The sequence below is a fragment of the Oryctolagus cuniculus genome, chromosome 11 (genome assembly GCF_051225735.1).
Source record: "Oryctolagus cuniculus isolate XC-2025 breed Fujian yellow rabbit chromosome 11, ASM5122573v1, whole genome shotgun sequence".
Taxonomy (NCBI): domain Eukaryota; kingdom Metazoa; phylum Chordata; class Mammalia; order Lagomorpha; family Leporidae; genus Oryctolagus; species Oryctolagus cuniculus.
This window is the reverse complement of record NC_142877.1, coordinates 55,238,608-55,375,282: the sequence shown is the minus strand read 5'-3', so window position 1 is coordinate 55,375,282 and position 136,675 is coordinate 55,238,608. Positions and strand designations below refer to the sequence as shown.

General features: G+C 59.4%; 5 protein-coding genes and 2 long non-coding RNA genes across 24 annotated transcripts in view; 1 reads left to right on the top strand and 6 right to left on the bottom strand.

Annotated features, from left to right (window-relative positions):
* The window catches only part of LOC103348272 (uncharacterized), a 10,267-nt gene extending 2,489 nt beyond the window's left edge, over positions 1–7,778 (top strand). For 2 of the 9 annotated variants that reach the window (XR_016216745.1, XR_016216746.1), the window contains exons 2-3: positions 5,187–5,429; positions 7,180–7,778. This is a non-coding gene — a long non-coding RNA (uncharacterized LOC103348272). Of the gene's footprint in view, positions 6,124–6,407; positions 6,592–7,179 lie in introns of all 9 variants that reach the window. The other 7 variants (XR_007919457.3, XR_016216747.1, XR_007919460.3 and 4 more) reach the window with 7 other exon arrangements.
* Positions 7,779–12,733: 4,955 nt separating this feature from the next.
* Positions 12,734–15,714, bottom strand: SMIM41 (small integral membrane protein 41). 2 transcript variants are annotated; one of them, XM_070052270.2, is made up of 3 exons: positions 15,223–15,714; positions 14,933–15,020; positions 12,734–13,145 (listed from the first exon to the last, which is right to left on the bottom strand). In XM_070052270.2, the coding sequence occupies exon 1, from the start codon at positions 15,571–15,573 to the stop codon at positions 15,301–15,303; it is 273 nt and encodes a 90-aa protein (XP_069908371.1). In that variant the 5' UTR covers positions 15,574–15,714; the 3' UTR covers positions 12,734–13,145; positions 14,933–15,020; positions 15,223–15,300. The 2 variants fall into 2 exon arrangements, with proteins under 2 accessions (XP_069908371.1, XP_069908372.1); XM_070052271.2 differs by lacking the exon at positions 14,933–15,020.
* A 1,318-nt stretch (positions 15,715–17,032) lies between these two features.
* Positions 17,033–19,926, bottom strand: ATG101 (autophagy related 101). 2 transcript variants are annotated; one of them, XM_017341879.4, is made up of 3 exons: positions 19,783–19,926; positions 18,384–18,671; positions 17,033–17,605 (listed from the first exon to the last, which is right to left on the bottom strand). In XM_017341879.4, the coding sequence occupies exons 2-3, from the start codon at positions 18,633–18,635 to the stop codon at positions 17,201–17,203; spliced, it is 657 nt and encodes a 218-aa protein (XP_017197368.2). In that variant the 5' UTR covers positions 18,636–18,671; positions 19,783–19,926; the 3' UTR covers positions 17,033–17,200. The 2 variants fall into 2 exon arrangements, with proteins under 2 accessions (XP_017197368.2, XP_002711240.2); XM_002711194.6 differs by having other exon boundaries at positions 19,858–19,926.
* A 7,328-nt stretch (positions 19,927–27,254) lies between these two features.
* On the bottom strand, positions 27,255–47,732 carry NR4A1 (nuclear receptor subfamily 4 group A member 1). Of its 6 annotated transcripts, XM_051845497.2 has the most exons (10): positions 47,565–47,732; positions 42,511–42,608; positions 40,868–41,081; positions 40,718–40,775; positions 31,316–32,193; positions 30,440–30,569; positions 30,066–30,217; positions 29,641–29,843; positions 29,363–29,541; positions 27,255–28,020 (listed from the first exon to the last, which is right to left on the bottom strand). In XM_051845497.2, the coding sequence occupies exons 2-10, from the start codon at positions 42,597–42,599 to the stop codon at positions 27,788–27,790; spliced, it is 2,136 nt and encodes a 711-aa protein (XP_051701457.1). In that variant the 5' UTR covers positions 42,600–42,608; positions 47,565–47,732; the 3' UTR covers positions 27,255–27,787. The 6 variants fall into 6 exon arrangements, with proteins under 6 accessions (XP_051701457.1, XP_069908368.1, XP_017197364.3 ...); XM_070052267.2 differs by lacking the exon at positions 40,718–40,775 and having other exon boundaries at positions 47,565–47,716; XM_017341875.4 differs by lacking the exons at positions 40,718–40,775; positions 40,868–41,081; positions 42,511–42,608; positions 47,565–47,732 and adding an exon at positions 34,801–34,987.
* A 6,045-nt stretch (positions 47,733–53,777) lies between these two features.
* LOC149123470 (uncharacterized) lies at positions 53,778–58,728 on the bottom strand. The gene is made up of 2 exons (XR_016216744.1): positions 58,525–58,728; positions 53,778–54,375 (listed from the first exon to the last, which is right to left on the bottom strand). It is a non-coding gene; the product is annotated as an uncharacterized LOC149123470 (long non-coding RNA).
* A 6,134-nt stretch (positions 58,729–64,862) lies between these two features.
* Positions 64,863–71,516, bottom strand: TAMALIN (trafficking regulator and scaffold protein tamalin). The gene is made up of 8 exons (XM_051845507.3): positions 71,199–71,516; positions 69,669–69,718; positions 68,294–68,348; positions 68,102–68,204; positions 66,845–66,938; positions 66,694–66,760; positions 66,407–66,473; positions 64,863–65,994 (listed from the first exon to the last, which is right to left on the bottom strand). Exons 1-8 carry the CDS (start codon positions 71,421–71,423, stop codon positions 65,489–65,491), a joined length of 1,167 nt encoding a protein of 388 aa, XP_051701467.2. The 5' UTR covers positions 71,424–71,516; the 3' UTR covers positions 64,863–65,488.
* Positions 71,517–78,069: 6,553 nt separating this feature from the next.
* On the bottom strand, positions 78,070–116,324 carry ACVR1B (activin A receptor type 1B). 3 transcript variants are annotated; one of them, XM_089308384.1, is made up of 10 exons: positions 116,118–116,230; positions 115,101–115,142; positions 94,129–94,368; positions 93,284–93,532; positions 90,304–90,534; positions 87,245–87,412; positions 86,758–86,914; positions 85,276–85,400; positions 81,682–81,812; positions 78,070–80,727 (listed from the first exon to the last, which is right to left on the bottom strand). In XM_089308384.1, exons 3-10 carry the CDS (start codon positions 94,301–94,303, stop codon positions 80,602–80,604), a joined length of 1,362 nt encoding a protein of 453 aa, XP_089164510.1. In that variant the 5' UTR covers positions 94,304–94,368; positions 115,101–115,142; positions 116,118–116,230; the 3' UTR covers positions 78,070–80,601. The 3 variants fall into 3 exon arrangements, with proteins under 3 accessions (XP_089164510.1, XP_051701460.1, XP_089164511.1); XM_051845500.3 differs by lacking the exon at positions 115,101–115,142 and having other exon boundaries at positions 116,118–116,324; XM_089308385.1 differs by lacking the exons at positions 115,101–115,142; positions 116,118–116,230 and adding an exon at positions 114,631–114,785.
* Positions 116,325–136,675: the final 20,351 nt, after the last annotated feature.

Here is a 136,675-nt window from a genome sequence, read left to right as displayed (position 1 = left end):
CCTGGGGTGTATTAAAAATGGGCTCAAGGGGCCAGGGTTGGGCCGCAGCGGGTTAAGCCGCCGCCTGCAACACCAGCATCCTATATCAGAGTGCCGGTTCGAGTCCCAGCTTCTCCAATTCTGCTCCGGCTCCCTGCCAATGCACCTGGGGAAGCAGTGGAGGATGGCCCAAGTGCTTGGGTCCCTGCCACTCATGTGGGAGACCCGGGCGGAGTTCCTGGCTCCTGGCTTTGGAACTCTCTACAAAGTAGACAGCTTCTGTCTCGCCCTCTTTCTCTCTCAATCTGCCTTCCAAATAATTAAATCTTTTTTTTTTTAATGCACTTTAAAAAGCTTTGTGAAAAGCATGAGTGAACAAATGAACTAGCCAATCAACAGCTTCATGGAGATGCCGGCTGGAAGTTCAGGGCCACAGCTGGAAGCAAGAAAGCACAGCAGAAGCTGAGCCTGCCTGCTTTCAAACAACAGAGGTCGACTTTGCTCTCAGAGCTTGGGGGATCCCATTGGTCCTGCTTCTGGCCAGGGCGCAGCCTCACAGCAGGTTCACACGCAACATGAGGGCACCCCGTGGCCAGACAGGAAGCCGGAGGGACTAGGCTCAGTCTGCTTTTTACAGCTGCTGGCTCTGCTCCCCAGGAACTAACTCAGGGTCCCAGGAGAGCTGGCTTTATCCATGACCACCACCCCCAGGAGGCTCCACCTCTTAAAGGGCCCACAGCCATATACAGTCAGACCCAAGCCTCCAACCTCTGAGGAGTAAACTACACCCTAGCAAGGCCTTGTGCAGCTCAGGGTGGGGGGTTCTGCAGGGGCTTGTCTGCAGAGAGGCTACAGGGAGAGAGGCATCGCATGCGCCACCTGGAACCTACAGCTGCCGGGCAGGTTGAGGGGGGGACCCCGAGGGCTGGGGGCTGAGTCCACCAGGACCCCTAGGGAGATGCCAGAGTGCCAAGACCCCTCCTCCTCAGGAGGAAGGCCAGACAAATCCTCTTAGGACAAATCTCTCTGCTAGAGATACGATATAAATACAATTTATTTTTAACTTTTTTGTTAAGACGTATAAGGCCCACAGAGAAATATTTAAATATAGAAATTATAACAAAGCAAACATCTGTATAAGCCCACACTGGTGAAGAAAAAGGGCATTGTCACCACCCCAAAAAACCATGCCCACCCCGCCCCTCTGCCCCCACGTCATTATTTGACTTCCAATGCTGTCACTTAGTTTTGCCAGGGTTTGCACTTTATCTGTGTAGAACCATGCCATATTTCTTCTTCCATGTCTCGTTTCTGTCCCTCATTCACCTTGTTCAATGCCCTGTGGGTCTCAACTTTTCACTGCTGTAGAGTACTCCGCTGTCTGCACCCCAGGCGTAGTCACCGTAGCCCTTGGCTACTGGGTTGTGTCCCTTTGGGGCACCGTACGGAAGGGTGCGGGAATCCTGGCGAGCCCGTGTCTCGGTCCTCACCCGGGTGCATGCCTTGGATCTAGAACATGGGGATCTTCATCTGATACTCGGCACCAGATTACTTCCCAGCTGGGCTGCACCAGTGCCAAAGAAACTCTGTTGCTCCACAGCTTTGTCCAGACCAACTATTTTCACATTGTTTCATTTCAGCCTTGCTGGTGGGAATGGGGAACCAGCCACCTGCTGGTGCTTCAACCCTGTGTTTCCTCGGTAAGCAGGGCCAGTGAGCCACTTCTCATACTTGCCAGGCTACTATTTTTTGTAAAGTGCCTTCTCAGATCATTCCATTGTCCCATCAGCTGTCATTTTCTTACTGATTTATGGGCATTCTTTTTGCTTTGGCAGCCTTATTGAGCTGTGGTTGACATACAAATAAAACCAGAAAAATGCATATTTCATGTAAAGTTAGTGAGTTTGAATCACAATCAAGAAAGAAACACAGGGTCGGTGCTGTGGCATAGCAGGTGAAGCCGCCAACTGCAATGCCGGCATCCCATATGGGTGCTGGCTCGAGTCCCAGCTGCTCCTCTTCTGATCCAGCTCTCTGCTGTGGCCTGGGAAAGCAGTGGAAGATGGCTCAAGTCCTTGGACCCCTGCACCCACATGGGAGACCCGGAGGAAGCTCCTGGCAGTCACCGTAGTGGGAAGTCCTGGCGTTTGCCAGTGCCTGCCCCCACACACTCAGGGTTTCAGAGGGAGCTCCCCTCTGCCCAGCTGCCTGCCCCTCGGAAAGACCAGGCTACCTTCCTTGAGACCTGCCCGCCTGCCCCCTCCACCAGGGAGCCAGCGTGCACCCAGCTGCTGCTGCTGGGAGCTCCAGAAGGTCCCTGGGGCTGCACCTCTGCCCGCAGTGAGTCCACCATGCAAAGCCACTAAGCTCTCACTCCATCCCCAGGGAGCCCCGAGTGTCCACTTCCAGGGAGACAGGTACAGTGGGCAGCTCTCTGCCAGGGCTCACGACCTCCATGCTCTTCCAGCAAAGTCTGTCAGGTCCGCCCTGCACTGCGGGCCCCCCTAACGCTCTCTCCTATACCCCCCGTTTCCATCCCCCGATCCTTGCTCTGTCCAATGAGCCCTGGGCATGCAGACACTGCCCAAGCACTAAGTGTATGGATTTCAACATCTAACTTTCCCAACCACCACTATGCTGACGTCCAGAGAGGCTGAGCCACTCACCCAGGGTCACGCAACTGCAGGAGTGGGGGAACCAGCAGCAGAGCCCCGGGCTCCCCATCTACCTGCACCCTAAACCGCTTGAGTCTACACCAGCTCAGATGCAGCAACTTTGTTTTCTTCATGAGGGGTTTTGCTTTCTGGTGCACGAACACATGCCAACGGGCGCCGGCCCCATGTCACCGCCCATGGGGAACACTCTGGGATGTCCAGCTCTGCGGCAGCAGCCAGAGAGGCCAGCGGGTCCAAGGACAGACTCTCCCGGGCAGGGCGGCAGGGTCAGGGCCAGAACGCGGGTGCCGGCCGCCACGCAGCCCTTCCAGGCCAAGCCTGGCCCTCTCTGTAAATCAGATCCTGGCCGCACACACACGTGTGGGTCACCCCCAGCAACGGAGACGGCCGGGGAAGGGACTGGAGGCCCCCTCCCCTGCTGTGGGCCCAGGCACCTGCCCCCAGCTTCTGCAGCAGTAAGGATGGGAGACCCGGATGTGGGGGGTGGGGGTGGGGGAGTCCTCAGTGTTCCCAGCACCCCTTGCAGCCAGGGAGTCCCGTGACTGAGTGCTGGCCAATGGGATATGAGTGGAAGCCAGGAGGTTGCAGGCGCTCCTCTGGCTCTGGCTGGACACAGAGGTGGCCGGGGGCAGCCAGCTGACCTGCCAGCCTGTAGAGCCAGGGAAGAAAAAGCCGAGACCCTGACCATGTGCTGTCCCCATGCCGGAAGGCTCCTGTGGAACTCACGTGAGAAAGGAAGAAGGGTCCCATTTTCTTCTTTTTTTTTTTTTTAAGGTTTATTTTATTGGGCCAGTGCTGTGGCCTTGCGGTGTTGCAAGCAGTCACCGCCTGCAGGGCCGGTGTCCCCTGTGGGTGTGGGCTTGAGTCCCTGCTGCTCCACTTCCCATCCAGCTCCCTGCTGATGCACCCGGGCCTCTGCACTCAGCTGGTTCCTGGCTCCTCTCCTCTCTGTAACACTGCCTTTCAAGTAAATAAATAAATCTTTTTTAAAAAATGTTTTTACCAGCCGGCGCCGCGGCTCACTAGGCTAATCCTCCGCCTAGCGGCGCCGGCACACCAGGTTCTAGTCCCGGTCGGGGCGCCGGATTCTGTCCCGGTTGCCCCTCTTCCAGGCCAGCCCTCTGCTGTGGCCAGGGAGTGCAGTGGAGGATGGCCCAGGTGCTTGGGCCCTGCACCCCATGGGAGACCAGGAAAAGCACCTGGCTCCTGGCTCCTGCCATCGGATCAGTGCGGTGCGCCGGCCGCAGCACACCGGCCGCGGCGGCTATTGGAGGGTGAACCAACGGCAAAGGAAGACCTTTCTCTCTGTCTCTCTCACTGTCCACTCTGCCTGTCAGAAAAAAAAAATGTTTTTACCAAAAAATTCTTTATTTACTTGAAAGGCAGAGAGAGAAAGAGAGAGGTCTTCCATCTGCTGGTTCACTCCCCAAATGGCCACAATGGCCAGGACTGGGCCAGGTTGAAGCCAGGGGCCAGGAGTTTCATCCAGGTCTCCCATGTGGGTGCAGGGGCCCAAGCACCTGGGCCATCTTCTGCTGCTTTCCCAGGCTCATCAGCAGGGAGCTGGATCAGAAGTGGAGCAGCCGGGACTCGAACTGGAACCCACATGGGATGCCGGCACTGCACCTAGCAGCTTATCCTGCTATATCACAACACCAGACCCCAAATTAATTAATTTTTAAAATAATAGTAGAGGCAGACGCTGTGGTACGGCAAGTTGGGCCCTTGCCTGTAGGCCTGCATCCCCCATCAGAGGCTTGGTTTCAGCCCCAGCTGCTCTACTTCCAATCCAGCTCCCTGCTAATATGCCTGGGAAGGTAGAGGATGATGACCCAAGTCCTTGGGTTCCCACAACCCACATGGGAGACCCAGATGGAGTTTCTGGCTCCTGGCTTCTGTCTGGCCTGGCCCCAGGGTTTACAGGCATTTGGGTGATGAACCAGTGGGTGGAAGGTCTCTCTTCTCTCTCTCTCTCTCTCTCTCTCTCTCTCTCTCTCTCTCTCTTACAAAGAAGAAGCAGTGGTAATAACTGCCCTTCCCACACCCAACGCCTGCACTTCCAGGGAGAGCTGTGGTCTCAGAGCAGTCAAGGGGGCTTCTAGTCTCAAACAGCAACCAGGGCCCCTCCACCTGCACCCCTCTGTACCCCCAAGTCAGTGGGCTCACCAGGAGCACTGGGCCACTGTGCCACAGCAAAGCCCCACCCTGGCCAGATGACTTGGAAGGGGTAATCGAGGAAGATCCTGAGAGTCAGCTTAGCCAATGTCCCCTGGCCATAGGCTGCGCCCTTCCCGGAGCTTCTGCCCCCCCCCACACACACTCCTGTAAATCAGGCATCCATTCCCACCCCCATCTAGCATGGCTCCCAAGATCTGTCCAGAAGCAGGTGCACCCGCACCCGCCGTGCGGGGAGCACACCACTGTGGGTTTTAGAATCTCAGGAGATCCTTGGAGGGGCCGGATGTGCTCTCCATGTGTGCAGTCCCCAAAGGGAGCAAAGCCCACCTGCCTGGGACTCTTGGGCGTTCACAGGAGACTTCGGAATCCTGCAGCCCGGACCTCCGTGGAGGAGAGGCCGCACCCAGGACGCCCACGAGAGGGCGCTCCAGGCCCGCCGGTGTCTCCCCAGGTGGCTCCGACTCGGAGAGCGTTAGAGCCCAGCACGCCCAGGGATGGGACGAACGGGATGCAGGAAAGGGGCGTGCCCACGTTCGCAGCGCGATGTCCCACTGCTGTATTTCTTCCTCGTCGCCCAGGACCTGCTGCCTTTGGACGGTGAGAAGCGCCCTGGGCGGGGTGGCCTCGTGCCAACCCCCCCACCCAGCCCCTGAGCACTCCCACAACAGCGGCCATCTGGGGTAGCATCCATGTCATTGTGAACTCAGGCGCTACAACACGAGAAATGGGTGTCCCGAGCGGCTGTGCGCCTAACGCCCTCCCGCACAGGCGCACACACCTGGCCAAGCAGCCCGCGTGCTTTGTCGCGGGAGTTGACACCAGCTCGGGTCCAGGCTGGGAATACACGATCATCCCCGTCCCCACCACAGCTACGCAGTCGGGCTGGTCCCACGATCCCGCCTGGGCTCCAGAGAGAGGTTTGCTGGGGCTTCCTGGAGAGTCGTGGCCCCCACTCTCCTAGGAGAGCCCCCTGCCCGCCCGCCCCCTGCTCGTCCTCCTTCCCAGCCACCTCCGCTGAATCCTTTGGGCCGCAAGGGGGCGCCAGCCTCACGCGGCTGCGGCCCCTCGCTTGCCTGGAGGAGGAGTCCACAGAAGCCCAGGCTGCCGTCCGCCGGACCCTGACACCCGGCCTTCCCTGCACTGCTGCTCTGTGGAGCTGATACACCGCGCTGCCCGAGGCCTGCCCCCATCCCTGGGGTGACCTGCGGGGCTTGGCCTGCAGGATGCAGACGGGAACACCTGTGGCCCTGGCTGAGCGTGCTTGCTAAGTCAGCGCGGGCTAGATGCCAGGGTAATGCCTGCAGGTGTGCGGGCCTGGGCCCTGAGCAGGGTTCAGGGGGAGCCGGCAGCGGTGCAGCCAGCAAGGGGGGGGGGTCCTGGCATCAGGTGGGGAGACGACGGAGCTGTGGCCGGCAGGAAGGGAGGGTGCCTGCCGGCACAAGACCAGAGGGCCAGGGGCAGGGGTGGGAGAGGGGTGGGCATAGGGTGTTGATCCAGAGGAAAAGACAACCAAACCGGAGCTTGGCTGGGGCCAGCGTTGCGGCATGGTCGGTTAACTCGCCGCGTGGTTCCCAGCATCACCAATCTGAGCCTGAGGTTCGAGTCCCAGCTGCTCCACTTCCGATCCAGCTCCCTGCTGATGCACCTGGGAAAGCAACGGAAGATGGCCCAAGTTCTGGGGAGCCCCAGATGGAGTTCCAGGCTCCTGGCTTCAATCTGGCCCAGCTCTCTCATGGGATGTCAGCACCGTGGGCCACAGGTGACGGTCCACCTGCTACACTACGTTTTTTTGTTTGTTTGTTTGTTTGTTTGTTTGTTTTTGGACAGGCAGAGTGGACAGTGAGAGAGACAGAGAGAAAGGTCTTCCTTTGCCGTTGGTTCACCCTCCAATGGCCGCCGCGGCCGGCGCACCGCGCTGATCCGATGGCAGGAGCCAGGAGCCAGGTGCTTTTCCTGGTCTCCCATGGGGTGCAGGGCCCAAGCACCTGGGCCATCCTCCACTGCACTCCCTGGCCACAGCAGAGAGCTGGCCTGGAAGAGGGGCAACCGGGACAGAATCCGGCGCCCCAACTGGGACTAGAACCTGGTGTGCCGGCGCCGCTAGGCGGAGGATTAGCCTAGTGAGCCGCGGCGCCGGCCAACGCCACAGTTTTTAAGTATACTACCTTAAAAGATTCTGATCAGCCAGGGGACACAAAGGCACGGGGGGGGGGGTGCCCCTTGGAGTGGACCTGAACTCAACCAGGAGAGAGCTTCGGGAGAAATTCCCAAGGTAGCTTTTTCCCAGAAGGATTGCTTATTTTCTGCTCATCAAAAAGCTTCATAAAGAATCCATTCCTTCCCACAGTGAGTCCAGCGACAGAGCCACACGGCGACCGCCAGCTGTCACCAGAGGCCAGTGTGAGTGACAGGGCCGAAGACACGGGCTCAGAACATGCTGCAAGGAACCCCGGTGAGCTCAGTCCCCTGCAGGATGGAAGCAGCACCAGTGTCCCTGCCAACCGCCCCCAGGAGCCAGCAGCAGGTCAGGCCTTTGGGCTCCCTCGGCCTGACCCCTGGTGCCTGCTGCCTGGCCAACAGCACAGGCCACTGACCCCAGCCCTTGAATCAGTTCGTTCCGGGCCACAAGGCAGCTGAGCTGTGCCAGACCCAAGCAGACGAGACAGCTCCAAGACGGCTCCTTTGTGACAGCCGGGCTCAGGGAAACCAGCCAAGACCTCGCACGTGACTGGAAGCGCGCGGCGTGGCGAACTTGGGGTGCAATAGTCGTGGCAGAAGTGAAATTCCGGGACCACATTTGCATCCTGTATAAGAAACTTGAACAGATTTAGCCATGGCTCCGTGTGTAGAACTTTGTTTCCCACCAGTTGTAGTTCCGAAATGTGTTTTTTAAAATCACTCTTTGGAAGAGGGGGGAAAAAAAGTGAATTAAATTTAGTAATGTGACATTACAGTCTTTGGAAATGAAATTAATTTTATGCTGCCGTTCTGACAAAGCAAGGGAAATGAGCTCTCTGAAGTGACATTCATCGCATTGTTTTTCTGAAACGTTTCTCGTCTTCCAGAGGGTAGACAGCCTTCCCGAAGCGTGTGATTGGAATGGAAGCTCTGGAAGATGCTCCTTCCAAAAAAATGCAGGGGAGGGGGCAGTTAGCCGCGTGGTTAGGGTGCCCGCGTCCCATACCCGAGTGCCTAGACGTGAGTCCCACTCCACACCAGTGTGCACCCTTGGAGGCAGCAGCGATAGGTCAAGTGCTTGGATCCCTGCCACCCCCATGGGAGACCTGGATGGAGCCCCCAGGTCCCTCAGCTCCAGCCTGGCCTAGCCCTGGCCTGTGTGGGCACTTTAAGGAGTAAACCAATAGATGAGCTCTCTTTGTCTGCCTTTTATTTCTTCTTCCTCTCAAGTAATTTAAAAAAAAAAAAACTGCCATAAAGAATCCTGCTCAAGAGCCGGTATACTAGTGCAGGAGGTAAAGCCGCCACCTGTGACGCCAGCATCGCACAGGGGCACCAGTTCGAGTCCTGGCTGCTCCACTTCCAATCCAGCTCCCTGCTAATGCGACTGGGAAAGCAGCGGAGGATGATCCAAGTCCTTGGGTCCCTGCACACACATAGGAGGCCCAGATGGAGGTCCAGGCTCCTGGCTTCAGCCTGGCCCAGCCCTGGCTGCTGCATCCATTTGGAGAATGAACCAGCAGATGGAACATCCATCTCTCTCTCTCTCTAATAAATAACTAAAAAAAGAAAAAGAATCCTGTTCAACCTTGCTTAACCTGAGACTCATTTCCGGACCTCTGAGACCCCGGGATGCTTTTTTTCCAGCAACACTCATGAGCGTCCCTGGGGGCAAAGGACCTAGGTCCCCACTTGAGCACCGCCTTAGCCCCGGGAGGGGGGGAGGGGTGCAGCCCGCTGGTCCTGCAGAGCAATTCTGAAATACCCGCTTCTCCCAAATGACAAAGGATGAAACATCATTCCTCCTTTTACTCATCCCCCCCTCCATCCCTGGAACATTTGGTACGTGACAGTCGGGCCCAACAGGCGGCACATTGCTCCCTCCGCCCGCCACCTGTGCGTCTGAAGTGGCTGCTTGGGCTCCTGGTGCCTCCACCCCCTCCCCATCCTGGGCAGGGTCTCTGGGAGGTCCTCTCGGCCCAGCTCGCACTCTTGGGGACAACATGCTGAAGCCGGGAGGAGGGGCGGTGTCTGGAGAACCCACTGGAAATGCATTGGCATGGATTGATTTCCCCACAAAGTGTACCAGCGACTATGCACCCCACACCCCCACCCCCAGCCCCAGCCCCAGCCCCTGCTGCGTGCGTGCCAGCAGTTCGCCCGTGGCCCCACAAGGTTCCAGCCCATTCCTACAAGTTCTCGTGGCTGAGGAAGCCAAGGGTGCCCAGTGCTGGGCGTTCCCTCCCTCTTCCCCACTCAGAGCTCCCAGGCACGAGGCCAGCCGGGGCCCTCCGTGCTTGGAGAGAGCCAGGCTGGCAAGGAGGAGGTGGCTTTTGCAAAGAATGGGCTCTGTGTCATGGAAACAGGTTATGGGGATGGTCAATGTCACCCAGGGACCCAGGGGGCCAGGGGCTCCGTAGGGAAAGTCGGAGCTGGAGTCCGAGCCCAAAGCACCCAGCAGAAAGACACCCCCCCAACAGGGGACTCCGCTATAAAGGGAGGTGGCTCCTCGGGGTGTCCCCACCTCAGAGACAGCTCTGGCCATGGTGTGGAGCACGGGGGCTGAGACACCAGCAGACACGGTGGGAATGGTGGCCGGGAGACAGAATGCAGCCTGAACCGGGCGGAAAAGGGACACAGTGGGGACTGGCTGTGGAGCGGGGGTGGGTGCGGTTGGGGCGGCGGCAGAAGAGGCAAAGCCTGCTCAGGACAGAAGCCCAGCTCCCCTGACCCCTGCCCAGCCGGCTGCCCCCTTGCCAGGAAGCCCCAGCACACAGGCCTCTCTTCCATCCCCCCAGACACGAGAGTTCATGGCCAAGGTGGGACATTTTCACCCGCTGTGCCTCTGGCAGGAACATCGTGCCCCAGCACTTCCTTGGCCCTGAAGCACCTCAAGGGTCAGCTCTCGACTCAGATGTCACCCTCGCGCCCTGCTGCCTGCACCAGCTTGCCCGGAGCCCCACAGCTCCCCTGGATGCTGGCCGACAGCTCCCGTAGGCGTCACCCCCCACTCCCCGACAGGGTCCACAGGCTCCCACCCATCTTTGTAGGATGGAGGGAGCGCTTGGGTGCCAGCCCCACCTACTGGCTGCAGAGCCAGGGCCACAGGTGCGGGAGAAGGGAGAGGGCAGGAGCTTAGGCTGAGCCCCCAGAACTGGGTCTACAAAAATGGCAGAACACCTCAACACCAGGGGCGACAGGCAAGGGTGACAGAGCCCACCCCCCACAAGCGCAGAGGTGGGGCAGGGGCTCCCGGAGTGAGAGCCAGGTGGTGGCCAGATCCAGAGTTGGAGGGGGGTCCCAATGCCAACGCTCGCCGCCTGGGGTCTAAGTTTCCCCACTCTGCTGAAGCGGAGAGAAGCCGGTCCGAGCTGCTCTGGAGCCCGTGGTCTCAGGCCCCCTTGGTCCTGGCACCGAGCAGCTGGTCACAGGGGAAGCGGCCAGGACAGCAGCGGCCGCCCCAGGGCTCCGTGGTTGGACCTGCAGGGGGGCGGAGGCCAGGCCAGGAGAGACGAGAAAGGAGGGAGGCTGCAGCCAGGAGGTGGCGGCCGGGGCAGAAGAGGCCTATTTTAAGGTGGAAGAAACCCGAGCGTGCCTCGGTGTCGCAGCCAGCAGAGACGCAATTACAGAAGGCCGGGCCGCAGATGACACGGGGACAGGGAGGGCACGGAGCGGGCAGCACGGGCTCCTCTCTCCCCAAGGGAAAGAGGTGAGGGCATCAGAGCAGAGTTGGGGGGGGCGGGGCTTGAAGGGAGGCAGCCTGAGGGGGAGGGAGTTGGCCAGAGTCAAGTCGTGGCCAGCTGGGGCCACACTCCATCACCCACCCCCAGGACGTCCCTGGTGGACCTCAGCCTCCCCATAGCCAGGAGGGTCTCTGTGGGCACCCAGCAGCTCTGGGTGCAAGTTCAGACAGCTCTGCAGTCATTTGGCGCTGTGCAGGGAGTGAGGTTGGGGTCGGACTCAACAGGAGAGCTGGAGAGACCGGGAGAAGACAGAGGCTCTGGGAGCCAGGGAGTCTGGTGACGATGCTGAAAGTCCTCCGGCCTCCCCCACATCACCCCTCTCCACCGCCCAGGTCCCAGCTGCAGGGCCCTTCCCAGCGCCCCAGACCTGCTTGGGTCACAGATGCTCCCAGCCAGCGCCTCGGTTTCCCAAACCCTCCCTTCCCTGCCCCCCCCCTCCTGCCCCAGGGATCACCAGCCTCACTCACCTCCTACTGCCTTCTCACCTCTGCCTGCTCCATCCCTAGCCACACCCTGGTCCAGGGTTCTCCCTGCTGAGCCCGGGCCCTACACACCCCCGGGAGGTCGTGGAGCCCCAGCAGCAGCCCCCTGCCTGTGGCTTCCCCACCCGTGGCACCCTGCATCTGTGCACCCCAGAACTGAGCCGATTCAGGGGGTGGGCAGAGACAGCCCTGCCGTGAGCTCTGTGGTTTGGGGTGGCCCCCTACACCCAGCCCAAGTACAGCGTGGGACCAAGATCCAGAACATTCCACGCCCTCGGCATGGGGGCTGCTTCAAGGTTAACAGGTGCAATCACAGTGCATCCAGGCTTTGGCCCAACTGCCCATCTCCGTGGAGCTGAGACGTCAGCACTTCCTGGCCAGGGGTGGGACCATACTCTTCCCTGTTCTGACAGCCTCCGTGGTCCCCGGATGCAGGACACGGGGCTGCGTGGCAGGCACGGTGCGAGCTCCAGCCCGGGTCAGGACGATGGAATCAGGCCATGGAGAGGTGACTGTGTGATTCTGGAGTCCCAACTCTTGAACAGGCCGAGGAGGTAGAAGAAACTGAGACCTGCCTCGTTGTCTGGGTCCTGAGGCGATGTGGGGCCCAAGGCAGGGCCACCCCCAGGCTCACCAGGAGACCCTCCTCCCCTTCTGCCCCCTGTTGTCCCTCACAGCCTTGCCCATGGCCTGCGTCGGTCCCCTCTCACCTCCCTAGCCAGCACAGGTGACTTTATTTCCACTTGCTGCCTCTTTGCAGCCAATCTTCTCCCAGTCGTAAATTAACCACCCCTTCCTACCCCCAATTCCTTGAGATCCGGGTCTGCAGTATCACTTCCTCCAGCCCCCTGGCTGCTCCCAGCATGAGCTCCAGCTCCTGGCCAGGTCAGGACCCCCCTCCCCGCTCCCACCACCCCTGCTTGTAAAGCACTCACCCTGTGCCTCTGCCCTGACTGCTCTCAGCCCCCCGCCCTGCCCCCAGGGGCTCCCCCTCTTTGCTCCCAAGTCCTTCCTGTTTGAACTCCAGTGTCGTGGGGCTGTTAGTTTGCACAGCAGTCACTTCACAGAGAGAGGAGGAGCACGTAAAGTATTGTGGGAACAGATCGGGGGCCTGGCACCTCCGCCCTCCCTCCCTCTTCTCTTGCAGATGGGTTGTGTTTGGGGAAACACAGGAAAGAGACTAGGGGCCAGGAAGATTTGCAACCTGGAATCCAACGCCCAGGATCACACAATCCACTCTGCTCTCAGAGCCTGGGGCTTGGGCTAGGCTCTCAGACCCCACGGTAAACAGGGAATGAAATGGTGCTCTTGCACACGCTGGCCACAGGGGGGCAGCAGCGTGCTAGCATGCGAGTCACTCACTCTCAGAAATTGTCACAGGACAGCCACCATTGTGGAGACCTCGGGGGAGAGGTGGGCGCAGCTATTTCAGTATCTACCAGAGGCAGGTCATACTGCAGGGGAACAAGCCGCTGATTCCAAGGTAACGGGCTGGAAATAGACTCTTCTCCCACACATTTAATAACAAGTGGTAGGAAGCAATGGGGCACAGCCGGGTGCTGGGGCACCCCAGGCCTCCCTGTGAGACACGGACCCGCAGCCCTCCACAGGACAGGCCACGGGCCCCTCAGACCACTGCCGCCCCGCACCGGAGCAGGGGCCGGGCCCGTCGTCCCCAGAGGCCTGGTGGAGGGGGCACGGCCAGCACCCAGTCCCCGGGCCGGCGGGTTCATGCACTCCAGGCGCATCTCAGGAGGTACAGCAGAACACGAGGGTTCCAGGTGCAGGTCTCTCCACAGTCCAGCTGGCCCCTAGCCTGTCATCCGCACCACAAACCGGGCCGGGGCGATGGCGTTTTGGCAGCGGGAGAATGCTCCAGGAGGCAGGCTGTGCGTGTAGGGCTCCAGAATCTGCAAAGACAGCCGTGTCCCCCAACCCCCACCCCGTGTCGCTGGTCAAGGGGCTACCCTGCATGGAGGCCAGGGAGTGGACAGGATAAACCCTCAGCCCCTCCCAGCTCAGGGTGTGACCAGCCAATCCCAAGCTCCCAAGCACAGCCTAAGGGAGCTTGCTTGCCAAGAGCCCAGGTGCCCAGCTTCCCCGGGAGGTATTCAGACTGGTACCCACCCACCCACACCCACACCCCACCTCACCCCGGCTGAGCACCCACTTCCCAGTATTCCCACGGCCCTACCCAGGCCCACAGCCCCACAGCAAGCATCTCAGGACCTCCCCCAGGGGACGCGGAGGTCCCCTAGCACTGAGGTGAAGGGACAGCAAGGGCGGGAGGTGGGATTATCGTCCCAGGTGGGAGCAGAGGCAACGGTGCTGGGGCCCAGCCCTGCCCTCCACTGGCCCCCTCTATGACCCTAACACCACCTGAACCTGAACCCAAAAGGACCAGGCACTGGTCTCCCCACTCAACCCCGATCCCTCCACTCCGACCATGGATCTTTTCTCCATAGAGGTTTAATCCAGCTGACCCTCGGAGCCCCTCCCCGTGACTCGGGGTCAGGCCGGGCAAAGCTGAATCCAGCCGCCGGGGCAGCTGCGACTGTTCCCAGCATCAAGAGGGAACAGGAGGGGGCCGTGACACAGAGGTCCTCTCTGCCAAGAGGCCACCCATGGCAGCAGCTCCGAGAGCGCTGGGGCAGCAGGCAGGCCGTCCAGGTTGGGAAATGAGGGGGTCCTGGGGGCCAGCGCCAGCTCCGCTGCTCCCCGAGACTTGCCACTGCTCCCTGAACCTCAGAGCTGCTCTGCGAAGTTCTCGAAGCCCCCACTTGCAAGACGTGAAGGCTCCCAAGACCCTCTCCCCCTGTTGGGGAAGCGTGGCTGGGGGAAGAAGGCTGGGCAAGTGACAAGATGCATGAGGCCAGATGGCAGGGAGACCCCAGCCATGCCAGAGCCCCAGGACCCAGCCGGCGAGCGGGCTGTGTCCCCTGGGCACACACTGAGGGCCCCCGGGCCAGGCCCAGCGGGGCACACACTCGTCGTCACCGAGGTGCCAAGGTGAGAAGTGGCCGATGAGCAAGGGCACGGTGGTGGCTGGGATTAGCGCCAGGCCCTGGGCCGCCCGGCAGGCTGGCAGGTTCTTGGCAGCTTCACAGCGGCTGTGCTGCACCTGTCCAGCCGCCACCCCACCCCACCCCTCCCAGCCCCTCTCACAGGCACCCAGTGGGCTCCCTTCTCTGGGAGAGAAACTGGGGACCCCGCCCCAGTCCTGGGCAAGCAGGGCAGCACTGGAGAGTGGGAAGGGCAAGAGAGGCCAGAATCACCCCCACCCACCCGCAGGAGCCCCCCGAGTTCCCACTAACACAGCTGAGCAGAGCAGGCTTCCCGGCTCAGCCCCTGTGGCTCTGCCAGGAGGTGGGGGGGGGGGGGGTGGCCTTGGCCCGGAGTTACCTTCTCCTTTGGACCACCCAGGCCCTTTCCTCCATATGGTTCCTGTCCTTGGAGACGCAGGCAGGAGACCCAGACGGAGCCCCCGCAGCTGGGAACCCTCAGCCCCACTTCCTGGGGCTACGTGCCCCTGAGGCCCCCCAGCTGCTGGGAGCTGGGCCGACCGCATAACCCACCCACCCCCACCCCAACGCACACAACACACCAAGTCCTGGCCCCGAGGGGGCCTGGCGCACCTCCCCTCCCCCACGGCCATCCAGCCACACTCCCGGCCAGAGCAGGCAGAAAGGAGCCTTACCCAAGCCCGCCTGGGAAGAAGCAGAGGGGCAGGGGTCCCCTAAAACCTGGACGCAGCTGGGGGCGGGCTCACCGACCCTCTTCGGCCTCTGTTCCCAAGAAAAGGACATGAGGGTGGGGAGGAGACACTCAGGAGAGGGGAGGGGCACTCCTTGGTCGATCCCAGCACAGCCTCCCTCCCTCCCGGGCTCAGCTGGGACGGCAGCCACCCAGGAGCTGACTCCCCAAGGGGCCTCTTCAATGAGTGCTCCGTGGCGTGGCTGCCACTCGCCCTGTGCCCAGCCCTCTCACCTGTGTGCAGCACCCCGGAGCCTCTGGGCTGGGTCCTGGCTGCCCCAAGGCCGCCGCCGCCCAGGGCAGGCCGGGCACCTAGGAGGAGTCGTCGCCCCCACTGTTGCCGCTGGGCTCGGAGCCACAGGACGCCCGGCGCTCGTGGGCCAGCAGTGCCGCCAGGCCCTGCGCACGGAGGAGCAGCCCGCCGGCCAGGAACAGGACCCCGCAGAGCACCAGCAACGACAGCACGCCCAGCACCACCGCCTGCACTGTGCGCCGGCCCCCAGGGAGCTCCAGCGGCGCCCCCGACTGGTTGCAGCAGGTCAGCCAGGCGGCCGGGGCCGCAGCGCCCACCTGCGAGCCGTTCATGCTCCGGCGCCGGCGGCTGCCCAGATGTGTGCAAGGCCGCCAGATGTGCCAAAGGCCCGGCCGCAGCAGCGGGGAGGGGCCAGAGGGGCGGGTCCCCGAGGCCCCCACCCTCCGGGGCAGACAGAGTGCTCCTCCAGCGCAGACTCCGGCCCCTTCTCCACAAGCCAGGCGTGTTTCTTCCCGTCCCCAAGGCCCACAGCCCTACTTACTCATGCAAACACAGCGAGCCGGACCCAGGCACCCCGGCCCCAAGGACTCTCCCCGGCCAGGAAGGCAAACAGGAGGCACCTCCCCACAGCCCCGTCCTAGCTGCTGGCTAGGGCGCAACCCCTCTGAGCAGGACACAGGACGAGGGCGCTGCCCTTCGGGAATTTCTAGCACCAAAGCTCTCCACTCTACCCCGCACCCCCGCCCCATCAGCCTGAGGGGCCTCCGGCAGCCTGGGGGGACATTCAGACCTGGGCCACCAGGCCTCCCACCCCAACCCTTGTATAAACGGGTCCCCTAACTCAGGGGAAATCCCAGTGCCAGGAGGGAGGGCCAGGACTGTCCTGTCCCCCACGGCAGCCTGCCGCCAGCTGGCTGTCCCCCGGCCAGGCGGCTCCGGGAAAGCTGGGACAGACGCTCGCCCCTCAGGCCAGGTCTAAGGGACCCCGCCGCTGGCCTCTGCTCCCCTCCTGCTCACACGCACCTGTGCCAGCCCAGTACGCGGAACCAGATCAGCAAGGGCCGTGTGGAAGGTCATGCGCGGGCAGAGACTTGCTAGGGGCCATCCCCAGCTCCCCAGCCCCCCCCTCCAGGATCCCCCAACCCCCTGAGGCCTCACACAGGATCAGCAACACCCACGGAACCTCAGGCACAAACGCCCCATGGCCAAGGGCAGCTTCACCGGAGAAAAACGCATCAACACATCCCTGCCTCCTGGCCTCCGAGCCTGCGCCACACCAGCCCCCCACCCCAAGCTCCCTTAGTGGCCCTCACACACAACTCCTCCATCCACTCAGAACTGCCCCAGGCAGAGCCAAAAGCCATCGTAAAATATGAACTAAGTCAGTGCACACACAGCACCCACTGGAGATTCTGCCTGTGCCCGTGGAACTCGCCAAGGGCAAGGCCCCGGTAAGCACGAGGCCAGCCTGCCTGGAGGAAGCCCAGGCCCCAGCTGGCCAACCGGAGACACCCACACGGAGCTGCCGCCTCGGGCACGCGGGGACCTGCGCGTGTGCTGTGGCCACAGGGCCTTCCCCAGCCAGGGAAGAGAAAAGCCACGCGTCTGGACCCCACGGCTTCAGTCCGGGGCTGCAGGGTAGCGTCTGGCTGAGCGACCCCTACCTGTGTGACTCTCCAGCCGCCCAGGCACCCCTGGTGTGTAAGCCCATCACACCGCGCCCTCGCAAGAACACTGGAAGGGCTGACGTCTGGGGCCAAACACCGCCGGGGAGGACGGCTCAACCCCAACTTGCACTCTCAACTTTATTCACCAACCCAGTGGTGTGCTTCCACGCGGGGACGGCAGAGGGCCCCGCAGGGGGTGTGTAGGACACGGCCGCTGGCAGCAGCCCCCTCGGCGGCGCCCCGAGTTTCCCAGTGTGGGTTCTAGCGGGAGCTCCCTGGGCTCCAGCCAGGGCTACAGAGCCAGGGTGTCCTTGATGAGCCTGCGCATGGTGGTGGTGACGGAAGTGCCCAGGGCGTCAGTGATCTGGAAGGAGATCTTGTACAGGTAGGGCTGCACGTCCCGCAGGCCCGTGTCGAACACGTTGTCCACCTCGGACTGCGTGGGCATCTTGGGCAGGTACTCGTGCCGGTTCATCACCTCCACCACATTGGTCACCTTCTCACACAGCCTCTCGCCCACCTTCTCCCGGCAGATCTGCCGCTCCTGCTCCGTGGCCAGAGCCACCACGTGCACCTTCACCGTCCACACCTCCCACGGGATGCACTCGTCCGAGAAGGGCCAGCGGGACTTCTTCTTCTGGTAGAACTCCAGGGACATCTGCCCCAGCCCGTCCCCGCCGGAGCTGCGCAGGGCCTCCTGTGGGGGGGGGGGGGGCACACGATGAGCCGGAGCACGGGTCTCGGCGCCCCAGGGAAGTGCTCTCCCAGCCCCAGCCCGAGGGAACAGGATTTGTGTGAAGTGACGGAGCAAACTGAGCAGACCTATCTCCTAGCCCAGCCGGGATTGGCGCTACGGGGGCAGGCTTCCTGTATCTGAGCGCCAGTTCGAGTCCCAGCTGCTCCATTTCCAATGCAGCTTCCTGCTATTGCGCACCCTGGGAGGCAGCGGATGCAGGCTCATGTAGTTGGAGCCCAGCCACCCACATGGGACACCTGGACGGGGCTCCTGGCTCCCAGTCCTGGCCTGGCCCAGCCCGAGCCGCTGCAGGAGTCTAAGGAGTAAACCAGGTGGACAGGCTTGTAAAAATATCAAAATATCCACTCATGGAAACAGGGAAACACTGCACATCTGAATGGAGGTGGAATTAACAAGCATACACCCACTCCCTCTTCCCGAGTGAGCCAGGGTTAGCACTGTGGCCTGGCCGTCCCACACAGGCCCCCACCCCCACGGCCACACTGCCACAGGGACCCCCTCCCCACCACGGAGCCACTCGGGGAGATGGAGGCAGAAGCCCGTGGAGAGAGCCAGGAGCTGGGGCTTCCCCTGGACACAGCCACTCCCTCCCTGAGCCCCCGGGGCCCCAAGAGCAGCTCTGAAGGCACCAGCTCTGCAGACCGGAAGAAGCCAGCGCACGCGCACCCATGCACCCACGCACAAAACAAGGGGCACACAGGGATCCCCGCGCCCCTACCTTGAACTCCCCGACAACCTTGCGCAGGGCACGGTCCAGCTCGTCAGAGGACACGCGCACGTAGGTGAAGTCGATGAAGTCGCAGTCGACGTCCTGGGTGCCCACAGTGCCGATGGAGTAGGTGCCCTCCTTCTTGTAGTGGAACTTGCCCGTGCTGCGGTGGAGCAGCACCGTGTGCAGCACGGCCAGCATGGCCTCCTCCACCTGCCGGCCCTCCACCGTCACCTCCAGCACCTCCGAGCGACAGTTCATCCTGCAGCGGCGGCGGCCCCACCAGGGCGGGCCAACCTGCCAGAGGCGCCCAGGTCAGCACAGCCCTGCTCTGCACCCGGCTGTGCGTTACCAGACCACGCTCAGCAGGGGTTTGCAATCCCACAGGCAGCCCAAGCTTGGCGCCCGATCCCCGGACAGCAGCTAAGAGGCACTGGCCGTGCGCAGGTAGGCACAGCCCTGCCCTGGGGAAGCTGGCAGGGTGGAGGGCAGGCAGGCAGGCAGGCAAACATCGCGGGGCCGGGAAGAGACCGGAGGATGGTCTTGGGGACCCCCGAATAGGCTCTGAGGAGAACGTAGTGGCCAGCCAGGCGCCGTCACTGCGTGCAGACCAAGTCTGTGCGTTACCCCTGGCTACAGAGCACAGGACGACTTGGAGCTACTCGAGTCACACGCTGCTTTGAGAACTCAAAGGAAGCCTTGAAGACGGAGCTTTTAAAAAGCTGACTCTCTGAGCGAGGCATGCACACGCACCCCAGATCTCCCAGGTTTCCAGGGCCACCCAGACTCCGGGGAAGACCCTGCAACTGGGTGAGGGGACGTGAGGGCCGGGGGTGAGGGGCGTCGATCTCGGGCAAGTGTTCACCAGGTACTGGCCATTCGTTATCCTACGGCTAATATTAGCCAGGACACGACGTTACCCTACGGCTGGCGGGAGGGAGGGATCGGCGGCAAGGAGAGATGGGACAGAACCAAACAGGAGCGCAGACGGAGAGGCCCAGCGCTGGACACAGTCCGCCACCTCCCACAGGCGACCACCGCCTCCGCACAGCTCGCGTCGGCCCAGCCCCGCGGTGTCCCGCCGCCCCCCCTTCCATAGCTCCCCCTCTCGCGACCCCCATACCCCAGTCCCCTTCTCACAGCAGCCATGTCTGGTCCGTAAAGCACCTGCTGTACCCCAGGACCCCGCTACCAGCGAGCAGGGCGCGGGACGACTCCTCCCCCAGCCGCTTCCCCCGGGGCCGACTCGGAGCCACGGGCACCCGGACGCCCACCGTGTGCTCAGCCTGGCCTCAGGCCCCTTCCCCGCTCCCACTTCCTCCCGCTAAACAGCCGTCCGGCCCCGCGGGGCGCACCCAACAACCCCCGCCCGGGTCCGGCTCCTCTCATCGCCCCCGCCCCCGCGAACCTGCGCACTCCCGGCAGCAAGGGGACAGCGGACTCCCGGGCTGTCTCGGGGACAGCGCCCCGCGCCCAGACTCACCGGACTCTGAAGTTCGAGGCGCGTTAGCGGCGGCACCAGACCACCGCGGCCACAGACGGCGCCGGCGCCGGAAGCCAGCTCCGGCCCCCCGACCAGCCGCCGCGCCGGGACGGTTCCACCTGCGCCGCGGCCTCCGGAGCGGGGGGAGGCGCCCGGTTCGACCGAGCCCACCTGGAACGCGACGCTCAGATCTTCTGTACAATCACCTTTGCGCACATCTGCAGTCCTGTTCTTCTGTGAAAACTGAATTCTACTTTTTTCTGGGTTCTCTCTCGGATTTTAAAATTTTAATAGTGAGGTGTTTCCCCCCTCGATTGGACGAGTCCATTCACCCTTTACCACTGAGAATGTTGTTGTGCTTCGGATGGAACGACGCACTTCCGCCATAGAGATGGGCGGGAAGGAGCGGCCGGGTGTGCTCCGCGCTGCCTCCGCCGGCGGAGAGGAGTCTGGGCGGCGAGCCGGCCTTGGGGTCCCAGAACAGGGTCCCCGGCCCTGCTGAGACCCGGAAGCGGTCTGGGGGAGGTTGTGTATGCGGCCGACTGGACGGCAGAGCTGGAGCGTGTATCACAGGCTCCCCGGCCGGGAACCCACATGTAGATGCTGGAGCAAGGATCTTGTCGCTGAGCGCTCACTTCAGCCAGCAGCATCCCTTGGCAGCCTGCCGCGATGGTTCTTGTAAGTCTGGCAATTCCGCCATCTCTTGTCGGAGGCCCTTGGCATTCGAGTTCCCGCTGCATAGACAGGGAGCTGCTAAACAGGACGCCCACATCCCTTAGGGGAGTGCCTAGGTTCGAGTCCCAGCCCCGCCGCGGACCCCAGCTTCCAGCTGGGAGGCGACAGGTGCTGTCTCAGGTGGTTGGGAGACCTCCATTCCCTGTGTGGCGCGCCTTTGGGGAACGAACCTGTGGCTGGAAGCTCCCTCTCTCCGTCTCCGCGTCCCTGTGCCTGTCAAATTCTAGCAAACGAAGAAGTCCACACCTTGCGACCTGTAAAGTGGTAGGAATATGGGTTCTGAGCCCTTGGAAACTTCCTGGGGACACCTTTGTTTCTTTTTTTTTTTTTAAACAGGCAGAGTGGACAGTGAGAGAGAGAGAGACAGAGAAAGGTCTTCCTTTGCCGTTGGTTCACCCTCCAATGGCCGCCGCGGCCGGCGCACCGTGCTGATCCGATGGCAGGAGCCAGGTGCTTTTCCTGGTCTCCCATGGGGTGCAGGACCCGAGCACTTGGGCCATCCTCCACTGCACTCCCTGGCCACAGCAGAGAGCTGGCCTGGAAGAGGGGCAACCGGGACAGAATCCGGCGCCCCGACCGGGACTAGAACCCGGTGTGCCGGCGCCGCTAGGTGGAGGATTAGCCTATTGAGCCGCGGCGCCGGCTACCTTTGTTTCTATTTGTAGATTGCAAGCCCAGGGTAAAGCGGGCATTGTCGGTGGCTCTGTTAATGCCCCCACCTCCTCCAGGAGGCACTGCTGAGCTACTTGCTTAGGGGTTAGACTTCATCTCCCAAAACGACAGATCACATTTGTTGAGTGGGATTAAAAAGGGCTTTAAAAAAATTATTTCTTGGGACTGGTACTGTGGCATAGCAGGTAAAGCCACCGCCTGCAGTGCCGGCATCCCATATGGGTGCTGGCTCGAGTCCCGGCTGCTCCACTTCCAATCCAGCTCTCTGCTATGGCCTGGGAAAGCAGCAGAAGATGGCCCAAGTGCTTGGGCCCCTGCACCCACGTGGGAGACCCAGAAGAAGCTCCTGGCTTCGGATCGGCGCAGCTCCAGCCTAGTTGCAGCCAATTGGGGAGTGAACCATCGGATGGAAGACCTCTCTCTCTCTCTTGTCCTCTCCTTCTCTCTCTCTGCCTCTTCTTCTCTGTGTAGCTCTGACTTTCAAATAAATAAATAAATATTTTTTAAAAATTATTTCTTTTTTTGAAAGGCAGAGTTACGCAGAGACTTTGCATCCACTGGTTGCCCCTCACACTCCCATCTCCCTCCCCCAGCCACCTTAGCCATAGCCGGGCCAGGGGCCGGGGGCCCAAGCACTTGAGCCATCTTCAGCTGCCTTCCCAGGCACATTAACAGGAAGCCGGGTCAGAAGCAGAACAGCAGAGACTCGAAGCTGGGATGCCAGGGCAGCAAGTGGCAGCTTGGTGCAAATCAACCCTAGGAGGTAGTTAAGAAACTAACAGTGCTGGAGCTTGCATGGCTTGCCCAGGGTCACACAGGAAGTGACAGCGCCTGGGCCTTAAATCCAGGCCTGTTTCCCACCCCAGAGCCCTCTTTCTGGCCTCTCCAGCCCAGGCCCTCCCCGGGTAGTGCCATCTCCAGCACTGGCAAGTGCTTGGTGTCTGCTGGCCTGGAGGGAAATGCCTGGCTATGTGGCATTTGCGTTTCCTGCCATGGCCAAACTACGTGATGTCACTGAATTCAGAGTCCAGAAGGAATGAATGATTACATCTTGAAGCAGGAGGTACAGGTGGCTCCAGCACCCCCAACACACACACCCAATTCTTCCACACCCAGGTGCGCAAGCCCCGCCCCTGGCTGGCCTTCTCCCCCAAGTCTGTTCCCCCACCCCATCTCGTTCCCCCGAGAGGCCCTGCTCATACACAGAGCCCTCGCGCCTGTCCCAGGCCTGGGCAGCTCTCCCAGGTGAGCCTGGGAAAAGAGAAAGCTGCCTGCCCTGCAGCCCAGCAACCCCTGAGGGGGGGGGGGGCGGGACCCAGAGCCCAGAGCCCACCAGGGACCGGGGGCAGTGATGACCACTCTCTACCCCCAACACGCTTGTCACTGCCCCTGTCGAGACAGCAAAATCGAGCCTCAGTGGGTCTGGGAGCTCAGAGATGGCCCACGAGCTCCATGCAGGCAGGAGCCCCAGCACGTGGTGTGAAAAGAAACAGCAGCAGGCTTTGTGGGGGTCAGAGGAGGCCGGGCTGGCGGCGACCGCTGTCAACCCAAAGAAACGCCGGTGGCCTGGAACAGGAAGTGACACATTCAGGGTGACCAGGGGTCCCAGGCCCCGCTCCCAGCAGGCTGTGGGGAGTGAGACTCAGGTGGCTGTGGAAAGCACAGGACGGCAGCCCGAGGAGTTGGGCAGGGAAAGGCTGGTTCCAGGAAGGAGCCGAGCTTCCAGGATGATTCCAGGAAGACTTTCTGGAGGAGAGAGAAAGGCTGGGGTGGAGGGGGGTGGCGGGACAAGCTCAGCAAGGGTCAGAGCTGGAAGCCGGGTTCCCCGGCAGCAGACGCAAGGACAGCGTCTGGCCGACTTCTCGGCCGGAGCCCAGGGCCACGGCCAGCCCGGCGCACAGGCCCGCAGCAAGAGGCCCCTGGCGGGACCTTGAAGGCCAACCCAAGACCTTGGGAGGAGGCAGCTGGTTTCGGCCGGCCAGTGTGGCCTTGGATGGCCCCACCTCATCCTGGTGTGCGCCCAGGGGAGAGCCGAGCCCCGAAGCTGGCCCCGCAGGCCACCCCGGCCGCTGCAGAGCTGACCCCAGTGGCGTCACGGGGTGTGACTCAAGCCCCAGCGACAACAATAAGTGGCACTGACGTCAGGCTGGGGGCTCCTGACGGTGGCCAGCCTGGCCGGAGAGCCAGCACCCTCCCTGCCCACTCCCAGCCGGGGGGCCAGGGCGCGGGGGCGAGGAGGACCAGCTGTCCCCTTCCGACTAATGCCCCCTGGGAACCCTGGGCAGGGGCTCCTCCGCCGCCCACCCTTTCTGCAGTGTCACTCCCAGTCCCCGCCCTCCACAGCGGAGGAAATGGCTGGGCTGAGAGAGTGGCTGAAGGCGAGAGGCTGAGGCGTCTCCCAGCCTCATCAGGAGGAGGCCCCCCGACTGGACCCGGCCCGGGGCGGCAGGCCCGGCTCTCCTGATGACATCGTGGGGGGGGGGGGGGGCTCTGTGCCATCACGGGGGCCGGGGGTGGGGGCCAGGCCTGTGTGTGTGTGCAGCCAAGTCGAGCTGGGGGTGGGGCTTTCTTAGTCCCTCGTCCCCGCCCCCAGGGTCTCCCTTCCTGCCAGGTCTGTGTGCCTGTTCCTTCAGGAGACACGGGTCTCCCTCTGGGAAGGGGATTCGGTGACTGGGTTGCACGGCCGCAAGGGCTGCTTACCCACCCCTGGCGGGGGGGGGGTGTATGGTGTCTCTGGCCCCCCCCGGGGGGGCTGTTTTTCTGTCCCTGGTTCCTTGGCAGGCAGGGGGCATCTGGGTCTGTATCCCCACTGTAGCCCCACTACCTGGGAGCCCGGCTGGGGTCCAGGCTTCCCGCTGGGCCACCCGTGGCTGGGCTCCCTGTGATGTGACCGTCAGCACCCCCGCCGGCTGGCTGGCAGCTGGGCACTGCTCCCTGCTAACGCAGCATGTACCAGGACAGGCCCCCACCCCCCGCCGCGCTCCCCTCCCCGGCCCAGCTGCCACCCCCAGGCCCCGTGGCCACACGGGCCTGATTTATTGAGGCTGGACAGTGCCAGTGCCTGGGTCAGACCTTGTGGAGACCTCAGGCAGCCACCCAGCCTGCCAGGTTCAGGGCCTAGCAGGAGGCGAGGGGGAGCCGGGGTGGACGGGGTGGGCCGGCCAAGGGAGGGAGGCTGGCTCTGACTTGAGCCAGGCCCCCCGAGTGGGCCTCCTGCCCTCAGAAACGGAAGGAGACCTCAGGAAATAAGAGAGACTGCTCCCCCGTCTTGCAGTGGCTCTTTCCCGTCCCCACCGTGAGGAGCCAGAGGTTTCAGAGACCCCCAGGCCGGCCTAGGCCTTTCCCAGACAGCTCCCCCCAGCCAGGGCTGCGGCGGGGATGCAGGCTGCGCACCAGCATGCTGGCTGAGCCATGGGTCCACACGGCCAGGTCCTCACGGGGCTGGAAGCCTGGTGGACCTCACGAGGGCTCTCTCCCTCCTCCAGCTTCACCCCCTGCAGTGGGCAGAGTCCGGGGGTCTCCCTGCATTGCGGGCATGTGGTAGAGGGACAGGGGACACCCAGATGTTGAAGCCAAAACCCCCCTGGGAGTCCCAGGCCCAGCTCTCGCATGAGGGCGGCCCACACAGCCGCCTCGTGGTGGCTGGCTCTCCCAGTGGCCACCGCGCCAGCTGCCCTAGGCCTTGCAGCCGAGTGCACTGGACAGGATGGACCCTGTATACTACAGTGGGGTTGCCCGTGACCTTCAAAAGCCTCCCGCCTCCTCGAGGCTGAACCTCCCCACCGCCCTCCATCGTAAAGATCTGGTGGCCAGAGCCCAGGTGTGGAGCAGCTTCCTCCACCCCAGGCACAGCACCGCCCCCCAGCTAGACCTGGGAGCCAGCTGGTGGCACTTCAGGGCTGGGGAGGGGGCCAGCGTGGGCAGGGTGGGGGAGGCCAAGAGGCAGGCTTCCTGGGTCTCTCTGTAAGGACAAACAGCAGGCTTTGAGGCCTTGGAAAACCCCGCCCGGGATTCCAGGCCCCGGGCTGCCGGTGGCGTCACAGCCTTTTGACTATTGTCCCCTGTCGGAAGCGGGCCCAGCCCCCGGCCGCAGGGACAGAGCAGCCATTGTGCCGCCCACCAGGCTCAGTGCCCCTTGTCCGCCCTCGGGGCCCAGCGAGAGTGGGGGCCAGTGCTCCCAGTTGCTGAGTGGGGAGAAAGGACCTGGGCGAGGCCGCGTGGGGCCGGCGGAGCTGGAGGCATCAGCTCCCCCTTCCACGGGGTACCCGAATGCCAGCGTCCCAGAAGGGGACAGCCAGCAGTGGGGCGGCTTCTCACAAGGCCCAGCCAGGAGACCTTGGGCTTCATTAGCCAAACACGCCGGGCTTAGCCGCTTGCGAGCCCAGTGGCCTTGGCAAAGTCATTTGTCATTTCCTTTCCAGAGAACAGGGTGAGCCTCTGTTTCTAAAAACAACAGCCGAGACTCCCTGGGTGCTTCCCACAGGCCAGGCACCGATTGAACGTTTCAGAGTCACTCAGGTAACCCCGACAGCAGCAACACTAGGAAATGAGTGTAATTGTAACTGGCCCACAGCCCACAGCAGACAGGAGCAAACCCAGGGGCAGGTGCGGGCTCCAGAGCACGTGCTGGCTCCTCACCACTCCACTGGGAGGTAGGGACGCTCCTGCTGGCCTCACTGGGCAGCAGCAAAGGCAAGAAATGACAAACGTCACAGGAAAGGGACTTCACCCACAGGGTCCCATCCTGCACAGTCGCCATGAGCGATGTCCTCACTGTGGGCCTCGAACGTGCACTGGGATCCAGATTCTCCCTGGGGGCCAGCGCTGTGACGCAGCGAGCTAAGCCTCCGCCTGCAGTGCCAGCATCCCATATGGGCGCGAGTTTGAGTCCCGGCTGCTCCACTTCCAATCCAGCTCCCTGCTGATGCACCTGGGAAAGCAGTAGAAGATGGTCCAAGTGCTTGAGCCCCTGCACCCACATAGGAGAACTGGAAGAAGCTCCTGGTTCCTGATTGGTCCAGCTCCGGCCATTGCAGCCACTTGAGGAGTGAACCAGCAGATGGAAGACTTGTCTTTCCCTCTCTCTGTGTATAACTCTGCCTCTCAAGTCAATAAATAAACCTTTAAAAAAAATCTTCTTGGCCATTCCCCAAGCAGTCCTTTGCCCCCTCAGAGGCCTGCCCAGTGCCCACACCCACCTGGGGGGAGCGGCAGGGCCACAGCGAGATGGAGATTTCCCAGCAAGCTCTGCTCCCATGCAGAGCAGGCAACCAAGGCTCAGAGAGGAATAGGGGCTCTCCAAGAGCAGCCTGGAGGGTCAGAGGTGGGCTGGGAAGCTGTTGGGAGATGGTTCTGCTGACAAACGCCACCCCCCCCGCCACCGGCGGCCCTGGCACATGCTCACAAGCCCCTGGCACTGCCAAGACAGTGGTCACTGAGCCAGGGCCGTGGCCTCCCCACCCCCGCCACACAGGGACCCTTCAGGAAGCCGGAAGTGAGGCTGTTTTTGCAGTGTGCGGGTGGAGCCATGGGGGAGGCCCCTGCTTCTGCTGCTAAGCACAGCACAGACAGCCCCATCCCCTGGGGCTGCCCGCCTCCAGCCAATGCCCAGGGCCCCGGGCCAGAGATGGTGAGGGACAGGTGCGAGGCCACTGCCTTCAGGACTCCAGCCAGGTCCCTATGGAGGTGACAATGACCAGCAGGCACCGAGCACAGGCAAGGGGCTGGAGCCCACATGTGGCCAGCCACCCTGGGCCTGGGGTTGGGCCCATTGTAGATTCTGATTTCTTAGAGGGGCGGCCCCTGGCCATAGGTACTTGTTAACAGCTCGGATTCATTGGCCCCTGGGTCGGCAGGGCCTTCCTCCATGTTGGGAGACCAGCCCGAGTGCTGTGCGAGGCAGCTCTATAAAGCAGGTGCCAAGGAAAGGGGGGGCGGGGGTTGTGTGGCTGGTGGCGGGGAGAGGGGCTAAGGGAGACAGACAACCCCAGTTTCAGCTACATGTCTATTTTTTATTCAATATATTAAATATATTAATCAGAAAAGTCACATACTACAAATCCAAGAAAAATACACAAATATAAATGTCAGAATGTGTCATTTGGCTTCTCCCTTGAGTGACAGGCTATGTACATGTGGAAGGAGGGGCGGAAGGGACCCCCAAGTGGCAGGAGACTGGAAAGGTTGGCCCAGGCTGGGGGGCCCCCGGGCCCTTCCTCCCACCTCAACCTCTGCCCTCCTGTATATACAGCAACGTTCGGCTTATTTACAGCACGGTGGTGTGTGTTAAAAACGGTTTATCTTACAAAAAAAAAAAAAAAAAAAACCATGAAGGCCAGAGCAGGGCTCGGGTAAGACATCATAGTTGGGTCACCCCTCCCCCCCCCACCGTGAACACACGCCCCTTCCGAGCAGGTGAGGAGGTGAGTCAGTCTGTAGTTCAAAGGCCAGGCTTCGGGGCTGAAGGCACGTGGGGTGGCATAAGGGCATGCACGCACGGGCGCACGCCTGTCCCGGGGCTGGGTCAGAAGGGCAGCGTGTCCATGAAGATCTTGTCCACGATGGGCGGAGGGGGCACCAGGTCCTCCAGCTTGAGGTAGAAGATTCGTTGCCGGCCCTGGGTACACAGGGATCGCAGTTCGGGCAGCTTGCCCAGCAGGCGGGACAAGCAGCTGTCCCCCACGTGTTCCTTTAAGCAGCCGGTGATGCGGTTCTGCAGCTCCTCCACCCGCTGTGGCTCCTGCAGCCCGTGTCGGTCTTAGAGGAAGGAACAGCATTAGTGGCTCAGCCGTCTGAGGACCAGACTCCCGCAGCCCCAGCCTCCAGCCCGGGGCACCCCCCAGAACACCTTCACACTCTGTAGAGGCCAAAGGCAGGAAGCTGACATAGGCGCAAGTTCCCAGTGAGAAACTGAGGCCCCGGGCAGCTTACATGGCTCGCCCAAGGTCACACACAAAAAGTAAAACCCCTAACCCTGGTTTCCTGGCTGGGCCCAGGCCTTTTCTGCTCTGAGAAGCCCTAGAGCAGAGATGAGGAACTTTATTTCTGCCAAGTGCCGTTTGGACATTTGTAACATCGGTCATGGGCCATAATGAGCCTGTGGCATCAGCATCCCACAGGGGCACCAGTTCGAGTCCCAGCTGCTCCACTTCTAATCCAGCTCCCTGCTAATACACCTGGGAAAGCAGCAGAAGATGGCCCAAGTGCTTGAACCCCTGCCTCCCATATGGGAGACTAGGATGGCGTTCTAGGCTCCTGGCTTCAGCCTGGCCCAGCCCTGGCCATACTGGCCATGTGGGGGAGTGAACCAGCAGATGGAAGATCTCTCTCCTCTCTCTCTCTCTTTCTCTCTAACTGCCTTTCAAGTGAAATAAATAAATCTTGTTTTTTTGGTTGTTTTTTTTTTTTTTTTTTTTTTTTTTTAAAAGCCTGCTAGAGATGTATTGAATTTTGAGCTCTGCCTGTGGTTGCCTTGCCAGGGCCACACCAAATGATCCCAGGGGCCCTGCATATGGCCCGAGGGCTGGACATTCCCTAACCCTGCCCAGAGCCAAGCAGGTGTGTTTTAGGGGAGCGCCTTCCAGGAGCGAGGCTGCAGAACTCTCCACGCCCTGTTCAGCCCACACTACTTCTGATTTTGTGCTACACGACTGGATCCCCCGTGACATGTATGGGGGGAAAAAGGGGTGGGGGGCGGAAGATGCATGGTGGCACTTCAGAAAGTACAGGGAACTGACAGCGTCTCCCCCACAGTCCACACTGAGTGATGGCTGGGAGACCGGGACTAAGAAGGAGCCACAAGGAGGGACTCCGGGGGGGGGGGGTGGCGGCCTGGTCCTGTCTGTGTCTTGACCAAGGTGCTGCTCCAACACTGTTCCTGTATGCAGCACTTTAAAAACACACCCAAGCCCTAGGCCAAACACATGCCACCTGCAGGCCATCACTCCGAGGCTGCCTGGGGCCGCCTCTCCAGTTCCTGTTGTCCCCACACTTTTCCAGGCAGGCACGAGCCTGGGGTGGGGGGTGGGGGGACCCATGCAGACCCATCAGATCCCTGACACCTGCCTCCGTGGGTCCAGCTTGCCGCCAACTTACTCACCGGCGATCAGCACGAGCGCGGACAGGCAGGCGAAGGCAGGGACATCCACAACCAAGGAGTGCAGGGAGCGTGAGAAATCCAGGATGCTGTCGATCCAGTCGCCGAAGCCGCGGGCACACTGTAGCCGGTGCAGCACCAGGCCAGAGCAGAAGATGAGCTTGCCCTCGTCCGGCTTAGACCTGGAGGACCGCAGGGACACAGACGGCCATCAGGGCTTGGGAAGTCCCAAGGGCTGGCCAGCAGAGGAAGGGGCTGGGAGGCGGCGGGGGGCAGCTCACCGGTACGCCAGGCGGAAGACGAAGAGCTCCAGGAAGGCCGACTCCAGCAGCAGGTCCTGGTCGCTCGGCACCAGCTCGGCAAAGCCGGGGATCTTCTCGGCCCACTTCCGGACGACCTCCAGGGACACGGAGAGCAGCTCGTAGAACTGCTGCACGTCCCTGGCGTCTTCCTTCCCAAAGCAGGGCAGCGCCAGGTCCTGGAACTGAGAGGACCGGGCAAGGGGTCAGCACGCCCAGCAGGGGCCAGGGCTGGCCGTGACAGTGACCTGGGATCCGCCCCATACTCATGCGCTGCTAGTTCGCACCTAGCGACCGGCCGGGGCTGCGGCCACCTGTCTTCCCCCTCTCTCGGTCTGTCCACCCGGGTCAGGGGCAGGGGAGGCCTTCACCAGCATGCACAGAAGCACAGCCCAATGCCTGCTAACCTTGGAGTAGTCCAGTTTGGCCGTGCTGGGCCCCGAGTCCAGGTGCGCGCGGACAAGGGCGGTGAGGAGATTGGCAGGCGAGGCATCGGGTGGCTGCTTGGGTTTCGAAGGTAGCCGGCCCCGCCGCCCTTTCAAGCTGTCTGTCCGGACGACTGCAGAAAAACAGGCAGGGGTGAGGAAGCACCCCACCGCTGGGGAGTCCTGTCCCTAGGCCCTGAGACCCAAAGTGCCTACAGGAGCCTCCCCCTGTACCTACCACCACCCTCACCATCCAGGCAGGTGGAAGCATCTCCCAGGGGGACTCAGGGGTCCAGCCATGCAGCCTTCCGGGGCGGGCGTGCTCCGCCCTGCTGGGCCCCGCCCCCGACACCCACCTTCCTTCACCATGCCCACGGCCAGGCACTTCTGGAAGCGGCAGAACTGGCAGCGGTTCCGCCGCCTCTTGTCCACAGGGCAGTCCTTGGTCGCCAGGCAGATGTACTTGGCGTTTTTCTGCACCGTACGCTGGGTGGGGACGCGGAACAGGCTGTCAGGGTTTGGGGGGTGGGGTGGGGGGAGCCCAGGGGAGGGCACCGCCGTCCAGATCCTGCTGCTATGGCAGACAAAAGGGCTCTCTGTTCACAGCTATTTTTCTAACATTTGGGTGGCAGGGGAGGGAGAGCCGGACGGGGGGGAGAAAAAAAAATCTTAGAGACGGGAGCGGGGTGGTGGGGAGGGGAGGTGTCTACCTCAAGAGGAAGACCCCAGGACAAGATTAGGGGCCCCCTGCAGTTCCCGCACCTGTAGTGCCTGTGTTGGCCTGTGCCTTCCCATGGCAGACAGCAGAGCGCCCAGGGGCTGGGTGTGGGGATGGGTAGCTGAGCAGGCACCCAGCACTGGGACAAACACACAGCCTGTTCCCCAGTCCACCCCCAGCCCTCAAGAACCAAACCCTCTGTCCAAATGCTTCCATCTCACGCCAGAGCCATGAGTGCCTGGGCCACCCCTTCCCACCAGGCCCCTACAGGAGAGCGTGGCCAGGCAGAAGACCACCAGAGGCTGGCCACTCAAATGTCCCCTCCTGGGCACTGCTGCCTGCACCCCCCCCACCTCCCTCAGCTCTCTGTGGTCCCTGAGGCAGCCATATGCCCCGGGGCAAATGGCAGGTGGCTACCCCACTCCCTGCAGGACAGGCTGAGCTGACGAATGATGGCACAGACCCTGCTGGGCTGAGATTTCCAGTCCCCACCCCCGCCCCGGCAGCCAAGTACCTTGAAGAAGCCCTTGCAACCCTCGCAGGTGCGAACGCCATAATGCTGGCACGAAGCATTGTCCCCACACACGGCGCAGCGGCCCTCGCTGCCACCTGGAGCCCCACTCCGGGCCTTGGCTGAGGTCGCTGGCGCGTCCAGCATCCCCGAGCCGTCGAGGTGTGGGGAGGTGGGTACCAGGCCCGGGAAAGCCGCCGCTGGCACAGAGTAGCCCTCTCCCTCCCCGAGCTGGGGGGTGGCCTGCGATGGCGACGGGAACAACTTCAGGGAACTCTGGCCCAGGCCGGGGCTGGGACCCGTCGGGGGGCTGAAGGAAAAGAAGGTTGGTGGGGGCCCGGCAGCCTTGGGCAGCTGCTCTGTCCATGCCCGCAGGCCGTCGTAAGTCTGGCTGGGGGAGAAGTGGCCAAAGGAGCTGTCCCAGGGAGAGAGCTGGGGTGCCTGGAAGCTGGGCGTGTTTGGCGACGGGGCTGAGCAGGGGCTGCCGTAGTGGTCGGAGCCGCTGGACAGGGCATCATCGAGGGGGCCACTCAGGGGGCCAGGGTAGCAGCCGTACACTTGGAAGTCCTCGAACTTGAAGGAGGCAGAGGCGGGGGAGGTGGCCGAGGACGAGGACGTGGAGGAGGCCGAGGAGGAGGCCGAGGAGCACGGCTGAGCTGTTCCCGGCAGCTGGTAGAGGAAGGTGTCAAACTCCCCTGTGTAGCTGTCCATGAAGGTGCTGAAGCTGGGCAGGGCAGTGGGGGCTGCAGGGGCCGCCTCTGGGCTGGCCAGGTCCATGGTGGGCTTGCTGAGCTCGGGGCTCAGGGGGTCGCTTGCCAGGTGGTCACGCGGTCCTGGGCTGGGCACCGGAGTCCCATACTGGGCTTGGATACAGGGCATCTCTGGACAAAGAGGAGAGGGGAAGGACTTCCGTGAGCCAAGCCAGGCCCGGAAGGCTGAGCCCAGAGCAGCCAGGCAGCTGGCCTGGCCAGCGTCGCAGCCCAAGGAAGGGACACTGAGGCAGGAGGCCACAGTGCCCAGGATCCTGGACCCCCTGGCTGGGGCCCCACGTCCAACTCTAGCCACAAAGACCCCGGGCAGTGGCCCAGCGAAGAGTGGGATCTGTGGGAAGGCCAGCCACACCCAGCCGGCCTGGGAACCCCGGGCGAGGCACACAGCCAGCGTTTTTCTGCTGCAACAGGGGGAGCTGTGTTCCCAGCCCCCTGCCCCTCCCCAAGCAGGGAAGAGCGTGGGTGCGGGCTGGGAGAAGGGTGGGTGGGAGGGGCAGCCTGGCAAAGCCCCAGCCCAGCACCCCCAGAGCAGATCTGTTGCTGCTCTTCACCAACCAGGCACTTCCTGGGGAACATTCGCAGGCACACCCCAGCCTCTGCAGAAGCCCCTGCCTCCCGGGGCTGGGGGACAAGGACACTCTGGCAATGGCAGAGGAGCCAGATGGAAGGCAGGGCTGCCTAAGGAGGGAGCCCGGGTATAGATGCCGCTCTGGAGCCATCCGCACCCCGTCCCACGTACGGAGCACAGGCAGCCGAGCCCACAGGCACCCCAGTCCTGCCTGCCGTCTGGGGCTGGGCATGCGCTCTGGACTGCCTGGGATGCTCCCAGAGGCAGTGAGGAAGGGCGCCCAGGCCTCCTCGCCATGTCCCGAGGGGATCACGTAACCTGGCTCCCAGCCCTTTAAGGCCATATGTTCAAGGGAGGGGGAGCCGGCAGGAGCAGGCACAGCCCTCTGCAGGTCCAGAAGCAAGGGCAGTCCCTATGAGGAATTTCTCTGCTCTCCCTGGCTATTTGACTAAGAATTGCTAAGAGTCCAGTGGGAGACTTAAGGTGGGGGAGCCTGTGGGCGGATGGGTAAAGGGAAAATGCCTTCTGCCTGGGTTCGCCCCATTAAAGTCTGTGCCCTTAGCAGGCAGGCAAAGGGGGTCACGCACCCCCCAATCCTGAACAGCCTGACCCACAGAGCAGTCACAAAGCAATCCCAATAGGCTCCAGGACCCTCTCCGTCTCCACCACCGTGCCTGGGATGTGCCCACCTCTGTGCTCACCAGGCAGAGAGGCAAAACTGGGTAGGAAATCAAGCCAGAACACAGAGTACCATAATCAACGGGACAGCGATGAGGGCAGAGGCTGTCCCCACCCCCTGGCCACCAGCCCAGGAAGGCTGCTGGTCCTAGCCTTTCTTCTACCTCCCAGGACCTGACCAAGTCAGCTCCACCCCAGCCTGACACTCAGACAACCAACCCAGGCAGCAGAGCCCCTCGAAGCTCAAGTTCTATCCACCCAGTGGCACCCATCCACAAAAATACAGCACCTGCCCGATAAGTGTGGCCACGTTTGCCTTCCCGGGACAGCCTGGGCAGGGATGGGTTGGGGGTGGAGGAGGAAAGGCAGCAGCCACGCAGAACTGGGCGTTTGTTCCAGCCTTATTCAAATCCTGTTTCTCCACTGGGACGTCCCACATCCGGATCAACCCCCACCAACCCCCCCCCCCGATACACACACATACACACCTTCATGCAGGTACTGAACACAAGATACGACTCACATCTAGCCTCCCGATTGGGGGGGGGGGGCAGGGGCAGGGGAGGGCAGTCCCACGGCAAGGAGGAAGAGGTGGGGTTGAAGGCGGGAGGGAGCGGGGAGAATCCGGCTTCAGGCAGGTTTTGGCAACAATATGGTTTGCACCTGTTAGACGAAGCAAGCCTCAGGCTGCACCCTGCCTGTAAGATCCAACCGGGACTACTGGGAGAGGGGGTGCAGAGGCGATCAGGAAGTAGACCTGGGAGGAGGGGAGGGTCCCCCAGGTAGCACCACACCAAAACTCCAAGGCTACTAACTTCCATGCAGGATCCCCCAGAACAAGCATGTCCACTCTGTCTCTCACAAATACACACACACATTCTCACTCCAAGCCACAGTTAAAACAATCTTGCAGACACCCTGCCCCCCTGTCCCTAAGCAAACTCACTTATTCCAACACGCAGCAGGCACAAGCACCCTCCACTGCCCAGCCACCAAGCTAGTAGTCTCCCTGGTTAAGAGACCTCCTAACGCAGCCCCCTGCAACTGAGCCCGCAGGAGCACAGGGCTGACAGGCTGGAGTCCGCCGACCCCCTGCAGGGCCCATCACCCGTAGCACCGAAGCTCTGGATACCTTAACCGCCTATAGCTAGATGCCCATCAGCGCCCAAGCCGAAAGCACCGTATGCCCACTTGGGTCTCCTCGGAGACAGAACTCAGGCCCGTCGCCTGCTGGACAAGTCCCCGCTCTAAGAGGCACTCCGACGCCTGTGGCTTCCACCTTGCATGTTCTACAGCCCCTCTCCTCCCGCCCCGTAGATTCCAGCCGGAGCTGCTGAGTCCTCACCCCGCTCCAACAGCTAGCCCTGGGCGCCCCTGCGCGCCTTTCTGCCCGCGCGTACCCCCGTCTCATCCCCCAACCCCGTGCACCAGCCCAGAAAACAGATGCACTTTACCCGCGGGGGGGCACCTACCCGGCCGGCTCCAGCTCGCCCTGCCCGGGACCCTCGGCCCGAGTCGCAGACTCGGTCCCGCGTGTGCTCTCGCGGTCCCTTCTGCACGCTCCCCTAACTTTCGCAGCCTCTGCCACTCGGGCTCCCCGGGAGCGCCAGACCCTCCTCTTAAGCGCTCCGTGACGCACGGGGAGGGGCGGGGGCGCCACTGACGCACGCGGCCCGGCGAGGTTTGGCCATACAAGGGCGCGGGGGGCGGCGCGGTTCCGGCGGGAGGCGGCCAGGGGGAGGCGCGGGCCCGGGGAGCCCGAGGGGGCGGGGCGAAGGGGGGGCCTGGAATGTCTGCGCGCGTGACGCACGCGGGGTTCCATTGACGCAGGGAGCGCGGATTGTTTGATCTAAAAATAGGCTCCTCGCGCCCGGCGCTCCAGCTAAAAATAGAGCAGCTCCCAGACCCAATGGGCACCCCCCGCCGGACCCAGAACCGGGCCGGGGGGCGCCCTCGTCCGAAATAGCCGGCCCCGGAGGGCCAGCGAGCGAAGAGAGGGCGCCCTGGAGCCGCGGCCACAGGGCTTTCCCCGGACCAGGATCTTCTCACCATCCGGCTGCCCCGGGCAGCCAACCGCGCCCGGTCCCTCCGGATCCCCCTGCGCCCAGCCCCGCCTTTGCACCCTCCCAAGCCCTCCCCGGAGGTTTGGGGTGTCTCCCAGTGCCGCCGCTACTCGTCCAGGACGGGCAACTCCGGCACGCCCTGGCGAGACTGTGCCCCCACCTCGGCCCTAGGCGCTGCTTGTGCACTTGACTCGCCTTCCCCGGCAAGGTGTCAGCCAAGAGCTTGCCCCAGGGGCGTGGGTGCGAGCCCGGGCTTACTCCCTCCCCACCCGTCGCCGCCCCCAGTCTCCCCGGAAAGTATCTCTCTGAGGGCAGGGGTTTGCCGGAAGCTGGCTCGGCCAGTGGGTTCTGCGCCACTTGCTGAACTTGGTACCCCTCCAGTTCCCTCCCCAGCCCCTTACAAGGAGGCTGCACCCTAGCTGAGCAATTATCGAACGTTTCAGAACCGGGTGGAGCCTGGGAAATCTTTTCCAACTTGTGCCAGTTCGCCCCCATTTTATAAATAAACAGGCTTGGAGAAGTAATGGCGTTTGCTCAAGGTCACACAGTGAGGTGGTGGCACACAGAGGTAGAACCTAGGGCCAGGACAGCTTCTGTAACAGCAACGGCTTCCTTTCACTCGCCCCTAACAACACCCTTTTCCCCTGTCCAAGACCAGGGAAGCCAGCCTTCCCAGCCTTCCTCCTGGTGGAGGGAGCAGCTCTCTGACGCGTTACCTCCCACCGGGAGGGCAGCCACCTGTGGCCTCTCCTCCTGGTCCCGCTGTCACCCCTCCATCCCTGGCCTGGGGAACCCTCAGGGGCAAGATTGGAGGGAAGGAAGAAGGGCTTAGACATGGACAGGAAAACACCCACCCATGAACCCCCTTGCCTGTAACCCTTTAAGTTTCTGCCTCCAGTGGGCCTGCACCTGCTGCCCCCACTCCCACCTCCTTTGGGCACCTCAGACACAGAGCTGTGCCCTGGAGGCACTGCCTGCTCCTCATCTGCACTCTCTCCTCCCACACCCTTGTCTTCCGCCCACACGCAGGTCCTGAATGCACCCCTGGCTTCATTCATCCCAAGGTACATGGCTGCCCTGAGCCCCCGCCCACCCCCCATCTCTGCTCTTGAGGCCCTACGTGTACCTGTTCCCGCTTTCCTGGAATTTTCTTTGGGGACATCTCCTGTGTGTGCCCCCACTGTTCCCACAGCCAAACCACAGCCTTCCCGAGGCAGCAGGTCAACCCCATGCACCCAGTGACTGCCTCCCGAACCCTGCTTGTTAAGAAAATCATCCTGAGCCGAACCGGCCCACTCTTCCTGCACCCTCACTGTCTACCAGAACCCATCTCATACGGATCTGGTCAGCACCTGCCCGCACTCCCCATGCCGGCAGACAGCCTCAGTGTGGACATTGCTGGAATCTTCATCCAAAGACCTTCAAGGCCAGGGTGAAAATGACTGTGGGCAGGATGGTGCCAGTAGGACCTGTCCAGGAACCCCATTCACTCTAACAGCCAAAGTTTCACTTTTCTCCCTCTTGGGCTTTTGCAGTAAGATTTTTGGTTGGATTTTGTGGGATCCTTATGTGGCAAACAATTGCACAGCTAGAAACAACAACAAAAATTAGTCTTGAAGCCACCAATGTAATCCAAGTCCTCCTCTCATTTCGCAGATTGGGGTTCAGGGTTCCCAAAGGAGCTACCCCCTTGGCTCTGGAAGCACAAGGCAAGCCTGGTTTGGGTCATGGGCGGGTTTCCCCACCTAGCCCTCCACCCCAGCAAGGCCTTCCTCAGAAAACCAAAACTCCTGTAGGATGCCAGCCAGCAAAACAGTGTGTGTCCTCCATGGCGTGGCCGGCTGTGCTGCAGCTCAGCCTTCGCTCGGCTCGTTGAGAGAGGCTTGGCATTCGCCTCTACCCCTACCACCTTGCATTTGTAATGAGCAGCATGGAGCAGACCCACCTGCCCCCACCCCACCCTCCGCCCCATGAGCCGCTGCAGAGAACGCAGCGAAGTCAGCATCTCCGTGTGCACTTCCCAACCCCAACCCATGCACCTGCAGCCCAAGCCTGCAGGCTGTGGAGGCTACATTCCTGCCGCCCCGGAGCCAGAGGGAGGGAGTAGAGGCTCCTACCAGGCCACACTATAAACCTACGAACTGGAACCCAGCAGGCAAAAGCAAAGCCACTCTGGGGAACACAGCCAGAGCCTCCCGTGCAGGGGCCCACATGGAGCACCTCGCCTAAGACAGATGGAAGAAAAGCCAAAGGAAAGGCCTTGGCGATCCCAGACCTGGTCAGGGGTGAGGGCAGGGCAGGAAGGGGGCCCCAGGCAAGGCGTTCCGGGGGGCTCTGCAGGGGTGCAGTCCAGTTAAGGTGGAACTCAGGGGACCATGCCAACTTGGGAGGCCTAGAACAAAAAAGCTAGTTGTAGGCTGGACAGAGAGACCCCCCCAACACCCCTGTGGACCCGCTAAGTCCAGCCTTCAAGAACAAGGTCAGAGTGAACAGCTCATGGCGGGGAGGGCAGGTGGTAACAGGATCCTGAAGGCGAAGGCAGCAGAGGAGGAGAGAGAGGACGGCAGGCTGGAGACGAGACAGCCCCACTCGGCCAGCCACCAGGCCACTGCCCAGCCTTCCAGTCTGCTCCCATCACCCTGGTCCCCCACGGACCCCACGTGGAGTCCTCGAGCTCAACCTTCCTGCCGCCCACCATTGCACCTGCTGCTTCATCCCCCTATACACACACACACACACACACACACACACACACTGCTCCTCCTCTCTCTACTCAAGCTCCCTGCCACGCTTCGAAGCCTGCCTGACTTGATAATGGGGTGTGGCGTGGCAGGGGCAGGGAGAGCAGGGATGCGGAAGAGGGTCAGACCTGGGGGACCAGGGCACTTGACGTGGATGCTTCTGTGGAGCGTTCCCAACCCCACCCCCGGGCTCGGTATTAAAATGTGCATGTCCCAAATGTGGAAACAGAGGGTCCCCAGGCCTCAGGGTTGACTCGTGAACTCCATGGTGGAGGCCGGGGCTTCTGGCTACAGGTACACACACACAGCCTGTGAGCTCAAACCAGGGGGACTCTGGTGAGACTGGGAGCCTTCTGGTGCCCGACCGGATGAGGTGGACCCCCAAACAGCCACGCAACTGTGCTCAGGTTCTACGCCGCGGATGCCCATGTGACACTTCCAAACTAGCCATGCGGGGCAGTGCTGTGGCGCAGTAGGTTAATCCTCTGCCCATATCCCATACGGGCGTTGCTTCAAGTCCTGGCTGCTCCACTTCTGATCCAGCTCTCTGCTATGGCCTGGGAAAGCAGTAGAAGATGGCCCAAGTGCTTGGGCCCCTGCACCCATGTGGGAGACCCAGAGGAAGCTCCTGGCTCCTGGCTTCGGATCAGCTCAGCTCAGCTCTGGCTGTTGCGGCCATTTGGGGAGTGAACCAGCAGATGGAAGACCTTTCTCTCTGTCTCTCTCGCTGTCTGTAACTCTACCTCTCAAAAAATAAATATTAAAAAAAATAAATAAATAAATAAACTAGCCATACCTATGGCCGCAGAGGCAGTGGGAGGGGTCTGAGGACAAACTCACTCCCGTGTGTTTGAACTCAAGGCAGCTGTTTCGCCTCACATGTTCACTCTGTTAACAGACACTATGAGAACCAGAGTCGGGGGTGCTCACAGCTTCTGACCTGGCTACGTGGTCCAAGTGTGGGTGATGGAGAGGCCCGGGGGGTTCTGTGCTTGGATGATGCCCCCCACACCCTCCCTGCACCAGTGTGTGGACACCGTGAGGGCCAGGGCACTGCTACCCTCAACCTTGGCACAAAGCGCTTCTTACGTGCTCAACAGCAGATAGTCCAAGGCGGGCCCCAGATGAGCAGCCAAGCCAACAGGGTGGGCCTGGAGTTTGGGGGCGCTCAGGGATGGAGGAGGGAGAACTGCCCAGCCTGGGTCTCACACGGCTCCCCTCCACCCTGGTCTGGCCCCGCCCCTGCCGACAAGAGGGCAGGAACTTGGCCTACTTTCAGCAAGACTATCCCCACCCACGGGGCCTCCATCCCTTCCCACAGGGTGGGCAGAGGGAAGGAGTTCTGCCCCGGGAGCTTCCCCTCCCTGGCCCCAGGGCCTATCGCCAGCCCTGGCCTGGCCACTTCCTCTTCCTGCAGGGGCTGCGGGCGGCGGGCAGGGGGATTTGTGCTGTGGCCAGGGATGCACTGCCTGCTGCTCCAGGGGGGGTTCCCACGGGCAGTTCTGGGAACCGAGGTCAAAGGGTCAGGCCCGGGCCGCTGGCTCTGACCTTCTGGTCCTTGCCCAGGCCCTGCCGTGACCACACCTGCTAGAACACTGAACCCCAAGGCTTTCGGCAGGACAGCCACTGCTCTCCTCTTCCCACAGCCTCAGAAGGGAAAGACGCAAGAGCTGCCAGGGCTCTCAGCAGGACTGGGGAGCCAGCACCCTCCTTCTCCATGAAAGAGGTCACCAGCAACCCCATCCTAGGGTTTGCCCAGAGATGCGGCTCCACCCGGCACTGGGGACAAAATTCCAGGCTGGGTATACAGCAAGTGCCCAATTAATACTTGGTAGCAGCTGGCTAATTGAGGAGATCGGGCTACGGCAGGCAGTCCAGGGACTTCTCTGCCCACACCTCCCTCTCAGAGGGCCAGAAGAAATTCACACACAGCCCCTGGGAATAAGATTCGACTTAAGGGGGAAGAGCCAGACAGAGCTGGGGAACAGACAAGATCACCCAGTCCCCGTGAGACAGGTGGGCCCAGTGCCTCACGCGCACCCTACCCTCCCTGGAGGCCCCTCTGCTCCACCCACAGTCTGGCCAGCTGCTGGCCAGCTCCTCGCGCCTGGCGCCCTGCGGGGTCTGCCACCACCTCGCCCGATTCTCCTCACCACCCACCCATTCCCCTGCCCCTAACCCCGGCTCTCCACCCAGCCTGCGCAGGCAAAATTTCAAATTCCAAAATAAAAACGCTCTGATAATTCGCCCCAGCCGGAAAGGCTGATGTACTTTCCCATTGTTAAAGTATTTTTAGTCGCTGGCTCTGGATTCGCTTAGAGACTCACGTTCAGAAAGGGGGAAAAAAATTTTTTTTTTTGGCTGAGAACTGGGGAGGAGGCTGCAGCAGTTACCCACGTTAAGGAGCTCCCAATTCTTCCTCGCGGGCCAAAGCCCCTGGCCCGGGGCCCGGGGAGTGTGTTTGTGGCAAGCTGGCTGGCGGACATGCCAGAGACCTTGCACTGGCCTGGCTTCTCCGCACCAAAAGCAGCCGGCACACCAGACGAGAGGGCAGGCAAGGGGCTGGGGCCGCAGCAGTCACTCACCCTGCTCAGCGCCTGCGGCCCAGCCTGGCTTCCTCCTCTCTCCTCTCGAGGCCGAAAGCTGTGGTATGAGGGTCACGATGGAAGACAAAAAAAAAAAATTCCAAACAGCCCAGCACCCTGTGCCTCAGCGTCCCCATTCCCAACACTCACCGGCTTCCTCCTCCCGATCCGACGAAGACCACGGAGACCACGGACAGCCAGCCGCACAGGTGGAGGATCCCAGGGCGGGGCTGGGGGCTCTTCCTGGCAATGTGACTGCCCAGGGGGCTGAGGCCGTGGACCAGCCGAGCAGGCTCTGGATGTACAGCGGTCTCCACGCCTGCGTGTCCTCCTCTGCTTATATAGCAGAAACCAGAGCCGGCCCCTAGGGATGAGGAGGGAGCCGCCTTGGGCACTCTTGGCCGGGGGCCTGACTCTGGCCCAGGTCAGCGGGAGCCCAAAATAGTCAGCTGATGGGAGCCCCGGCGTGAGTGTGACCCTGGGCCCGTGCCCAGGGCCTGGCAGACAGGTGCCCACGTCACAAGACCAGCGACTGCGGGACTCATGGGGCCCCGGCTGGCAGCCCTTTGGGGTGGCCTTGGCAGTCACCAGCAGGGGAGTTCCACCCAATCGCCACCACAACCCAAAGGGTGAACCCAAGGAAGTGTGCCTACATGGCTGCTGTGCACCCAGAGCGGAGGTGGCGGTGCAGCCCACGGGGAGGGAGGCACCTGTGAATCCCTTTCCCTGTCCCCAGCCTGGGGCTGGTGGCAGTGCCCGCTTCCAGCAGGAGACCAGGGGCTTCCCCTTCAACTTTCCCATCCCAGCCACGGCTCCAGAACGCTGCACCCTGGGCACCAACTCTGCAGGAGACACAGTGTGTGCGCAGAGGGCATGGGGAGACACGGAGCTGGCTCCTGCTGCATCCGGGATCTCTCCAGGGCCGGAGGGGCTGGGCGCAGAGCCAGCCCCGTGTCCTGGGGGAGGAGGAAGGGATCACGGGAGCCTATCCAGGTACCGGGCTGAACTCCAGATTCAGTCACGGTTACCAGCACTGTGGTGCCCGGAGCCCCAGTGTCTCTGGGAGGGGCCTGGCGGAGAAGCTACTTCCTCAGTCAATCAATGCTGGGCCTTCTCTGGGGGCACCCCTCCCCCCAGACAGCGGGCTGTGTCCTCCACCATCAGAGCAGACCCGAGGGAGACCCAGAGTCCAGGCTGGGCCCTACACACCCTCACAAGCCAGATGGCCAGGCATCCCTCCGGCCACAGTCAGAATCGGGACTTTGGCAAGGAGGTTGGGTGAGTAGTGGGTGGTCTCCCCCTGCCTCCCTCACCATAGCCCTGTAGGCCTGCCATGGTGAGGAGCTGTGGCTATCACACATCTCTCTGTACTTTCTCAGAGCAGTGACTGCACCTTGGAAACAGGCCAGCTCCCCCACCCCCGGCCCTACCTGCTTGCCCCCCTGCCCCATTATCCTCCCATCCCAGCCCCGGGATGCCCACAGACAGGCAGGCACACGGTGCCTTGGGAGCAGCTGTCATGCCCCTGGCTCCATCAGCCCATGTCACCAGACCCAGAGCCTCCCAGTCCAGCCCCTGAGAAAATCAGGCTTCCCTGTCCCCACCCCTACATCACTCCTAGCTCCAAAGAAATCAGATCTCCTGGCCCCGAGCAGTACCTCGTGGCCACCTCTGCAGGGCTTCCCCCATCAGCCCCCAAACCACATCCTCCTTGGGTACTCCCATCCCTGCCCCTCCGCCCCACCTGCTGGGGGCCCCCAGGGGTGAACAAAACATAGCAGCACAACACTCACGCTTCTGGATGGATCGGGCCCTGGGGAGCACTCACGCTGGCGGGAGGAGCCCAAGACCCAGGGAGGAGCAGGGGCTGGCCTCTGTCCATGGCGGGAGTCTGCAGAAGACAGCCAGAGTGAGTGCTACCCCGGGGACAGGCAGAGAACACAGCCACATGGGCAAGGGCAAGCCCCAGGCTGAGAGGGGGACGAGCTGGCCCAAGGACCTCCTTGGGCTGGGTGTCAGAGACCGTGGGGAGCTCTCTGCCCTGACCCAGGCAGAGAGCTGGATCGGAAGTGGAGCAGCAGGGACTTGAACCAGCCGGCACTGCAGGCAGTGGCTTTAGCCACTGTGGCTATGCCACAGTGCTGGCCTGCCTCTCTCTCTCTCTCTCTCTCTCTCTCTCTCTCTCTCTCTCTCTCTCCTCTGTCTCATAAATAAATACATGGATTTAAAAAACAAAAAAGCATCAATGCTGGATCCCAGACTGTCCGGGTTTGAATTCTAACTCCACTGCTTATCACCTTGGGCAATTACATAATCTCTTCCTGCCCCCTCGTCTCCCATCTATAAAAGTGATCATCTGGGGGCTGGTGCTGAGGCGTAGTGGGTAAAGCCGCCACCTGCAGTGCCAGCATCCCATATGGGCGCCAGTTCAAGTCCCAGCTGCTCCATTTCCGATCCAGCCCCCTGCTAATATGCCTGGGAAAGCAGCGGAGGATAGCCCAAGTCCCTAGGCTCCTGCCACCTCTGTGGGAGACCTAGAGGAAGCTCCTGACTCCTGGCTTCGGCCTGCCCCAGCCCTGGCTGTTGGGGCCATTTGGTGAGTGAACCAGCAGATGGAAGAATTATCTCCCCCTGTCTCTCCTCTCTCTGTTAACTCTGACTTTCAAATTAATAAATAATAAGGGCTGCTCCTTAAAAAAAGAAAAAGTCATCACCTCGACCTGACATCTCTAACTTTGACAGTCATAGGTCCTGGGGCATAAAGTGAGTTAATACACATAAAAGGCTTGGAACACTGCTGAAAATACATGTGCTGCCAGGGGGGCTTCACAACATTCACAGAAAACAGAATTAAAATTATTCTGGGGGCTGGTGCTGTGGCGTAGTGGGTAAAGCTGCCACCTGCAATGCCAGCATCCCATACGGGCACTGGTTCAAGTCCCAGCTGCTCCTCTTCCAATCCAGCTCTCTGCTGTGGCCTGGGAAAGCAGCAGAAGACGGTCCAAGCCCTTGGGCCCCTGCACCCATATGGGAGACCTGGAAGAAGCTCCTGGCTGTTGGCTTCAGATCAGCACAGCTCCAGCCATTGAGGCCAATTGGGGAGTGGAACCAGCAGATGGAAGACCTCCCTCTCTCTCTCTGCCTCTCCTTCTCTCTCTATGTAACTCTGACTTTCAAATAAATAAATCTTAAAAAAAAATACTGAATGAGCCTTAAAAGCTAACCCCAGACCCTGGCCCCTATTCCAAGCTACTGTGGGGACCGCTTCTCCTTGCACTGTGGAAGCCAACCAGATGCTCACTCCACCCCCAGCCTCCTCAGCTCCCCCTGATAGTACTGGAACGGAAGTCCCCTGCAGCCAGGGCCCCTGAATCAGCCCCGCCCCTTCTCCCGCCCACTTCCACCAGCTTCCACCACTTTCCCAGAGTGCGGGGACTCTCACAGGCTGAGATGGGGGCAGGGAGAAGGGTTCCATGATGGGAGGCAGGGGCAGGGCCCCAGAGGGTGGGCGAGGGGCTTCCTGGCCCTCCTGACCTCCCGTAACTCTGCTGGCCCACGGCACCCAGGCTCTCCCTGCACTGAGCTCCCAGCACCCTTTGTGCCATGGGTCCAACAGGGAACAGGAAGTGAAGATCACAGCACAGAGGGAGGTGGCTACAAACCCGGGAGCCCAAATCATGCAGAATGCAAACTGAGGCTGCGGCCGGCCCTGACCCATGGACTACTCCGCTTCGTGCCCTCCCAGAGCCCAGAAAAGGGTCTCAAGGTCCCTCCAACCTTCTCTTTCCCACACACAGGCCCATAGCTCGGGAGAAAGGACCGGGAGGGCCAAATTCACCTGCAACAGTCAGGCTTCCCGAAGGGCCTCTGACTTTTCCACCTGCATCCGAGAACAGGGGCCAGTGCCTAGCACCCAGCTGGGGCCCAGATGACCCACAGCACTGCAGAACAGGTGTCCTGTCCCCAGCCAAGCTCTCCTCCCTGCCGGTCACAGCAAGCATTGGCTGAGAGCCAACTGTGAAACACGCAGAGGGCCGTGAAGAACAAGAGAGGCACCAGAGAGCAAATCGAGACCCCAGAGCCTAGGGAGGTCAGGACGGGGGAAAAGAACCAAGGCCAATGTCAGCACTGTGCACAGGGCAGAGCAAGCGCTGAGTGAACCTGGAGGAGAAAGTGATCCTGAAAAGTGGGGTGGGGGGAGCATTAGGCCAGACCTCGGCGCCCAGCCCTGGCCCCTCCTCCCGGTGCCCCAGCCACAGGGGCCTCTGTCCCACATGTGCGCGGCCGGCCCCTCCTCAATGAGGTTCCCATGGCCATTTAACCTGCTGCAAGATCCTCCACCTCTCCCCACCACCTCCCCCTGTTTCCATCCTCTCCTCAGGACTAGGGCTCATTTGCAACTTGCTTGGCACCTGCCAATCCCAGCAGAAATAGAGGAGGCGCCCAAAAGTCTGTGGAAAATGCACATTATGCAAAGACTACGTAAGGGTTTTTTGCACCCAAATAAACTTTGTCTTTACATTATTTTGTTTTGGTTTTTTAAGATTTATTTATTTATTTGGAAGTCAGAGTTAGAGAGAGGGGGATAGACAAGAGAAGGGTCTTCCATCTGCTGGTTCACTCCCCAGATGGCCGCAATGGCCAGAGCTGGACTGATCCGAATCCAGGAGCCCGCAGCTTCTTCCAGGTATCTCACATGAGTGCAGGGGCCCAAGCATTTGAGGCATCCCCTGCTGTTCTCCCAGGTGCATTAGCAGGGAGCTGGATAGGAAGTGGAACAAGTGGGATTCGAACTGCACCCATATGGGATGGCTGCACTGCAGACTGGGACTTTAACCTGCTGCACCACAGCGCCGGCCCCTTCTAGACTCCAGTTTCTCCACTAGGTGCTCAATCAGTATTTGTAGGCGGTGGCGGCGGTGGGGGTGGACCCACCATTGCCTCACTGGGGCTGGGCTGAGTCTGGGTCAGCAAGGTCACCCATCCCTTCCATCATGCCACAGATCCAACAGTCACAGGGTTCTTCCTTTATTAAAGTCACAACCCCTGGGCCCTGCCTGTGAGATACCTGTCCCCTGCCCAGGCCCAGCCTGGTCCTTTTCCTCACCTATTTCAATATTTTCTTAACAAAAGTCCCCTTTGCAATGGGGGGACTGGCTGCGGATAGCCCCACTGCAGCCCTGGTAGCCACTGTGCTCAAGTTCTGAATGGGACAATGCTCCCTACCACCCAGAAGCAGGAGTACTACTATTACGAACAGTAACAAAGCAGCTATTATTTGTTGAACATATACTAGGTATTTAATAACCAAGCACTTGCATGCTACTCCTCCCATCTCAGCCTCACCAATCTAGGAAGAAGCCATGGTTATTACATAATTTTATCCACAAAAAAAGGAAGAAATATGTTAAGCAACTGCCTGGCAGGTGTTTAAGTCGCACTGCCTCCATCCCACTTGGGAGTACCTGTTTCCTGTCCCAGCTACTCTGCTTCTGATCCAGCTTCCTGCTGATGCGAATCCTGGGAAGCAGCAGCAATGGCTCAAGTGCTCAGAGTCTCTGCCACCCCTGTGAGAGACCTGGATGGAGTTCCAGGCTCCTGGCATCGGACTGGCCTGGCCCTGGCTATTGCCGGCATTTAGGGATGAACCACTGAGTGGAAGATCTGTGTGTGCGTGTGTGCATGTGTGTGTGTGTCTGAGCCTCTCTCTCTCTCTCTCTCTCTCTGTCTGCCTTTCAAATCAATAAACAATACTGTATTCAGAGAAAGAATGTTAAACATGCCCACAGCTAGAAATGCGCAGAGCTGGTTCTAGAACTCAGAGAGCCCAAGCGCTTTCTCTCTCACTCCTTAGGCCGGGTATAGGGAGTGGAGGCCTCCCAGAGAGTGTTCCACCAGGGCCAGGTTGCTGGGCTTTGGAGATGGGACAGGGCTTGAACTCTTATCAGTCACATGCACTCTCTCCGCTGCCCTGGCCCATCCGGCCGGGCTGTCACCGTCACCTTGAATCTGGATTCTGCTGTCCTGTACACTCATTCTCAGTGCTGGGCCACCAGCTGAGTGGCTTCATCCAAGTCACTGAGCCAAATGTTCACTCAGGGTAGGGTCTGGAGCCACACCAGAGAGCCCCAGTGGAGCCCGGCTGCAGCCCCCTTATCCATCAGTGCGCTTAGGGGAGCCTCTGTGTGCGTCCCTAGCTCTGTCCAGCCTGAGTTTTCCCAGCATGCCCCCAAACCCAAATTAGCAATTCACCGTGACCACCTCTGGGGCCTTTTCACCCAGTCACCCATCCAAAGCAGAGGCGTTCAAAGGGGTATGTGGAGCGAGACCAGGACCTGCGCGCCTTCTTGTAGTCACCACTCTCCACGAAGCCAGAGGCCACCGCCAGGAGCCAGGGTGCCTGGCAGAAAACGGGCCCGGGACACGCGGGACCGAGTCTGAACCCTGGCCGCGCGCCGGACTCGAAGAGCCCCTCCGGGCTCGGATTCTGCCTCGATCCCACCCTGGGGCTGCGCCGTGCAACGCCGGGGTCTCCCGCCCGGCTCTTCTGGCAGCGCGCTCCTGAGCTCCTGGAACCCGTTCCCCACAGCCGGCGGGGAAATGGAAGGAATTCCTCTGGCCTGGCCCCCTCCAGAGCCCCTCGCGGGCCAAACCCCACCCTCGGCGGGCTGGGGACCGAGAGCGCTGGCCGGCGCGCTCGGGGCTGCCCCGGAGCCAGCAGATTCCGCCTGGAACCCAGCTCCCTCCACGCCCCAGTTTCCAAGCAGGGCTCCCGGCGGTGGCCCGGAGCCCGCGCGCGGCGTCCGCTGCAGCCCCGGCCTCCCCGCCTCCCGCGCGCCTCGCTCACCTGGCCAGGCGGGCGCCGCTCGCCTCTGCAGCCCCACGCGCCGGGGTCGGCTCCGCACCGCAGGGGCGCCCATGCCGGGGTGGGGGTAGGGGGGCGAGCGGGGGTCTCAGACCACGTTGGTGCCGCCACCAGCTGCAGTCGCCTCGCGCTCCCGCCCCCAGGCAGCCCCCCGCCCGCCCCGCAGTTCCGGCCGCGGCCGCGCCCCCCGCCCCCGCCCCGCGGCCGCCCGCGCGCCCTCCCAGCCTCGGCGGGCGGGGACGGTGACGCGGGCCCATTGACGTCTCCGGAATCCCGGCGGCGGCGGCCGACGCAGCCTCATCAATGGCGCTAAAAATAGCGGCGCCCGGAATAGTCAAAGCGCCCCGCCCCGCGGCGCCCCCGCCACGCGCGGTTACATAACCCGCCGCGCGGCCGCGGGCGGCCGTTTTCCAGGTGAGGGCCCCCAGGCCTTGCTCACGCCTACGCACACGGCAGGCCCCCGGGGCTTCCCCTAAGAGGCGGAAAAAATTAGGCTCAGAGAGGCTCGGTGGCGGCCCGGAGCCACACCGCAGCTCGGCTGCTCGCCGCGACACAGCGGCCGCCGGGGCGCTTGCGGGTAGCCCGGCGCGCCCTGCGCGCCTGTCCAGGCCGCCGGGCACAGCCAGCTCCGCACGCACAGAGAAACGGGAAATTTCCGCCCGAGAGAAGCACGCCCACAGGCGGTGCGTCCTAGGGCTAGTCACTCTACCTCTCTGAGGTTCCACTTCCTCCTCGGGGTGGTGATGGCCTCCACCTTGACTTTTTATTTGTTCACTGGAAAGGCAGAGAGAGACACAGACGCACGGAGCCCTCCTAGATTCTGGTTCACTTCCCCAATGCCTGCAACAGCCCAGGACCCAGAATTCAATCTGAGTGACTCCCATGTGGGTGGCAGGGGCCCAGGCTCTTAAGCTGTCCACCTGCTGCTGTTCAGGGTGCAGCCTACAAGACACTACAATGGGAAATGGAGCTGGGCCTGGAACCCAGGCGCTCTGATTCTGGTTATCAGGATGCGGAGTAGCTGTGGAGGTGCCTTGTATACATACAGTAGGCGCTCAGTCCACCTCCTTGCCCTCATCCAGGAGCCCGACAACCCCCATCACAAGAGTAGATAAAGCAGGAAATACCGAGTGGCCAGGAAGGGCTGGATGCCCACCTTTCTCCGCCCCTAATCCGCAAGCTCAAGCTTCCTTGGGGTGGGGGCAATGCAAGGTGGCCGCCTCCCACCTGACCGGAAACGGGAGAACCACTTTGTCCTGGGCAAATCTTTCCTTCTCAACAGCTGTTCATTCCCCACGGGCTGCTCAGGGAGCCACTGGTCAGAAAGGCCAGGCCAAGACTGGAGCAACGTGGCTGGGTGGGGTTGGGGGCCAACATGTCCCTGTGCTCCAACACAGGCAAGGCCACTGGGGAGCCCCCAGCCCTTGCTCAGGTTGGGAATCGCCCTAAGCGATGTGCAGTGTCACACACTCAGACCAGGCCCCAGGCATCACTCTCTGATGGGCTCATAGCTCTCCCACACTCAGCCCAAATTCCAGGGACCACGTTCCGCTCCCTACACACTCCCCAAAATTCCTGCTGCAACTCAAATCCCCCTTTCCTTGCAAAAATCACCTTCTCAGAGCCTGGACATTGCTGTCCCCCATTCAAGTATCAGGCCAGGTTACAACCAGAGAATCTGAGGCTTTAAATATATATGGCAAGGAGTGGGCAAGGAGTGGCACTTCTGATACCTGCATCCTGTATTGCACAGTGCACAGGTTCAATTCCCTGCTATTCTGACCCCAGCTTCCTGCTAATGCAGACCCTGGGAGGCAGCAGTGATGGCAGAGTGATGGATCCCCAGCACCCACGCAGGAGACCTGGATGGAGTTCCTGGCTCCCTGGTTTGCCCTGGCCCAGCCCCCCTGGCCATTGCAGGCATCTGGGGGACTGAACCAGCAAATGCGAGCCCTTTCTTTCTGTCCAGCTGTGCATATCTGATCCATTTTCTCTTTCTCTCTTAAATACATAATTTTTTTAAATGGTGCAAGTGTCTGGGGAGTCCGGGGCAGGAGAGAACCATGGGCCAGCTTTTCCCTCACTCACCCAGGCTCCCCACCTTCCTACTCCAGCAGCTTCTGGTACATGGGACCTTAAAGAAGTAGCTGCCTGTGCCGGCACTGTGGCGTCACGGATAAAGCCGCCGTCTACAGCAAAGGCATCCCATAAGAGCGCCGGTTCAAGTCCCAGCTGCTGCACTTCCAGTCCAGCTCCCTGCTAATGCACCTGGGAAAGCAGCAGAGGATGGCCCAAGTGCTTGGGCCCCTGAACCCCCGTGGGAGACCTGGAGGAACTTCCGGCTCCGTTGCAGCCACTTGGGGAGTGCACCAGTGGATGGAAGCGCGGTCTCTCTCTCCCTCTCTCTCTCTCTCTCTCTCATCTCCTTGTGTCTCTCTCTGTAACTCTGCCTTTCAAATAAATAATTTTTTTAAAAAGTAGCTGGTTCATTCTTTTTTCTTTCTTTTTCCAAAAGTCTAACTTTTGAAACATATTTTAAACTATTTGTCTGTGTAGATACACATTTATTTAGACAGGAGGAGGTTGGGGGGGGGGGGGATAAGGGCCCTGTTAAGCATTTTCCATGCAAGCTTCCAGCCCCGAGGTCTCGCCTTTCCATAAGTACTCAAGCCGACTCATCTGTGTTTTACTAGGCTCTCCTGTTTACGACCAAGTAGAACACTCACTAAAATGTGGAACGCTGTCACACGCACGCACGCCTTTGGCCCCTGGAGCAGTGGCAGATGGTAGAAGCAGCACTGGCTCAAGGCCTAGACTTGACCCGGTTCTCAGGACAGAGTGGCCAGCCAGCTGCCCGGTTCACAGAAGGCGCTGAGTGTGTTCTTCTTGGTCTCCCCTACGCATCTGACTGCCCCATCCAAAAAAAAGTTTTCCAACTTTTTTTTTTTAAGGAGCTTCTGAAAGTTATGTATTTCTTTATTGGAAGGCAGAGACAGACAGACAGACAGACAGAGCTCCCTTCCACTTGTTCACTCCCCAAATGAAATGCCAGGAACTTACCGTGTGTCACTCCCGCAGGGATCAGAACCCCAAGCACTTGAGGTATCATCACTGCTTACCAGGGTTCACATTAGCAGGAAGCTGGGCTCTGATCCAAGCAGCAGGGGCTTGATTCAAGGGACTCCAGAGTGAGACCCAGGGATCCTCACTGGCAGTCTTAACGCCGAAGCCACCCACCTGCCCCAAGAGGGCCCCACTCTTACCGGCTGTGTCACTTCTGGGAAATTATTCTCCCACTCTGGGCTTCAGTCTCCTCACTTGAAACACGTCACAGGGTTGACATGAAGAATGCATCCTTTTTTATGTTCCATTCCTAGTAAAACTCTTATTTATTTATTGGAAAATCAGAGAGCAAGAGAGTGAGAAAGAGGTCTTCCATCCACTAATTCATTCCCCAAGCATCTACAGTAGCTGGGGCTGGGCCAGGCCAAAGCCGGGAGCCTGGGTCACTCATGTGGGTGTCAAGGCCTCAGCTACTTGAGCCATCACCCACTACCTCCCAGGTTGCACATTAGCAGGAAGCTGGAATTAAAAGTGGAGCCAGGACTGGAACCCAAATGCTCTAATTGTGGATGCGAGTGTCCCAAGCCATGTCTTAACCACCGCCTCAGATGCCCAGCCCAGAGAGTGCCTCTTCCTAGGAGAGAGACATAAAGCATGCCAGCAAGCTGTCTGGCCCATGGCGTCGCATCTGCCAGTTCTGTACAGGAGGGCTTGGGGAGAGCAGGGGCCGGGCGCCTTGTCCTGAAGCTGTGCCTGCAACCTGATAATCTAGCTATGCCCAGAGGCTGTTTATTTGGTAGCTTGGGGGTTTCACAGATGGGGTGATATCACCTCTTTTTTTTAAAGACTTTTTTTATTTATTTGAAAGGCAGAGCTACAGAGAGACAAGGAGAGACAAAGAGAAACAGATATAATCTTCCATCCCCTGGTTCACTCCCCAAATAGCTGCAACAGCCAGGGCTGGACCAGACCAAAGCCAGGAGCCAGGGACTTCTGAGTCTGTGGGTGCAGGGACTCAAACACTTGGGCCATCTCCCACTGCTTTTTCCAGGTCCATTAGCAGAGAGCCGGATTGGAAGTGAAACAGCTGGGACTCGAACCGGCGCCCATATGGGATGCAGGTGTCGCAGATGGAGGCTTAGCCTGCTACACCACAACGTGGACCCCCAACATCACCTGTTGATGTCATTATGGATATTCAGGAAATCTCGTCCCCACCGTCTTGTTGGCCACGGTCACTCAGGGAGCCGGTGATGGAACCAGAACCACACAGCTGGTCTGCTGGTTCTGGAACAGGCTCTTTGACTCGCCATATGGTCCTTCCCGCCCCCAGCATTCTCCTTGCACACAAGTCCCAGGAATGGATGCGTAGCCCTGTTAACAGATGAGAAAGCTGAGGAAGCAGCAGGTCCGTTACATATGTGGCTCAGGGGCTGGAGTAGGAGGGAACAGGCACCTGGCCAGCATCATCCCACATTCTGGGGGCTTACTAACAGGACCACGTCCCAAAGCAGGAAGCCCGGAGGCAGGCACAGGCATGAGTATAAAAACATTGATGGGGTCAGCACTGTAGCGTAGTGGGTAAAGCTGCCACCTGCAGTGCCGGCATCCCATATGGGCACCGGTTCGAGTCCTGGCTGCTCCTCTTCCGATCCACCTCTTTGCTATGGCCTGGGAAAGCAGCAGAAGATGGCCCAAGTGCTTGGGCCCCTGCACTTGTGTGGGAGACCCGGAAGAAGCTCCTGGATTTGGATTGGCGCAGCTCCAGCCGTTGTGACTAACTGGGGAGTGAACCAGAGGATGAAAGACCTCTCTCTCTCTCTCTCTCTCTCTCTCTAATTCTGACTTTCAGATAAATAAATAAATCTTTAAAAAAAGAAAAAGAAGAAAAAACATTGAGAAGCAGACTCCGAAAGGTCTCTGCTGGCTCTGGGGTGTCATCTAGGTTAACCCCAGAAGGCTTCCTGGAGGAAGAGAATGTGCGGCACAGTGTGAAAGGCACAGGACCAGGCAGGGTAGAGAGAGGGCACCCCACAGAGAGGGGCTACCCCCCACTGTGCTGTGCACAGGTGTGGGAGAGGGGCAGGGCTGGGATTCCGAGGGAGGGACCCCCACCCAGCCAAGGCGAACCCCAGGACCCAGGCTCACAACATCAGAAAACCTTGATTCAGTTCCACGCAGGGAGTCACCCAGCCCTCACCGCCCTGGCCCTGGCCCTGGCAGCAGTGGGCAGGAGCAGGTGTAGGACATCAGGGAATCCCTAGCCCACTGGAGCCCACTCTTGACCCAAAATAAGGAGGGTGCTGTGGAGGGGATTCCCTTTCCTGGTTCCCTTCCTCATTTGGAGGAACGAGAACCAGTAGGCTGGGATCCCCCCGCCTTTCCACAGGCTTCTGGGGCAGGAAAAAAAAAAAGCGAAGCCTGGGGCTGTCCCAGGAATGGGGGCCACACAGGGACACCCCGCAGTGAGGTCGCCAGCTCCAAATGACGCCAGGATGACTCCTGCTTTTTCAGGTGCCTCGCCTTTGCTCTCTCCGGTGTCAAGGCAGGTGTCAGGCCAGCGGGAGAAAGTGGCCAAGGTCACCTGACCGGAAGTGGTGGACATGAAATTAATGTAAGATTTCCCCTAAGAGCAAACCAGAACTCGATATGAAAAACATATATACATATAAAATCCTCGGCAATTTTTTTTTTCAATTACGAAATCATGCTGGTTGGATTGATGAAGTGAGACGGCCGTAGTTCCACGCCCAAGAGGGGCAGGGGCTTGGTCACTCCGTGTCTGCTTCCCGACCTCTCCCTCCGCTTGGTCTCAGATCGGAGCTGCTCAGGCTGTCTGGGCTCCGGAAGGCACAGGGCCGGGTCCCCTTGCAGCGCCGCCGCCTCGCCCGGCCCCACGCCGCGCGCCCCCGCGCCGGGCCCCGCCGCGCCGGCCGGGTGCGGCCCGGGGAAGCCGCTACGTCACCCGGCGCTCCGGAGGGAGGCCGCGCGGGGTCCAGCCAGGATTCCATGACATCACCCGGCGGCGCGGGGCTGAAGCTCTGCAAACGCCGCTGCCGCCCATTGGCTCCCGTGCTGCCCTCGCAGCCAATAGATCGAGAGTATGTAAATCAGCGGTTGAGCCGACGCTTCCTCCGGGTCGGGTGTATTCGAACAGACGTCACTGCGAGAACGGGGGCGCGCCCGGGTCAGGGAGCAGAGGATCCCCGCGGCGTGCAGGGGGCTGGACTGGGAATTGACAACGCTGGGCTGTGTCAGCCAGCCCCGAGGGGAACCGAGGGCAATTAAGGGTACGCGCCCTGCAGCTGCGTTTCCAGGGAGGTCCTGCAGCTTGGAGAGTCAGAGAACTTAATAAATGGGAAAAAAAATGGAGGGGGGGGGTCGACTTGGAGAAAGAAAAGAGAGCTGGAACTTATTCCAGAAAGCACCTCGGCCAGTCCTCTCTGTGCAGAACACAGACACAGCCTCTGTCCCACACTTGTAGTCCATCGTGTTAAGTGGCTCCCGCCACTGCCGTAGCCAAGGCTCTCCAGAGAAACAACCATGGCAGATGAGTAGAAAGAAAGAGAGGTGGCGTGAGGACCTGGCTCACCAGGTCGCAGAAGCCGAGCAGTCCACAGCCTGCTAGCCCTGGGCCCAGGGAAGCCGCCAGCCAGAAGTCTCCGATGGACAGCCGTGGCCCCCAGAACAGCGTGAATTCGCCTTTCCTCTGCCTTGTTGTTCTTTTTCCCTTTGAATTAAAAAAAATGTGTATTTATTCTCATCTATTTGAAAGGAAGAACAGCAGAGAGAGAAAGAGAGAGACAGGGCCAGGGGGTTGGGGAGAGAGATCTTCCATTTGCTGGCTCACTCCCCCAAATGTACACAACAGCCAGGGCTGGACCACGTGGGAACCAGGAGCCAGGAACTCTGCCTGGGTCCCCCACCTGGGCGGCAGGGGCCCAACCACTTGAGTATCATCCGTTGCCTCCCAGGAGTCATAAGCAAGAGCAGCCAGAGGTTGAACCAGCACTCCAAGAGAGGATGCAGGTCTCCTCCCATGACAGCTGCCCCGCTTTTAATGCATTTAAATTTTATTTATTTATTTATTTATTTATTTATTTATTTATTTATTTTTGCTTTATTTGAAAGACAGTGAGAAAGACAGAGACAGAAAGAGATCCTTCATCTACTGGTTCCCTCCCCAAATGCCAGAAACAACTAGGGCTGGGTCAGGCCAAAGCCAAAGTCTGGGACTTATTCCAGGTCTCCAACATGGAGGGCAGGGACCTAGGTATCCCAGATATCACCTCTTCCCTCTTAGGGTACACACCAGCGGGAAGCTGGATCTGAAACAAAGGAATCAGGATTCAATCAGACACCCCAGTGTGGGATGTGGGCACCCCACGTGGCACCCTAAACATTGCATCAATTCCAAGTGCTCTTATAATGTATATTTATTGGGAAAACAGGAGAGAGAGAGTGAGAGAGAGCGAGCGAAAGAGAGTAAGAGAGAGTGAAAGAGAGAGAGAGGAATCACTGGTTTACTCTCCCAAAAAGCTTGCAACAGCAAGAAACTACAGTTCAATGCATGTCTTTGCAAATAAAAATTAAGCATCACAGATGTAAAAAGATAATGCAATGCAGGGTATCAGTGAGATATTTCACAGGCAGAAAGCGCAGAGCCAGCTGAGTCTCCCACATGAGTGGCAGGGGCCCAAGTACTTGGGGCCGTTATCAGCTGCCTTCCCCCGGGGCATGTTAGCAGGGAGCTGTATGGGAAGTGGAGCCTGCTGGGGACTTGAACCAGCGCTCTGATATGGGGTGCCAGCATCGCAGCTGGTGCCCTAACCTGCCACACCACAGAGCCTGGCCCGTTAGAAGAGCAGCATAAAAGGGAGGGGACTAAAGGAGGTGAGGCCAGAGCCGGGATGGGGCCAAATCCTGCAGGGCCTGGAGCCCAGCACTGTGCTGCCTGCTTCCTCTCTTCAGGTGAGTGCTATTTTAGTATTGAGGAACCAGGACATCAAGGAGCAGATCCAGGGGCCCCGGCCCGGAAGCAGCAGCGTGTAGCTCTGCATGCAAAACAGGGTGGCCTCAGAGGCTGGCCCCCGCCATGTTGTCGCATGCTCCGTGCTCTGATGGGCCCCAGTGCTGGAAGACGGGAAAGAGACAGAGAGGATGGAGAAAGAAAGGGTCCTCCTTGCCCCTGCAAGCCTGGGCTGGGATGAGGGAGAGGTGTGTGAGCAGTGTTTCCGGGGGTGTGCGCCGGGCGGCAGGCGGCCGGGCCAGCCTGGGATTAGCTGGATCTTGTGTGCAGTCGCCGTTGCCAGGAGACACGGCTGCTCCTGCTTTCACCAGCAAGCCAGCTCCGGTTACTGGCGAAAAACCCCCTGGGGGGGGGGGGAGACAGGGAGGCAGGCAGGAGGCAGGCACCGGGGAGGCCACGCCACGCCCCCCCCCGCTCCCCCACAGGTGTGGCCCGTGCTGTGCCCATCTCTGGTGTGGCTTTGGGGGCCGTCTCCCCTGTGGCTTGGACCCACCCACAGCTCAGGAGAGGGGTGCAGAGGCAGAGGCCGCACCTGGGCATGGGCAGGGCACGTCGGGGGTGGGGGAGGGGCGCTGCTGCAGGAGTTCAGAGGGAGTCTGGGCCGCGTGTGTGAGCACCAAGGAGAGCAGAGAGGTGTGCATGTGTGCGCGTGTGTGCACGTGTGCATGAATGTGTATGCATGTGTGTGAGTGTGTGTATTTACAAGAGTCAGGAGCTTCTTCCGGGTCTCCCACATGGGTATGGGGACCCAAGGACTTGGGCCATCTTCCTCTGCTGCTCTCCCAGGTACATTAGTAGGGAAATGGATCAGAAGTGGAGCAGCCGGGACTTGAACTGGCGCCCATATGAGATGCCGGCGCTGCAGGCTATGGCTTAACCTGCTGCACTACAGCACCAGCCAATTAGGGGATGTAACACCTAGTAATTTATAAAGCATTACTATTTTCTTGGGGAAGGTTTTTACTGTTATTTGAGGGGCATGTACCAGACCTAGCAGTTCAGCCACCTCCCACACCAGAGTGCCTGGGTTCGAGGGCCAGCTCCCGACTCCAGGGCAGACCCGGAGAGGCGGCGGTAGTGGCGCCAGTGGTCGAGTTCCCGCCCCCATGTGGGAGACCTGGATGACATCCCGTCTCCTGGCTGCAGCCCTGCCCAGCCCCGGCTATTACAGACTTTTGGGGGAAATGACCAAATAGGCCGTCTGCTTCTTTCACGTAAGTAACAAATAAGTAATTCAAAAAATTAAATAAAGGAGACAGAGCTCCTATCTGATGATTCATGCCCAGAATGGCCAGGGCTGGGCCAAAACTGGGAGCTGGGAACTAAATCCAGGTCTCCCACGTGATCTCTAGTCATCACTGCCTCCTCCCAGGCTCTGCATTGGCAGGAAGCTGGAGCCAGGCCTTGAACCAGACACTAGGATGGGGCCCGTGGGCGTCTTAACCGGCATCCTAATAGCTGGGTTAAACGCTGGCCTGATCTGTTCAGCAGCAGGTGTCAACAGGTGCACGATCCGGGTGGCCCCATAGGTCTGAGCACATGAGCGCAGCCCCCGGAGGCGCACCGTCCCACTCCCCACGTGGTCTGTGAGAGTCTAGCCCAGGCCACTCAGGACCTCGGGGTTGGTGTGTCTGGTGCTGTCCTCTGCGGTGGGCATCAGGGTGTGCGGGCGCCCCCTTGTGTCCACGACCATAAGTGCAGGGACAGAGCGGACTGGAATGGGAGGCATGGGAATGCGGCTGGCGTGCACTCCCCTCCCACCTGCAATTCCTCAGGCTCAGGACTCCGAGGTGCTAGGGGAGCCCCCAACTCCCCCGGCGCCGGCTGCAGAGACCCAGCGGTGGGCGCGGCGTGGCTGTGCGCGGGGCGGTCCCTCAGCACCCACACCATAAATGTCCAGACACAGAGGCACTTTGGGACGGTCCTCTGCAAGCCAGGCAGGACTGCCCTCCCGGGAAGGGCTGGGTAACCCGAGCTGCCGATGGGCCCTCAGGTCACCTCGGGAGCACAGGGCTGTCAGCTGACGGCCCAGAACCATTCATCATGCCCCCAGCCCAGCCCGGCCAGCCCTGGTATGGAGCAGCTTATGTAAAAGCTGGCAGCCAGGAGCTGAGTGGTGGGTACTTGGAGCAAGGGCAGGCATGCTCCAGTCTCCTCCGTGGAGGGCCAGCCCCTCAGAGTGCATGCTGCCCCGTGGACGTGGGTGGACGGAGCCCAAGATTCTGGGTGGAATCACCATCAACAGGCGTGGGGGTGACAGCCACCAGCACACCTCCGCCATGGCCTGGCTTCTCCCTCCTGTGAGCCAAGCCCGTGGAGCAAACTCCTCCAGCTGCCCTGGCCTCTGTTCTCTGTCCCCGTGCACCACTAGAAGAGGAGGCGTTGTGTCCACTGTTGCACCTGTGCCCACCGCTGCGGCCACCTCTGTGGGCGCTGGGAGGCTCAGCCTGGTGGTGACACTGGGCTAAGATGCACCTGCTCTTGGGTGGCTTCACATGGTCTTTTAGGTGTGCTGGGCCTGATGATAACTCCTAGCTGTCTTCATCCCAGCCCGGCGCGTGGCCTGGGGCCAGTTCTTTAGGCCCTTGTGCCTCAGTTTCCCCATGTGCGGGACAGGGACAGAGATGCCACCTACAGCCCTGAGCTACCGTGAGGAGCAGCTGCGTGCCTGGCCGAGGCGCTCAGGCAGTTCCTGGCGCGAGAGCAACGCCGGTATAAGTGTTGGCTATAATTAGACAATGTCTGGAGGCGCTGTCCTCAGCTCTGGCTCCTAATAAGCTCCTGGTGAAAAGTGGTTGCTATTTTTAACCTCCGTCTCCTTCGCCGTCTTAATCCCCTTCATAAACTCACCTCCGGGGCAGCCTCGAGACTCCTCTAAGTCGCCTCTAATTGGCCCTCTGGTTGCCAGTCTGCTGCCACGACCGGTTACAGACGCACAGCAGTCACATCGGCCAGGTGTCTACCTTCGCAGAACGTCTTGTGCGCCCGGGACAGGCTGTGATGGCTCCATCAGCTGCTGAGCGCTGTGTCCCAGCCACCAGTCCGGGCATTCTGGCCTGCGGCACACAGCGCGCCGGCCCATGCAGCCAGAGCATGCCAGCTCCGCCTGCCAGGGCAGATTAGCGCGGGGGGCCCTCCCGCTTCCGGTCACAGCGGTGGGAGCGCCGAGGCCTTCGGGCTTCGCTGAGACACCTGCACTCCGGAGCGCTGGGCGGTGGCGCCCTCCACCGGGCACAAGTGGCACTGCCGCCCCTTGGAAGGGAGCAAGGCTGTCGGACGGACGTGCACGCCCGAGCGTAAGCAGAGCGGACCGTGCGCCAGGTTGCAGGAACCGAAGGGGTGAATAAAGAACCTCGGAGAGCCTCCACTTTTCTTGCACGTGCCTTCTAGTGGAGGGGTGACGTCGTGCAATGAGAGCTGATTATACAGGGGCCCGCAGCAGGGTGCGTTTCTGCAAGAGCGGGCACCCGGGTGAGGCCAGGGAAAGCAAAGCGCCTTTACCCCGAGGCAAGCGCATCGGTACAGGGCTGAGCGGGAAGATGCTGAGGTGAGGAATTCTGCGGACGCTGGTCACGTGCAATGCTGGACAGGGGGCAAGGTCCGACCCCCTGTTTGTCATCACAGCAGCAGCGGCAGCAGAAGCACCCCCTGCCAGCTCCCAGCGTCCCGGGGCTGGCGGGCGGGACCGGGCTAACCTGAGGGAGAGGCCCTGACTCCTGGCAGACAGTGGGGCCGGCACCGACATCCCTACATTTCCAGGAGGGAAAGCCGGACGCGCCAGTCCCAAGCCTTCCCGCCAGGGGGCGACGCCGCCCCGCAGCTCCGCGAACCAGCGCGGCCGGAGCGTGGCCGCCGCGGGCACCTAGGGGCGGAGCTTGCAGGGCCACGGGTCCCGCCTGGGCGCGCGCCGGGGGAAGGCCCCCGCGTGGGCGGCGGCAGGGGCTGCACCTGGTCTCCGGGATTTCCTAAGGCGACGCGATCAGCTGCCCCAAGAAGCGGTTGCTCACTCGGGCGCTGCCACCTGCTTCCCGCCTGGTCTCCGCCCCCACCGCGGGTCGCAGCGGCTGCGAACCACCCTCCCCCCCTACCGGGGGCCGAATCTGCCTTGGCGTCCCAGCCCTAAGCACCTCTCAGGGCGGGCGAGCGTGGGCACTGATATGCTGCGCGCCTCCCTCACCCGGCTTCAGCCTAGTCCACAACCCGGTCTAGTGGGCAGCCGGCTCCAACCCCCGCCGCCACCCCCCTCCCCGCCTGGTCCAACTCCTGGTGTAGACTTGAACCCCCAAGAGCCGCCGCCAGTGGGGAAGCCCTCCGTTGCCCTCTGTCGCTGAGCCGGTCAGCAGGTCCCGGGTGCTGGGACACGGATGTGGCCATTGGGATCCAATATCCATCCAGAAACTCTTAGGAGGTACCTCGGGCACTCCTAAAATAGCAACGCCCCAGCCCACGCCAGTACTCCTGGGTCAAAATCCATCTATCTATTTACCTACCTACCTACCTACCTACCTATCTGGAACGCAGTGCTACAGAGAGAGATCCTCCATCTGCTGGTTCACTCCCCAAACAGCCCCAATGGCCGGGCATAAGCCAGGAGCTGGGGCCTCCATCTGAATCTCCCACATGGGTGCAGGGGCCCAGGGACTTGGGCCATCCTCTGCTGCTTTCCCAGGCATATTAGCAGGGAGCTGGTTGGGAAGTGGAGCAGCCGGGACTCGAACCGGTGCTAGAACAAAATCTGAAGTGCGGGGGTGGGGTGTCTGCACTGTTAAATGTCCCCCGAAGCCATTTGCTGCTGCAACAGGTAACCAACTTCTGGGCTTGCCTTCACTCACCCAGAAAGGGGGAGGGGGGGCTGGGCGTGCGGGAGGCCCAGTCTGACTGCAGACCGAGCAGTGGGCAGAGAGAGCCCCAGGCACTTGCGCAACTGTTACCTTGTTGCGTGATTTGTACATTGCCTCCGGAAAGGCCCAACTCCAGGAAGGGAAGTCACTGAGATTTGGGAGGTTTTCCTTGACATCAAAATTTTTGATTTCCGTTTGGCCAACGCGCTTCCTGCCCGGGCCCCGCTGGCATGCCCCGCGCAGAGGTTTGCGGGGCCCAGAGCGCAGAAGTCCCAGGTTCCCTCTGGTTCACGGGGCACACCTGCCGTCAGTTGGTGCTGTTTGCCCCATCGGCCACCCAGTCAGCCCCGTCAGTGGCATCCCACCGCCAGGCATGGGTCGCAGAGGTGCATAGGGGAGGGTTCAATGGCCTGGGAGCCCCCCAGTGGGGACCCCTGCGGCGGGAGGGGCTTAAATAAAGGGTTGTGGGTTCAGGGGGGGCTCCGCCCTGGCAGAAGCCCCTGCACCGTGGATGGGTAGCAGCGTTTCGAGGTCACCACTAGGGGTCAGCGCAGCGCTCTCCCCCCGGGCTGGCGCCCTGAGGTCCCACCTGGACCTGCGGCCAGCCCGCGCTCCTGTCCACTCCCTTCCCCTGACGACCCTGTCCTCGGCTTTCCAAGCGGGACCCAGCAGCCTCCGCACCGCACGGCGGCCTGACGTCTCGCCTGCCCCTGGGCAATCCCACAGTCTCCCTCAGGGCTGACCGCGGGCAGGGAGGGCCACCGCCATTGCTCAATCTCGCGCTCCAGGGAAGGTGGGAGTATTCATAGAACCCCCCCTTCCATCGGGTTTCCTCTCGGCACCATCCTTGAGCCCCGTTTGTGGACCCTAGCACCAAGTCCCAAGAGTCTCACCCACTCCCCCACTCTGCTGGGCGTGTCCTCCCCTCACTCGGGGGTAGCATCCACACCTGTGGAACCCTGGTGGTCTACTATTGGCTCCCCATCACTGTGTTCCTGTCCTCACACCCCCCCCCCCCACGAAGCATTCTCCCTCTGCCTGCTCTGGGCTACAGGGAACAACTAGGAGAGAGAAGCCTGGCTCCCAAAGGGACCAGCTGAGAACCTCTCCAATCCTCAGTTTCTTTATCTGTAAAATGGGCACAAGGATGCTCCCTGTGAGACCCAAGCGAGGCGATGGATGTGGAAGTGCTTAGCACAGTGTGGGGTACACAGGAGCTGTTCTGGGCGATAGTCTGACCATCCCTCCCCCCTCCCTCCCCCACCGTGTCCCATGTCTCGTCTCAGTACACCAGCTGCCTCAGCGTGCCCCACTGCCTATGCCCCAGAGCATACAGGGACACGATGCCACCATGCAGGGGAGATAGCAAAAGGCAGGGCTCTGTGGGAACCTCAGGCCATGGCCTGGCCCCGCCATGCATGAGACCTGCAGTGGAGTCCATCCCAACCCCCCACCCCCCTTAGTCCTGAGGCTGAGAGGATCAGAAGGCTGGTGGGAGGTGTTGGGGGGGAGGCGGGGCAGGGGAATACCGACCACACAGTATTCCCAGTCCCTGCTCCTTTGCCCACCCACCCCCACCCCCTCCGCCAAACACGATCCCTGGGTTAATTTTTAGCATCGCAGCCCGCACATTAGTCACTCCCTGTCACCCACCTACACGGCAGGAGGCTGCTGCGCTGGTGCCGTCATCCCATCAGCTGAGAGGTGGGATGCAGCCCCGCCCTGGGTACCCCTCCTCCTCCCTCTCAGGGTGTGCGCAGCTCACAGCCGGGGCCTGGAGCCCCCTAAGACTGCGTGAGTGATTTCTGACATCGCTGGCGACACCAGCAAGCTGTCTGGCAGGGGCTGGGCTGGAGGGGGCCCAGGGGGAGTCTCCTTTGGAAAGAGAAGGCAGCGAGGTGCTAGGCTGCCCCACCCCCACCCCCACCCCCAGGGCTGCGCCGCCCCCTTGCAGCTGGCCTCCTGGGAACAAAGGTGTATAAGGCCACTACCCTGGACAAAAGCTGATGTTTGCCATCCTGCAAAGCAGCTGTTCAAACAGGGAGGAGGGGGGCAGCTCCATTTTCTTAATCCAATGTCTTTTCCAGGACTGGGTGGAGCAGGTAGCCAGGTGCAGGTGCAAGTGGCTCCAGTGGCCACCCAGCCCCCAAGGGATTTCTACACTTGATCTTAGCCACAAGGCCAAAGGGATTTCTAGAGAGCGGCCCACAGATGCCAGCCCCAGATGGAGCAGAGGAGGGGCCAGGTCACCCCTCACCACCAGCACCCAGGGCTAATGGGCATGCAGGTGGTGGGCAGCCCTGTGCAGGGTGGGCCCCACGCCATGTCAGGTTCTGCTCAAACAGCCTGCAGGTGCAGGTGCAGCTTTGCACAGGCAGGGCTGGGCTTTCTGCTCTTGCAAAGGTAAAGGACAGAAGCGAAGTCGATTGGTATCATGACCAGTTAGGAGAAAGTGCCACACAGAAAACCACCAGGGACTTGAGATCTTGTGCTCAGGGAAAGCCCTCAGAGGGAGGATTTTTTTTTAATATTTATTTATTTGAAAGACAGAGGTACAGAGAGAGGTAGAGACAGAGAGAGGTCTTCCATCCACTGGTTCACTCCCCAGTTGGCCGCAATGGCCGGAGCTGCACCGATCCAAAGCCAGGAGCCAGGAGCTTCTTCCGGGTCTCCCACGAGGGTGCAGGGGCCCAGGGACTTGGGCCATCTTCTGCTGCTTTCCCAGGCCACAGCAGAGAGCTGGATCGGAAGCGGAGCAGCCAAGAATCAAGCTAGCTAGCGCCCATATGGGATGCCGGCGCTGCAGGCGGCGGCTTTACCTGCTACACCACAGCGCGGCTCCCAGGGAGGATGTTTAAGCTGAGCACCCGGGGGCGGGCATCTGTCCTGCAGGGCTCTCAGCAGAAAGCTGCACAGGCAGAGGGCAGTGGCAGCCAAGAGCCTGGCATCGCTGAGCAACAGGCACAGAGAGAGAGAGGCAGTGTGGCTGGAACACGCATGACGCAGCAGGAGAGAGGATTTGAGCCTGAAGGGAGAGGCAGGAATAGACTTGGAAGGCCTCCTGCAGGGCAGGCAGCCCAGGACGGTTGAAGAGGTTTCGCACTGCACACAGGCTCCCAGATGACAACTTCTCGGGCCGGTGTGACTGCTGTCAGATCGGATACACGGAGGCCTTTTTCCAATTGCTCTTCCCAGGGGAACAAGGTGTTGTGGAGAAGCCACGGTAGGGTGTGGACTTTCTCCTCCTACTCCAAGGGAAGCCATCATGGGTTTCAAGCCGTGGGTTGGGCTACAAGTTCCTTTTTTAAAAGCTCGTCCAGCCTGCTGTGTGTCAAGGCTGGCCGAGATGCACAGAAAGCCAGAGGCAAGGACAGGAAGCAGGATGGGAAGAGGCCTGGCTGGGGTCAGCCCAGTTTCACTTAAAAAATTTTTTTGAAAGGCAGAGACAGGGAGAGATAATCTTCGATCTGCTGGTTCACTCCCTAAATGGGTGCTATTAATGGCCAAGTTTGGGTCTAGCCAAAGCCAGGGGCCAGGAACTCCATCTCCCATGTGGGTAGCAAGGACCCATGACCTTGGGGGCCATCTTCTGCTGCCTTACCCAAGCCCCATTGGCAGGGAGCTGGAACGGCAGTGGAGCGGCTGGGACTTCTGGGTGGGAAGCCAGCATGGCCAGCGGTGGCTTAACCCGCTGTGCCACCCCTTTTTTTATGCTGGCCACTGCCAGGGAGGAGCCCTGGAGCAGGAGTCTCAGGTCCCGGGCCCAGCTCTGCCACCGGCTTGCAGTGCGGCCAGACAGGCCACATTCCCTCAAAGCCGACCCCTGTTGAGGGTCCATGGGCTCATCCCAGGCAAGAATAAAACAGAGAAACAGAGTGAGGCAGCAAAAAGCCCCCCAAGTCCTGCTACAACGAGCGTGCATCCCCACAGGCAAACTCAGAAAAGTCCCCCAACCGTCAGATGGTGGTGACAGGATGGGAGGAAGACTCAGGGTGGGGGAACTTTAGGAGGCAGAGCAAGCGCTAGACAACCCCATGGGAGGAGCTGGAAGGGGGTCCGTGGGGGACAAAGACCTGGGCCAGCCTCAGCCCCCACCAGCTTTGGAGATCTGGAGAGGGAGGCCCTGGCTCTGCTTGAGGGCGTGGAGCCTGCACGGAGGTCAGGCCCGCACATGCAAGGTAAAACCTCCAGGACTATGTTCCTGGCTGCAGGCTGCGAGCATGTGGATGTAAAAATCCGGTGTGTGCGCGCGTGCACGTGTGCAGGCCTGTGCACGAGGAAGTGCCGAGTCAGCGAGCCCAGCCCAGTCCTCCCCCTTAAGGCAGGCACCACGCAGACACAGATGCAAAAACCCGTCAATTTTATACAGTTTGCGGTTCAGAAGGAACAATAAAACGCTGCAACAGTCTGCGCTGCCCCCACCCCACCTCGACACCCGTATGCCCAGGGGCCCCCACGAACGCCCCCTCTTAGTTTACACAGGCCCCTGGCGGGGGCTGAGCCCTTGGGGTGAGTCCAGGCCAGGCTGGGGAGAGGGGGCGGGGACCAGCACCGGACGCCCCCTGCAGACCCGCGGGGTGGCAGCAGCTGTGTGCGTGGCACAAGGAGGGTGGGCCCCGAGTCATGGCGGGGAGAGGGGGTTAGGAGGGCCGCTTCTCCCCACTGCTGAGGGTGGGGGCGGAGAGCAAGTAAAGCTGAGGAGAGGGCTTCGTGGGACAGGGACCCCACCCCGGTGGATACCCCACAAGGCACTACTGACCCAGACTACAGATGGCAAAATGGGCACCCCCAAACCTCTCCCAACCCCGACGCCTACTCTCTCCCTGCCCTTGGCTCCTTCCGGGGCCTCCTGGGCGGACGCTCTCAGGCTGCTCTGGGATCCTGGGGTCCTCTTGGCCCGCCTCCCCCCCCCTCGGCCTGCCTGTTAGGAAAGAATAAATAAATAAATACCTCCCCCAACGGCCCGCCCACCCCTACAACTGGCTCTCTTCCTCCTCCAGGGAGCGGTTGAGTCCTGGGATGAACTTGAGCAGCCGCCGACGAAAGCTACGGTACTTGGTCTTGCGCAGGCCGGGGCCGCACAGAGCCTGCTCCCGGACCTCAGTCCAGAGCGCGCCGGGCGCGCCCCCGCCGCCTCCCGGGCCCGCGCACCGCACGCTGGCGCTGCGGCTGAGCGCGGCCCGCGGCCCCGGGCCCGGCCCTGAGGCTGGGGCTTCGGTGGGGCTGGGGCCGAGCGAACGGGCAGGAGGCGGCGGTGGCGGGGGTGGCGCTGGCGGCTCTGCGCCCCCGAAGAAGCACGTGTGGTAGACCGTGTCGTCGGCGGCGTCGCCCCCGGCCCGCCGGGCGCCCCCGCGGGGACCCCCGGGGGCAGCCAGCAGAGGCCCGAAGGGCAGAGAACCCGGGAGCAGGCCGGCCCCGTAGAGGCAGGAACGCACCGACTCCAGCGTGTCGTAGATACTCGGGTCTTTCACCACGAGGCCTGGCGGCAGGGGACAGGGCAGGGCGGGCGGTCAGGCCTGGGGCGGAAGCCTCCCCTGCACCAGCGGGGGAGGGGGGGAGCGGGACCGCCCACGTGGCCCTGCCGGGCCCCGCCCACCTCCTCCCCACATCTGTAAGCCAGGAATCACCAATTTAAATCCACTTAGGATACAAGCGCTCAGGCCTTGGTGCCTCCCTTCTGTAAAATGGAGGCCATGTATTTAAAGAGAGTAACTAAAACTGCGTGCCATCAGCCCAGGGCTAAGCTTTGAACTCTACCCAAAGCTTTGAACTTGCTCTTTTCTCTAAACTTCTTTAGAGGGGGTGGGGACCGGCAGCGGAGCAGGTGCCCCCTTCACCACTCCCCACCCTCCACCCCTACCCCCACCCCCACCCCCAGCCCGTCTACTCACCGTGCACCAGCCGCTGTTCCTGCACCATTAGGGACCTGTATTCCCCCCACTTCTCATACAGGGTTTGCTGCAAGAGATGCCCCAGCGTTAGAGCAGGCAGGGGAACTGCAGGACACAGATGCAGAGTGAGGACCCAGGAGCAGACAGGGGCGACCCCAAGGGTACAAGGAGATTCTGACCACAAAGACAACTCCCCCCACCCAGCCGCACCGCATTAAAGAGTGTGGGTCGGGGGGCCAGGGCCACGCAAGAGGAGGGGGAAGCTAGTTGCCATGGGTGCCCCGTACCTTCAGGTACTGCAGCCGAGCCTCCAGCTCTGCCTTCCGAATGGATGTTCCGTATAGCGTCTCCAGTCTGGGGGTGGGGGTGGGGACATCATCAGGCTAAGGGAGCCTCGGGCTGAGCCAGCCCAGGAGGCCCTGCGGCCACCACACGTACCTGAGGACATTGCCAGATGCCTTGATGATGTCAACAATCTCTCGGTGCCGGACACCTTCCACGTTCAGCCCGTTGACGCTGGCGATGGTGTCTCCTGCCAGGCAGAGAGGGGTCAGCAGGTGCTTCCCCGGGGCACCATGGGAGAATCCTAGTCCTGGCCTTAGCGACAAGGAAGAGGGGCAACAACCCCCTAGGAACACACCCAAACTCCCTCTAGCCCCCTGCCCCTCACAGTTCTGGGGATACCTCCTCTTTAACACACTCCAAACATCCAAGAATCTGTTACCATATCCAAAAAACACACACAAAGTCCCAGCTGTGTGCCCTGTCCACCACATCTGCCTGCTTGTGCAGGCTTGGCACCCCGGTTTGGGGACCGAGGACCTCTCATAGTGGAAGGGACGTGACCTTGTACACCGACACCCTTGCCCCATGAGCTGAGCCACCCAGGCCCTGGGCTGTCCCCAGAGTTGGTGACTTCTGTCTAGCCCCCCCGCCCTGTAAAGGCAGGAAGCAGACAGTGTGAGTGGCATCCAACTGGAAGCCAACAGGGGCTCCAGTTTCTGCCACCTGCCCTCCCAAAGAGCAGGCTTTGCCCGTCTGCACTAAGGGACTACGGGTCCCTGCTGGGGCCACGCAGATGAACAGTGGATGTGAAACTACTTGGCCAAGTTGTGATATTCCCCTTGGCTCTCCAGGGCAGTGCAGGGAGTGCTGCTGGCCAGTGGCAGTGAGGCAAAGACTTAGGGCCAAAAACAGTGATGGGATGGGGAGGGGTGAACTTGGGTTGTCTCAGGCCACCCCTTCTGGGACCTCAGGACTCTGCATTTGCCCGATCCCAGGCGCTCCTAGCAACACAAGTTCCCCAGAGCAGGTCCAGGTAGGGGCAAGATGGCCCCGGGCCCCTGCAGCAGGCAGACCTGACGGAGGCCACTCCCTCCCATCTCCTGCCCAGCGGGACTAGCAGGCTGCCAGGAGGAGTCAGAGTGGCAGGGCAGCCACCACAGGCCAGGCCCTGGCTCTGGGCCCAGGGAGTCCCCCCGACAGCACGGTGCTATGAGGATGGGGCATCAGCCCTGCCTTGCAGGTGGGACCCTGTAAGAGCACAGGGTAAATGGCAAACGTTCCTGCATCCAAAGCCCACAGTCGATCCAGCCTTCTTGGTGGCTTTTCCAAAGGGGGGGTGGAGGAAGAGGAGCTGACTGCAGGACAGCTTTCTCAGCCCGCTTTCGGGAGCCCTGGGGGCTCAGGCCTCACCTGGTGTGAGCCCAGCCAGCTGGGCGGGGCTGGCCTCATGCACTCGGCAGACAAACGTCACCATCTCCACGCGCTGCTCCTCCCGATGGTGAAGTCCATAGGTCTGCAGGGGAGGAGGGGGATGGCTCAGCCTAGGGGCGATGGTGGGGGAGTCCCTGACCCCCACCCGCTGCACCTGCCTCTCCCACCCACCTGGATCTCGAAGCCGAAGGTCTGGTTATCCTCCTTTTCCAAAGTCAGCACTTTCCTGCCGTAGACACGGGGAGGCGAGATGCTGAGGATTCCCAGCCCCACCCCCACCCCAAGACAGGGCGCCCAGGCTCCACGGACAGACGGACAGACACCTTGTCCCGTTCAGGGCCTGCGGGAACTTCCTTCCACATCCTCAGGGAGCCGCCCAGAGCTGGGGGTGGGAGGCCAGGGGTGGCCGGCTCAGGCTTACAATCGCACCCCAGCTTCCTGGCGGCCTGGCTTAGCTACTGGCCGAGGCCCCTAAACTCAGTCCCCACTGGGAGCCTCTTCAGCTCCACAGCTTTGGGCAGGGACTGCCCCGCCCCGCCCAGTCACGAGGCTCAGGCTCAGCTCAGAGACCACAGCTGCTCCTCCCAGCTGCGGTGGGGCCAGCCCACCAGATGTGAGGGCTGGGGGAGGGGAGCCGCAAGGCCGCCCCTTCCCGCACTGCAGGCCTGCCCACTGGACACAATGATCTGGAGCCACTCCAGGTCCTGGCCTGCCTGCTGGGGAGCCCGGAGTTTCCTCTACCCACCCCTCCCCCAGCCCCTTCCTTCCCGCCTGGCCCGAGGCCCCTCTGCGTCTCACAGGCCTGGCGCGGGGACACCCCTTCGAGGGCTGAGCAGCACCCCCACTTCCAAGGGGAGGCCCGGGCACTCTTTCTGCTGTGGGTACAGAGGAGCAGGGGACCCCAGATTGGTGATCTCTCTCTGCAAACGGCCGGCAGGGTGGGGGTGGGGACTGGAGGGCAGGTAAATATCTCAGGCTCTCTCTTATGCTGCCACTCTTTAAAAGTACGGAAACACTTCTCGCCTCCCAAGGGGCGAGTCTGGCAGCCTTGTGTTGAACCACTGGAGAGGGAGCCAGAGACGACCCGCAGCAGAGAAAAGAAACCTCTGCGCACACCTCGTGTCTTTCCTAAGAGAGCTGGGCCCGCTGGGAACAGCGCAGGCCTACAGGCCAGAGGCAGGCTTAGTCGGGCCCAAGCACGTGCACATGGCTCAGCTACGGTGTGGGCTCAGAGACCTGGGTTAGGGCAGCCCCCGCCCCCCCACCCATCTACATCTCTCCAGGGAGGCGTAACTGGCAGGGCCTGGGGGTGGCTGAGGAGCACCTAATGACTCAGAAGTCCCCACCTCCTCTCTCTGACACCCCCTTAACACAGCCCACACCCCCACCTGCCCCTCACTCCCAGGGTGGGGAAGCCAGGCTTGAAGGGAGGGAGAACGCCCCCTGGCGCACAGCGCTGTGCCCCCACCTCCACACAACCCCCCCCCCCCGCCCCAGCCCCTGCTGCAGTCCTGGGGGGCGAGGGTGCTGGGGTGGGGTGACTCACCGATGTTGTTCGGGACTCTGGGTGAGAGTCTTCCAGTGGAATCCTGAGCCCTGAGCGGGAAAGACAGGAAGGAGCAGGTGAGTGGGGTGGTCCTTGCCTGGAGCCCTGGTCTCTGCACGGCGCTCCACCTGGGCTGCAGCCCTGCACACCACACCCCTCTTCCCGTGGCCTGTCTGTCCCTTCCCAACGCCATCCATGCTGGGGCGCTGGCATCACTCTTAGGGTCACCCCCTTACCTGGCTCCCCAGGCTTCGACCCCATCCCACGGCCTTTGGGACAACAGTCCTCCAGGGCTCCCAGGCACAGGGCCCCCTAAGCTCCCTGCTGGTTCCCAGGCTGGTGAGGAATGGAGTCAGTACTCTAGAATGTTCTCTACTCCCAGGACCACGTCTGGGGGGGGAGGTGGCACTCAGGTCTTGCAGACTTTGAAAACTGAGGCAGGCAGGGGCTATCTCCAGGGGTGGGGGACCCTCTGCGCACAAGGCCTCTCTCCCCATGGCCTGGGGGGGGCAGCTATTCCCTGTGGAAGAGCAAGCACATGTCACTTCAAGGGCCAGCTGCACCCTGCGACACCTGGTCTCTCCACATTACCAAGTATTTGAACAAAATGATCTTAGGCGTTCTAACTTGTAAGTCTCCACTACACTCAGCAAGGGAGCTCGGGGGCTGTCGTTGGGGGAGGGCTGCCAGGGCTGGAAGTCCCAGCTTCTGCCCGATGTTTTGGTCTTAGGAGGAAGCCTGGCCCAGACCAGCCCCTACTTGGCGCCTGGGCCTTTCCTGGTCAGGGCCGCCCCAAGGCCAGGCAAAGAGGCCCTCTTTCTCCAGCCTGGGGTGGGGACCTTCCCAAATGGGCTGGGGAGGAAGGCTAGGCAGCAGAGAGAGACCCTTTTGTCTTTCAACCCGATTTTCATAAAATGCAAATTTCCAACAAGCTGTTCATTGTATGGGGGGGGGGGTCGGAGCCAGGGGAAGGAGGGGGCTGAGTAGGGAAAGGCCACCACCCCTCTCCCTAACCTGGGCCTCGGGTCCCCTCGGGCCAGAGGAAGCCCGGCTCCAAGGGTAGGGGGAGACGCCAAGGGCGGGCGCGGCCGCATCCTTCCTGCCCCGCGGGCGCCCTGCGACCCCTCCCGCCGCGTCCGGTGGCGCCGAAGTCCAGGCAGCAGCCGAAGCTCGCGCACTGCACGGTGTCGGCGCGGGCCAGGCCGGGAGGCTGGGACTCCCCTCGTAAGAGGGCTGATCTCCAGAGTCGGCGGCGCCCACACACGCCGCGGCGCGGCCACCCGCTAGCTCCCCACCCGGGGACCTGGGACCCTCAACTTGTCCATGGCGAGGGTGTCCTGGGGGCTTCGAGACACCCGGACAGGGAGAGACGGGACATGGGGGGCCGGAAGCCAGACGGAGCGGGTGCTGGGGGGGGTTCAGGGAGGGAGGGGCGAAGAGCCACCAAAACGGGGGCGGTAGGGACTGCACCCCACAGGGATGGGAGGAGGCGGGGGTCGGCAGGCACAGGTGGGGGCGCCGCGGACGCACCTTACGGCGGGGCAGGGTACCCCCGGACACGGCGAGCGCGCGGTACAGCTCGGCGGGGTGGTAGTCCTCCAGCGCCGCGTACAGCTCTTCCGCGGGCGGCCCAGGGCTGGCGGCGGCAGCAGGGGGACCCGAGGCCGGCGTCGTGGCGGGGGCCCGGGCGCCGGGGTCCGGGGCTGCCGCCGCCTCCTCTTTCTGCTGCAGCTTCCTGAGCCGGCGGAGGGTCATGTCTCCGCGCCGGGAAGCCCCGGGCAGTCGGCGCTTGCAGCTCTCGGCGGCGCCGCCGGCGGCTCACGGAGACCCGCGGGCGGGCCCCTGGCCGCCTGCCTTTATAGGCTCCGGGCGCGGGGCGGGTCCCGGGGGGCGGGGAGGGTCCTCGCCCCTCCCCTCGCGCCCGGGACCCGCCCCCCGCCTTCGACGGCCGGGGTGCGGGGATCGCGGGGAGCCCCGGGGCTATGCGCGGGCGTTTCGACGCGGAGGTCTGCGTGATCCCTCAACGGGGGCCTGTGAGGGAGGTTGGCGGGAGATTCGAAGCTTGAGGGTGGGTGACTGGAGCAGTCTTCTGAGTGTTGGCGTGGGGGGGGGGCTGGCACAGCACGGGCCACTGTAAGGAAGTTTGGGGCTCCACAGAGATCCAGGGCACCGCAGGAGACCTGATGCCAGGGGAGCGAAGCATTGGGGCTGGGAAGGGCAGAAATTGGGTGGGTGGGGGGACGCCTCTAAACTGCGCCTACGCAGAAGCCCCAAGGGAGAGCGGACCCATGCCTTCGTCTTTTCTTAGGTACCCCAGAATTGTCCAAAGAGGCGGCCGCCTCTTCCCACGCCAGAGGAGAAGCAAGTGAGGGGGGGAAACCTGAGCGCCGTAGCCTGCGTTCTGGGCTGTCTCCTCCCGGGTCCCCGATGGGCCCTATTGCATAAGCCCTTTGCCAGCCACGTGCTGTGGGGTTGGCTCGCGCTCAGCCTTCCTCGGACCCTGCGTTAGGGACACCCCACCGCCACCCCGGGCTGATTGTTGCCATGGCTGCTGGGCTGCTGGAGAGGCAGGCAGTGCCCAGCCGTCTGGCGTCAGGGGTGCCCAAATAAGAAGTGAGAGGAGGAAGTGGAAGGCCACGTCTGGTGTGCGAGGAGGGGCCAGCCACCACAGGGCGGCAGCACGTGGGCGACGGGCGGGTGATGCGCTGTCCCTGCGGCCGCCTCCGCAGGCTTCCCCCTGTCTGCACTGAGCGCATCCCTGGGGCTGCCCCCGCCCCATGTGTGATCTCATCTGGTCGCCATAACAACCCTATCAAATGGGTACCATTCTCTTCCCTTACAGATGAGGAGCAGAAAACTGAGGCTCCAGGTCATCCCAGTGTGGTTCAAACCCCAGCGGCCTGGTCGTAGGCGGATGCTGTCTCCCCCACCCAGCGCTGCAGCTCTGCCCTGTGCCGGGAGCTGGCTAGACGCTGGGGCCAGCAGCAGGTCGTGCAGGTGCAGGGTGACACAGGAGCCCTGGGGAGTTCAGAGGGGGTGTGGCCTGCTGCCCCTGGGGAGCCCTGAAGACTCTGTCCCCTGCCCATCTGGCTGGTTGCTGGTCTGTCTCCTCCCCCCTCCCACCAGGCCCCCAGGGTCCCCAGCCGCTACAGGTGGTGTGAGTGGCAGGGGCTGCTTCTCAACCCCAGATGGCAAGATGCTTGTGGGTGGGGGCAGGGGCGGATTGGGGCCTGCTGGGAGCTAAGCACTTGCTCCCTAAGTACCTTCCCCTCCCTCCTCTACCTAGTGGCCATCCACTGAGGGGCCCAGGTGTGCGGGTGAGGGATCACAGGGCTCATTGTACGTGTCAGTACAGCAGGGTCCCTGGGATGCCACCGGCTGCCTTGCATCTGGGATGGGGGTGGGGGGTGAGGAGCCTCGAGGCAGGAGAGGCCTGGGTCTCTACTCTGCTCACCCCAGTACACAGTCTCTTCTGTGAAGGCTCCACCTGCCCATCCCAGAGGCATCTAATGGGCACCTCCTTTCCTGAAACCCAGAGAGGTGGGCGGCACACAGGCCCTGGGCCCCACAGCTCTGCTGAAATGTCCCTCCTTGGGGCTGGCTGCAGGCAAGTCAGGCTCCCCTCACCCCCCAACGTTCCCACCTCCAGTGTCTTCCTGCTGCCCTGGCGTTGATTTCCTGAAATTCTGCAAGTTCAGAGCTGGAAAGAGCCTTGGGGTCTGGAAGGGACACCGTGCGGCCCAAGCCCTGGCTTAACACACAGGGAGAGACGATGGCAGAACAGGCGCTGGGACCCAGGTTTCCTGACTTCGGAGGCTCTGCTTCTCTGGCGCTGCTTTCTCCCTGCATGCTGGGAGCCATCCTGGCTTTAGTGTCTCCAGGGAGGGGACCCAGCGCCCACATGCCACTCCCCAGAGTGGTGCTGCCCTCTGGTGGTCGGGAGCGTCTTGGTGGAAACTCTTCCTAAGATTGCCTGCTGAGGCCAGACTCTGCCTGGAGCCCCAGCCCTCTCCCTCCCAAGCGTGTATGCATTTAGTCGAGATACCGGGGCGGCCCTTGGCCATGGAGCTTGGGCCCTTCCGCCTGCTGCAGCCAGCCGGTCGCTGCTGCTGCCCTGCCGCAGGGGAGACGCACCAGGGAGAGGGTGGGTTGCTGAGGGGCCACAGGCCAGGCGGCAGGGGTGAGGCAGCCCTCCGTGGCCTCTTCCCAGGCCCAAGGAGGGGATGATAGGGGGGTAGTATAAGCATTTTGTGCACGCCTGCGACTTCCTCTTCCAGGTCCCCCCAGCTTGGGCTCACCATCTGGTCTCGTCACCCCGCTTCCGGGTTTCACCTTCCTTTTGCTCTGGCTGCCTCAGCTCCTGGCACTCAGGATGGGGCTTGGGGTGGGGGTGGGGCCCAGGCTGACGGAGAAGCCCAGGTAACACTCTTTGGGGTGACACTCGGGTGCACACACAACCCAGGGAGAGCCGAATCCTGCTCCCCTGACCCTGTCCGAGCTCTAGAAGTCTGAAGGAGTTCTCACCACTGCTTGTAAGCTGGGGAGGCGGGAGGGCCAGGGCTCGGCGCTCAGCTGGCTCTGTGGCCTGGCAGGAATGGGGCTGGGCCCCAGCTACAAGACTTGGCTTCTTGGGAAAGGCACGGGCAGCAGCTGGACAGCTGACTGGGTGGGGCATGGTGGTTTTCTTTTCTTTTTTTAAATGGCTGTTGCAACCCCGCAGTGTCCGTGGAACAGTGTGTGTGTGTGTGTGTGTGTGTGTGTGCACGGGGTCCCGGGGACGAGGCCAGCAGCACAGACTGGGCACAAATCTCGGGCTGCTGGGGTAGGGGAAAGTGCGTGTCGGGGTTTATTTGCCTTGGACAATGGGTAGTTTCAGGTCTAGTCCTGCGCGAAGGCCAGGAGCCACCTTGTCTCCAGGTGGAGGTGGCACTGTGTCTCTGCTGGCTTGAACAGGTCTGAAGGGAGAGTTCCTGTCTGCTGATTCACGCCTCAGATCTCCGTGGTGGCCAGGGCTGCACTAGGGCCAAACTCTGGAGCTTGGAACTCAATCCAGGTGGGTGGCGGAAACTCAGTCACTCGAGCCATCAGCACTGCTACTCGGGATCTGTGGTAGCAGGAAGACAGAGCCCGGACTTGAACCCAGGAACTCCAGTCTGGGATGTGGAAGTCTTACCTACGAGGCCAGTCGCCTGCTCCCATTTCTTTTTTTTTTTAAGATTTATTTATTTGAAAGTCAGAGTTACACAGAGAAGGAGAGACGGGGGGCGGGGAGAGAGAGAAAGAGAGGTCTTCCATCCGCTGGTTCACTCCCCAGTTGGCCATCCGAAGCCAGGAGCCAGGAGCCAGGAGCTTCTTCCAGGTCTCCCATGCAGGTGCAGGGGCCCAAGGACTTGGGCCATCCTCTACTGCTTTCCCAGGCCACAGCAGAGAGCTGGATGGTAAATAGAGAGTAGGGACTCAAACTGGTGCCCATATGGGATGCCGGCACTGCAGGCGGCGGGTTTTCCAGCTATGCCACAGTGCCGGTCCCCCCCCCCACTCCCATTTCTACACCTCACTCATGAGACTCTCGTCTGCTCCTCCCTTATTTCAGAACACATCGAGAGTGACGATGGAAAAGGACTGCTTCTAGGGTCCCAGGCCCTCCACCTCACTTCCCTCCTGGTAAGCATGGCTGACCAACTGCTTTATTTCTGACTCCCTCTCGTGGGGGGACAGCATTGTGCATCAGCCTCCCTGAACCCCCAAACTCACAAGCAAGACTGTCAGGCTGAGAGTCTCCCAAGGACTCCAGCTGAAGCCAGCTCCCATCGCCCCCAGCATTTGCACCTGCTCACACCCAGGCCCGCGTGTGCTTAGTTTTTTCCCTCTTCCTGAAGTCCACACTGAGTTTCCCAAAGACAAGCAGGACCACACCAGCCTTCCTGCGGTAGTCTGGCTTTTGGTGCCCCCCCCCCCCCAAGATGGCACCAAACGGGACAGCTTTAAGAGGCGTGTCCCAGGAGGTGGGCGGGGCATGGGAGCTGTGTCCAGGTGCACAGGGTGGGTGCCCTTAGGGAAATCAAAGTCGCAGGAGGACCCACACGGCACTGCAGTAAAGATGCTGGGTCTGCTCGTGCCTTGATCTTGGACCTGCTGGCTTTCAGAAACGTGACCAACACGTTTCCATTGTTTATAAATCACCCATGCTAAACTATTATTATTTAAAGGTTTATTTATTTATTTGAAAGGTAGAGAGAGAGACGCAGAGATATTTTCATCTGCTGGTTCACTCCCCAAATGGCCACAACGGCCGGAGCTGTGCTGATCCAAAGCCAGGAGCCAGGAGCTTTGTCTGGGTCTCCCACGCAGGTGCAGGGGCCCAAGCACTCAGGCCATCTGTTGCTTTCCCAAGCACATTAGTAGGGAGCTGGACTGGAAGTGGAGCAGCGAAGTGGAGCAGCCAGGACTCGAACCGGCGCCCACACAGGATGCTGACTCCACAGGCGGTGGCTTTATCTGCTACATCACAACACTGGCTCCTCACTGTGAATTTTTTATTTAATTTTAAAAAAAGATTTATTTATTGAAAGGTAGAGTTACAGACAGGTAGAGGGAGAGAGAATGAGTGAGGAGAGTGTTACCATCCACTGGTTCAATCCCCAAATGCACACAATGGCCAGGGCTGGGCCAGGCAGAAGCCAGGGGCTTCATCCAGGTCTCCCTCGTGGTTGGCAGGGGCTCAAGCACTTGGGCCATCCTCCGCTGCTTTCCCAGGGGGATCAGCAGAGAGCTGGATCAGAATGGGAGCAGCCAGGACTTGAACCGGTATCCAAATGGGATGCTGGTGCCACAGGCAGCAGCTTAACCGCTGTGCCACAGGGCCAGCTCCACTCGCCGTTAATTTTTAAAGACTTATTTATTTTATTTGAAGAACAAAATGACAGCGAGGGAGAGAGAGGGAGGGTGGAGGGGAGAGAGAGAGAGAGAGAATCTGTCCATTGGTTCACCCCCGAAAGCTGAGCTGGGCCAAGCAGGAGCCAGGAACTCCATCTGGGTCTCTCCCATGCGTGGCAGGCACTGAAGCACTTTAGCCATCACCTGCTGCCTCCCAGCTCCTCAGCAGGAGGCTGGATAGGGAGCAAAGGAGCGGGGACTCAAGCCAGGCACTCACGCGTGGAATGTGGGTATCCCAAGCCACTGCACCAAACACCTGCCCCTGCTTATTTGTTGAACTTTGATTCCAGAGCCCCAGAAAGAGAGACAGAGAGACCAAGATCCCCCTCTGTAGGCTCACTCCCAGGATGCCCACACAGCTGGGGCCTGGGCAGGTGTCAGGCAATCCAGCTGGGTCTCCCACGTGGCGGGAGCCATCGCCACTGCCTCCCAGGGTCTGCGTGAGCAGGAAGCTGGGGTCAGGAGCTAAAGGCAGGCACGGAGCCCAGAAACTCCACAAAGACAGACTGGGGGCATCCAGCCTGCCAAGCCAAAGGCCTGCCCCCGGGAGCTGTGTCTTAGGTGTGATTGGCTCTGCGCCCTCTGTGACGCGAGCGGGCCTCAGCCATCAACAGAAAGCCTTGAGAGACTGACGGCTCCTGAGGGAGGGCTCTGCTTTCAGATTCCAGACCCCAGCCCCAGCTCCGCCCTGGGTCTCTGGACTCCGCTTCCCGGGCTAAGCTCTGTGCACACAGCCATCATCAGCTGCCCAGGCTTTCTCCCGGTCTGGCTGCCCTCCGTGCTCCTAGGGCAGTCTCTCCTGAACTCGGCTACCGTGCATCTGGCTTTGGTTGTATTTGGCAAGCATGCAGGACTGCGAAGATCACGACACGTGGCGTGGGGGACGGAAGTCAAAGAGGTGCGAAATGAAGACCCCAGTGAGAAGCCACTCAAATTGGCTCCTGTGTCTCCTGTGTCCCGGGGCCCTACAGCGATGACAGGGGGCCCCCTCCAGGGGCACCGGCAGTGCTGCCGGCCTTACTTCCCCGGTGCTGAGGCTGAACCTGCCACTCGCAGGCCAGACCCTGGTGAGGTGCCCGATTAGAAGGGGGCCTCCTCCCTGACCGGGTGGACAGTCACTACAAACCACCTTCTTGGTGTCTCCGGAGGAGCAGGTGCGCAGATCCCAAGGGGATGCAGCCACAGTGGCATGTCAGCCAGGTTCCTGGGCTTCTGCCACTTTGTCGACAGCACTGCAGCCAGGACGCAAGGGCAAGTGGACCGGTAGCAGCTGACCGGGTCACTGGGACACACACGGCGCTTCAGCTTCCGGAGCTTACGGGGTTGAGTCTCCGAGGGATCAAGGCTGCCCGGACCCTGGCCGTTGGGAGGAAGGGGTGGCCTCCCCCTCTGCCCACCCCAGCCCCCCACCCCCAAAGGCTGGGCCATCACTCTGCAGACGTAAGACAGCTGGCACGAGAGGAGCTCTGTGAATAAAACTTTTAATAATGTACAGCAGAAACTGGACAGGCTCATTCTTATATTAAAACAAAAGATTTCCTATATTACAATTTATTTACATTTGCATACTGAAGAGGTAAAGTGTCTAAGTGGCTATTTTACAGTCCTTTCTAATAAAATGTACAAAAACAAACAGAAGTACCGAGAGTGCCGTTTCAGGGCGGGGGGGAGCCTCGAGGGTGCCCCTACCGAGAACGGGCTTGGACTTGGTCTGTGAACCCCGAATCCGAAGGTGCAGGCGGCCCCCGGGGCCGCGCACCTGGCGCACCAGCGCGGCTTTAGCGTCTCCCCACCTCCGGCCGAGTGTCAAGAACGGTGAGGGCCAGGCGTGGGACTTCCTCAGACCTGCTCAGCCTTCCCCAGCCGTGCAGGACAGAAGTGGCGGACCGGCGGCTCGGGAGTCATGGCGGCTGCGAGTTGGCAGGTTCCCAGAGGCTGGCTGTGTGGCTCGGGGCGGAGCAGTCCGCCACAGAGGGTCTCCCGCACGGAGGAGGGGGGTCGGTGATGGGGGGTGAGCACGTCGCCCCCACCCCAGGTGATGCAACTGGTAATCCAGGGCAGTCAGTCCGTGGCCAGTAAATCGGCCCAAAAAGTTAGGGGAAAGATCTCCTTTAACGCAAGGAAAGCAACACAGGGGGAAATTATAAATAGAACGGCCAGGAGCGTGGGAGGCCGAGGGGAGGCTTTGGCAGAGACTTGCTGGGCTGGAGGCAGGGGCGCGCTGAGGCTGCACACGGCCCCTCCCGGGGGCCAGGGAGGGGCTCAGAGCAGACTGGGGATCTGGGGGTCTCGCTGCAGGCGGGGGCAGAACCCGCTTTTCTTCAGTGGTCTCAACACTGGAGCCGGCGCCACCGCCACCGGAGCGTCAGGAGCAGTAGGGCCAGGCCGTGGCCCTCGAAGTCGCATTCCCGGGCTTCCCCGGGCCGGCCGGGCGGGACACGCATGCTCAGTAACCGCCTGCAGGGGGCGCAGCAGGGCAGAGGCACACAGGGAACCGGACGCAGCAGGGACGCGACCCCTCCCCGCATGAGGAGGCTCCCCCAGGGCTGAGTGGACAGGCTCAGGTTCAAGGACAGACGTTTCCAGTGTGATTGAGCTATGTGCGTTAGATCACAGAATCATCTTTTTTTGTGTGTGATTGTTTTTGTAGGGATTTCTTTAAAAACAAATAGATTGAGAGGTAATCATCACACAGAGATGGTTCTCCTTTTACAAAAACTGAACAATATTTAAAAAAAGTTAAAATCCAGACCCTCCCAATAAAATAAAATAAAATAAAATAAATCAAACCACTCCAGTTAAAAGTTATGGCTTCAAAGTTATTATATACCTAGATACGCTGACCGAGTCACCACCCACAACCGTTTCTAGAGATCATTCAATACTCTACTCTGGTTAAAGAACACGTTCGCCTCGGGCTGCTCCCCGGCCAGGGTCCCTGCAGCAGGTGCAGACCTCAGCCGCCCTCCCCCACTGCCCAGACGGCCCAGGGCAGAGCCCCACGCAGCCCGACACCTCCCGCCCACCCCCACTGGCTCCCCACCCTGAACCCACCACCACCAAAAATGTACACTGCTGATTCCAGAATCTGGGACAGGGCAGATGCGACATTCCGATCGGAGTCCTGCGACCCAGCTTCAAAGCCCCCCCCCCCGGGGGGGCCTGTCCTCGACGCTGAGGGCGGGGCCTGGGGCTGGTCCACGCCCTGATGCCCTGTGCCGCTGCTGAGCGCAGTGCCCAAGACTCCCCTTGCCCATCCTGCTCCCAATTTTGACCCGAAAACCTCTCCTGCCGTGGACAACTGGGCCAGCTTTGGTTCCGGGAGACTGGAATGGAGGAGGGGAGCTGCGTGGATGTGGGGGGCGGGCCTCGGGGGGGAGGGGCCTCCTGGGAAGGGGCCCCGGGGACACCAGATGCTGCGCACTGGGGAACAGAGGCACCGGCACGCAGAGACAGCAGACGGGCACACACCTGACCTGCACGCGCACAGGAAGCTGAAGCAGGTGAGTGCGCACACAGACAGACAGACACACACACACCACGGAGGGCGCACCTCGGCACAGGCGCGCACGGCTGGACAAACAGGCGGCAGCCCCCGGCCCGGCGGCGGTCCCCCTGCCCCTCCCCCCATGTCCGTGCGGGTGAGGCGGGGAGCGCGTGGCTCAGCGCTGCACTCCAAGCTCCTTGGAGCCGCCCTGGGGCACCCCAGCGCTGGCAGCGAGCCCGCTCCTGCGGCCCCTCCTGGCCGCGCGCCAGGGGCACCAGAGTCGGCGGGACCGCCCACTACAAGCAGCGCGCGATCCGCTCTGAGTCTCCACGCCATCAGGAGGTAAATAGAAAAGGTGTCTGTGTCTCAAACCCATCGTGGGAGTCGGCGAGTCTCCCGGGCTCTGTCCCGCGCGCGGGCCAGGCCTCCTGGCCGCGGAGGACTGGGCAGAAACGAGAGGTAGGCCTCCATCGTGCGCTCACCACGGGGCTGCGTGGGGGCGGCAGCAGGCTAGATCTTCACATCCTCCTGCACGCTGAGCTGGGACAGCGTCTTCTTGATGCGCAGGGCGGTGAGGCGCGCCGCACCGTTGGCGTACCAACACTCCCGCATCATCTTGCCCATCACCCGCAGCGCCTGCAAGAGACCCACCGGCCCTCAGCGCTCCCGGCCCACAGCCAGCCCCAGCCGGCGGCAGCTCCTGCGGCCGCAGCAGAACAGACGCGTGCGGCTCTGTTCCCGCCACGGAGCGAACGCGGGGGTTTCCTTCGCCAGTGCACACGTGCCCTCTAGCGGCAGCTCCCTCTAAAAGTCATAGCTACCCATGCGGGGCTGTCTTCTGGAACCCTAAGTTCTCACCGCACGCAAAAGGCACCCGGGTGCCGGGCAGGTGCGTTACCTGGACTGCGGTAATCATTCCCCCACGCTCAAATCTGCGTGCTGGGCACTGCAGTGACAACCCACTTCCGGAAAAAGCTGGTACAAAGTAAAGCTGAGCCACAGACAGCCTGGAGACCCACGTGCACGTGGCCAGGAAACCCTGCCCCGAAGCGACTCGGAGCCCAGAATGCCTGTCTACGTCATAAATGATTTCCAGCAAACGCTGTCCCCTCGCCATTCTGCCTGCCACCTCCCCCACGCTGTCCAGCCGAACCCCAGCTCCCACTCACAGACTGCAGGGTGGCCCCTTCCTCACAGGCAGCCCCCCCGCGCCTCCCTCCTGCTCCAGCCAGCCCTGCAGCTCCAGGCACCACTCGCTGATCTGCGTCCTGGGAGGGCGGTCACCTCTGAAGGCCCGGCAGGCAGCAGCATGGAACCCAGAACCCAAGTGCTTCAGATCTGAACATTTGCAGCTCCAGCTCCGTGCTAAGGAAACTTGGGGAGGGGACCCGGGTGCAGACAGCACTCACTCAGGTCTCACATGCACCTCCAGCACAGCCTGCTGGTGTTGCTACGTCCTACACCCTGACCGCTGCCGGGGGCGCGGCGGCGTGTCAGCCACCACCAAGCTTTGGATTCCAGGGATGCGGCTGGCCGGCTGCTGCACCTGACGCCCTCAGAAAAGCCCCATGGGCAGGGCAGGCTTCCTACCTCGTAGCTCTGCCACCAGTTGGGGACATTGGGACGTAGCTTCTGGTCACAAACAACCTTCCGCATCTCCTCGATGGAGGGGTCGGACGGCACCAAGTCGTAATACGGCAGCTGATACTCCTCGTGGACTCCTGCAGGAGAGAGGAGGTGTGCCTGAGTTCCCAGCGGGAGGAGGAGCTCACTCAAGAATCATGCACATCGGCATGCACATTGGCATCTGTGAACACCAACTTGGGCTCTACGAAGCGGGCTGGCCCTGGCTATGCGACCAGAAACACGGAGTACTGAGAACGGGGCCGGCCCTGTGTCACGGTGCATTAACCGGCACCCCGCGCGGGTACCAGTTTGAGTCCCGGCTGTGCCCTTCTGATCCAGCGCCCTGCTAACGCGCCTGGGAAGGCAGTGGAGGATGGGCCAAGTGCTTGGGCCCTGGACAACAATGTTGGAGACTTGGATGGAGTTCTCGGCACCCATCTTCAGGCTGGCTCAGCCCTGGTCATTGTGGCCATCTGGAGAGTGAACGAGCGGGTGGGAGACCTCTCTCTCTCTCTCCCCCTTCTTCCCTCCCTTCCTCTGCCTCTCTGTAACTCTCCTGTTCAAATAAATAAATAAATCTTAAAAAAAAAAAAAAAAAAGACGCGTGTGTGTGTGTGTTTAAAGACACCTGCATCCCTGCGTCCGACTGCCAGCTCCGGCCCCCAGCTCCAGCTTCCTGCTAATGCAGACCCCGGGAGGCGGCAGGTGATGGCTCAGGTAGCTGGGTTCCTGTCACCCACCTGGGAAGCCTGAAGCGAGTTCCTGGCTCCAGTCCCAGCCCTGGTGGGCTTTTGGGGGAGCGAATCAGAGAATGGAAACTGTCTGCCTCTCAAATAATGAGAAAAAAGAAAAAGACTACCAGATCACCTTAAAAGGCTCCACTTCAAGAACTCCCTGCTGGGAAGAGATGAGAACTCTCAGGCAACAGTAAGACTAATAACTCTGACAGTAACAAATATTTTTAAATCCACCAGTTCACAACGATTCTAAAAAGAGAGACCTGTCAGCATCGCAGGATGCTAGAAATGAACTCATTATTCTGAAAAATAACACAGAATCATGTATTTTTCTTGCTTTCCCTTTTCAAGCTAAAGTCTTGGTAACAAACAAAGAATTAGGGAAAGTTTCACTTCTTCATAAATTTTTTTTAAAAGCTTTATGGGGCCAGCATTGTTGCACAGTGGGTATAAGCACTGCCTACGATGCAGGCATCCCATACGGGTGCTGGTTTGAGTCCTGGCTGCTCCACTTCTGATCCAGCTCCCTGCTAATGCACCTGGTAAAGCAGTAGAAGATGGCTCAAGTGCTGGGGCCCCTGCACCCACGTAGGAGACCAAGAAGAAGCTCTTGGCTGTGGTCTGGCCCAGCCCTGGCCGTTGTGGCCACTTGGGGAGTGAACCAGTAGATGGGAGATTCTCCCTCTCTCTTTGTAACTCTTTCAACAAAATAAAATAAATCTTTAAAAATTATATTTATTTATTTATTTGAAAGGCACAGTTACAGAGAGAAGGAGGGAGAGAAAGCAAGCGAGAGAGATCTTCCATCCACTGATTCACTCTCCAAATGGCTCCAATGACCGGGACTGGGCCAAACCAAAGCCAGGATCTCCCACGTGGGCACAGTGACCCAAGCACTTGGGCCATCTTCCACCGCCTTCCCAGGCACATGAGCAAGGAGCTGAATCAGAAGTGGAGCAGCCAGGACTTGAACTGGTACCCACATAGGATGCTGGCACTGCAGGCACCACGGTGTCGGTCCCTTCTTTTTAAATTTTATTTTTTATTTATAAGGCAGAGTAACAGAAGTGGGGGGAAGAAGGCAAGGGGAAGGGGGGGGGAGGGAGAGAAAGGGAGGGAGGGAGGGAGGGAGAGAGAGAGAGAGAGAGAGAGAGAGAGAGAGGAAGAAAACCGATCTTCCACATGCTGGGTCACTCCCCAAACGCTTCCAACAGTTGGGGCTGGGCCAGGCTGGGGCTGCCGCATGGGCGCAGGGGCTCAAGCATTCGCGTCAGCATCCAGCTGGGTCAGAAGCAGAGCACTGGGACTTGGATCCACACTGATGTTGGATGAGGCAGCCCATGGGGTGGCCTCAACGCCCACACCAAAAGGACCACTGCTAACCCTGGGAACGAAACGCCAGGCTTCCCCAGCATTGTGGCCCGAGAGCCAGCGCGCCAGCACGCAGTGCCTCTGCCGGGGAGGAGAGCCCCAGCCCTGCTTGGCTCCTGTGCTGTCCCCCCACCCTGCCTCTGCGCACGGAATGACGACAAACAAGGGGCGGGCATTTGGCCACTCTTAAGCACTGGCAACCCTCCATGAGAGCCCTGGGGTCTCATACAGGGCCCTGGCTCCTGGCACCCGATTCCTGCCACTCGGGGGGACAGAGCTGATGGCTCAAGCGACTGAGCTCCTGCCTGCCATGGGGGACACCTGGATGGAGTTCCTGGCTCCTGCCTCACCTGTGGGACACCAGGACGGAGCTCCTGGCTCCTGCCTCACCTGTGGGACACCAGGACGGAGCTCCTGGCTCCTGGCATCAGCCCTGGCCTGGCGCAGCCTCGGCTGTTGCAGGCCTCTGGGGAGCGAGCCAGCAGATGGGGAGCTCTGTCTGTGTCTGTGCCTCTGTCTCTCTGACGCTTAACCAAAGCCTCCAGGTCAGCACGACACGAAACACTATTCACCAGGGGGCTCCGCAGAGCAAACACTTCCCTCCCGCAGCTGCCTCCAACAGCCCCGACGCTTGGATGAGTCCCACGTGTGACTCAGGCTCTGGCACCAACCACCCGACAGGGTATAAAAAGAAAGGGGTGGGGCCGGCGTTGTGGCACAGCGGGTTAGGCCACTGCCTGAGATGCCGGTATCCCATGTGAGCACCAGGTTTGAGCCCTCGATGCTCCACCTCCGATCCAGCTCCCTGTTAATGCGCCAGGAAAGCAGCAGCAGATGGCCCTGGTACCTAGGTCCTGCCACCCGTGTGGGAGGCCTAGAGGAAGCTCCTGGCTCCAGCCTGGCCCAGCCCAGGCCATTGTGGCCATCTGGGAAGTGAGCGGCTCTCCGGGTGTCTCTGTCTGTAACTCTTCCTTGTAAATAAATAAATCTTAAAAAAAAAAATAATAATAAAAAAAGATAAGAAATGGGGGCACAGGGCCAGCGCTGTGGTATAGCAGAGGAAGCCTCTGCCAGTGATGCCGGCATCCCCTATGGGCACCAGTTCAGGTCCTGCCGCTGCACTTCCGATCCAGCTCCCTGCTAACATGCCTGGGCAAGCAGCTGAGGATGGCCCAAGTGTCTGGGCCCCTGCACCCACGTGGGAGACCCGGAAGAAGCTCCTGGATTCCCCTGGCCTGGCCCTGACTGTTGCGGCCACCTGGGGGAGTGGACCAGCAGGGGGAAGTTCCCTGTCTCTCCTCTCTCTCTGTCACTCCAACTTTCTAATTAATCAATCGGAGGAAGCAGGAAAGCGAAGGGAAAGAAAGGAGAGAAGAGGGGACGAGGGGGCGGCGCAGGACAGAGGCGCATTCAGGCAGCTCCTGTGGCCAGGGAAGGAACAGAAAGATACCTCCAGAGTTGCACCGTCGGGCAATCTCCCAGTACACCAGCCCGAGGGCATAGATGTCGGCACACTTGAACGAATCAAAGTGCTTCATGTTGATGGTTTCGTCCAGTACTTCCGGGGCCATGTACCTGCGGCAGCCAAGGAGACACGGTCACAACTTCCTCCCCAAAGCAAAGGCTCGGGGCCCCTGCGCACCGGGCGGGCCCTGGGGGCTGGGGCTGGCCCGAGTGCTTCTCGTTACTGCAGCTTCCTTGTTTTGGACTCAGATCTCAGCGCCCCAGCACAGCTCTGCTGGTGCCGCCCTCGTCTCAGGTGTATCTCTGATTTATTTTGGAAGAGCCAGAGAGAATGTTCCACCTGCTGATTCGCTCCCCACATGCTCCCAGCAGCTGGGCTGGGCCAGGCTGGAGCCAGGAGGTCAGCAGCCACTCCAGGTCTCTTCTGGGAGTGGCGGGAGCCGTCGCCACTGCTGCCCGGGGTGCACGCAGCAGGATCCAGGCACCATGATCCGGGGCGATGGCGACCTGACTTGAGCGGTGACTGAACAGCCGCGCCAAGCCCCAGCCGCTGTGTCTCTCTGCTTCTTACACATCGAGATGTTGTTTATCTGGGGCAGGCATCCAGCCTAGCAGTTAAGCTGCCCAGGTCCCACACCAGAGCGCCGGGGCTGGACTTGCAGCTCAGGCTCACGACAGCAGCTTCCTGCTAATGCACACCCTGGGAGTCACCAGCGATGGCTCCAGGAGCCTGGCTCCAGCCACTCACGTGGGAGAGCTGCACTGAATTCCTGGCTCCTGCTTCAGCCTGGTTTGTTTTGTGCACTTGGGAGCTCTGTCTCTGCTTCTCAAGTGAAACCTATGAGCAAAACACAGAACCGGGCCGGCGCTGTGGTGTTAAAGCCCTGGCCTGCAGCGCCGGCATCCCATATGGGCATCAGTTCAAGTCTCGGCTGCTCTACTTCCAATCCAGCCCCCTGCTGTGGCCTGGGAAAGCAGCAGAAGATGGCCCAAGTCCTTGGGCCCCTGCTCCTGCGTGGGAGACCTGGAAGCAGCTCCTGGCTTCAGATCGGCGCAGCCCCGGCAATTGCAGCCACCGGGGGAGTGAAGCAGCAGATGGAAGACCCCTCTCTGCCCCTGCCTCTCAAATAAATATTTAAAAAAAAAAAAGGCAGTCCCAGTTCCACCTCCCAAGTCAGTCTGTACTCAGAGGCCCCTCCTCTTTATGTCACTGTGGATGAGGTGGGAAGCTGGCTCACACCCTCAAGGGCTCCCCAACTTCCACCCGGCCCGGCCCGCCGAGCCCGGCTTCTCAGGGGCCTCTGGCCAGCCGCCCTGTGGAGCACGGCACCTTCCTCCCGCCCCCAGCCCCTGTGCCTACCCCACCTCCAGAGCTGGCTCCACATTCTCCGCTCACTCCCCGCCCTCAGGACCACCGACAGCCCCGTGGCCGGGAAGGGGGAAGGCCGGGGTGCGGGGGACATCCTACCGCTTGGTGCCCACCCTCTGGTTGGGGGCAATGTCGATGGTGTCGGTGACGGCGTCATGGCGCACGGCCAGGCCCAGGTCTGCGATGGCACACATGCCGTTCTTCTTCACCAGGATGTTCTTGGACTTCAAGTCCCGGTGAGCAATCCCCGGCTTCCCTGGCAGGAGAGCAGCGGGCGTGGGTCAGGCGTTACAAGATGGCAACGGCCCTCCTGGGGTGGGACGAGGAGCAGCACGTGACCGCCCCACTGCTATCCTCGCCTCCCTGCATGAATGCGCCTGCTGCCACCACGCACAGGCTGGTGACAGGATCCAGCTTCCATGCTGGCTTCCTACCGTGGCCTGCAGAGTCTGTCGCCCCGCTCAACCAGCCCCGCCTCTGTGACCAGAGCCGACACCACCCACAGAGCTGTTGCGAGGCTAGAGGTCTGTGTCCTCCAGTGCAGCCCCGCCGAGGGGCCAGGGCACGTGGAGGGGGGTGCGCTCACCTTGGGTCCCCACGATCTCCATGTGCAGGTGCGCCAGCCCACTAGCAGCCGACAGGGCCAGCTTGATCATGCCCTCGATGGTCACCGTGTACCGGTTCAGGTAATCGAACAGCGAGCCATGCTCGTGGTAATCGGAAACCAGCCACAGCTGCGTCCACGTGCCGTTATCTGCGGACGACACAGGCCCATGCTGGAGAAGGTGCGAGATGGGAGGGAAGGACCTGTGCCGCGCTGCCACCTCCCCTGCATGCCTCCTGACACCTCCGCGCCCGGTTCGTCTGCCATGGGCACCGGCTGCCGTCTTGAGCAACGACAGGGGACGGCACCCCATCATGGCCGCAGGCCAGCCAGGCTGTGGGATTCTAACAGCACCCCGCTGTCAGCAGTCCAGGAGACAGCAAGCAACACCCCGCAGCCTGACCAGCCTGGCTCCCAGGTGTCCAGGGCTGCACCTGCAGCTGCTCCACAACCCTCGGAGGCCTCTCAGGCTGCCACTGCACCCCACCGCAACGCCTTTCCACAGTCTGGCGCTCCTGCCCAGCGGTGGCTGTGGGCTCCCCGTGAGAGCAGGGCAGGCCCCCCACCCTGCTATACTCCACTGTGCCAGAGCCCAGCGCACTGCTCAGGCTGCCTGGAGATGCCGGCTCCTGTCTCAGATGTGGGCAGTGGGGACAGGCAGGGGGAGGGGACAGGGAAGAGGGCACAGGGTGAAAAGGAAACACCAGGTGCCAGTGATCTAATCAACTTGATGCGTCACAGGTGAGGCTGGAACAGGGACCGAGCACTTCTGAGCCCCGGCTGCCGCAGGCACCAGTACACCACGCTCCAGGTACCACGGGAACAAGACAAGAGCCAAGGGGTCTGACCTTCTGCCTGCTCCGGCCCTTGCGTGGGCTTCCACAGCCAGAGCCCTCCAGGCACAGCTGCCAGAATTAACATAGGAAGCGGCTACAGGGCTTCTCTGATCACAACCAGGGGCCCACCCAGCACAAGTTGAAAGGGAAAGCGGGGCCAGCGCCGCGGCTCACTAGGCTAATCCTCCGCCTAGCGGCGCCGGCACACCGGGTTCTAGTCCCGGTCGGGGCGCCAGATTCTGTCCCGGTTGCCACTCTTCCAGGCCAGTCCTCTGCTGTGGCCAGGGAGTGCAGTGGAGGATGGCCCAGGTGCTTGGTCCCTGCACCCCATGGGAGACCAGGAAAAGCACCTGGCTCAGCGCGGTGCGCCGGCCGCAGCGCGCCGGCCGCGGCGGCCATTGGAGGGTGAACCAACGGCAAAGGAAGACCTTTCTCTCTGTCTCTCTCTCTCACTGTCCACTCTGCCTGTCAAAAAAAAAAAAAAAAAAAAGCGGGGGCCAGTGCTGTGACATAGCGGGTAAAGCCGCCGCCTGCAGTGCTGACATCCCATATGGGTGCTGGTTCGAGTCCCGGCTGCTCCATTTCCAATCCAGCTCTTTGCTATAGCCTGGGAAAGCAGTGGAAGATGGCCCAGGTGCTTGGGCCCCTGCACCCATGTGGGAGACCTGGAGGAAGCTCCTGGCTCCTGGCTTCGGATCAGCGCAGCTCTAGCCATTGCAGCCAACTGGGGAGTGAACCAGCGGTTGGAAGACCCCCACCCTTCTCCTGTCTGTAACTACCTCTCGAACAAATAAATAAATCTAAAAAAGAAAGAGGCAAGGCGTCTTCTGATGCTTCATGATCTGTCCCCATCTGAAAGGGAGCGGCTGGCCCACAGGCAGCAAAGCCCACTCCGACGCTCTCCATCGAGGGACATCCGCGGCCATTCGTGCTAGGGACGAGGAAGAGAGACGGGTCCTCGGTACCCCATGCAGGCCGGGTCCCCCCTCCAGAAGCGCGGCTGAAAACACGCACCTGGTCCCTCACGGGCTCCTGCCCTCCACACCCTGGAGCCTGGCTCTCGTGTGTTACAACCTGAGCGGTTGGCAGAGGGCCCGGCCCCCGGCAGTCACTAACTGCTACTAAGCAAGGACTCAGACTCAAGCCACTGCCCGCTATCTTCGGAACAGAGCACAGAGCCCTCCAAAAGGCCCTGTAGAGCTGGCCTCGGCCTGCTGCTCCTACAGTCCGTCGCCGGGCCCCAGCCGTGACAAGTCACCGCTGCACGTGGGCAGTGCCCTGCCGGCCGGCTTTCCCTGCCTGAGCAGCTCTCGCCACCTGGGCACTGCTGCTCACCTCCTGCGCGGGGGGTGGGGTGGGTGTCGGGGGTCTCTGCTAGCCTGCAAGGCCCCCAGACAGGGAGGGCCTAGGCACACACCAAGAAAGGAGAGAGGAGGGGGCGGTAAGGGACCACAGGGCCAGGCCAAAGGATGCCCTGGGGACGCCCTGGGGCCAGGCGGCCAGGCAGGGCTTCCTTCTCCCGTGGCGCCTGCACTACGGAAGTGTCCCGGATGCTGGTGACGCCACAGAACGTGGATCACGTGGCTCTGTGGTTCCCCTTTCTTGGCAGGGGTGAGGACGCAGTTCCTCACTGTGATGACTGTCAGGATAAACCTATCAGGGCCCCAACGTGGGCCACCCCAGGGTGGGGTTTGGGGGCGTGTGAAGGAAGGAAATCGAGGCCACAGGCATGGCGCAGCGCCTGAGCTACCTGTGCCGCCTAAGTCCCTGCTGCCCCACTTCCAATCACCCAAGTGCTTGGCCCCTGCACCCACGCCGGGGACCCAGATGGAGCGCCTGGCCCCTGGCTTCAACCTGGCCTAGTCCTGGCTATTGAATGCAACTGAGGAGCAAGTCGGCGGACAGAAGGCACCCCCCACTCTGTGTCTTTCAAATAAATACACAAGTAAATCTTGGAAAAACGGGGCTAGGGAGAAGCCAGCCGGGCATGGCGGTGGGTCTGGCGGGTCTGGCTAATGGCTGTATGTTGGTGGCAACCACGCGAGTTTCTGGGTCAGCTTTCCACAGACAATACAGCTCCAGGTCTCGGGTGGGCACTGCCCCATGGGGCCGCAGACAACACGGCTCCGGGCCTGGGGTGGGCCCCGCCTCCCCTGCAGATGACACAGCTCCGGGCCTGGGGTGGGCCCCGCCTCCCCGCCTCACCTTTGTTGTCGGCGGCGATGAAGCCCAGGATGTTCTCGTGGCGTAGCATGACCGTCTGGTAGATCTCAGCCTCCCGGAACCAGGAGCGCTCTTCGCGGGAAGAGAAGATTTTCACAGCCACGTCGCCGCCCCGCCAGCGGCCGCGCCACACCTCCCCAAAGCGGCCTTTGCCGATAATCTCCTGTAAAACAATGGTTCGGGCCACTGTGCGCTGGACAAATAGGGGCAGCCCTGTGGACCAGAGAAGGGAGAGAAACGAGGCGTTACACACGGGCCGCTCCGCTCCACGGGGAGGGCGGGGCGGGGGCGGAGGATGGCCGGGCCGGGCGGGCTGGGAGCCACCTCAGCGGCCACCAGAGGGCGGTGCGGTGCGGCCCACGGGCGCTGGAGCTCCAGCTCTGCCCTGGGTGGGGGCGACGTCCGTGCCCACAGTTAATTTTATTCTCTCTATACGACTCATCATGGTGACTCTGGGTCTCCTCAGCTGTCCAGTCCCCCTTAACATCACGGCTGCCGTGACTCCTCCACTTCCTCCCCCACATAGACGGTAGTGACCCGGGTCTGTGGGTGTACACTGCCATCTACTGCAGGCTTGCCAAGCCCGAGGCTCGTTTCCCATGTGTGAGCCAGACATCGTGACCCCACGTAACAGATGTGAACACTAAGGCTGAAAGGGGAAAGTTACGGCACGCATCCAAGTTCACACAGGGGTTCAAATCCAGGTCTCTGACTCTCGTAGCCTACGCTTACACACACACACACACACACACACACACATACAGTTATTTATTTGAAAGGCAGAGTGACAGAGAGGGAGAAACAGCAAGAGAGGTAGAGATCTTGCACCTGTTGATTCACTCTGCAAATGGCCACAGGGGCAAGGCGAGGCCAGGCTGAAGCCAGGAACTTCATCTGGGTCGCCCATGTGGGTGCAGGGGCCTACTAAGTACTCAGGCCATCTTTCCCTGCTTTCCCAGGCACAACAGCACAGAGTTGGATCTGGATCAGAGGACTTGAACCAGCGACCATGTGGAATGCCAGCATTGCAGGCGGTGGCTTAACCCACTGTGCCACAATACTCCTAGTCTATGCTTTTTAAAAATACGTTTATTTATTCCTTCTTATTAGTTTGAAAGGCAGTGCAATAGAGAAAGAGACAGGCTCTTCTTCTACCTGCTGGCTCACTCCCTAAATGCCTGCAACAGCTGGGGCTGGGATGGCCAGAAGCCAGGAGCCAGACAGTCCATCCGGGTCTCCCACATGGACAGCAGGGACTCAGCACTTGAGCCGTCATCCGCTGCCTTCCCAGGCACAAGAGCAGAAAGGTGAATTGGAGGCCAAGGTGGAGGCAGGTGCTCGGATACAAGACGCGGGTGTCCCAAGTGGCAGTTTAACCCATGGTGCCACCACCTGTGCCCTGTCCAAAGCTCTCAACCAGGCAGAAGAGAGGCACCGACATCCCTCACGCCAAGCCCTTCCTCTCCCCATGCCCTGCGTCCATCCCACTGGGGCCCTCTCCTCAAGGACTTCCCACTGGGCTCTAGCCCCAAAGCCACGCCTCCTCCTGGGCCACACGTCTGCACACAGCCCTGCTCCAGCCGCTCCCAGAGTTTCTTCTACAGAAAACCAGCTTCCCTCTCCCACACGAAAACCTTTCAGCCGATGCCTCTGCTGTGTACCTGGTCCCCGGCCCCAGGCGCCAGCACCTGTGTCTCCTCCCCCAGGCTCACTCAGGGTGCCTTCCGTGACCTGCTCTGTCCCCTGCCTCTCACAAATGTCACCTCGTTCTTCCAGACCCTCACATGCACACTCTGCAAGACACCCCGGACATCCCGCCTCTCGTACCCGGCCCTGGGCGGCCCCCTCCAGCCCGGGGTGGCCGTGTATCGCCAGAGGGTGCTGAGTGCACAGCTGTTAGAAGGAACGGGCAGCCTGGACTTGCTGCACGGAAAACCACGCAGCACGGCGTGAGCTCTGTCCGATCCGAACGGTGAAGGGACTCATCCACCCAGGGAGCCGCAGTCACCGGCCATCTGCCTGCACACAACTGAGCAGGCCCAGGGCCTCCCCTAGCCGCGGCCATTCCAGTCACAGTCAGCCAGGCGGCTCTAGCCACTGTCCCACCTTCCAGCAAGGAAGCAGCCGTGCATTTTCTCGACTTCTAAAAATATGCAGCTTTTTAAATACATCCATCATCTCGGAGCTCTCTGCTGCAGGGCTTAATAAAGGAAAAGCCATGGACACTCAGGAGCCGGCGCGGCTCACAGCACAGCTGCGTGCAGGGAGGAGCGGCGGCCACGCCTGTGACGGTGGCACTCCTTTCAGAGCAGCAGCCTCGTGCCAGGGCCAGGGCGCCAGGGCGAGGACACAGTTAGACCCTGCCGGCTTCACCACGATCCCTGGGGGCGCCCACATTACTAAGACCACGGCTTCATCCCCCTCAGCGCCCCTTTGCTATGCCATTCCCACCCAACTGAAGGCGCACACACACACACACACACCCCTGAATAGCTTCGGCTCCCCAGCCCTCAGTGCTGGCCTGGTGCCCAGGTCTGGCACTGGGTTCAGTCCCCTCACCTGAGAAAGACTGGGCGGACACGGCCAGGCGGTGCACCACAGGGCTGGCGCCAGGCTGCACGCCCTGGCCCGCCCCTCCCCCAGCCCCTGGGTCAATGATTCACAGAGCCCGGCCCGCGAGCCTGGCTCGGTGTCCTGAGTCCCCTTACGGGAGGCTCAGAGATCAATGATCAGCTGTCACCACGTCACAGGCACCCAGAGGGGCCCTGCGGGAGCACCCCGCGGCCTCGGAGCGGGGCGGGGCTCCTGCAAGGGAGCGGCTGCCCTTGACCGTGGCTTCCCAGGCAACGAGAGGCTTTCTGTGAACTGAGCTATGAAGCCGGATGGATGAGAGAGGGCTGGCAGAAACCAGGGCAGGGCCCCTCCTGCCCTGATGCCCGGGGACGCCTGGAGACCGCGGTACCTGAGCCGGAGCCCGAGGTGGAGAGATCGTAGACGAGGTCCTGCAGCGTCTTGTCCTTGGACAGGCACATCTCGCAGGAGGGGTCCTCCATGTCCAGTCTCTGGCGGTTGTGGTAGACACGCTGATGGTAGTTAATGACGAGGAAGACGATGATGATGATGAGAAAGAGCAGGAACACGGGGCCGGCGATGATGCCCACCAGCTCCACGGGGCCCCACATGGACGGGTGCTCGGGCTCCTTGAGGTGGCCTGGGCCAAGCGAGAGGGGTGGAGGAGAGAGCCAACAGTGAAACAGGAAGGGGCAGGACAGGGAGCCCTGTGGTCTTGGGGTTCCCAGCTCTCCGGCCTCTCTGGTCTCACTGGGCTGCTCTGCCCGCCCGTGTGCCCCAGATGCCCCAGACTTCTTGTGCAAAGGCACCCCTTTCACCAGGCGCCCCATGGCCCACCGCGTGTCCTCACGGTGCATCGCTGCTCCTGCTCCCAGGCCAGCCTCCCCCAACCTTACGACGGCGCTCAGGGCTCTCTCCAGTGGCATCCTCGCAGAGGGGTGGGGCTGGCGTCCCCCACCTCCATCACTGCCACCCACCACATCTGACACCCCCTGCCCAAACCAGGCCCCTCTGCCTGCCTCTGGGGCCACTTCCTTCCTCACCCGTCCCACGTCCTCCCGTGGACACCCCTGCCCTGGCTCTTCCACTCGTCACCAGGGCCCATGGCTGCTGTTACAGCCCGAAATGTAGCTGGCACCCGAGTGGCACCAACTTTGCCCTCTTTCTCATCTACATGTCAGACTTCCCCCTTGTCCCCAAGGGGTACACCGAGCCGGCCACAGGCCGCGGACTCACCACTGGGCACCCGCAGGTCGATCTTGTTGCAGAAGTCCGTGTAGCAGCAGTGGGTGTTGCGCAGGTCCTCCGAGCTCAGGCAGTAGAACGGCTTCCCGGCGGGCACCAGCTCCACCTTGGGGATGCAGGTGCGCACATGGTGCTCAATCCCGTCCAGGTTGAAAATGGACACCATGCAGGCCCCATCCGTCTCACATGTGTCGTTGGTCTGCAGGCAGCTGGTGCACGCACACAGCAAGGCTGCGGGAGACGGGGGTGGGGGGGATAGGGGGCACAGCAACAGTGACGGTGAGGTCTCGTCCAGCTCCTTTTGCAAGTCCCTAGCACATGTGAGAACCCGACAAGGAGCTTCCATGAGAGACGGGCCAGAAACGCAACTGCAAGCAGGACGCCCCTTCCGCCCGCTCATGCCCAAGGCTTCCCTGCCGGGGCTGGGTCCCAGGCCCGCGAGAGATTCCCTCCCCTAGACGCCCGCGGAGGACGCATCGGCCTCTACAGGAACAGGACACCTCCAACACACACACTCCATGGGAAACTCCATGGGCTCCAGAGCTGGCCCACGCGCATTCCCACGTTCTCTCCTGCCTTTGAGAGGCTCCCCGTGGCCACTCCTCCCTTCAGTCCATGGCAGGTGCTCCAAAGGGAAGAACTGTGACAGTGACCTCAGGGAGTCACTGAGGACCGGCGGGGCGGGCGTGAGCGCACCAGCAGTGTCCCAGAAGGCGTGGCTGGCACCATAACTAACACACGTGTGCACAAGCACTCCACCGCTCCTCTCACGCATGCAGTGTGCAGTTTCACCTTGGGCCCGCTGGGCCTGCCTGGGTATGCATCATCCCTAAGTGTGTGCCACTGACAGGAAATGACTGTAAATTAATTCGGCGCCTCTGAAGCCAGTTCAGCAGCCCCGGGCCGCAGGCCTTTATTTATCTGACTAACAAGAATAGCCCAGACGGCAGCAGTTGCTTCTCCCTGGCGCTGTCTCCCATGAGCCTAACCTAGCCCTGACCTCCTGGGAGGGGCAGGAATGTCGCGCTGGCCACTAGAATACCGAGGCTGGGGCAGCCAGGGGATGGAGGCGGGAGGGCCACCGGCCCCGGCTGCCGCGTGGGCAGAGCTCTCTGGACGCCAGCGAGGCTGCGTTCACAGCCGGCTCCGAGAGGGATCGGTCCCACCCAGGTGTGGCCTGCAAATGGTCAGCTCCCGCACAGCCCTTGCCCGGTGTCTCAGGCCTTTTCCCTCAGGCTTTCTATCAGTTGAAGAATCCCTGGCTCTTCCCACCCACGGAGACACGGGGGCAGCCCCACGCAGCGCCTCGGGAGGACCTGCTGTGGCCCCCGCGTCGGCTCAGATCTTCTCTTCTGGGGGAAGATTCTAGAGCGTGCAGCTACCTGCTTGGAGGGTCTGGGCAGGTGCTCATTAGAGCAGGGTCCAAGCCTTAAAGGGAGTTTAAAGCAAATTCCTCCCGAGCTCCGATCCCAGCGCTTCGGGAGGCAGCCAGCCCCGGGGAGCCCGCACACCACTGCTGCATACGCCGTGGCTCGCCGCTTCGCCTCCCCCTCTCACCGGCCCCAGTGGACATCTGGCTCGCAGCACCCGTGCTGGGATGCCCCCCCGCCAGGCAGCCCGCTACCACCTCGTGGCATCAGGGCACAGGGGGTCCCCTCTTAGCACGCATGTGGGGCGCCGGCTTTATCTGCAGAAGGGAGAGAGGAACAACTTCAGGAGGGGCTGTCCTGAGCACGGGCAGGCACACAGGGCCACACGCCTGGCGGCCCCCTTAGAAGGCGCGCTCCCCGCCATCCGTGAGCCGGGCGGCACGGCTGGAGCCCCCCGGGGCCCAGAGGCGGCTTCTGCTCGTGCTGGTTCACAGCCCCATTCGCAGTGATTCATTCCGGAGAACGAACACGCCCACACGTGGCTCATTATTTTTGGGAAGTACTTAAACAATCTTGGTGTAAGACAGGAAAGGAGCAAAGTGGTGAAATCCATGCTAGACGGGACGCGGAACCAACCGGGGGCTGGGCCCTGTGGGTTTGTGATAAGGACTGAGCTGGGCGCGCGGGGGGGCTATGCGCGTCTGTGCGTGTAGGGCTGCCCCCACGGGAGCAGGACAGGTCCCAAAGACCCCACGCCCAGCACCGGCTCCACGTTACTCACTCACTCGACCTGGAGCTGCTGATTAACCTGGCGCCGGAGCCTGTGGGAACGCTGCTCAGCCCACCAAGCGCAGAGGCTAATCACTGGTTCTCAGCCCAGCCAAGACTCCCGCGCCGTGGAACATTTCAAAGAGTGCTTAAGAAATAGTGGGTGCTCAAGAAACGTCAGCACCTCCTCCTGAAGTGGAGAAAAGATGAAGAAACCAGCCGAGGGCAGCGCGCACTTAGCCAGCACGGCCCCAGCTCTGCCGGCGGGCGGGCAAGCCCCTGAGCTCTCTTGCCCGATTGCCAAAAGGAGGGACCCAAGCAGATGCCCGTTCACGTCCCTTCCAGCTGAAGCCTGAATCGTGTTCTGTTTACACATTCACACTGTCCGAATGTAACACCCCCAACTCCGGGCTGAGTCTCTCCGCAGCGTCTTGCACACACAGCCCTTCTGCCTGGTCTTCCGTTCATACTCCTTTTTCACAGAAACAAGAGAAGCGACCGTGAGACTACAAACACATCTGAGTTTACTCAAGTGCCACATCCTCCATCAGCAACCTAAATTCAGCTCTCTTCCAGGGGCTCCATCGGGACCAACGGGGCGAGGCCCTTGTGATCCGTGGCACGGTGACTCATGAGGTTACAAAGGCCACACGCGTGTACAGAAACACGCCTGACACTCGCCTTATCCCATGACCCAGGAGGCACGTGACACAGAAGTCACACAGGGACAAAACCTCTCTACACGTAAGTTAGAGAGCAGCCGCAACAAAAGCCCCATTGAAGCACTCCTGCTGTGCGCGTGTTCCTCAGGCAAACCTGCAGCCGCCAGCGCCCCGGCAGGGCCCGGCCACGGCTGCCAGGTATGATCACTATGATCAGCAGCTGGCTGCGGCCCCGGCGACCTGCAGAGCTGCCTCCTGAGAAGTCTGACAAGTCCCAGCCCGGGCAGGCCCCACCTGGCTGCCCGGTGGGTAGGCCCTGAAGGCGCCGGGCACAGCGCCAGGGAACAGGTATGCAAGTGCAGTGTGGCGGGCCCAGTGCTGCAGCGCAGCAGGTTAAAGCCATCAACCTGTGCCACCGGCATCCCGTATAGGCGCCGGTTCGAGTCCTGGCTGCTCCACTTCCAATCCAGCTCTCTGCTATGGCCTGGAAAAAGCAGTAGAAGATGGCCCAAGTCCTTGGGCCCCTGCACCCACGTGGGAGACCCAGAAGGAGCTCCTGACTCCTGGCTTTAGCCTGGCTCAGCACTGGCCGTTGTGGCCATCTGGGGAGTGAACCAGCGGATGGAAGATCTCTATCCCTTCCCTGTAACTCTGCCTTTCAAATAAATAAATCTTTAAAAAAAAAAAGCCAGTGGCACACCGCACACCACCCATGTCTGCCCCAGCAGGTAAAGGTTGCCAGTGAAGCTGCTGTGTTCTTAAAGCCGCACAAACAACAGTTTCCGGCTTCTACGGATGGGTGACTGCCGGGGCTGGCACATTTCACACACGGCGCTCACCGGGTTCTAGATAGCACAGAGAAGCCTCACCCTTCACGGTTTTAGGACCGGATCACAAACTGCCTGCCGGCCCTCTCCACCCAGTGCCAGCAGCCGTCAGCCACCCTCACAACCAGGCCTATTTTAAATATTCCTCCGTGCACTGTGTCCAAAGTTAGGACAAAGACCACAAATCTAATGTCGGGATCAGAAACACCAGTTTTATATTTGGGGATGATGTTTCTGGTTTTGTTTCCTGTAAGTTTGGAACCGCTGTGCCAGCTACCCCGTGTTACCCAGACTACTTCTCACAGTCACCGCCTCCCGGGAGCCAAGGCAGGCGAGGCTGTCCCACTCTGCGGATGCAGGAGCCTCAGGGGAGTCTTGGGGCCCCCTGATGCTCCCTGGACCACACCCCATGCGGCTTCTGCCATGTCCTTCCTGTGGGTCCTGCCCAGCCGCACTGAAGACCCTCACGAAGGGACTTGCTCTCCCGCACGGCAGATCCACATCCAGCTTCCGGACCCAACTCTAACCAAGCCTCACCGAGGCGCCTGGAGCTCCGGGGCCCTGGTGTGTCCCAGCCTGAGACAACGGGTCCACTGGAAACTCTGGACTTCATTTTTGCCCCGCCACCTGTACTGCAGCTGTGGCACTTTATCCCTGCCTTATTTTTAAGACAGTTCTTGGGGTCAGCGTCGAGCCTCTGCCTATGATGCCCACATCCCATCTGGGTGCCGATTCGGGTCTCGGAATGCTCCACTTCTGATCCTGCTCCCTGCTAATGTTCCCGGAACAGCAGTGGAAGACGGCCCAAGTACTTGGGCCCCTGCCACCCATGCAGGAGATCTAAATGGAGTTCTGGGCTCCTGGCTTCAACCTGGCCCAGTCCCTGTTGTTGTAGCCCTTCGGGGAGTTAGCCAGAGGAATGAAGATCTCTCTTTGCCTCTCCCTCTAACTCTGCCTTTCAAATAAATAATTTTTTTAAAGTTTATTACACCAGTGTTAGTTCCTGTCATTTCTTTTCATTTTATTTGAAAGGCACAGAGACAGAAAGAAAGATAGCCACAGAGATCTTAGACCTACTGGTTCACTCCCCAAATGCTCAGAACAGCTGGGGTTGGAGCTGCCTGGAGCCTGGAGCCTGGAACTCAATCCAGGTCTTCCACATGGGTGTCAGGCATCCAAGTCCTTTGGCCCATACCTGCTGCCTCCCAGTAAAATGGAATTGGGTGCGGCACCAGTGCTCTGGGATGGTATGCGGGCACCTGCCTTCCCCTTCTTATGATCCTCCCATGACAGTAAAACAACTGTGCTGGGGCAGTGAGCCTGATGGTGCCAATACCCAGATCCCACGCTGCAGTACCGGGGTCCCCTTCCTGACCCCAGCTTCCTGCCAATGCAGACCCTGCAAGGCAGCAGGTAATAGCTTATGTGATGGGTTTCTGGCACCCATATGGGAGATGTGGGCAGAGTTCCTAGCTTCAGCCCCACCTGTTAAGGCGCTGAACCAGCAGATGGAAGCTCCTGCTCTCTCATTCTCTCTCTCTGCCTCTAAAACAAAAAAAAATTAAATTCAAGGTTAAAAACACCACCACGGCCAGCGCCGCGACTCAATAGGCTAATCCTCCACCTGCGGTGCCGGCACACCAGGTTCTAGTCCCGGTTGGGGTGCCGGATTCTGTCCCGGTTGCCCCTCTTCCAGGCCAGCTCTCTGCTGTGGCCAGGGAGTGCAGTGGAAGATGGCCCAAGTCCTTGGGCCCTGCACCCTATGGGAGAGCAGGAGAAGCACCTGGCTCCTGCCTTCGGATCAGTGCAGTGCGCCGGCCACGGCGGCCATTGGAGGGTGAACCAACGGCAAAGGAAGACCTTTCTCTCTCTCTGTCCACTCTGCCTGTCAAAACAAAACAAAACAAAAACAAAAAACACGCCACCACTTTGTAGGTGGCTGAAAGTCCCGATCAAGTCTCTCTCGGGTCATACACCGATCCACCTCCTGACAAATTCTCAATTCTTAGTCTCCCTGGGCCTTAGGGAAACCGCCTCCCCTGGAGTGGGTGACGCTCTTGGGCTCTGCAGCCCCGGCTTTTATTATAGATCCTACCAGCCCGGCAACAATGCCTGCTGGGGAATCTCTCTGCAGTCAGAAGGCACGGTCCAGCCTCACCCATTCACCCACCCACCCCCCCGACCCCCAGCACCTGCGGGGCTGGCTCCAACTAGAACTACGTGAAACATGTGCTCCTCAAATGACCATTGAAGAGGACAATCAGAAAGGCCTTCAAGATGAGAGGGGAAAGAACACCATGCGTTCCTGTGCTCACGTAACAATTCAGCCCCACAACTCTGTGGCCCCAAACCCCCGTTCACTCTGCAAACGGCTCATGAGGACCATGAGTGTGGGCAGAGCAGGCCTGGCTCATTTCCACTCTGCAGTGACTGGGGCTGGGGTCTGGCGGGGGCTCCGCCACTCTGCTTCCACTGTCTGTGGTCCCTCCCTGAGGTTCCTCTGGTCCCTTGGGGCTTAACCGCTGGCTTCCCTGGAGCAAGGCCCTGAATGGAGCCAATGTCCTTTGGAAACGTCACAGCCGCCATGGCTCCATGGGTGCAGGCAGTCAAGCCTCCACCCAGACTCAAGGGGAGCAGAGGCAGAGACAGAGACCCCTGAGGCTGAAGGAGTGCCAAGGCTGCCTGGTGAGACCACACAGGACAGGAGATACAGCTGCAGCCATTCAGGAACCACCGTTTGCACAAAGACCCACTTCATTCGGGTCAAACATCCGTGCCTTCTGTCCGTACTTAAACTCAGGGTAAAGCAGCCTTTGTTGCAAGTCACCTGGGAACACAAGATGAGCTTTAGACCGTCAGCCACGTCGAGAGGGAGCTGACACCTGCAGCGTGGTCACTTCGGACAAGTCTGGGGCTCTGCGCTCCCACAGCAGGCTGCTCAAAACTGGACAGTGGAGCCGGCGCTGCGGCTCACTAGGCTAATCCTCCGCCTAGCGGCGCCGGCACACCGGGTTCTAGTCCCGGTTGGGGCGCCGGATTCTGTCCCGGTTGCCCCTCTTCCAGGCCAGCTCTCTGCTGTGGCCAGGGAGTGCAGTGGAGGATGGCCCAGGTGCTTGGGCCCTGCACCCCATGGGAGACCAGGAAAAGCACCTGGCTCCTGGCTCCTGCCATCGGATCAGTGCGGTGCGCCGGCCGCAGCGCGCCGGCCGCGGTGGCCATTGGAGGGTGAACCAACGGCAAAGGAAGACCTTTCTCTCTGTCTCTCTCTCTCACTGTCCACTCTGCCTGTCAAAAAATAAAAAAAAAAAAAAAAAAAAAAAAAAAAAAAAACTGGACAGTGGAACCCTATGGGCTCCCCCGCCATCTCCTCCGTCACCGAGAGCACCTTCCGGAGGGCATAACTCCACCATGACTCACGGCCTGGGCGCCAAGGTCAGCCAGCCCCAGTCTGCTCCATCACCTGCTGACTGAGCCACACCGGGCCGCTTGGTTAAGCTCCAGGGCCTCGGCTGCCTGGCTAGATACCGGGGATAAAAAAAGAATCTGCTTCGTGGGGCGGCCCTGAGGAGCAAGACAAGATCTTACATCAAGCTTAGCAGAGCGCCCGCCCGTGGCAGCGTCACCCGCCGCGACTGCCCATCAGGGTTCCGCCCACCTGTAATGTCTGGAGGCCCTTCAGGCTTAGCTACGATGCTGGGATCTTCTGCAAGTTCTACTGTAAACTGCCAAGGTGCCCACGATACCCTTACACCCGGAAGTACTGACAAAGAGCCTTAGCATCCCCAGACAGCCAGCGTTCAAACGTCTTCCTACTGTCTCAAAAACGTTTCACAGTTGTTCCAATCTGGATCCAAATGGAGTCCTTTCACGGCACTTGGCTAGGAAGGCTCCTGCACCCCTCTCAACCCACGGGCTTCCCGCTCACTCTGTTCTTTTCCTTGTAAACCACCTGCTGAGGAATCAAGGCTGACGGGCAATGGTTTCTCACATCCTGATTTTTTGCTCACGGAGTTCCCATAGTATCATCTGATACGTTCCTCTTTCCTGGGTACTTTTATAAAATATATATATATATATATATTTTTTTTTATTTTTGACAGGCAGAGTGGACAGTGAGAGAGAGAGACAGAGAGAAAGGTCTTCCTTTGCCGTTGGTTCACCCTCCAATGGCCGCCGCGGCCGGCGCGCTGCGGCCGGCGCACCGCGCTGATCCGATGGCAGGAGCCAGGAGCCAGGTGCTTTTCCTGGTCTCCCATGGGGTGCAGGGCCCAAGCACCTGGGCCATCCTCCACTGCACTCCCTGGCCACAGCAGAGGGCTGGCCTGGAAGAAGGGCAACCGGGACAGAATCCGGCGCCCCGACCGGGACTAGAACCCGGTGTGCCGGCGCCGCTAGGCGGAGGATTAGCCTAGTGAGCCGCGGCGCCGGCCTAAAAAATATATTTTAAAAGATTTACTTATTTGTTTGAAAGGCAGAGTGACAGAGAGGCAGAGGCAGAGAGAGAGAGAGAGACTCAGAGTTTCCATCCACTGGTTCACTTCCCAGATGGCTGCAATGGCCGGGGTTGGGCTGGGCCAAAGCCAGGAGCTTCACCCAGGTCTCCCATGTGGGTGCAGGGGCCCAAGAACTCAGGCCACCTTCCACTGCCTTCCCAGGCCATTAGCAGGGAGCTGAATTCAAAGTGGAACAGTTGGGACATCAACAGGCACCCATTCATGATGCTAGCAACACAGGCGGCCACTTAGCCTGCTCCGCCACAACACTGACCCCATCTTGACAGACTGCGGGTTAGAGCTACAGGTTCCATCTCACGCAGGCTCACATCTGTGGCTGGAATGTCACAGTGAACAGTCCTTCCCTCACAGGACACACAATTTCCAGTGGTCTCCTGCGATGCTGTCTCTGCGGCCACGGCTGCCACTGTTCCTGGAAAGAGCGCCCCTCTTCTGCAGCCCCAGGCCCTGTGTCGCTCCCCTCCTCTAGCCCCAGCCCCACTGGGCACACAGCCCGCGCCATCCCCTCCACGCGGACTGACTTCTGTGCCACGCGGACTGATTTCTGTGCGAGGGTTCCTTCAGTGCCCAAGACGGAACTCAGCCTCCGCTCTCCGGATCCTCAGTCTACCATCAGTCGTGTCTCGGCTGACTCTGTGGCTGCTCCCATCTCACTGCCCAGCTACGCTGTGGCCTTGTGTTGGTCCAGCTCAGCTCCTGCCCCGCGCACTTTACTGCACAGCCTGCGGTCTCGCCTCTCCAACCTGCCTTCCGCCTGCCTGTGCGTCCCCTGCGGCGCGGGGACGGACTCAGTCACATCCAGGTGTTCACTTGCTCCTGGCTTCCCAACTCTGCTACTTCCCTGCTACCTGGTAGGGAGGGCTCCTCCCTACAAAGGTTATTAATGCCCTTACGAAGACAGTATGCCTGGTTTTGGTTTATACAATGACGCTTTACTAGGTTTTTTTTGTTTGTTTTTTTTTTCTTTATTACTGTTTTTTTCCTTTGTGCACAAAAGTAATCCACATTTCCTTGTTAAAAAATTTCAAACCCCACAGAATGCACGATTGGAGGCTGAGCCCCCAGTACCTCGTCCGAGGCCTGATGCACACTCCCCAGCAGTTTCTTAGGTGTACTAAGATTAGAAGATTCTTTAAAAAATTTTAAAGGTAGAGTGGACAGTGAGAGAGAGACAGAGAGAGAGGTCTTCCTTTACCTTGGTTCACCCTCCGACCAGCGCACCGCGCTGATCCGAAGTCAGGAGCCAGGTACTTCCTCCTGGTCTCCCATGCGGGTGCAGGGCCCAAGCACTTGGGCCATCCTCCACTGCCCTCCCTGGTCACAGCAGAGAGCTGGACTGTAAGGAGCAGCCGGGACAGAATCGGGCGCCCCAACTGGGACTAGAACCCGGTGTGCTGGCGCTGCAGGTGGAGGATTAGCCTATTGAGCCACGGCGCTGACCAAGATTCTTTAAAAAAATTTTTGCAAATTGGGTGATACAGAAAAATGAGAACCCAACTGCTGTACCAACATGGATTAAATAATGATATCAGGGGCTGGCACTGTGGAGCAGCAGGTTAATGCCCTGGCCTGAGGCACCGGCATCCCATATGGGCACCAGTTCGAGGCCCAGCTGTTCCACTTCCAATCCAGCTCTCTGCTATGGCCTGGGAAAGCAGTGAAAGATGGCCGAAGTCCTTGGGCCCCTGAACCCGCGTGGGAGACCCAGAGGAGGCTACTGGCTCTTGTCTCCGGATCGGCGCAGCTCTGGCCATTGTGGCCATCTGGGGAGTGACTCAGCGGATGGAAGACCGACCTCTCTGCTTCTCCTCTCTCTATGTAACTCTGACTTTCAAATAAATAAACAAATCTTTTAAAAAATGATATCAAATATAAATAATGTCTAAAATACATAAGATCCAATGCAATCCCTATGAAAATTTTAGTGCTTTTTTTTTCTAATTTTTTTTTTCAGTAACAAACAAAAATGGTCTTAAATTTCACAAATGACACTACACAGATAAAACCATCTTGGGGAAAAAAAAAAAAAAAGAGCAAAGGTGGAGGACTCACACTTCCCAATTTCAAACTCACCAGAAAGCTCCAGTTATCAAGCAGTGCGACCCAGCATAAGTGCGGAGAGCCCAGATGGAGACCCATGCACTGAGGGCCACCTGATGTAGCAAGCATGCCAGGCTCCTCCTCGGCACGTAACAGAAAGACGCCAGACCTTGCTTTCTGCCCCGCCCAAAAGTTAATTCAAAGTAGATGAAAGCCCTGAGTATACCAGCCAACTCAGACAGTGTAAACCTCCAAAACTCTTAGAAACACAGGTGAACGAACATGTGCGGCCTTGAATGCTCTCGCAGATGTAACACCAAAAGCACAAGCAACAAACGACAAACAAATCAGACTTCATGAAAATTAAAAACTTGTGTTCCAAAGGATAGTATCAAGAGAGTAAAAGATAACCCACAAGAATGTGAGAAAATATTTGTAAATCATATACCTGATGGCCGGCGCCACGGCTCACTAGGCTAATCCTCCGCCTAGTGGCGCCGGCACACCGGGTTCTAGTCCCGGTTGGGGCGCCGGATTCTGTCCCGGTCGCTCCTCTTCCAGGCCAGCTCTCTGCTGTGGCCAGGGAGTGCAGTGGAGGATGGCCCAGGTGCTTGGGCCCTGCACCCCATGGGAGACCAGGAAAAGCACCTGGCTCCTGGCTCCTGCCATCAGATCAGCGCGGTGCGCTGGCCGCAGCGCGCCGGCCGCGGCGGCCATTGGAGGGTGAACCAACGGCAAAGGAAGACCTTTCTCTCTGTCTCTCTCTCTCACTGTCCACTCTGCCTGTCAAAAAAAAAAACAAAAACAAAACAAACAAACAAAAAAAAACAAAATCATATACCTGATAATGTTCTAGCACCTAAGATACATCAAAAACTCATCCAGGGGTTGGCACAGTGGGTTAAGATACTGGCATCCCATGTTAGAGTGCCGGTTCAACCCCTGGCTACTCTGCTTCCAATCTGATTTCCTGCCAATGCACCTGGAAGGCAGTCGATGATGGTCCAAGCACCTGGGCCTCCGCCACCCACGTGGGAGACCTGGCTGTTACAGCCATGTGAAGAGTGAAGCAGCAGATGGGAGATGGGAAGAGTCCTCTCTCCCACTCACTCTGGCTCTCCCTCTGTCACTCTTTGAAATAAATGAGCAAATAAATTGTTGAAAAACAATCAACAGTAAAAAAAAAGAATCAGAGTAGGTGCTAAGCCTAACAGTTAAGATGGTCACATCCCTAGGGGCCGGGGCCGGGTCTGTGGGTTAGTAAGTAAAGCTGCTGTCTGCAGTGCTGGCATCCCATGTGGGCACCGGTTTGAGTCCCGGCTGCTCTGCTTCCAATCCAGCTCTCTGCTATGGCTTGGGAAAGCAGTAGAAGATGGCCCAAGTCCTTGGCCCTGCATCCGCATGGGAGACCCGGAAGAGGCTCCTGGCTCCTGGCTTTGGATCAGCACAGCTCCAGCTGTTGCGGCCATCTGGGCAGTGAACCAGTGGATGGAAGACCTCTCTCTTTTTCTCCGCCTCTCCTTCTCTCTCTGTGTAACTCTGACTTTCGAGTAAATAAATAAATCTTAAAAAAAAAAAAAAAGAAATCTAGAAAGCAGAATCGTGGATGTCAGAGGCTAGGGCAGGGGAATAGTGGCTGCTTGGAAGGTACAGGGTTTCCTCCAGCAGTCATGAAGAAGTTCTGGAACTATGGAGTAGCGACAGCTTGAACATCATTATGACAGCACCTAACACCACTGAAGTATACACGTTATAAAAATATTTATTCTCATTTACTTGAAAGGTAGAGACATACACACACACAGAGATATTGATCTTCCATTTGCTGGTTCACTCCCCAAATGTCCACAATACCTGGGGTTGGGCCAGTCTGCAGTCAGGAGCCTGAAATCGGACCCCGGTCTCCCGTGTGGGTGGCAGGAACCCAGTGCTTGGAACACCACCTGTCGCCTCCTGGGACGCACATCAGCAGAGCGCCAGCCTGGAAGTGGAGCAGCCAGGACGTGGTCCCCAGCACTCTGGTACCGGACACCAGCACAATGCTCATCCTGACTTGTATACTTGGAAACTGTTAAGGTTAGGCTGCCACCTGGGACACCCACATCTTGTCAGAGTGCCTGGGAGGCAGCGGAAATGGCCCAAGTGCTTGGGCCCTTGCCACCATGTGGGAGACCCAGATGGAATTCCTGGCTCCTAGCTCCAGCCTGGCAGGCATTTGGGGAGTGAACCAGTAGATGGAAGATCTCTGTCTTTTCAAATAAATAAAAATGAGTAAACATTAAAAAAAGGTTAAAATGATACTTTTAAAATGTAGTTTTCGGTTCCCAGCGCAGGGCAGGGCCTGCAGTCAGCCCGGCAGCTCAGGGGGCAGGGGGCTCCTGGGCTGCCTGGCTTCTACCTGTCTTACATTCATTTCTGCCTCTTCATTCTAATGACGGCCTCCACTGCTTTCTAAAGAAAGAAATCCTTCAGCAGCTACCGATCTAGACAACTGCCAAAATGTTTACGGGGAGCCTGGATCCGGTTTCAAAACCGAGGTGTCTCTTGAGGCGTCTGGCACTGAACCCTCGCAAAACGGAGGTGACGTTTGGTTCTCGGGCAGGGGCAGGGAGGGGGGCTGACCCCGTACTCCAAATACCCCAACCCCGTCCGCAGCTGCGACGGGAAAGCCACCGCGACCCTTCACCCCGGCAACTGCCAAGATGGGTTAGATGAAAACTGCCAGGGACCTCAGAGCCCCGTAACAAAGTCGGACTCCACGTGGGCACTCGGTGCTATCCCCAAAACACACAAACCAGAAAACACCAATCAAACAACCCCGCCGCCTTAGTAAGGGGAGCTGTGGGCGCCCCAGGTTCCACCCCGAGCCGCAGGGGGAGCCTGGCGTGGCGTCCCCACAGAGGGAGGCTCGCACGAGGGGAAGCTCCACGCTCCATCCAGGCCACGCAGCGCCCTTCCGCCGTTCTGCCGAGACAGACCCAGCCCGAGAGAGCTGTTGAGACAAGTTCAACCTCGAGCCTCGGGTCTGCAGAATGAACGCTTTGTTCTCCCTCCAAAGAGACGTCTGATGTTGATGCTAAGCAGGCCCCATTTATGACGGAGCGTAAATACCTGCACATCTCGCCCACCTGCTGCCCGGGAGCAGTGCGTGGTGCTGCTACGGTGGGGTGCGCCCGGCGTCCCTGGGGCCCAGGTGTGCAGGCTCAGCGGCCACAGTCACACTGCCCACCCACAACGACTCACGGCAGACAACGCGCACGGAACTCTGCTCTGTCCTCTCGGCTCATTAGAGCCAGGCATGGTAGCCACCCCTGGTGCTCCGCTCCTGACCTATTTACCACGGGATGGATGAGTGGAGTGGAGACGGCGCATGTCACAGTTCTGAGTGAGAAGAGGGGACAGGAATGATTGCTTCAGGCAACTGGGACAATGAAGGCGCAAAAAAAAAAAAAAAAAAAGAGAGAGAGAGAGAGAGAGAGAGAGAGAGAAAATCAGTAAAAACAGAGAACTGATGAGGCTGAGATCAAGTCCATGTGGCTGGAATGGGACGGCCAGTGCCAGGAGAAGCAGGAAGGGAGATGACAGCCCACAGCTTCTCAGGGACTGGGAGAAGCAGCCAGGCACAGAACGCCAGCGGGGCAGAACGGGACCTGGTGACCCAGGATCGTACCAACAGCGCAGCAAAGAATCAATTCAACTGAACAAATGTGCTAGTATTTAGGATATGCAAGGCTCTGGGACGGGCCAAAGCCATGTAAAGAATCAATCCGTGCTCAACATCAGCGGGAGGAGCAGACGACCACAAACACACGGGCGCCCACGCCGCCCACACAGGCAGCGGAAGCAAAGGCTGAGGGGGCGACTGAGGGGCCACAGGAGGACAGGGGTCTCGCACTGGGGGGTGCGGCTTCAGCTAAGAGAAAGGGGAGGAGGCGTCCCAGAGAGAAGAGCAGGGAAGGCAGAGGGCCATGAGAAACACGAGGTCCACCGGAAGCAGACAGTCAGAGACGAGGGCAGTGAGGAAGACCTGGGCCAGAGTGGACGGACTGTGGGTCTGGAGGGGTCTCATAAAGGCTCTGGAACCATCAGAGAGCACGCATGTGCATTTTCAAGGTCAAACCCAGCAGCAGGAGGGGTCAGCCGCTGTCTGCCACACTGGCATCCCGTATCAGAGCATGGGCTCACATCCGGGCTGCTCTGCTTCCAATCCAGCTCCCTGCTAACGTGCCTGGGAAAGCAGCAGAAGGCGACCCAAGCCCTTTGGTCCCTGCACCTAGGTGGGAGACCCGGATGGAGTCCTAGCCTCCCGGCTTCAGCCTGGACCAGCCCTGGCAGGGGCAGCCACTTAGGGAGTAAACCAGGATAGCAGATTGATTTCTCTCTCTCTCTGCAGTTAAAGGAACTTTTCTTTTCTTTTTTTTTTTTTTAATCCAGCACTACAATAGCTCAAATGGGAGGCTGAAGGCAGAAGCTGGTGACGGCGCTACAGCAGTAACCAGAGCACACAGTGGAACACGGGCTGCCGGTGTGCGCCTTGGCTTCCGACGGGCCTCGGGCCCACCACTTAACCTCTCTGCGGCCCAGGGTGCTCATCTGTAAGCTGGGAACGAGAGTGCCTCAGGGAAGGGCTGTTTAGCGTAAAGGACAGAGCAAGCGCTGCACGGCACGCTTGGGTGTGTGGTGACCAGTGAGCACGGCGATGCTTTCATTCCCGCGGCGTCACGGGGCACGAGCTCAGCGTTCTTCCTCAGTGGTGGCGCCCCAGCAGGAGGGGCCCGTGCGTGCGTGTGCGAACCCTCTCCTCAGGGCCCCTGCCTCTCAGCCCTCAGTTCTGTGCCGCGCACGACCTGGATCTTAGCAATGGACACCGAATGAATCCGATTCCATTTTAACTACTACAAGTGTAGAATGTCATAGACAAGCTCACGCCAAGTCGGGAGCAAGGAGGGTTCTCTACAACCCGTCTCCCAACCCTTGGGGAAAAAAATTCAATTCAGTTCCAAGTACCACAGGGGCAGGTACTTTGGCCCGGTCGGTTAAGCTACCACTTGGGGGCCCAGCACAGCGGCGCAGCGGGTTAACGCCCTGGCCTGAAGCGCTGGCATCCCATATGGGCGCCGATTTGAGACCCGGCTGCTCCACTTCCGATCCAGCTCTCTGCTATGGCCTGGGAAAGTAGTAGAAGATGGCCCAAGTCCTTGGGCCCCCGGCGCCCACGTGGGAGACCCGGAGGAGGCTCCTGGTTCCAGCCTTCAGATCGGCGCAGTTCCGGCCATTGTGGCAGTTTGGGGAGTGAACCAGCGGATGGAAGACCTCTCTCTCTCTCTCTTTCTCCCTCTCCCCCCCCTCCCCCTCCCTCTTCTCTCTCTGTGTAACTTTGACTTTCAAATAAATAAATCTTTAAAAAAAAAAATAAAGCTACCACCTGGGACACCTGCATCCCACACCATGGTGCCTACAGTGCCTAGGCTGAGTTTTGCCTCTGCTTCACATCCAGCTTCCTGTTAATGTGCAACCTGGGAGGTGGCAGAGGATGGCCGAAGTACGTGAGCCCTGCCACCCATGTCGGGGACCCAGATGGAGCTCCCAGCTCAGTCTGGCCCAGCTCCGGCTTCTGTGGGCATCTAGAGAGCAGCGGGTAGAAGATCTCATGCTCTGACTTTTCAATAAATAAAAACACAAACTTACCTGCAAAGAACCCACAATCCCCTCTCCCCTCCAAACACTCAACTCGGAACCATCCAGAGAAAAGACACAGGCAGAAGAAGGCGCACGAGAGCTCCTCCTGTGATGCTGGGCACAAGGTCAAGTACCCTCGGGCCTGTCTTGGATGCTTCTCACTCGTCCCCTCTCCCGCTTCACTTCTCCTCACATCAGCACCTGACCTGGCCCACCCCACGCCTCCACTGCATAAAAGAACATCTATGGCACAGCTTCTGCAGGCCCCCAGTCCAGGCCCAGTGTAACTGGTGCCAACCAGGGCTGCTTCCCCGTCTAGAACTGGGTTCTCTTCCAAGCTTCCCGGCTGTGGGCAAAACCCACTGAGCTCCCCCCCAACCCCAACCTGTTTTCCTTCCAGCTGACGGCCAGGGACCACTCTTAGCAGCTCCAGCCGGCCCGCCACCCCCCCGCCCGCCTGTTCGGGCTGCTGGCTTCCTCTTCCACCACCGGCTGAGAAACCTGCTTCTGAAGTTCTCAGGGACTGGTTCATGTAGGCCAGGCGCCGTAATTACACCTGCTCAGCCTGTCCCAGCAGTCCCCAACCCAGTGTGTGACCGAAGAACTAGGAGACCCGGGGCCAGCAGGGAGCAGAGGGTGCAGGAGGGCAGACACGGTCACCCTACACTTCTTTGTCTCTCTAGGCACCCCGAAGGCGAGCCTCACGAGGGGAAGGCAGTGTGTCCCCCGGACACCTGGGGCAGTGCCTGGCTGAAGGCAGGTGCTCCCTAGGTGGGTGTTCAATCGCCACAGGATCTACACACGCTGGGGTCTGCTCGGTTCATCTGCAGTCTGGAACTGGGACTGCGTGTGTCTCAGAACTCTGGATCAGCGAAACCATCCAGGAGCCCTGGGGATCGCATACGCCATGGGAACATCTCCCCCTAGTTGTACAGCTCCAAGGAATCACGGTCGGTCCTCTTTATCCACACATTCCGGGTTTGCGAGTTTGCCTGCTCTCGAAAATTGATTTGTCACCCCCCCCCCCCAATCAAAGGCTCACAGTCCTTCCCTGGTCACTTGAGGACATGCACAGAGCAGTGGAGACGTGAGCCGCCCAGCACACATGTTCCCAGCTGAGGTCAAACCAGGCAACACTTTGCCTTCTCGTTTCGGTTCTCACGCGGGAAACACATGTTCCTTTTGCAGTGTATCCAGCGCCCTGCTTCCTACTGATCGCTTCGCTGCTCTAAACGGCCCCCAAGCCTGGTGCTGACCGCGCTCCTAAGGGCAAGGCACCGGTGACGGGCCTCTCGGAGAAAACACACGGGGCCAACACCCCGGTACAGGCACGGGCCACGGCGCCGCTGTCGGTTTCTCAATCAGGGACGTAGTAAATAGGATGTCTTCCAACGGAAACTCACAAAGCCAGGTTACGCGCCGATTACATGACAGGCACACTGTGTGCGGAGGCCTGCAGGAATCTGACCCCGTGTCTCCCCACCGTGGAGCAGCGCCTTCCCAGGACAGAGCTGCCACGGGCGAGGAGTGTGGACATGATCAGCCCGGCTCCACGGCTCCAGCGGCCACGAGAGGTGCATTTGGCAACCATGACTGATAACCGTGTTTACTTATTTATTTTCCGTCTAAGCCACTTCAATTGTTAAGTTCTGAAACAGCAGAGTTAGGGACTCCCGTTCATCTTGCTCTGTTACCTCCCTAAGCCAGCAACTGTTCCAGGCACAAAGACAACAAAAATGAACCAGGAGGGCTCCTACAGGTAACCCCGTAAATACTAGTGGTGATGTGATGCGACACTTCCCAGTAACTTTCACTAAACTCCAAATATTCAGCCAGACAAACGCAGCCTTAAGACAGAATGGAAGGAGAAGGAACCCGGAAAATAGGTGACACATCCCCGGGCCGGAAACTTCACGGCTAACCCGCACCCTGGCTAACCTGCACCCTGACAGCTCCACAAGGAGCAGGGAGCCACCCGTCTGCTTGCAAACAGCACTGGGGCTTGGTGTCCAGGATGGAGAACCCAGCGGGCAGAGACAACAGAGTGACGGGCAGACACGGCACCTTGGAAGCCCAGGCTCCCGTTACACCACGCAGGAGCTGGAAAATCCCGGGGAGGCAGCAGTCCAGTGTGGGTATTGCAACCTGGCCACAAGGCAGGGCCTGACTCAGGTGTGAGAACCAGAGCCCAGCACAGCCAGTGCAGGTGGAACTGACGGGTTCCAAGCGGCCCGCCCACATTGGAGGCCCAGATCACAAAGCGGCTTTCTCTTTATGAACAGAGGCAAAGGAGATAAGACCCTCTGACATCAACTCCTACTGTAACACACGACACAAGAACTCAAGCCAAGGAGGTAGGGTTCCGGAGTTAACGTTCACTCCCGCTCTGGGCAAGGACTGACCAGTCAGCAATAAAGATTTCAAAAATGAAAACACAAGATGCACTTCAGTATTCTAATTTAACCTTCAAAACTAGAGAGGTTCCGAGACACGGCGCTGGTCCACCTCGACACCCCATGCTCCCAGGTTATCATGGGAACAGCCTGCAATGCAATCCAACTCACGCTCCAAATGCAACAAGCGGGCGTGCACGGGCCGTGCCGGGAGCAGCAGCGGCGGCGTCTCCTCGGCTCCTCCTTGCTTACTGATTCATATTTTGGTAGCAAGGTTACAATTAGCTCACCGGTGTAGAATAAACCTATTTATAACACAGCAGTCCACCTGAAAGACACAATCCTTTGACAAGGCTGCTGCAGGGACAGAGTGCAGCTTCACCCCCAGCCCACGCACACAGCAGGTTCCCAAGGTCCTGGGGGGGGGGGGTTGGAGGGATGTGCAGCCTCCGCCCGGCTTCCCTTCCCGCCCTGCGTGCAGTCACTCCTCTGGCCACCTCTCGGCCTCCATGTTCTTATGTAACATTTACATAGGGCCATAAACATACCCGGAGTTGCGTAAGACTTACAACGTTGCCAAACCAATGAAGCCTAAAGCAGGTCACTCCCTCCAGACCTGCTTTGATTAGCACCCACGGTGGCAGAGAGGAATTTGAGGAGACCTGAACCCGGTCCGCAGAAGCAGCACAAAGGTAGAAAACGCACCACAAGGCCATGTGCTGCCTCTATCAATCAGAGCGTGCTCCCCTGCCCCCTGAGATAAAGTCACCCCACAGCCCTTATTCACTGAAGTCAAAAACTGCGTCTAAAAATACCTCCACCAACTGGCCCTCAGTCAGCAGCCCCACACCCGGCCTGAGGACAGCCACACAGCGCCGCACCAGGAGGACCACTGAGGCAGGCGCCCAAGGCTTGGCCAGTTGGTCAAGGGCCGCCTGGAAAGGAGCAAAGTTCCCGGACTGAAAAGCAGTCCCCTCCTCCTCTGCTTCCTCCTCCTCCTCCTGCCTCTAACCTTTAACCAGGGTGGCCATTTTAACAGGTTTTATCACATCAGCTCCGGGAGCTGTCCTAACAAAACTCCAGAGAGGGTCTCTGCTCCTCCACAGGAGCTGGCTTCCGCCCTGTTTCCAAATCCACGGCCACGCAACAAAATCACAGGGCTTGGCTTCAAGTTGGATTTTTAGTCAACTCAAAAGGAACCTCCAATGTCTGTCCCTCTGCTTTTGTCCTGAGACATCGAAGTCCTGTTCTCCTTTTACTAACTCAATGTTAACCACTAAGGTAAACATTCCAAAGCCAGGTCTTAACAACACGATATACCTATCAAATGGATGCTATTTCTAGCCTGAAACTCATTCTCTGTATCACCTTGGCCTTTCGCTGTGTCCCAGGTAATTCATTAATTAATAGAAACACCTATCCTTCTACTGCTTTCCCTCCCCCTCCAAGCTGTGGGCATCGGAGCTGCCGGGCTCTGTCCCTCTCCCAGACCATGTAGGGGAGCACAGGAAAGGCAGGGCATGGAGAAAAAAAATCAACTTCTTGTCATTGCACAGCCTCTACTTTCCCAGAAGTGACGTGTGACTTTAAGCCTTTTGCAACAGTGGTCTCAGCAGCGTGCACTACTGGCAACTCCATGTGTCCCGGAAAAAAAAAATATAGTGTCTGGCCAAGAAGTTGAAAGGCCCTTGAGAATGTTTGCTGGACACACAACCTAATTTCCCAGTTGCCAAAAACAGAAAGGAGCTCCCTCTTACGCCCACCCACCCTCACCCCAACAAATGTCCATTGTAGGCAAGTTACCAAAAAAATGAACTCTGCCCCATTCACAACCAGTGGGATTATCAATTAAACACTCTTAACAACAACAAGAGAAACCCCACAGCCACTCCGCCAAACCAGCAGGGAAATAAATGATTGTTAAAAATCCTGGGGGTATGATGGGCAGGATAAAAATTCCAATGCTAGGAATTTAAGGATTTATTCACACACACACACACACACACACCACACACACCAGACAAACCTGAAGGCTTGAGTCTCCTTATTCTCCCCACCTCACTTCCTATACCAGGTTATACATCCCAAATGCACGGCCCATAATAAGCCCCCCATGCTTCCCCTTCCCTGCAAACATCCTTATTCATGGAAATCGCTATCAGGCAACAAAGGTGCACCTTTACGGTGTTTATAAGACCTGTGGAGGTTACCTATGCCCCAAGGACGGGCGAGGTGCTTACCGGGAGCATTAGCCAGTGAACAAAGACCCCACTGCAGAGCCTATACCGCCCGGAACAAACATCAAAGCCCGAGATAATGAACTTGTTTTCTGAGACGCCAAAGTGGCGTCTCCTTGATGGTCTGTAGCCACCTGAGAACACGAACACACGCGCGCGCGCGCGCACACACACACACACACACACACACACATACACACACGGCCCCCAGCGCCTGGCAGGTTAGGGGGATGCTGAGAAGTCAAAGCAGCAGGCTTCCTATCCGGGGCTGGTCTCCCCCAGACCCATCTGTGGGACAACAATCAGTTCAACCTATTGAAATCCAAATATAACCTTCACCTGCTACCCCAATGCCAAAACGCATTTGAGCCGACTCTCCGAAAAGGGAAGCAGGGTTAGGGTTTCGGGGCCTCTCTGCAAACAGCACAGCCACTAGAATGTCCCCCCCACCCCCACCCCAGGAAGGTGCCCACCTTCAGGGCGGCCAGGGTGGGTACAGCATCAGGCAGCAGAGGCTGTGGGAAGGAAATTAAGTGGTGACCAAGGCGAGGCACACCGGCGATGGCCGTGGGGGTGGTGGCCAGCTTCTAGGGTTTCACCTGACAGGCATCGGCAGAGAGATCCACTGAATGGGCCCCCTGGGGTGGGGTGGGGTGGGGTGGGGGAGGCCAGGAGGAAAGCAAATACAGCCAGGATCAGAGCAGCCGCCGGGAGCCAGGCTTCACAAGGCTACCAGATTCCAGAGCCAAGCCTGGGAGAGGTGTAGGGGCCTGTTCCTCCCACTTGCTCCCCACTGCGTCGGCCCGGCGTGTGGGCTGCGAGGGTCGGGGGGTGCCCCGCTGAACTCCAGGGACGGTGCTCGGGGGAAATGGGATTCCCTTTCCCAGAACATCAGGCAAGGAGGGGACGAGCCACACCAAGTGCAGGGGGCTCAAGGAAAGGTCAGAGACCCCCTCCCCTCCAGCCCGCTGGGCGTGAGGACCCTCTCCACACCAGGATACCTCGGCGGAGAGCCAAGACCCCCCACGGCCCGAACCCCCCAATCTTGGCGGGAGAAACAGGCGCCCCCCCACCCAGGAGCATCTGGAGCGAAGATACACTGCCCCCCGCCCCCTGGACACGCTGAAGGGCAGAAGCCACGGCGCTCCCTATCTCGCAGGCGCCGGCCCCAGGGGTCCCCAGCGCCGCACGCTGAGGGTGCCAGGGGGCGCGACCCCCTGAGCGCTGCCCGGACCCAGCTCCGCCTGGAGGAGAGCTCGGGTCCCCGGGGCCCGGCCGAGCTCGGGCCGCGGCGGGGCAGCCGCGCCTCGGAGGTCGGGGGGGAAGAGGAGGAGGCCGAGCGAGGGTCACCCCGGACACCTCGCGCCCCCCGCCCGGCCATATTGTGCGCGTGGGGAGGGGGGCGCGCCGTCGCCCGGGGGCCGCAGCTCCAGGCCTCGCCCTCGCCCGGCCCTCTGCAGCCCAGCCCCCGCCCCCACCCCAGGACTCACCCTGGATCCCCCGGGGCCCGGACCCGCCGCTGCCCGCGAGCAGGAGGACGACGAGGGGGAAGAAGGAGGAGGCTCCGGCCGACTCCGCCATAGTAACCGCCGCCGCCGCAGCCCAGCAGCGCCCAGCGCGCGCGCGCGCGCGCCCCCGGCGCCTCCCCTCCTCCCGCGGCCCCGCTCCCGCCTCCCGCTCCTCCGCCCGGCGCCGGCACGTGCGCTCCCGGCGGAGCCGGCGCGCGCGCGCGCCCCCGAAAGGGCGGGGCCGGGGTGCGCGCGGGCGCCCGCCTTAAAGGGGAGTGTCCCTGTTAAAGGGGTGGGCGGGGTTCGCGCCTCGGCCAGCCTCGCGGAGCCGTGCGGCGCCCGGCGCGGAGGAGGCCGGAGCCGGACGTGCAGCCTCCGCCCCTCTGCTGCACCCCACGCAGCGCCGGGTTACCTTATCAGCGCCGATCCCCTCCCCCCAACCGGGCCCTGGGCGAGCTGCGGCTGGTGCGCGGTCGGAGCCCGGAGCCGCCCGGCGTGGCCCCAGGGCGGGGAGAGGGTCCTCGCTCGCTACCCTCGCCCCCTGCAATGCCGCGTGCGTGCACGCTCCTTCCATAACACAGCAAGGCTTTGCAAATGATGCAGCCCAGGCGTGGTGGGGGCTGGGCGCAGCCGCCGGCGCTGTCCTCCTGGCCGCGAGCGTCCTGTCTACCGAGAGCCTCTCGCTAGCCATTCCCCTTTGCCCGGTATTCGCCGGTGTCCGTGTCCGGGAAGTCGTAAGGGGAGACGACGAATGTTTATGCCGAATGTCAACTTGCCCATTTATCCTTGCGAGCACTGGACACCGCGTAGGCGCTAATCGAAGCCCGTTAAATTATGAGCCGTCTGGGAGATGGAACACGAGTTATGATTTTAAAATCATGGTTGCAAAAACTAATGGCGTGAGATACTGTTAAAGGCGTAAGTGGATTACATAACTACTCAGAGTGCTGTTCAAATTTGGTGATACTATATATTTGCATGGAAAAAAGACTGGAAGGATATTACCCAACGTTATCAGTAGTTACTGCCAGGAAGAATTCTTTTCTTTTCCCTTAAACGTTTGGGCGATTTCCAAATTTGTGCTAAATACATGTCACTTTCAGATTTAGACAAAGATGCTTATGGAAGCTAGGCGGAAGAAGAGTTCACTCCCTCAGAGGCAAGGGGGTCGGAGATGGTGAACAGGGCAGGGTCTCCCAGGCTCCTGATAACGAAGCTTGGGCAAGCTTGTAGCTTGGCTAAACCCAAGTTCCCTGGCTGTGAGCCGGACGGGCTGGAGCAAGTTTCTCAGGTGGACTCTTGCTGGACTCTTCGTCTTACAAGTTGTCATCAAACTGAAGCACCATCCTCTCCCTGGGCAGAAAAACAAGACGAGAGGCACACACACAATGCACACACGGTCACACGTGCCCAGGCACTGCCAAGTGGATCCCGCAGCTGGACAAATAAACACCTTATTTTTATTCTGCTCTCTTTCCCGCCCTCCCCCCCTCACCTCCAATAGGCACCTCCCACCTCCTGAGCATCTAACTGGTCTCCCCAGGCATACTCTGTCCACACCGGGTCTCCCAGCTGCAGTGCACACAGCTAGTTCCCCAGGGCTTCCTTCCCGAAGCACCACCAACTGGGTAGCTTAAAATAACAGAAACGTGTTCTCTCACAGCTCTGGAGGCTGGAAATCTGAGACCACAGTGTTGGCAGGGCCACTGCTCTCTCTGAAGAGCCGAGGGAAGAATCCTTTCTCGCCTCTTCCAGCTCGTGGTGGTACCCTGAATCCTTGCTCTTCTTTGGTTTGTGGAAACAAAGCTCCCATCTCTGCCTCTTGGGTCTTCTCAGGGCTGCCTGCTCTCTGAGTCTGTGTCTCTGGTCCCATCTCTCTCTTCTCTCTCTCTCTCTCTCTGATTTCAGAAGGACACCAGTCATTTAGGGCCCACCTTAATCCAGTCGGCGGGCATTCCAGTAATCTTTGATTACCTCCACAAAGAGCTTGAGGTCTTCTTTGAAGGTTCTGGGTAGATGTGAGTGTAGGAGGGACACTGTTTAACAGATACAATCAGCAAGCTGTCTCTGTGTTTGGGAAGGGAAAACAGGTCCTCCCCTCCCCTTGCAAGGGGCAGAGACTCTCCTTTGTGTCTTGCTCAGTAAGGGTTGCCACTATGTTGCCACTGTGGCTACAATAACAGATGCACCAGCAGTAAAGCTAAGGTTGCTTTACCGCTAGGCAGCAAAGCCAGCCACGAGCCTCAAGGCACCAGGCCAAATTCTGGGTCTGGGGATCAAATGCCATCTCCAGTAGCTCCCTTAATAGCGTTTGACTTTGAGCAAGTTGTTTTCTCTCCCTAAGCCTCAATGCACTCATCTGTGGAATGGAGCTGAGCACAATTCTGTGTCATAGAGATGTGAGAATTGCTTCAGATACTCTATGGAAGAGACCAGCACTGTGGCATAGTAGGTTAAGCTGCCGCCTATGGTACAGCCATTCTATATGGGTTCTGGTTTGAGTCCTGGCTGCTCCACTTCCAATCCAGCTCCCTGCTGAAGGCCTGGAAAAGCAGCAGAAGATGGCCCAAGTGCCTGGGCCCCTGAGCCGCATGGGAGACCCAGAAGAAGCTCCTGGCTCCTGGATTCAGATCAGCCCAACTCCAGTCATTGCAGCCATTTGGGGAGTGAACCAGCAGATGGAAGACATCCCTCTCTGTCTCTCCCTCTCTCTCTAACTCTGCCTCTCAAATAAATAAATCTTTTAGAAAAAGATATTCTAGGGAAAGCATTTAGTCCAGTCTCTGACATGCAGGAAATGAAAGAACAGCTGTTATGATTATTGGCCCTTGGTCTTCACTGTGATCCTGAGTGGTGCCCACTTTATGCTTGAGGTGACTGAGACCTAGAGAAACAGCTTGCCAAGCTCACGTGGAACTGATCATTAAAGCCACAGCCCACTGCCCTGTGCTTTCTGCAACATCTCAAACTTTTTCCAGGGTCAGGGCTTCAGGATTGGATGCAGGTGGGAAAGAAGACTTGACAGGAAGGGGTGAGTTCTATCCTGCACACACACACACACCACTCACCTGTGTTTGGGGCATCTCCTCCTGGAGATGAGGCCCCTTCCCTTCCAGGTTCCGGGGTGCACAAGGACAAACGTCCCAGTCCACGCCTGTGCCCCATGCCCCTTCCCACAGGGCAAGCTTCGCCCACCCCTCCTCACCATCCCTGAAGTCCTCAGCAAGGCATCCATTTTTGTTTTTAAGATTTATTTATTTATTTCAAAGGCAGAGTTACAGAGACGTGGAGAGAGAGAGACAGAGAGATCTTCCATCCAATGGTTCATTCCCCAAATGGTTGCAACAGCTGGGGCTAGGCCAAGCTGGGAGCCTGGAACTTCATACTGGTCTCCCACGCGGGTGCAGGGGCCCAAGCACTTGAGCCATTCTCCGCTGCTTTCCCAGGCCATTAGCAGGGAGCTGGATAGAAAGTGGAGCAGAATCCAGGACTTGAATCAGCGCTTATACGGGATGCTGGTGTTGCAGGCAGTGACTTAACCTGCTGTACTACAATGCTGGCCCCAAAGTGTCTGTTTTTGTAAGCTACCTTCGTTTTAGGGCTGCACCTGCACCACAGTCCACACACTTCTTTTGCCTTCTGCTCTACTAGGAAAAATTTGCTCTCCAGGTTCCAGTAAGCAGATCACCCAGCATTACAACTGCCATCTTGGTCACAAGACACAGTTTCCTAGGAGACAGCACGGTTTGCCTTGGGGAGCAGCAAGGTCATTAGTCACAAGAAGACTAAAGATTTTTTTTAAAGATTTATTTCATTTTTATTTGAAAGGCAGAGTTATAGAGAGGCAGGGCAAGGAGCCTTCCATCCACTGGTTCACTCCCCAGATGGCCGTAACGGCCAGAGCTGTGTTGAGCCAGGAGCTCCTTCTGGGTCTCTCACGCAGGTACAGGGGCCCAAGGACTGGGCCATCTTCCACTGCTTTCCCAGGCCACAGCAGAGAGGTGGATCAGAAGTGGAGCAGCCAGGTCTCAAACCGGCGCCCATATGAGATGCTGGCACTGCAGGCGGAGGCTTTATCTGCTTCGCCACAGCGCCGGCCCCAGTCGTGGCTCTTGCCCCTGAGATACTTTAATAGAGAGAAGCAGGGAGAAAGAGGCAGCCCTGCATGATACACGCTGACACAACCCCGTGAAGGTTCAGAGGGGCACAGAGGGTGAGGATGGCTCAGCTCTGCAGGGAGGTGTGAGGAGACGGGCAAGGCTCCACCAAGAGGCTGCTTATAGCTGACTGTCAGGAAATCCAAGAGTGCTCGCCAGACAGGCATGTGTGGGGTGGGCCAGCGGATGGCAGGGACCAGTCTGGCATTTAGGAGGACGGTGAGTGGCAGAGCAGTGCACCCAGAGGGTGGAGCTCAAAAGTCGAGTTGGAAAGATTGTCAGGTGCGGAAGTGCCCTTGGAAGGGTGTTAAGAAAGTAGGTGACCAATGGGAACAAATCTGTGTTTTAGGACGAGCACTTGGCCAAACCAAGCAAACGTGAGCTTTGTACGGCTGGATAGCTGGTGCTGAGGAAGCCGAAGATGGGGCAATCCCAGGAGCTCAGCGAGACTGGAGGTAGCCTGACCCAGGCAGCAGCCCTGGAAGAGGGGATAAAAACAAAGCAGGCTCAAAAGACTGAGGTGGGGCCAGCGCCGCGGCTCACTAGGCTAATCCTCCACCTGCGGTGCAGGCACACCGGGTTCTAGTCCCGGTCGGGGCGCCGGATTCTGTCCCCGTTGCTCCTCTTCCAGGCCAGCTCTCTTCTGTGGCCCGGGAGTGCAGTGGAGGATGGCCCAAGCGCTTGGGCCCTGCACCCCAGGGAGACCAGGAGAAGCACCTGGCTCCTGGCTTCAGAGCAGCGCAGTGCACTGGCCGCAGCGGCCATTGGAGGGTGAACCAATGGCAAAAGGAAAACCTTTCTCTCTGTCTCTCTCTCACTGTCCACTCTGCCTGTCAAAAAAAAAAAAAAAAAAAGACTGAGGTGGAGACAGGGTTGATGGGGTGTGGCCGGCGAGGAGAGGGAATGGCCCCATGGGATTCTGGGATGGTCTGACCAGTGTGACCACTGCCTGCTGGCTCCATTTTGCAGAATAGGAAGGGCAGCTTTGGGGGAAAAAAAAGACAATGAGTTCCCTGTCAAGCAAGCTGAGTTTAAAAGGCAGCCTGTAGGCGCCCAGCGCCAAGGAGATGTGGACTTGGAAGTCAGCAGTGCAGCCACGTTGTTCACACAGCTCAAGCGACCGCGAAAGCTCTGGAAGGACACAGGCAGGAGAGAGGAGACTGAGAAGAAACAGCTCCGGGGACAGGAAAAGGACCTGGGCGAGAAGCGAGTTGTGGAGACCAAGCAGGAGAGGCCTGCGGGGCCCAGAGTCCCAGGACGAGAGGGGTGGAGGTCTCTTGGATCTGGCCATGCTTACAACTGCAGTGAAAGGGCGCTGAGGGACCACAATGACCACGGGCTGCTATGGGAAGAATATTTGGGTTTCCATCAGCAAACCCTCAGCTGAACACAGCTCAAGATGCTCAGACAGTGCAATGGAAAAAAAGAAAAATCCCTGAGGTCAAAAACTAAGGAACAAAAGAGAGGAAGAAAGCACATCGCCAGAGTGAGAGCATTTGCATAGCAGGTGAACTTGAACTTGAACTTTGGTTTCTGCAAGCAAAGTTGGGTACACAGAGAATCAGAGTTCCTTGGATGTGATGACTTGAAGCCCAGGCCCATCCAAAGCAGGGAATCTAACGTAAGATCCTCTGCACAGAGCCACAGCTCCCACAGGTGAGACGCCAAGTCTGAAGATGAACAAGAAATGAAGACCTCCTTCAAGACACTCCGAGTGAGGAAGGCTGGGTGACTAGCCTTGGCTCTGGGTGAGAATAGTGGAAAAATCTTCCCAGAGAATCCTTCATAGCAAGCTGACCTCGGTGGCTTGATCTCATTCCAAATATGTGTGTGTGAGATCTGGAAAACTATCCTCAGATTCAAGTGGCCCCGGGGCCACCAGTGCTTCCTGGAAGTACAGGAAGTTCCCGGAGAAGCAGAACTTCCGCCCAGGCTAGGAGGAGGATCCTCACACGAAATTCCAAGAAATGTAACCGACACAGTAACAATACCCAAAAGCACAAAACAAAACAGGGCAGAGAGAAGGAACAGCCAATTTAGCACTGCCCACTCAAGAGTATGTGATGTGGCACAGTGGATTAAGCCATTGTGTGGGATGCCCCCATCCCATGTTGGAGTGTCTTGGTTCAGGTCCTGGCTTCTCCACTTCCAATCCTGCTTCCTGCTAATGTGCACCTGGGAGGTAGCAAAAGATAGCTCTAGTACTTGGCACCACAGCCAGTGTTGTGTTGTAGCAGGTAGAGCCGCCGCCTGTGATGCCAGCATCCCATAAGGGCACCAGTTTGTGTCCCTGCTGCTCTATTTCCAATTCAGCTCCCTGCTAATTGCCTGGGAAAAGTAGTGGAAAATGCTCTGAGTGTTGGGGCTCCTGCCACCCAACGTGGGAGACCTGGATGAAGCTCCTGGCTCCTGGCTTTAGCCTGGCCCAGCCCTGGTCTTTGCGACCATTTGGGAAGTGAGATAGAAGATTTCTCTGTCTTGCTGTTGTTTGGCCTTTCCGGTAAATGAAAATAAACATTAGAAGCAAAAATAATTGTACACTTATAGAAAAGATTTTTTTTCTTTTTTCTTTCTTTCTTTTTTTTTTTTTTTTTTTTTTTTTTTTGACAAGCAGAGTGGACAGTGAGAGAGAGAGACAGAGAAAAAGGTCTTCCTTTGCCGTTGGTTCACCCTCCAATGACCGCCGCGGCCGGCACACCGTGCTGATCTGAAGGCAGGAGCCAGGTGCTTCTCCTGGTCTCCCATGGGGTGCAGGGCCCAAGCACCTGGGCCACAGCAGAGAGCTGGCCTGGAAGAGGGGCAACCGGGACAGAATCCGGCGCCCCGACTGGGACTAGAACCTGATGTGCTGGCACCGCTAGGTGGAGGATTAGCCTATTGAGCCGCGGCGCCGGCCAAAAAGATTTTTTTCAAATGAGGTCTCAGGGCCAGTGCTGTGGCCCATCTGGTTAATGCCCTGGCTTGAAGCGCCGGCATCCCATATGGGCACTGGTTCAAGACCCAGCTGCTCTACTTCCGATCCAGCTCTCTGCTGTGGCCTGGGAAAGCAGTCGAAGATGGCCCAAGTCCATGGGCTCCTGCACCTGTGTGGGAGACCTGGAAGAAGCTCCTGGTTCCTGGCTTTGGATCAGCTCAGCTCCGGCTGTTGCAGCTAATTGGGGGGAGTAAACCAGCAGATGGAAGACCTCTCTCTCTCTCTCTCTCTCTCTCTCTCTCTCCTCCTCTCCATCTCTCTCTGTGTAACTCTGACTTTCAAATAAATAAATAAATCTTTAAAAAATTAATTAAAGAAAAACAAATGAGGTCTCAGCAGGTTAAGCCATGACCTGTGATGCTGGCATCCCGTATGAGCACTGGTTTGAGTCCCGGCTGCTCCACTTCTGATCCAGCCTTCTGCTATGGCCTGGAAAGGTGCAAACGATGGCCCAAGTGCATGGGCTCCTGCACCCACATGGGAGACTGGGATGGAGTTCTGGGTTCCTGACTTTGACCTGGCCATGCCCTGGCTTTTGTGGTCATTTAGGGAGCAAATTGGCAGATGGAAGATCAATCTTTCTTTCCCCCGTCTCTTTCTCTCTCTAACTCTACCTTTTAATTAATTAAATAAATATTTAAAATTAATAAATAAATGAGGGCTACACTTAAATGTGTAAGTTGGGACCAGTGCTGTGACATAGCAGGTAAAGCTGCCACCTGCAGTGCCAGCATCCCATATGGGCTCTGGTTTGAGTCCCAGCTGTTCCACTTCTGATCCAGCTCTCTGCTATGACCTGGGAAAGCAGTAGAAGATGGACCAAGTCCTTGGGCCCCTGCACCCATGTGGGAGACCCAGAAGAAGTTCCTGGCTGCTGGCTTTGGATTGGCACAGCTCCAGCCATTGCAGCCATCTGGGGAGTGAACCAGCAAATAGAAGACCTCTCTCTCTCTCTCTCTCTCTCTCTCTGTTTATTTTCCTCTGTAACTCTGTCTTTCAAATAAATAATTATTTTAGAAAAATAAAATGTGTAAGTTATATGCAAACTCACGCATACCTCACTAATTGTTAGCTATTCAATCATAGAAGAGAAACAGTATGTAACTTCCAGATTAAGAGAATGAAGAAAGTAGAGAGAAAAAAATAATCCAAAGGAGGTGACAAAGGAAAGGAAAATACCAGCAATGGGGTAAATAGAAAGAAGAGTTAAGGGGAGAGTGTTTGTCACAGGGTCACAATGCTTCTTGGGATGTCCACATGCCATATCAGAATGCCTTGGCCTGAGAGCCAAATCCTCTGCCTGTCACCCTGCTTCCTGCTGGTGCATACCCTGGGAGTCACCCAGTGGGACCTAAACTGAGTTCTAGGCTCCAGGCTTTGGCTTGGCCCTGGCTATTGTAAGCATTTGGGGAGCAAATCAGTGAGCAGACCATCCCCCCCCTTTTCAAATAAATAAAAATGTAAAAAAAATGATATGGTGAAAATACATTCAATGATATTCATGATTACAATAAATGTAAATGGGCTAAATAATCCAATTTAAAAATTATTCCCAGACTATAAAAGAGAGCAGAAGGATACACAAAGCCAAGAAAGTGTTTATTTTGCTTCATTACTTTATTTTTTATTTTTTTTAAAGATTTGTTTGTTTTATTTGAAAGTTGGAGTTACACAGAGAGAGAAGGAGAGGGAGAGAGAGAGAGAGAGAGAGAGAGAGAGACAGGTCTTCCATCCGCTGGTTCACTCCCCAGTTGGACGCAATGGCCAGAGCTGCACCAATCCAAAGCCAGGAGCCAGGAGCTTCCGCCGGGTCTCCCACACAGGTGCAGGGGCCCAAGGACTTGGGTGATCTTCTACTGCTTTCCTGGGCCATAACAGAGAGTTGGATTGGAAGTGGAGCAGCCGGGTCTCGAACCGGCACCCATGTGGGATGCCAGCACTGCAGGTGTCGGCTTTAACCCACTACACCACAGCACTGGCCCTGCTTCATTACTTTAATAAGAAGAGAAAGATTGCAGTTGAGACCATAATAAAGGACTTAAGAGGAATTCAAAGGTTCAGAAAGAAGGGTAAGTGATGGAGCTAGAACCCAGGGTAGACAGCTGTGATGGCAGGTGAGCTGGAGGAGCCACTGTGGAGAGTGGGCATGCTGTCTAGGCAGACAGGGCTCACCAGAGGGACACTAGGGCCCATGCAGGATTGCAGAACCTAAAGCTGAGGTCGCAATAATTCTCTTTCATGGACTCGTTTCTTTTGTAGGTGCTGAAAAGCCTAATGTGGGAGCAGGAGACAGGACGGTTGTGAGTGTTGGGACTCCCGGAGAGACAGCTGGCCAGTGCACTGCAGGAAGCAGAGGCAGGGCGAGTGAGGCCATGGCGAGAACGCGCATAATGTGCCCGGTAGCTGAGTACAGGGGTGCTGGCAAGGGGGCTGCTACGAACCTGAGAATCTCAAAGGCCACAGTCTGCAGTTTGCTCTCAGTGGTCCTAGGGGGTGGGGAGTGCTCCCATGTTTTCTTTTATTTTTATTTATTTGGCAGAGTTAGACAGTGAGAGAGAGAGAGAGAGACAGAGAGAGAGACAGAGACAGAGAGAAAGGTCTTCCTTCCGTTGGTTCACCCCACAAATGGCTGCCACAGCCAATGTGCTGTGGCTGACGCGCTGATCCAAAGCCAAGAGCCAGGTGCCTCCTCCTGGTCTCTCCATGGGGGTGCAGGGCCCAAGCACTTGGGCCATCCTCCACTGCCTTTCTGGGCCACAGCAGAGAGCTGGACTGGAAGAGGAGCAACCGGGACAGAATCTGGCACCCCAACCGGGACTAGAACCCAGGGTGCCGGCACTGCAGGCGGAGGATTAGCCTAGTGAGCCATGGTGCCAGCCACGCTCCCAGGTTTTCTAACTCATGCTCTGCCTGATCCTGGGAGCAATTTCTTTCCTTTGCCCCTTGCACTGACCTGGATCCACTCCAGTGCCTCCTTGGTAAATGGGCTCCATGTCCTGAGCCTGGGCGCGCCCAGTGGTCAAACAGGATTGCTTTGCCCGTCTCTCTCTTCTTGTTCTGAGCCTGTCTAGCCAACAACGTTCTTCTCTGGGCCCTGGTGAACCTCATAACTGACGTCACACTCTCTCACTTCTCCCTCTCCCTCCCGGCCTCCTCCCTCTACCAGGCACCAGGCACACATGGCGCCCTCGGGCCCCGAGAGAGAGCTCCCTGCCTTTTTGTCCTCTGCCTTCTCCACAACACACAGGCTCCACCCTGGCCTAAGAACTGTGCTACTGGCAGCCTCGCTGGGATTGTGAAGTTATTTCGTCTGATCCCCTTGTTGTACAGGGAGAGAGGCCGAGGTGCAGACAAGGTAAGTGGCTTGTTCAGGACAGGGTCAAAGCTGGCAGTAAAGATTTCTATGTGACGACGACTTAACTCTCCACGCATACCGACTTCCTGTGCACTTGAGACCAGAGCTCAGGGACTGGACATTGACTCTGCTCTGAACTTGAGCCAGACTGTGTAATCTGCATAGCAACCCCACGAGAAGAAGCAGCGTGATTCACCCCATTGTAGAGAAGAGGAACTGAGGCCCAGGGGGCCTGAGCAACTTCTGAGGTCACCCAGCTACGCCTGGCCCTGCTCCCTTGTTGTCCGGGTTCCTATAGTGGCCTCTCCCTCTCCCTCTCTCTCTCCCTGCTTCCTGTGCTTCCTCTGCCCTGCCCAGTGCCCCCGACACACACACACACACACACACACCCTGACTCCTCACAGTTTTCCTCCTGCCTGGATCACAAGAGTCCACCTCTCCCAGCAGATGCACCTGCTTCTCCGGGGGGAGTGTGCGTGGTTTGCCTTCTGGCCTCAGTGGACGTGTGCCCTGGCAAAGCAGCGAATAGACTGGCTGAGCCGTTCACACCTCTCTCAGGAGCACTGAGCTAAGAAGCTGTGGAAATTGAGTCCCTGAGACAGTGGTGAATGCTGGAGGCACGTGCGTGGAACACACCCTGGATGAGGGCAGGCCAGGAGAGAATGGCAGAAAGGGGCAGATGAGGAGGGACCCAGAGAGACAGAGAGATTTTCCGCCAGGTGCGCCAGTGGGTGTGTCCCTGTGCACACACCCTCCAGCCTCACCCACTCCACACGTCCCCTGCCCTGTGCCTTCTCAGATCCCGTGAGATCTGGCTCCCTGATTCCCATCTCTCCTCCCCGGTTGAAGTGTTTGTCCTTGTGGCTGGCCCAGCACCTCACACGTGGCTCTCCCAGCTCAGAACCTGACTCCTCCAGGAAGCCTCCTGCTGCCTCCGTGCACAGGTCATCTGCGCTTCCCCAAGCTGATCACAAAGTCACCACAGCGTCACTCATTCCAATCTCCCGCCCCGCTCCGCCAAGAGGTTCTGCTCATGCCCGCTGAGTGCTGGAATCTTCTCACTCTGGCCATGCACCATTCTCATTTGCCAATGATTTTTGCTGCCATTTGATGTTCTACCCGACCATGTGTCCGTCCCGGGAATGCACAGTGGGTGCACATGTGGCTGGCGCTGGAGTAGGTCCTGGGAGTGATTAAGCCCGAGTTGTTGCCTTCCAGGAGTTCACAGTCCAAGGGGAAAACCTAGGTCTTCTTTGCCAAGCTGTCTCCATCAACAGCTTCGGTTCCCTGATCCCAGCTACACGCTCACACAGACACACACACTTCAGATGTGACCATCGCCCTGTCGCCTTGTCACACGCATCCAGACACAGGCTCTGTCTCATTTGCTCCTCCGGACTCCTCCATCCCCTGCTGCTTCTCATACCCCTTGCCCGGGAAGAGGGCCTGGCCTCCTGCCCCACCCACCACGCCCCCACTTTTTGTGATCCTCATTCTGATGCTACTGTCTGAGTGTGAGTGCGTGTGCGAGAGAGTGAGTGTGCGTGTGTGGGTTCGATGTGTGAGAGACTCTGTGTGTGTGTGTGTGTGTGTGTGTACTATTTTAAGACCCCAGCATTTTGCAGAGACCTGGTGGGGGCGGGGAGGCAGGGCAATCTGAACCCCGGGGCAGCCTGGGCGTCTGGGGAGCCAGGTTACTGGCCGCCAGCTGCAGAGCCTCGGCTCCCACCATCACTGCTGCCTGCTTGCCTGCCGCCGCCGGACCGATGCCCTCCCCTGCTGCTTGTCTGGCTCGCTGCAGCCCTGCCCGACCCAGCCAGACCACCGCCCTCAGTCCTCTCCATGAGTTAAGCTTAGGCGTTTGCACCCCAGGCATCATGTCAAAGCATTGTGTTTCTGGAAACACACACACACACACACACACACACACACGCAGAGAAGCCTTGAAATTCTTCTTGGCACAGGTCCAGGGATTTATTTATGAAATTCCCGGGGGGGTAGGAGAGACAGAAGTCTGGCCTTCGCAGACTGAGTGCTGTGCCGTCATGTCAGCACACTGGCGTGCACTTACTCAGCGCCCAGCGCCCACCCAGGCCGGCCCGGCTGGAGAGGGTTGGGGGAGGGCACAGAGCTTAGCGCTGAAGGCAGCAGCGATGTTTTCCAGCCCCTACCCCCCATCCCCCACCATTCTGCCTGGAAGAGGGAAAAAGCAGAGTGGATACTGACACCTGTTGGCCACCGTTCCCTACTCGGTCCTCTCTAGGCTCTGCCGCCTGCCCTCCCCCCCCCCCCCCAGCACCCACACTGCCGCCTTGCTCTCCTCCTTAAGTGGGCAGCCTCTCTCTCACTGGCCAGCTCCACTTTGGAGGCTGCTGTCCTGGGGGTGGACGCGTGGCTGCTCCAAAGAAAGACTGCAGGTGCTCCATGCACTACCCCAGCCTCTGCAGTCTGGCATAAACAGAGACAGGGCTCCTGTCTAGGGATGGCAGGGGGTGTCTGGGCCACTCAGAGTGGCTGCTACATCCTCCCCAAGGATGTCGGTGGGGGCTCCAAGGGGAGCCCATGGGAAGTGTAGGGTGCAAATGGGGAGACCACCTCAGCTCTGCTTCCAAGCCAAGTGTGTCAACGCTGCCTGCTAGGGCAAAATTTCAGGCTACTGCCCCAGACCCAGCCCACCTCTCAAAGGGAACTTGGTGGGATCCGAGGCTTCTCTCTGCTCCCCTGACTTCAACAGAGTTGGAAAGGGTGGGTCTGGACTTGTCTTTTGTTTCCCAGATGCACCTGCCTTTGAGGGGGGATACTTGCAGAACCAACACCTGGGGAATGATTGATCTTCTGCAAATGTTGTGATTTCACTCCAAGGCCTTAGAGGTGAGCGCCCGGCTTTCAGAGCTGCACCAGACAGACAGAGGGCCACTGCTCCTGCCACACAGACCCACGGGCCACCATCCACACAGGGGACAGGAAGTGGGGTGGGTGAAGTAGGAAGTGAGCCCTGGAGAAACAGCAGAGAGAGAAGAGTGTCTTGTAGAGACCATAGAACCGGCCCCACCCTAAGCAGGCAAGGCTCCAGGTCCTGACAGTCAGAAAGAAAACACACACAGTGCCAGGGGTCTCCCAGACCCCCCAGGAGCTCTGGGAAGCCCCGGCCAGGTTACACAGAGTGAGTTGGAACAGCGGGGGCAGACTTGCCTTCCAGCGGCTCTCAGGTGAGGCGAGCAGGTGTGGGCAGGCTCCCCTGCCTGGGGAGCCTGTGGGGAGTAGGTGGGCCTGTCCCTTGTGGGAAGGAGGGCAGCATGGGCCTGTCAGGGCCTGCGTTCACGCCCACGTGTGCGTGCGTGTGTGCATGTGTGTGGGTGTGTTGGGAAAAGGCTGGCACAAGGCTTGGAGACACAGAAAGGTGAAGACTCTCCCTCTGGGGCTGTCCTGGGCAGCCATGGCTCTCCTCCCAGGCTTACAGGTAAATGTGGCAGGAGAAGGGGAATATAAGGGCCCCCAATCTATTTCCACACACCCTAGAAAAGGAAGGACCATGGCCTTTGGGTTCAAGCCAAACCGAGTCCAATCCCAGCCCTGTGATCTGTCAGTGGTGTAACCTTGCAAAAGCTCTGAGGACAGAATGATACTGCTCCTGCCCGGTTGCCAAGGGCGTGGAGAGGGGAGCGGGGTCAGTACCCTGGGCCCTGAAGTGAGAACCCTAGCTTCCAATCGCCCCTTACCTGCCTGCCCACCTGCACAGCCCTACGCACAAGGCTCCCAGGAGCCCATGCCGCGCATACCTGGCTTGAGGGGACAATGGTATCTAGCCAAAGGAAGGGCTCAAAGTGTGCCAGCCCCGAGCACAGAGCGGGCGCTCCCATCACTGTGGTCCTTGTCCCAGGGTCTAGCTTCTCTGCAGAGCCTGTGTCCCAGCTGGCCTTGCCTGTGGCTTATGGCCAGTTTTTTGTTACAGTAAAATCTGGTTTTCCCCCAGGCTGGTCCTTCCCAGGCATGCTGTTGTCATGGGAACCTGCAGAGGCTGCTTGGGTGTTGGGGGGGGAGAGAAAGGCTTTGTGGATTAAAAGCCAAAGGACCCCACCGCTGCTGTAGAGCCAGCCCCTGGGGGCTGCGGGGGGCCGGGGGTAGGCCAGCCGAGGGGGCTCCCTCCCACCATGCCCCACACTGGCTGCCCAGTGCTCTGTGAGCCCAGAAGGCAGGCAACTGCTGGTGAAATTCCCTGATTCAACACTCTCTCTGCCACCATTTCTCCGTAAGCCTTTCCAAAAGCCAGCCCAGGACCGGACACGGCGGGGCTGAGCAAATGCACATCTAGAGTGGGGCTATACAGTGCGCTGGCTGCTCCTCCTTGTCCCCTTCAAACACCACAGCGGGACAATGAACTTCACCTCGCAGATGGGATTCCTGAGCCACCGAGAAAATGCGGAGCCAGCGCTCTGAACCCAAGGCGTTTGATGTCTGTCCTTTACCCTCAAGACTGGAGGGGCTTGCCCTGCAGTGGGTCAGGGGCTGGAGGACACAAGCCTGGAGCTGTGTGGTCCCTGCCCTGGGGCCTTCCATCTGTCTCTCCCTTGGGAGGTGATTACCAAAGACAAAGCCCCTCCCCACTAAAATTCCAATTCCACTCCAGAAACTTCCGTCTGTCAGCCTGCCTCCTTGTTTCGTTGCTCCCCCCCCCCCCAATTTATTTGAGAGGTAGAGAGACAAGAGACAAACAGAGCTCCCATTCTCTGGTTCATCTTCCAATACCTGCAAAAGACAGGGCGGGGCCAGGCCAAACGCTGGAGCTAGGAACCCAATCCAGATCTCCCACATGGGAGACAGGGACCCAAGCACTTGAGCCGGCACCCGCTACCCAACCCCCCAGGGTGTGTATTAGCAGGAAGCTGGAATGGAGCCCTCGAAGGTGGGACTCAGGTATTTTTTTTTTTTTTTTTTGACAGGCAGAGTGGACAGTGAGAGAGAGAGACAGAGAGAAAGGTCTTCCTTTGCCGTTGGTTCACCCTCCAATGGCCGCCGCGGCCAGCACGCTGTGGCCGGCACACCGCGCTGATCCGATGGCAGGAGCCAGGTGCTTCTCCTGGTCTCCCATGGGGTGCAGGGCCCAAGCACTTGGGCCATCCTCCACTGCACTCCCTGGCCACAGCAGAGGGCTGGCCTGGAAGAGGGGCAACCGGGACAGAACCCGGCGCCCCGACCGGGACTAGAACCCGGGGTGTCGGCACCGCAAGGCGGAGGATTAGCCTAGTGAGCTGCGGTGCCGGCAGTATGTTTATTTTTTTAAAGACTTGTTTATTTATTTGAAAGTCAGAGTTACACAGAGAGGAGAGTCAGAGAGAGAGAGGTCTTCCCTTCGCTGGTTCACTCCTCAATTGGCCGCAACAGCCTGAGCTGTGCCGATCCAAAGCCAGGACCCAGGAGCTTCTTCCGGGTCTCCCACGCAGGTGCAGGGGCCCAAGGACTTGAGCCATCTTCCACTGCTTTCCCAGGCCATAGCAGAGAGCTGGATCAGAAGTGGAGCAGTCGGGTCTCGAACTGACGCCCATATAGGATGCCGGCGCTTCAGGCCAGGGCGTTAACCCGCTGTGCCACAGCGCCGGCCCCATGGGACTCAGGTATCAACGGTGAGTCGAATGCCTACTCCCTCCTTGCTTTTTGAAAGAGTGGAACAGCAACACACCAGAGCCTTAAAGAATTTCATAAACATGGGGCTGGTGTTGTGTCACAACAGGTTAAGCCACCACGCCTGCAATGCTGGTTTCCCATATGAGCACGGGTCCTGGCTGCTCCACTTCTGATCCAGCTCCCTGCCACTGTACCTGGGAAAGCAGCAGAGGATGGGTCAAGGGCTTGGGCCCCTGTCATCCACGTGAGAGGCCAGGATGGAGTTCCAGGCTCCTGGCTTTGGCTTGGTACAGCCTTGCCCATTGTGGCCATTTGGGGAGTGAACCAGTGGATAAAAGATTTCTCTCTCTCTCTCTCTCTCTAACTCTGCCTTACAAGAAACAAACAACAAACCTTCAAAAAAGGAGAATTTCATAAACTTGAACTCTATAATTCCACTCCTAGAAATTATTCCAAGGATTTCCATGTGTTTCTTAACCCTGCTTATTCCAGGTGTAGGAATTCGTCCTAAAGAAATACTGGAAGCAAAGATGTGCATAAAGGTTTGCCTTGGGAATATCATTTTGGTTTGACCCGAAAAACTAAAATACTAGTAACAAATGCTCAGAAATACAGCATTATTCATGTAAGGGGCCCCATACAAAGAGTTGCCGGAGGGCCGGCGCTGTGGCGCAGTGGGTTCAAGCTGCCGCCTGCAGCGCAAGCATCCAATATGGGCGCCAGTTTGAGTCCCAGAAGCTCCACTTTCGATCCAGCTCTCTGCTATGGCCTGGGAAAGCAGTGGAGGATGGTCCAAGTGCTTGGGCCCCTGCACCTTCGTAGAAGACCTGGAAGAAGCTCCTGGCTCCTGGCTTCAGATCAGCTTAGCTCTGGCCATTGCGGCCAAATGAGGAGTGAACCAGCAGATGGAAGACCGCTCTGTAACTCTGCCTTTCAAATAAATAAAAATAAATCTTTCAAAAAAACTACAAAGGGTTGTATGAAAGCATTTAGTGACCCAAAAAGGCATTTGTGATACAGCATTAATTGCAGGGGGAAGCAGGTTATAAAACAGGAACAATATAATCTAACATTTGTAAAAACACTACCCACGATAGAGAATTGGAGGTTACACAGCAAAATAGGTGGTGAAATCACAAATATTTTCTTCTCAATAATCTGTGTTATTAACATTTTTAAAGATGGTTATATACTACTTTCGTAATTAAAACACTTAACAAAAGCTAATTTAAAATAAATTTATCCACAAAGATACACATTCCACCGTGATTGTGATTAAAAAAAAAAAAACAGGGAATGTCCAGGGAACGGCTTAATAAATTACATCATGTGTTGCATAGAATGCTATACAATTGTTAAAATGCTTATAACATCTGTGTAGAAATATTGAAGTATTTATGATATGTGAAGTGAGAAATCCCAGGCAGAAAATGGAATGTGCACCATGGTTATAAAGTATGGAAAGTATTTATGCAATGAAAATATTTGCTACAGGGGTTGGCGCTGTGGCTTAGCGGGTAAAGCCACAGCCTGCAGCGCCGGCATCCCATATGGGCGCCGGTTCAAGTCCTGGCTGCTCCTCTTTCAATCTAGCTCTCTGCTGTGGCCTGGGAAAGCAGTGGAAGATGGCCCAGGTCCTTGGACCCCTGTACCTGCATGGGAAAACCCAGAAAAAACTCCTGGCTCCTGGCTTCGGATTGGCACAGCTCCGGCCGCTGTGACCATTTGGGGAGTGAGCCAGTGGATGGAAGACCTTTCTCTCTGTCTCTCCTTCTCTCTGTCTATAATTCTGCCTCTCAAACAAATAAATACAAATCTTTTAAAAAAAATTTGTCACAATTTGCTGGGGTGTGAGTCTATGCAAATCTTTCCCTCCTTTTCTTTTCTTTCTTTTTTTTTTTAAGATTTTATTTATTTAGAGCCGGTGCCGTGGCTCAATAGGCTAATCCTCCACCTTGCGGCGCCGGCACACCGGGTTCTAGTCCCGGTCGGGGCGCCGGATTCTGTCCCGGTTGCCCCTCTTCCAGGCCAGCTCTCTGCTATGGCCAGGGAGTGCAGTGGAGGATGGCCCAGGTGCTTGGGCCCTGCACCCCATGGGAGACCAGGAAAAAGCACCTGGATCCTGGCTCCTGCCATCGGATCAGCGCGGTGTGCCGGCTGCAGCGGCGGCCATTGGAGGGTGAACCAATGGCAAGGGAAGACCTTTCTCTCTCTGTCTCTCTCTCTCACTGTCCACTCTGCCTATCAAAAATAAAAAAAATTAAAAAAAAAAGATTTTATTTATTTATTTGAAAGGTAGAGTTACAGAGAGAGAGAGAGAGAGAGAGAGAGAGAGAGGTCTTCCATCTGCTGGTTCATTCCCCAAAGGGCTGCAACAGCCAGAGCTAAGCTGTTGTGAAGCCAGGTGCCAGGAGCTTCTTCCAGGTTGCCCATACAGGTGCAGCGGCCCAAAGACTTGGGCCATCTTCCACTGCTTTCCCAGGATGTAGCAGAGAGCTGGATCGGAAGTGGCGCAGCCGGAACTCAAACCAGCACCTGTAAGGGATGCCGACGCCGCAGGCAGAGAATTAACCCACTACGCCACAGAGCTGGCCCCTTTCCCTCCTTTTCAAAATTACCAAAATATGACCCTTTACTTCTTCCATTCAACACTGCATACGCACTCACGGGAGGAGACCAGGAGAAGCACCAGACTCCATTTCTGAGCTTAGAGTAGAAAAATGGGCACAGAGAGTTCAACATCTCGGCCTCAGCCCTGGCCTCATCCATCCACTGAGTTCCTGGTGATAAGAAGATGGCTCCTGGGGCCCCGCAGGGTGGCGCAGCAGGTTAGGCTGCTTCTCGCAACACCTGCATCCTGTACCTGGGAAAGCAGCAGCAGATGACCTAAGTGCTTGGGCCCCTGCACCCACGTGGGAGTCCAGGTGGACTTCCAGGCTCCTGGCTTCAGCCTGGCCTAGACCACCTGGGGAGTGAATCAGTGGATGGAGAGGGTCTGTTCCTCCCTCCCTCTCTCTCTCGTCTCTCCCTGCTCTGTCACTCTTTCAAAGAACTAGATCTCTTACAAAGACTGCTTTTGTTGAATTTCTGCTGTACGCGTGCAAACTTCTAATTTCACAGCAACATTTTCAGATGAGTGAGGGCTCTGCTGGTTGCACGTAAGAGAAACCCAGGGCGGCTGTTGAATGGAATTTTTCATTTTCTTTTTTATTGGACCCTATATTGCCTTAGGGATGCAAGAGTTCTTCACGGCTCAGTGAAACTGGACTCAGAAGCAGCCCCACTCCGTTTCCATCTGTCTTTCTCTCTCTGAGTCTCTGCCTCGACTGTGTCTCTGCTTCCCGGCTCACAGGGCCATGTGGCTACCGGTAGCCTTTGGGTCTACCGTCTGCCTAGCCTCACGGGATTCTCACTGGGTTCCGATTCCCAGGCCAGGAGCTAGGAACTGATGGTCCAGCATGCGGGTCAGGTGCCAGCTCTTGGGCCCAGTTATGCACCCGGGTGGACTGACATGGAGGCCAGGAACCACCACTGTTCCTACAAGGGAAGAAGTGGTGGTTCCTGAACAAGAGTGGAGGCTGTTGGCGGGTGGGGGGTGCAGGTGGTTGGAAAGAGACATCAGTGCATATGGGACATGGTGGGCGTCGCTTGTGCCTCTCTGCAGATGACAGGCTCAGAGAGGCTGGTTGACAGGCCTGAGGTCACACAGCTTGAGAACGGCGGAGCTGCAATTCCACCCCCCACCTGCCTGTCTCCAGAAGCCACTACGTCACACCACCCACACACTCACTGAGGAAAGCAAGTCAGCCAGGCTGAGAGTCATGGATGGGGAGCAAGGGGCGTACAGAGGCCCGGAGGGAGACCGTGGGGTACTGAGGTGAGCGGCTGAGCCGTGGGCCAGGTTGGATCAAGCACAAAGGGTCTGCCAGAAGATGCTTGGACAGCCGCCCCCAGGGGCCACGATGCCCAGGGCAGAGTGTTACAAAAGAGTTCCCTGTGTTTTAGGACGACAGCCGGGCCAGGAGGGATATGCAAGACCAAGAGGAGGCTCCACTAACCTAGGAGGGAATGCTGGGAGCTGGGATCCAGGAGCCCCGTACCAGGGACCAGGGCCGGGATGGAGAGAGGGAGAGGATGTTGCGAGATGCTTGGGACTTAGGACCAACCAGAGTTTGTGTTCACCTGATTGGCTGGAGGCTGGGGGCCCCAGGTGATAGGGAGAAGGGAGTCAAGAACAGATATCCGGTGATTATGTCAATGATTGTCTGAGACGGGGATGGAGAGCAGGTTTGGGGGGCGGGTTCTATTCCAGATGTCATCCAAGGAGCCATCTAGAAGGAGCTAGGCCATGACATCTGGAGCTCAGGAAGGGAGGCCAGGGCTGGAGACCCGGCTTAGAAAGTCGCCTTCAGACACCGAGACCAGGGCGCAA

Bases quoted from the DNA above. Each gene is read 5' to 3' on its own strand.
- SMIM41 (XM_070052270.2), bottom strand. From the start codon at position 15,573: ATGAACGGCTCGCAGGTGGGCGCTGCGGCCCCGGCCGCCTGGCTGACC.
- TAMALIN (XM_051845507.3), bottom strand. From the start codon at position 71,423: ATGACCCTCCGCCGGCTCAGGAAGCTGCAGCAGAAAGAGGAGGCGGCG. The intron at 66,761-66,844 runs GTACGTGTGGTG...CCCCACCCCCAG, and splicing joins GCATCTGGCAATGTCCTCAG to ACTGGAGACGCTATACGGAA. The intron at 66,474-66,693 runs GTACGGGGCACC...CATCTCTTGCAG, and splicing joins CTCGGCTGCAGTACCTGAAG to CAAACCCTGTATGAGAAGTG.
- ACVR1B (XM_051845500.3), bottom strand. From the start codon at position 116,208: ATGGCGGAGTCGGCCGGAGCCTCCTCCTTCTTCCCCCTCGTCGTCCTC. The intron at 87,413-90,303 runs GTGAGGCGGGGA...TGTCGTCCGCAG, and splicing joins CATCGCCGCCGACAACAAAG to ATAACGGCACGTGGACGCAG. The intron at 86,915-87,244 runs GTGAGCGCACCC...CTCTCCTGCCAG, and splicing joins GGAGATCGTGGGGACCCAAG to GGAAGCCGGGGATTGCTCAC.
- NR4A1 (XM_051845497.2), bottom strand. From the start codon at position 42,599: ATGGACAGAGGCCAGCCCCTGCTCCTCCCTGGGTCTTGGGCTCCTCCC. The intron at 29,844-30,065 runs GTTAGCAGGCAT...CGGTCCTCTCAG, and splicing joins CCAAACTGGACTACTCCAAG to TTCCAGGACCTGGCGCTGCC. The intron at 29,542-29,640 runs GTGAGCTGCCCC...GCGGTCCTCCAG, and splicing joins GTCTTCCGCCTGGCGTACCG to GTCTAAGCCGGACGAGGGCA.
- ATG101 (XM_017341879.4), bottom strand. From the start codon at position 18,635: ATGAACTGTCGCTCGGAGGTGCTGGAGGTGACGGTGGAGGGCCGGCAG. The intron at 17,606-18,383 runs GTAGGGGCGCGG...CCCCCCCCACAG, and splicing joins AGGTTGTCGGGGAGTTCAAG to GAGGCCCTGCGCAGCTCCGG.